At 36.5% G+C, this 122,907-nt stretch overlaps 5 protein-coding genes across 10 annotated transcripts; 3 read left to right on the top strand and 2 right to left on the bottom strand.

Annotated features, from left to right (window-relative positions):
- Window positions 1-11,964: 11,964 nt before the first annotated feature.
- Window positions 11,965-26,578, bottom strand: LOC121426215 (extensin-like). The gene is made up of 5 exons (XM_041622430.1): window positions 26,374-26,578; window positions 25,316-25,347; window positions 21,813-21,914; window positions 20,356-20,575; window positions 11,965-12,501 (listed from the first exon to the last, which is right to left on the bottom strand). Exons 1-5 carry the CDS (start codon window positions 26,440-26,442, stop codon window positions 12,154-12,156), a joined length of 771 nt encoding a protein of 256 aa, XP_041478364.1. The 5' UTR covers window positions 26,443-26,578; the 3' UTR covers window positions 11,965-12,153.
- A 10,546-nt stretch (window positions 26,579-37,124) lies between these two features.
- LOC121426321 (zinc finger CCCH domain-containing protein 10-like) lies at window positions 37,125-45,229 on the top strand. 6 transcript variants are annotated; one of them, XM_041622580.1, is made up of 4 exons: window positions 37,126-37,231; window positions 39,472-39,559; window positions 40,875-41,905; window positions 43,317-45,229. In XM_041622580.1, exons 3-4 carry the CDS (start codon window positions 41,128-41,130, stop codon window positions 43,334-43,336), a joined length of 798 nt encoding a protein of 265 aa, XP_041478514.1. In that variant the 5' UTR covers window positions 37,126-37,231; window positions 39,472-39,559; window positions 40,875-41,127; the 3' UTR covers window positions 43,337-45,229. The 6 variants fall into 6 exon arrangements, 4 of the variants coding, with proteins under 4 accessions (XP_041478514.1, XP_041478512.1, XP_041478510.1 ...); XM_041622578.1 differs by lacking the exon at window positions 43,317-45,229 and adding an exon at window positions 42,462-42,710; XR_005971593.1 differs by lacking the exon at window positions 40,875-41,905 and having other exon boundaries at window positions 37,125-37,231.
- Window positions 45,230-51,672: 6,443 nt separating this feature from the next.
- Window positions 51,673-56,136, top strand: LOC121426320 (dephospho-CoA kinase domain-containing protein-like). Its single transcript, XM_041622575.1, has 4 exons — window positions 51,673-52,419; window positions 53,960-54,163; window positions 54,587-54,674; window positions 55,618-56,136. The coding sequence occupies exons 1-4, from the start codon at window positions 52,308-52,310 to the stop codon at window positions 55,898-55,900; spliced, it is 687 nt and encodes a 228-aa protein (XP_041478509.1). The 5' UTR covers window positions 51,673-52,307; the 3' UTR covers window positions 55,901-56,136.
- Window positions 56,137-63,908: 7,772 nt separating this feature from the next.
- LOC121425921 (solute carrier family 40 member 1-like) lies at window positions 63,909-89,686 on the bottom strand. Its single transcript, XM_041622028.1, has 11 exons — window positions 89,537-89,686; window positions 88,395-88,706; window positions 78,280-78,368; window positions 73,635-73,794; window positions 72,813-73,055; window positions 71,293-71,502; window positions 69,075-69,424; window positions 68,434-68,611; window positions 66,176-66,340; window positions 65,023-65,223; window positions 63,909-64,372 (listed from the first exon to the last, which is right to left on the bottom strand). The coding sequence occupies exons 2-11, from the start codon at window positions 88,657-88,659 to the stop codon at window positions 64,080-64,082; spliced, it is 2,154 nt and encodes a 717-aa protein (XP_041477962.1). The 5' UTR covers window positions 88,660-88,706; window positions 89,537-89,686; the 3' UTR covers window positions 63,909-64,079.
- Window positions 89,687-94,697: 5,011 nt separating this feature from the next.
- LOC121425920 (mediator of RNA polymerase II transcription subunit 24-like) lies at window positions 94,698-121,778 on the top strand. Its single transcript, XM_041622027.1, has 24 exons — window positions 94,698-94,816; window positions 96,330-96,488; window positions 97,194-97,276; window positions 99,319-99,437; window positions 100,408-100,679; window positions 101,682-101,846; window positions 102,396-102,494; window positions 103,371-103,479; window positions 103,924-104,095; window positions 105,048-105,161; window positions 106,405-106,619; window positions 107,523-107,622; window positions 108,885-109,015; window positions 109,659-109,779; window positions 111,300-111,463; window positions 112,005-112,104; window positions 113,568-113,749; window positions 114,106-114,410; window positions 114,830-115,021; window positions 115,781-115,854; window positions 116,699-116,792; window positions 118,979-119,068; window positions 120,300-120,445; window positions 121,550-121,778. The coding sequence occupies exons 2-24, from the start codon at window positions 96,350-96,352 to the stop codon at window positions 121,673-121,675; spliced, it is 3,312 nt and encodes a 1,103-aa protein (XP_041477961.1). The 5' UTR covers window positions 94,698-94,816; window positions 96,330-96,349; the 3' UTR covers window positions 121,676-121,778.
- Window positions 121,779-122,907: the final 1,129 nt, after the last annotated feature.

Genomic DNA, 122,907 nt, shown 5'->3' with positions numbered 1-122,907 from the left:
TAGGCCTGTGTCAAAACAGAAAAATAAAAGAATAAGAACAAAAAGTTTGAGAAAAATCGGACAAGTAATGAGAAAGTTATGAGCATTTGAATATTGCAATCACTAATGCCATGGAGATCCTCCCATTGGCAATGCAGCGAGGATGTGTGATGTCACATGTGAACAAGTTTCCCTTTGATGGACTATATAAAATACCCCAAAAATATCTCTTTCTTGCTTTTTCTAATGGTGATACAAACTCTTTATCCATGATGTATTCTTTAAAAATCTGTAGTACACTCCTATAGAAAGAACACATGATCTATACCGATAGATGTGATAAAAGAGGTAGTTAAAATGAAATATATACTAAAGTAATGGGGAGAGTTGTTCACAAGTGACATCATACATCTTTGTTGCATTGCCAATATCAAGATCTCCATAGCATTAGTGATCGCAATATTCAGATGCTCATAACTTTCTTATCATTTGTCCGATTTTTCTCAAACTTTTGTTGATCTGTTTCTTTTATTTTTCTGTTTTCACACAAGCTATCTTCTTCCAAAGGTTTCATTCTCCTTTATGGTGGGGAGGGCTGAATTTACTGTATGTGGATGTACAAATTTGGAGTGGTCAATCCAAGTTATTTAAAAGTATCATTAATAAGATCATAAGAAAACCTATATCTGTGGTTGGTTATGTTATTTGATAAAATTTGAATTTTATGGAATGAATAACCTCTTCCAGAGGCCCCATTTCACAAAATTTGTTTTGTAATAATAACAAATTTGCAAGAACAGTTTAAAGGGAAAGTTCACCCTGAAGAAAACTTGTTGTAAAAATAGCAGAACAAATAGTAAAAAATATTGGTGAAGATTTGAGGAAAATCCATTAAAGAGTAAGAAAGTTATTAGAGTTCAAAATTTTGGATTTGTGACGTCATAAACGAGCAGCTGCCCCATGTGTTATGAAATATAAAATGTATGAATTTCAAATTTTGTATGGTTCCTGATGACTTAATTTTGTTTTCTTTTCATGATCGGGTGTGAAATGATTTGTCTATTGATATACAAAAGTTAGAGTGACCATTTTCAATTTTCTGAGAAAATGACATTTCATTGGTTGTTTACCATTCGCTATGTAGGAATGCTGCTCGCATATGACGTCACAAATCAAATAATTGAAATTCTAATAACTTTTTAATTTGATGAATTTTTCTCAAACCTTCGGCAATATTTTTTTTTTTTTCTGCTATTTTTACAATAAACTTTTTGTCAGGGTGAACATCCCCTTTAAAGCTACTGAATAAGTTCAACTTGATTGTTAGTTCACTTGTCATAGAAATTGTGCATTTGTTATTATAGCAAGTATCTATGAAACAGACCAAGATAATTCTTTGATTCATGAACTATGTTGAATAGTAATTCAGTCAATCACTTAATGTGTTGACAGTAATTCATCACTTACAGTTCCATTCATGAATTTTTTTGTTTGTAAAAAAGCATGTTTGTAATAAATGGTTGAAAAAGAAACCAGTTCATTTGTAATATCATTTGTAATAAAGTCAATTTTTTGTGTGTTTAATTGTTGAATTGATTGATTGAATTTATTTTTCTTCATTTCAAACAAATTGACAAAGTAAGTAGGGTTAATTCAAAATGTGTGTAAATCATTATTACCGATTGGGAAAGGGTGGTGATGATGATGATGTTGATGATGATGGTGGTTATGATGATGATGGTGATAATGGTGGTTATGATAATGATGATGGTGATGATAATGGTGGTTATGATGATGGTGATGATGGTGGTTATGATGATGGTGATGACGGTGGTTATGATGATGATGAAGATGATGATAGTGATGATGGTGGTTATGATGATGGTGATGATGGTGGTCATGATGATGATGAAGATGATGATGGTGGTGATAATGGTGGTTATGATGAGGAGGATGATGATGATGGTGATGATATTGGTGGTTATGATGATGGTGATGATGAGGATGATGAGGATGACGATGTTGATGATGGTGATGATCATGGTCATGATGATGACTGACAATGATGAACGCAACATTAATGTACTGGCTTAAAACAGTAATTTTGGACATGTAGGAGGGGGTGTGGGGTATCCTTACTTTAATCAAATTAACATTACGGGACAACACTATAAGCACAGGGAAGTCTTAACTCCCACTTTCCTGGTAAGAGCAATAAATCATTTGAATTAGACCAATGATAAGTAATATGATACGAATGAGCACTGATTAAGATACTGGTAGATATCTTGCACCATTACCATTTGTAATAAAGTGGAATTTTTGTTTGTGTTTAAATTGTTCAATGAAAAAGTATGTGTGTAAAATAAATAACTGAGGGGAAAGGGTGGTGATGATAATGGTGATGATAATGGTGACGATGATGATGGTGATGATAATGGTGGTTATGATGATGATGATAATGATGATGACGATGGCGATTATGAGGATGATGACAATCATTATTATGATGATGATGAAAAGTTCTTTGTAGTTATGGTCACTGATCAGTGCGCATTTGTAAACGTAGCAAAATTTGACCACTGGCCGACTTTATTGCCTGCAAAATACTGCATAGAAATTTGCAAACATTTTAAAAGGTTGATGGTAATTGCTGATAATCTCATTGCAGGTTAACTTTTTCTTTCTTTGCAAATATTGTGAGTACAGTTGCTTGGGTTTGCAACGGTCATCAGAAATTTGGCCAAAAATGTTTTGGTTGTATGTAAACTATTGCCTATATGTCAATTACATTCTTTATTTACCTCTTTCACACTTAAATTCTTTAGTTATCTTAATTCCTCATTTTCATCAAGAAATCTTGTCCAATAATTTTCATCCATACAAAACACTTGTACAAACTACATAAAGAAAAACATCTTTGATTTTGTACAAAAAATCACTCCACCTTTTATTTGGCTTGACAACATAACAGTACTATAAGTGATAATAAAAATGCATATACATGATTACCGTGTAACATGAATACAACGTAATCTTAAATCTTCTCGTTTATCATTTTCATGTTTATAATTTGCATCATTTTAATTAGTTATCCAAAATGAAATGTAAAAAGCAACAGGAGTATCATGGGTGTAAAGTGTAAATACAAATTATGTTAATCCATATTTAAAACAGGCTAACACTACAAGAAAAGACATAATTTGCATGGCATTGGTTTTTCTTTGTAATATTATTCAACTAAATGATTTGTTTTTTTAAGTGGTATATATGTATACTGTTACTTTTAAAAGTTTGAACAAAATCACATGATGTATTGTTATGGCTATACTGGAAAAAGAGGAAACATAGACTTTCAGTTGGGTTTCCGGTGAGGAAACAATTTCTGGAAATTTACACCATTAAAAAAATCAAAACTTTTGATGCTTACTACAGAAAGCCATCCAAAGACAAGCAAGAAGAATTGATATCTATGTGTCAATAGGAAGTTGAGTAAGATGAGTAGCCAAGAAAACAACTGTGTATTTCTTCAATAATAATAACGAAACAGTTCTTGTGTGTAGTAGATCTCACATAATCATAACATGACATTATGCACTTCCAAAACACTGATATTATTCATCCAGCTTTAGCCCTGCAGCCTTTTACAGGGAAGTATTTCAACCAACAAATTCCCGCCAGGTTCCCATTGACCTCACCTGGGTCGAGTGCGGCGCGGTGTGTGGATAAATCCTTGCTCAAGATAATCTAATGTTGCGCCTGGGATTTGAACCCCAGGACCTCTGATTGAAGTGCAAGAGTCTGAACAACAAGACCACAATGCTTCCATACATCAATTGTTCTTGATAATTAAGTTTGTTCCTTTGAACAAAACCAATTAAGAAAGTATGTTCTCTTAAAAAACACAGGATGGAAGTCTACGCAATGTGACATAAGATCAAAACTAATTTCACTTTCATTAGAGATTAGAATTCAGCAAGCCTCGAATATGTATTCTGCATTTGCCATTACATCGCACATGCACACTTGTACATGAATTGCACATCTCCTTATCTGGTAGTAATATTCCAAAATCTGTAATTTTCTAGGGGATATTATTTCACAAATGAGCACAAGAAACAATTTTGTAACAAATTACATATTTATAATAGGCACTGCTGAAGAATATCATTTAATGAAGTTCACAGTATGTGTATAAACTAGTTTGACAAAATCAATAATACAAAAGCTTGAAAATCAAACTATGTATTACATCTAGCATAAATTGTAATTTCATACGTCTTTTCCAATCAAATACAAATTATGTCTTAAAAATGCTATATATGATATGTTTCACTAACTAAACATGGCAACAAAACAGAACAAAACAAATGCTGTTCCATCCATGACACCAAACACAAACAAAATATGAACATATAATTACAATCATCACCCAAAATATACACATTAAAATTCATCCTGTGAAATAATATCTTATCCATGAACTGATATAAACAAACAAACAAACAATAATTGATGAATACAAGTGCATATGGAATTCTAGAGAATAACTATACATAATATAATCGTCAAAGTCAAAGGTACTTTACAGAACCAAATATATTCTATATAAAATCTAGTGACATTATCACACATTCTTGTTTAGAAATATTTACTCAAATGCGTCCATATGATAATCTGTTATTAAAGATATATTCAATATGTATGTGAACTGATATAAAATAAGGTATATGAACTACAGTGATTAATTACAGCGATGTCGTCTCACAAAATCGAGAAGTTTTTACATAAGTTTTTCACTGCACCCTTAATCAATTCATTGTGCGCTCATTAAATACAAAGTTTCATTTTGATTCCCCAGATGATACTCTGTCATTTTAAAAATATCTACAAATCCATTGCTCCTATTGTATTGGAATTAAAAGCTCAAGAATCATCCCTTTCATTAGTATTATTGCATTAAAATGAAACACATTTCCTACTCTGTATATGACATAAAGAATTTAATTCAAAATACCAATTTCCCTTTTATTTTCAGTGATTTATCCCCACCTTTCAAAGAATATTGCCACAATACCCGTATTAATTTAAATCTTTTCCAGCGTAGAAAAATCATGAAAATTTGTCTAGTATGCAAGAAAATTTCCTGTGCTATCTTGCATGATTTTAGCACAATATATACATTACATGGAGGGTGTTCCATAAAGCTTTTTGTAACATACACGCGACTTTACGAAAGAATGGTGATCCTTTCTTCAGAACTAAATCAACACCAATGGAAAACGAGTGTGTATCTTTTATCACGAGAAAGGTTCAACAGTCGTTCATAAAGTTGCTAATAACTTACAAATAGCTTTCTGAACACCACACAAGGGCCCAGTCTCACAAAGAGTTGCGATTGATTCGATCCCTTGTAACTATGGAAGTCCACCCAATGTCGTAACTCTATATGCATGAAACAGACACATTGGCCCGAATTCACAAAGGTGGTTTTGAAAACCCACGGTTGGATCCGTGTATATGTCACATGCTGATGCGCGCTTTTGTCACAGTGCGCCAAATTGACGCCCGTAACCATGGTTAGATACGCTATTTCATTCATGAGTCCACTGTTTGAAGAGTGGACTTGTGAATAAAATTTGGCGCACTGTGACAAACGCACGCATCAGCATTGGAATTTTTTAATAGACGCGGTAAACTAAGCACAATGTTGACGTTGCTGGCTTTCCATAGTTGTGTCTGAACGGGATCAATCGCGACTCTTTTTTGAAGAGGGACCCGGGTGTTTCGTCTGCAGGCACAGACCCTCATGAAAATTTGATCAAAAAGTGAGTCTCCACACAAGACTAGCACATGAGTGGTCCTTCAACACGCAGTCATTGTAGGCCGCGTATTCAGACCACTTAACTTGAGTGAAGGGTTCAAACAGCAGACTGCCAGGTGCTTTAGATCAAAATAATTTGAGAATATCCAAGGAATCATTCAGAGTGCAGTTTTCAACACAATAGCACAAATATAAACTCAACAACTGATATATGAATTAGATTTGCTACTGGACACATGTAATATACCTTGTTTGTCAGTTTCATGAATGTGATTTTTTTTCCTTTTTTCGAAATTAGAGTGAATGTTGTTGAAGTACATCAAAACATGCAGTGGTAAGGAATTTTGTTCTGGGAATTTAAAAATACATACAAGTCATGATGATGATGGTGATGATGATGCCGATGATAATGATGGTGGTGATGACGATAATGGCATCTATGATGAATATGCTCATATACCCTGGTGAAAATGGCTGCAAAGTGAAACTGCTAATCTAACTAACCAAGCATCAATTAATAAGAGTAAATGAATAAAATAAGATAAGAGGGAGGTGAACGCCAAGTACAACCACATCTCCTAAAGCAATTTTGTGTTATCACAGTCATTCATCAAAGTAAACCAATTAGTTACATTCTTTGCATATCGGCATGTTTGCACAAGAATCACACTCTAATGCATCAAAAATATTAAAAACAAATTTGAAACAAGCTGCATTCAAAATACATTACAAACGCAGGGGATAATTTTTTTCTGGTATCGCATAGCAATTTGCTCCACATTTTGTAAAGACTGCGATACAAACGGTCTTTTGTCAAGCAGATTTTCACATAGCATTGTTCATAATTTAGTTGCAAATCAAATTTGTTAGGCAAAATTAGTCCCTTTCATATCCAAAAATGTAACTCATAGAAACCATTAGAGTGAATGTTGTTGAAGTACATCAAAACTTGCAGTGGTAAGGAGTTTTGTTCTGGGAATTTAAAAATACATACAAGTCATGATGATGATGATAGAAACCCAGGATTCTTAACCAGAATCTATGCATATGCTTCTGATCATGTTATGAAATTTTCTACAACGCACAAATAACTTTGAAAATGCAAGTCAAATCGCAATGGACAACCGAGAGGCTTTGACGAAAGTTGATGTACCAGGACAGCAGATTATCCGAATCAATCGTCCTAAGAATTGGACAGGACAAAAAAATATATCATTTGTCCAGGGCTCCGTAACACAAGGATCAGCGATCAATCGCATTAAAATCTACTGACCAATCAAGATCAATGTTTCATGCACATTCGGTTCAACGTTCTGACCAGGAACCAATCAGTAGTGTTCTTTCATATTTGAAATTCATCGCTAAGCTTTGTGTTGCGTGCCCCTGGTGGACAACGCCGTTTTTATTCACCGATTTTCGACGAAGGCTGTTTTGTCATCAAAGAGCTTTTAAAAAAAAATTTCTCTGCATTGTAGAAAGCATGTGCAAAGTGATTATGAAAACTTCCTATTGCTTCTGAGTATATATACACACATCATCAGAGGTCAGCGTGCACATGTAGTAACAGTCAATGGGTGATTTCAAGTCCAGTGTTGGTGTTGGTGGCACTATTTAGATTGGGTTTCCTAGGTCTTACACCTATGAGTTTACACAAATAATCCAGATCCTGTATAAGAGTGCTTTTTGACAGACATCGACTTATTGTTCAAACATGTATTATATGTAATTTTTTGTCAACACTCAACACTGAACTTGAAATCATCCAATGTGTATGAAAAAAAATAGGAGAAGTAGGGTACCATATATGCACTATGATGGGGACCTATACATGCATCCACAAAGATGCGGGTCTACCGGTAGACGATATACAATACTTTAATCAAAAACTCATAAAAAATGCATGAATTTCATGAATGTGAAAGGCTTGCTTATTACCGGGACAGAAACTACATTATCATGTTGGTGTTCTGGTGTCAAATACAACACATCGGCGGTAAAAACTAAAAACACCCCAAAAAACCCAGTAATAATGAAGTTATATGCAAACTTATAACCACTACAGCAGGCTTACATCAACTATCTTGAAGATCTTCTGAAGAAATGTTTAGTTATTTTTGGTATACACTGTAGTTATCGAACATTCGTATGTATAACTACTTGTTTGATCTATATAAAAGCTAATTCACGATCATTTCATCACTTGGGCAAAATATATTTCAAGTGCTGTATATCCTCTCAATTTTCATTCATATTTCCTATAAAACTAGAATTTTCTGGGATTTTCCCTTTTTCTTGATGGTAGAAAAGGTGTGTAATAATCTATATGGGTCAATCCACGTCAAATCAACCAATTTTCAGACAATTTGTCACCCGACCCCCTTCGATTTTCTTTAAACTCGCACCAAATGTTCCCCCAAATGTCTGACGGAAAAATCTGAAATATTTTGCCCCAAGGTCAAACGGTTGCTAAGATACGGCCTCCCTTAGCAACCAATGCGTGGCCAAACAACCAAGTTTTTAAAAAATTTGCTATTTTTGATCGACTGCTGCAACCAAGTTTGATGAGGTAGAGTGCTTATTTTCTGGAAATTGGAAGAACTTTTTAGTCTTAACATGCACAGTATATTACGGCACGGATCTGACCAGCCGTTATTGCGCACGAGGTCGCCGAAAATGGTGTTAAGCATCCAAGTCAGTGATTTCGGGTGCATGTTTGGAAGCTCATAACTTCCAAATTCAATTAGCTTCTAGCCCAATATCATGCATATTTGAAGACTATCACTTGCTCAACAGACCTACAAAAAATTGGCCCAAACGTGCGCGTCGATTTCTTGTAGGGCGCCCTCAAAGTTGGATTTTTTCTAAAAGTTGCCAAGTTCAAGGTCACGGATCACCCCTCGTCCCATCGAGGAACAACACCAATTTCTGTATACTGATAGACAATTACCTATATTTTCATGGGATACTTAAAATTTTTTGTGACCGAAATGTTTAATAGCTCGTTTACGCATTCGAAAATGGTCGTAAACACCCCAAAACCTATGCAAAACGATACATACAGGTTTATCAGCACACTTCACATTGCAATAAATCAGAAATGAAAAGCCAACAAACACTGGTATTGTCTGTAATGGTAGTCTGTAATTAGTACTAAAAGGATATGCATCACAAATAGTTTGACTTATTGGCAATGAACTTGAAAAATACAGCTGAAAATCATAAACAATAAATCAGGTCAATTTTCCGTGATTATAGGGCACTAAACTGTATTTACACGTACTTTCACTTGTGTGTCATTTCAAAACAAATGATGATTTTAAGCTGATAATTGCTAATCCTGTTCCTTTCAGGTTGTATTTTAATATCCAAATAATACATAAAGTCACATCTTTATCTTTTGACCTTGACATTGATCTAAAAATAGCTGAAAATGCCTTAAAATTAGCATTCACAACACCCGTGAGTTTTACAACACATTTCAGAATTGATTTTCTCACAGACTAAAAGCCTGATCATGTTGATATTTGCAGTACTGATAGTCCATAATGAGTACTTGGATGATCTTTTATTAATTCATTCTTTTTCACACCACAATGACCTTGAAAAAATGGCTGAAATTCACCCAAAATCTTTAATCCGCCAATATCCCACCATTAAAGGTTGTTTACACCGACTTTCAGTTATGTGTCATTTCAACACAAATGATGATTTTAGGCTGATAATTGCAAATCTTGTTCCTTTGAGGTTGTATTTTAATATCCAAATGATACATAAAGTCACATCTTTATCTTTTGACCTTGACATTGATCTAAAAATAGCTGAAAATGCCTTAAAATTAGCATATTCACAAACCCGTGAGTTTTACAACACATTTCAGAATTGATTTTCTCACAGACTAAAAGCCTCTGACTGATATGACTTTATGTATTATTTGGATATTAAAATACAACCTCAAAGGAGCAAGATTTGCAATTATCAGCTTAAAATCATCATTTGTGTTGAAATGACACATATTGAAAGTCGGTGTTTACACCTTTAACGATGGGATATTGGTGGATTAAAGATTTTGGGTGAATTTCAGCCATCTTTTCAAGGTCATTGTGTTGTAAAAAAAAATTAATTAATATTAGATCATCCAAGTACTCATTATGGACTACCAATACTGCAAATATCAGCATGATCAGGCTTTTAGTCTGTGAGAAAATCAATTCTGAAATGTGTTGTAAAACTCACGGGTGTTGTGAATATGCTAATTTTAAGGCATTTTCAGCTATTTTTAGATCAATGTCAAGGTCAAAAGATAAAGATGTGACTTTATGTATTATTTGAATATTAAAATACAACCTGAAAGGAACAGGATTAGCAATTATCAGTCTAAAATCATCATTTGTGTTGAAATGACACATAACTGAAAGTCGGTGTAAACAACCTTTAATGGTGGGATATTGGCGGATTAAAGATTTTGGGTGAATTTCAGCCATTTTTTCAAGGTCATTGTGGTGTGAAAAAGAATGAATTAATAAAAGATCATCCAAGTACTCATTATGGACTATCAGTACTGCAAATATCAACATGATCAGGCTTTTAGTCTGTGAGAAAATCAATTCTGAAATGTGTTGTAAAACTCACGGGTGTTGTGAATATATATGCTAATTTTAAGGCATTTTCAGCTATTTTTAGATCAATGTCAAGGTCAAAAGATAAAGATGTGACTTTATGTATTATTTGAATATTAAAATACAACCTGAAAGGAACAAGATTAGCAATTATCAGTCTAAAATCATCATTTGTGTTGAAATGACACATAACTGAAAGTCGGTGTAAACAACCTTTAATGGTGGGATATTGGCGGATTAAAGATTTTGGGTGAATTTCAGCCATTTTTTCAAGGTCATTGTGGTGTGAAAAAGAATGAATTAATAAAAGATCATCCAACTACTCATTATGGACTATCAGTACTGCAAATATCAACATGATCAGGCTTTTAGTTTGTGAGAAAATCAATTCTGAAATGTTGTAAAACTCACGGGTGTTGTGAATATGCTAATTTTAAGGCATTTTCAGCTATTTTTAGATCAATGTCAAGGTCAAAAGATAAAGATGTGACTTTATGTATTATTTGAATATTAAAATACAACCTGAAAGGAACAGGATTAGCAATTATCAGCTTAAAATCATCATTTGTTTTGAAATGACACACAAGTGAAAGTACACGTAAATACAGTTTAGTGCCCTATAATCACGGAAAATTGACCCGATTTATTGTTTATAATGATTTTCAGCTGTATTTTTCAAGTTCATTGCCAATAAGTCAAACTATTTGTGATGCATATCCTTTTAGTACTAATTACAGACTACCATTACAGACAATACCAGTGTTTGTTGGCTTTTCATTTCTGATTTATTGCAATGTGAAGTGTGCTGATAAACCTGTATATATCGTTTTGCATAGGTTTTGGGGTGTTTACGACCATTTTCGAATGCGTAAACGAGCTATTAAACATTTCGGTCACAAAAAATTTTAAGTATCCCATGAAAATATAGGTAATTGTCTATCAGTATACAAAAATTGGTGTTGTTCCTCGATGGGACGAGGGGTGATCCGTGACCTTGAACTTGGCAACTTTTAGAAAAAATCCAACTTTGAGGGCACCCTACAAGAAATCGACGCGCACGTTTGGGCCAATTTTTTGTAGGTCTGTTGAGCAAGTGATAGTCTTCAAATATGCATGATATTGGGCTAGAAGCTAATTGAATTTGGAAGTTATGAGCTTCCAAACATGCACCCGAAATCACTGACTTGGATGCTTAACACCATTTTCGGCGACCTCGTGCGCAATAACGGCTGGTCAGATCCGTGCCGTAATATACTGTGCATGTTAAGACTAAAAAGTTCTTCCAATTTCCAGAAAATAAGCACTCTACCTCATCAAACTTGGTTGCAGCAGTCGATCAAAAATAGCAAATTTTTTTAAAACTTGGTTGTTTGGACACGCATTGGTTGATAAGGGAGGCCGTATCTTAGCAACCGTTTGACCTTGGGGCAAAATATTTCAGATTTTTCCGTCAGACACTTGGGGGAACATTTGGTGCGAGTTTAAAGAAAATCGAAGGGGGTCGGGTGACAAGCATTTGTTGATTTGACATGGATTGACCCATATATCTAGGATACAGATTTGGAATATAGGTAAAGATTAGAAAGATTGATTAAAATAGTGAAAAAATAGATTCAGGATGCCGTTTTTCTCACTATTTCTCTGTTATTTGAGACTTGGGTGGATATATGAAAGGTAATACCAGTAGTTTTACTGCAATCCAAGGTTTTATGTATCAAAGAGTTCCTGCTTGTTTCACACTACAGGATTTGACTGCTCTGAGGGTTCAACAACATGTGGGCTGGTTACGGATGGGGTATAAGGGGGCGGGGCTGTAGTAGGCACTGACTCGGGCGTGGCTGGTGGTACACCCGCGGTGGTAGGTGGGTATGCCATAGCGGCCGACGGGGGATGCTGCACTGGAATGGTACCATCGGCGGTAGTGGTGCCGACGGGTATGGTGCCCTCTGGTGTTGGCGCCGGTGCTGCTGCTACTGCTGCTGGTGGCATGTTGGGATTGTGTGGGGTGTAGGGTGGAGCCGTGAATCCGTAGTTGGGGTAGCCAAACTCCGCCTTGGGGAACTGATCTGGTTTTTCCGTTACCTGAAAGATTTGAGAAAAATACAAGAAAAGTTTAAAAATTGCAGTATTGTATATTAATACATGTATTTCTATTAAGTCTTCAAAACTTGACACACTGGCAGATATGCTGATTTCAACCTTCAGGGAAACCTTAAAAGAAAATAATGGAGATTTTATTTTATTTGTCTTCTTTACCCAGGGTAGACTGTTCAGTGGTTTAGACACTATTGTCAACCAGGGCCCTGCACAATACATATATACATAAAACATTCAAAAGGACACATTATATGCAACACATATGAAGTTGACATTGTTACACTGCAATACAATTAGAGAGGATTGATTTGAGCTCTTGAAAGAGGTGGCAGTATTGGAAATTGACAGGAAAACAAGGAAAAAATTTATTACAGGTTACATTTTTATAATTATGAACTTATCAATTTAGTAAAATTGCAAGGGTGAATTTTGATATTGATCTATTATACAAAAAAACCCTCATTGAAAGAACTATGAGTTTATACCAGATACAAAAATTAATAAATAAAAAAAGGATGCACATTACACTTATACTACAAAATGGTTATTACTTATCAATATTCGTTCAACTAAATCATATATTATTCTAGTTAAATAACAATTATTTACATTTACTTCACACAGCAGTTCTCCTTACTCTAATGAAAGTGATTAATGCATGAATGGGGAAGATATTTACAATTATAACTCACTATACTAAACTTAGACATGACTTTACAATATCAACTGGTGACCCTCTCTTGTGCTAAATTAAAAACATACACACACACAGCGCACACAAACAATTGTAATTGGTATTGATTTACCTTCCAAGAAAGGATCACCAGCCATTCCTAAAGTACTTCTTATAAACAGCCCTATGAAACATGCACCTGTTTTATAATCTTTTAAACATTGACTTATCATTTATTTGTGCTTTTTAGGGGGCAGGGTTAACAACATGCTCTCAATATAAATGCATATATCCAAGATGGGATAATCCTCTATAATCCTTCCATTGTTATTGGTTTATTGTAAGTTTAACATGAAGACCCTTTGAATCAAGGATATTCATTTCCATTGTATCTCATGAAGTCTTTATTCCTTTGTGATGAAGGACACAAATGCATTTTACACTTGTCACTGAAAAGGCAGATTAGTATAAGTTTCTTTTATCCCCATAGTACCAAACTCTGAATAGAGTTGTATAAATAGGTGATTCAATTACAACGCATTAGGCAGCAGTATATTCTAAGTTCCTGGATTTGCGGAAGATAAAAGCTGATATCAGTTTATCCTGAATTTATGCATGACATTACCTACATAGAATTGCAATTATGGCTACAAATTTGTCAATCATCCTTTAAAGGTCAAGTCCAACTCAGAAAAATGTTGATTTGAATCAACAGAGAAAATTCAGACAAGCACAATGCTGAAGATTTCATCAAAATCGGATGTAAAATAAGAAAGTTATGACATTTCAAAGTTTCGCTTATTTTTAACAAAATAGTTATATGAACGCGCCAGTTACATCCAAATGAGAGAGTTGATGATGTCACTCACTATTTCTTTTGTTTTTTATTGTTTGAATTATACAATATTTCAATTTTTACGAATTTGATGATTAGGACCTCCTTGCCTGAAGCACAAAATGTTAAAATAATGGAATTCCATGTGTTCAGGGAGGAATGAAACTTCATTTCACATGACAATGACTAGAAAATCAAAATACATCATATTTCAAACAATAAAAAAACAAAAGAAATAGTGAGTGAATGACATCATCGACTTTTTCATTTGGAGGTAGCTGGCTCGTCCATATAACTGTTTTTGTGAAATGAAGCAAAATTTTGAAATGTCATAACTTTCTTATTTTACATCCGATTTCGATGAAATTTTCAGTGTTATGCTTGTTGAATTTTTCTCTTTTTATTCAAATCAAGTTTTTGTTGGGGTGGACTTGTCCTTTAAAGAAACTTTAATAAAGCTCTTGGCAATATAATACCAGAAATAATGTTACATGCACGTTTTCAAGCTATTATGCACTCAGTCGATTTCCAAACCTACTTTTCATCTAAATGTGTCAGAATTCACTGAATATACTGATATATTACTGAATTTTAAGTCATGAAGTATAAATTTCTTCCCGGTAGGAAGAAATTCCTCGAATGCTCGAGCGCCCCATCAAGGTAGCCGTGCTAAAGCCGGGGTAATAATAACAGGGCCCGCTGGGAGAACAGTTTTCGGAACTGAAGTGGCTACCCTGGGTAAATATGCCGCTATTATTATTATTATTATACAGTTATAATGCAGAAGTACATCAATGACATTAAACTCAGAAATTATAGTAGTGTAAAAAACACATTCGTCAAACATATCTTTGGAAGCAAATACACGGAAAGGATTTTTAAAAATCCTGAAAATATCACATTGAAATAGTGAACGGTTGTAAAGTATGCATTCCTCGTTTGGTGACACGACATTTGTTCCTGCGACAATTGCTCGGTTTTGATATCTCAGAAGGCATAGTTAGAGTTAGGAATGTAATAGAGTTTTTGGTTAAGAATAATGTAAATATAGGCGGTGCTGCACCATCCCGAGTTTGCTCAATCTCGAGATTTTAGCCCGATCAGCCCTCTTCGCGATTATCTCGAGATTCAAGAAACCCCGTCTCCACCATCGCACGAAGAGCGATTATTGCTCGAGCGAGGCAACAAGCCGATATTCCAAGCATGCGCACTTTCGATCTTGGAGTTTCAACGGCCCGCGCTTTTGAATAACTTCCCGCGATATGCAATCAAGTACATGTACTCTTTCGCCGAATTCGACCGTTGTTATGCAACAATCCTCTCAGCTCAGCCGCGCTATAATTATAAGCGAGTGAAGTATGATGGCGGACTCCGAGGCAACGACAGAGGGGGAGAGAGAGAGGGGGAGGAAAGAAATGCTATTTGCTCACATTTTGCGAAGGAATAAGACGACAATGCTGTCAGTATTGTTATTGACTATGACCATCGTCGATAATGAGCGCCTCCCCCATCGGTCTGGTCTCTCCCAAAATCCATTCACGGGGGGCTTGACACCATCGTTGCTGTTTGACTTTCGCATGCGTTCGGTATAATCGCTGTTTATGTTTTTACCAAGGCGGAAATGGAACGCGAATTGCATTATGGACTGAAGGTCATGAATAAATTAACCCGAGTCCAAACCCGAGTGCGTCTGCACCTACGAATTAGCGCGATAATTCGTAAATAGCGCGCTATTTTGCAAATAAACCCGAGTTGACTTGGGATTGCAATCTCGAGATTAATCCTACGAACTAGCGCGATAATTGCGTCTGCATTACAAACAATCTCGAGATTTTTCAGATCGGGATAATTTGCCGGATCAGAAATAGCGCGCTAATTTCAAAACTCGGGATGGTGCAGACGGCCCTTATGAGGATTAGGTTTTGGAGGTTGGGTTTTATGTTTGGCTCAATGTAATTTTCATCCGAGCAAATCATCACGGAACCCCTCAATCTCACCCCTGTCACCATCAAAGTGTGGTAATATGACAAAGTTTTTCGTCGAGTTTTGAATGATTTGGTTGCAAATTGTTTACGGAATTGTAAAGAATAATTTGACATTATGGGGTGCCAATCATCGAGTTGTCTATTCAAAGGCACGCCATATCACTAATTCCAGAGTTTGGGAATAAGAATAGCTAAGAGTTTGTGATAAGGTCTACATAACACCTGTAATCCAAGAAACATGGGGAAGTTACATATATTGATGCAGAGGTTCGAGTACTGGTCAAGATGTCTTTCAGACAGTGACGTTTAATGTCAGTACCGGACATAAATAATATTTCTGATTGATAAAGGTCTGTTAAATTGTTTAAGGAATTGTAAAGAATAATTTGACATTATGAGGTGCCAATCATCTAGTTGCCTATATGATGGCATGCCATATCACCAATTCCAGAGTTTGGGAATAAGAATAGCTAGGTGTTTGTGATAAGGCATACACCTGTAATCCAAGCTACATGGGAAAGTTACATATATTGATGCAGAGGTTCGAGTTCTGGTCAAGATGTCTTTCGGACAGTGACGTTAAATGTCAACCCAGGACGTAAATAATCATATATCCGATTGATAAAGGTCTGTTAAAACTCACACAAACACATTTTATTCTCAGCGAGCAGGAACAAACAAAGAATCAGATTCGAAAGAATATGTATCACATACTTTCTTAAAATGAATTATAATCATTATACCTCAGTCACATTTTCTCTAGCGGCCGTATGGCGAGTTGAAAACAGCCGTTATAACTTTTTTTTTACCAGCTACATATAGGCGGTGAGAATAAAAATGAATAAAAAATTAAAATGGCTATTTTCTACTCGCAGTAGGGCTGCCATACATGTAGAGAAAATGTGGCTGAGGTATTATTAACCTGCGTGTGGGGCCTGGTCACAATATCATTCAATGCAATATATTCTGTTTCTTTATTGCTTATTGTTCATTTTTGCTGAATTCATATATATTTTTTGCTTGGGGGAGGGGTCAGAGAAGGAAAAGAAGACTGTACTATCTATTTTTCAAACCATGTACCGTATGTTGTAAAGAAGATGGTTGCAAATACGTCCACACGCATATATGTAATTTATCTTTCCTCCTCTAAGTAAATATTAATATCTTTTTTTCAGTACGTGTACTTTGGTCAAGGGTGAATTACTGTAAATAAAGATCAAATAAATACAGTTTATAATTAACTAATATCAGCTTTATTTGTAAGTATATATCCAGAGATAACAATCAAGAGCACACACACAACTACATGCATATATTCATCCTATAAATTACATGCTCTCTAAATGTCACACGGGGCTAACATGTGTAAATGGTTGTATGTAACTGTGACTTCTGTCAAAGTCAAGTATTTTGTTTTCAAATTTTCAGAAATGGAGATTTAACATATGAACACTGATATTGCTATTTAGCTCATGAAATTTATACATGTATCATGTGTACATTTCCATCTTCATTTAAATGTACTTTATCATGTTTATGGGAGTATTAATGTCTTCTTTTTTTAATGATTGACTTTTCTTTGGGTTTTGCTTTGTAATTGGTGTGTAATGCTTATTTGGTATCTTATGCTGCAGTATTTATGTTTTGGTGTTTTATTATTATTCTTATCATTATTGTTATTTATTTTTGCTGCTTTTTTTTGTTACATGTATATTGATTCGATGATTGTAAACCTTTGAAAATCAATAAAACATATTAAAAAAAAGTATTTTGTTTTTGTTGCTTTCAAACTGACAGCCGAAATGAATCTGATCATTTGGTCTATGGTACTTGAAGCATATGTGCAGACAAAATAGTAAGAGTGTAACATATTTTCAAGGCTCATGTGTGAGATTCAAATAACAAAGAAAAAGAAAATATCCTAGAAGCACATGATGCTCCTATGATAGAATGACAGCTGTCATTTCAATTGATAAAAATAAACACATTACTGAACTGTATGACCCACTTCTAAAATCAATCACTTGACAAAAACAATGCCTACAATCAATTAATACAATTTTTATACACACTGTATCGTCTGCATGTAATTTTATTGTATCAGAGTATTTGTTCGCCAGGTTCTTGCTTCAACATTATTCAGGGGGGAAAATATTTAACAGACAATTTAAAATAAAAGTTTTTTCTTTAACTGACTGACTGCATAAATCATCTGAAAATGGAACATACTTTCCACAAACCCTCATCTATAATTGAGTAATAATTTTCAAAATCGACTTCAATTGCAGATTGCAATGATTTAAAAGCTAAACCTAGGCTATTTTAGTTTGCAATCAACCACATAAAACAACACTATTTTAAGAAATGAAATGTTCTGCCTTGTTAATTGCCACATAAAGTATGTAACATGTTATTAAATTCCTTCTTTGTTTTTCATATTCCTTCTCTTCTCTACTATTCCTGGTTAATTTGAATTCATTTATCTCACTGTTAAAAGTCAAGTCCACCTCAGAAAAAGTTGATTTGAATCAATAGAGAAATATCAGACAAGCATAATGCTGAAAATTTAATCAAAATTGGATGTGTAAGATAAGAAATTTATGACATTTCAAAGTTTCCCTTATTTTTAACAAAATAGTTATATGAATGAGCCAGTTACATCCAAATGAGAGCCGATGATGTCACTCACTATTTCTTTTGTTTTTTATTGTTTGAATTATACAATATTTCAATTTTTACGAATTTGACGATTAGGACCTCCATGCCTGAAGCACAAAATGTTAAAATAATGGAATTCCTCTTGTTCAGGGAGGAATGAAACTTCATTTCACATGACAATGATGAGACAATAAAAATATTTCATATCATAAAATACAAAAGAAAAGAAATAGTGAGTGATGTCATCAGTACCTCATTTGCATACCGACCGAGATATGTATATAACTGTTTTGTGAAATGAAGCGAAACTTTGAAATGCCATATCTTTCTTATTTTACATCCAATTTTGATGAAATTTTCAGTGTTATGCTTGTTGAATTTTTCTCTTTTTATTAAAATCAAGTCTTTCTTAGGGTGGACTTGTCCTTTAAATGTTGCTATACATTGTATACTCCATTGTTGATGCTTCTTGCCCTGCTACTCATCAGTGGGGTCTGATCTTACTGTTTTGTGTAACACTGGTGACTGTCACGGCATGGCGTATTAGTGCCGGGGCCAGTTTCATAAAACTGTTTGTAAGTTATGAATGACTTCACGCGCGACTGGTGACCATTTCTTGTGCTCTGTGATATCCCTATAAAACTTATTTAGTGCCTAAGAACATGTTCCAGTTGTTCGTAAAGTTGTGCGTAACTTTACAAACACCACCTCGGTGCTATATGAGTTTCATTATCATTTATGTGGAATTTTATCTTGTGAAAATACTTTTGTAATCCAATGCACAATTTACATGGAGTTGTCAAATGAAGAAGCATGGAGATATGTAAAAATTATACTGATAAGTTTTCGACTTGAGTATTCAGTCATAATCTATCAATGTGGTCTGTGTGACTGCTGTTTGGTCCACACAACACTTGGTCTTGTCCACAATAGAATTCTCATGAAGTCCAATGCCTAGTTGGTCTAATTTCCACTTCCTCTACACATTATTGTTTACTTTGTCAAATAAAAATTTATTTCATAACCAGTTCAACTAACTAAGTACACTAATGCCATGGTCACATTTGTTCTACGGCGGCCGTACAGCGAGTCGAAAACAGCCGTTTTAACATTTTTTGTCCAACTACATATAGGTGGTTTGAATCAAAATTGATAAAATGGCTGGTTTCGACTCGCCGTACGGCCGCCGTAGTACAAATGTGACCATGGTATTAGCAGTGTAAGAGTAAGCCCAAGTGGACATTAAATGAAATTGCAAATGGGCTAAAAGGCAAGCATACCAAATGGTTAGTTGACAAATAGTTGCAGAAAAAGTAGAATTAGGCCATGAGACCAAATAGAGAATAGAAGCGCTGTGGTGTAGTGGTTCTGACTCTCGCCTTGTAATCAGAGGGTCATGTGTTCAACAACCAACATGGCCTACCGTCCTCTGGCAAGGCGTCAATCCACACTTCGCCACTCTCACCCAGGTGCTAATTGGGTACTGGTAGGAAACAACCGTCATTGTGGTTGGTTTAGCAAGACAGCGCCTAACAAGCTGCGAAAAAGTGCTATGAATCCAGTGACCGGGTAATAATACTTGTGAAGCGCTTTGAGAAGTCGTAGATTGATAAAGGGATATACAAAAGCCAATTGTTATTATTAGACATAGCATACATGTATACACCAATCAGTGATTTAAAACTCACCTCATTATATGCTGGGGGTCCGGGGAAGATGCCGACAGGTGGTGGCGCTGCTAGGTTGCTTGGATGAACACCGTAGGTGGTAGGGGGATGCTGGACTACATTAGCTCCCGCAAGCTGAGAAGTCTGGCCCAGACTCTGCTGTTGCCTCAAGTAATACTGCCTCTTTTTGACGTAGCTACAAGCCCCGCAGCAGGTCATCATGATCATGATAATAACAAACCTGAATAATGATGAAAAATAATATATAGCATTTATGAGGTGCCGGACCAGCCGCAGATTATCTTGTTGCCTTTTCAATGGTGTATTATATACACCTGATCGGTGGCATGTACGGTAAAATGGAACACTGTCAATCTATTCCAACTAACACACTGCAAAAACTCCGGTGTTGATTAAACTCCAGCCCGGAATCGACATATGCCCACACCAGAGAAGTATTGAAACACCAGCTTGGAATCAAACCGATGCTGTTTTAAAACTATCTGGTGTTAGACCAATACCAAACCGGTGTTGTTTAACACTTCTCTGACTTCTCTGGTGTGGATATAGATTTTGGGCTGGTGTTAAATCAACACCAGAATTTTTGCAGTGCAGGAATTTCAATAAAATGTAAAGAAAAGGGGAACCAAAGATGCTGATTAGTGAAAATTTGAACAAATCCAAACAATCGATAAAAAAAGAAAGAGAAAGTTATGAATTTTCAGTAGTTGTGATCATTATCATTCTATGTATGGCAATACAGTATAAAATTGGCTGCACAGAAATGTCATTGTGTTGTAAGGTAGATAAATAGGCTTACTTATTTTGCATCAATACAAAAAATGAAATGAAAAAAATTTAATTATTTTTACTAGTCAACAAGTCAGAGTTGGTATATTCTTCTAATTAGGACATACATGATTACATGTACATATGTAACAGTACATGTACATGCCATTAATGTTTGATTATACTCCTTCTATGGCAAAAAGCGCAAAAGACAATTCAACAACAAATTCTTGAAAAATCAGAAATTGGCAAATGAAGAATTGCTTCTACAAATCCTACCACTGGAAACAATTTACTCAACAAATAATAAATTTCAGAGTAATATAGTCTTAGTAATCTCATTTTATAATATAAAAAAATCCTCTTTTGTCTGATATTTACCTTTGATTAAAACCAGTATTTTTTTTTTGTTACTAATGGTAACAAAACAGTTACGAAGGTTGTAATATATACTTTAAAAATGTATATACTTTAAAAATATATACTTTACAAAAATTAACCTACATGTATTACCAATAGCATATCAAGTAAAGAGAAAGAAAGAAATCATGTTCGAGCTCTCTCTCTCACTCTCAGTGTCATTGTAGACAGGTCAAATTCTGATATTTTCTCTTTCATTTTAAATTTTTAACCAAGTTAACCACAATCAAATGTAATCCTGTTTACTAGTGATTAATGAGTGGTCTTACCAGAAATACCATAGGTTGTAGAATCCATAGCCGTAGGTATAATTGTAATTTCCTTCACTAGAACAGCAACCATCCTCACAACAATACTCATGATAGTCACATCTAAAATGATTAGAAAGAAAGAAAATTGAAGTGTAAATCGATTAATGACACTTTAAACATATTGGAGGCTGTTCTCACTACATTCCTAAAACTAGTTTACTGGAAACTAGTTTAACGCGTAGTGAGAACGGTCAAAGCGGTCTTGGAAGCGATCTTCCAAACCAGTTTGGAAAACCACCTCGCGATGTAGTTTTCAAGATCGCTTTGTCTCGTTAAACTGGTTTTAGCTTAAGTGAGGACACAACCGTTCTTCGGGAAGCGATCTTCGCACATTTTGAGCGCGCTACTCCACAGAACAGGTGTAGAATGCCTATGCTGCGGTTTTGAATTTCGCGCGAAACGTCTCACCCCACTGAGAGCGTTTCTATAGCAACAAGAGCGCTTTACGTGAAGTGATTTTGAAAACCACTTTTGTGTGATCAAGTGAGAACGCTAGCAAAGCGATCTTCCAAAGTGGTTTCCTGAATCGGTTTCCAGTAAACTAGTTTTAGAAAGCGTAATGAGAACGGTCTCTTAGATTACATGGCATATTCCTAACCTACACTGTACATATATTCTTGCTGAATTTCTTACAACTTGTAATTTATAGTTTTTCCTGAATATGTACAAATAAACTGTTGCTGGGCTAGCACCATGAGCTTAGGGGACAGTCATTTTTTTGTTGTTAAAAAAATGGTATTTAGATTTTCCATTTTTGTAAACCTATAATTCCATTGTGAACATGATCTGAAATGGGGATTCTGTTTAATTATGTATGTACTCAGCAAAAATATGAATTCTGATATGAAAACGTAAAGTCAATGAATTTTCATATCAAAAGTAACAAACTGAAAAAGATTTTCTGTTTTTATTTACTAGTAGTAAATAAAAAAAATCACTGTACCTTGTACTTGATATTTTTTCTCATTCCGTGCATGAGAGGTGGTTTAATACAGAAATTCAAATGGGCAATTCCACAGGTTGGTGGACATGAGCTTAAAAATTCAAATTCAATATTTTCTTGAATTTTTTAATACTTTAAGTCCTTCATACATGATAGTTTCAGGAACAAGAAATAAAAATATGATTTTCATATGTATACTTTGGAAAAAAATGGTCAAAAGTTGTGTCTTCCATTGTGTACCAAAATACAAGAAAAATAGTGAAAAATGAAATATGCCTTATTACCATTTTGTTGTTGCAACAACATACCACTTTACATATTTCTGAAGTTTAGAAGAGTCAAATTACTTAAAATACACAACCGCTTTTCAAGTAAATTTGTAGTACTCATTCAAAAAATAAATATTGCAACCTGCTCAGGTGATGTAACGTGAGTAACCGAAAAAAATGACTTTGTTTTCTGAGAGAAAAATTCTTCACAGTTAATTGGTGGGATTTTAAATTCTCTTCCTTCAAACAATCTTTGACACAGTGATGACGATCAAAATCATTAAAAAGTACAATTTTTTTATAAAATTGATGAAGAAAAACTGTAACGTGAGTAACTTTGTAACGTGAGTAACCATCATGTAATGTGAGTAACCAGTAAAAATTATTCAGTTCGGTAACATTTTCTGTGGGATGTCAAGTTTTAAGTCTCATGGTGAGTTGTGAAGTTATTTTTGATTAATTAAAAGCAAAATGAGGGTACATCTCTTTGATGCGACTCTTTGTTCATCAAAATATCAGTGGTCATACAATCACACAAAAAATTGAATATTAGTAGAAGTATTCACAATGCGAGAGTGCATTAGTAAGACTTGGTTTTGATTAACCAAACTTTAAAGAGTGTTTGAACAACACATTGAATGCCCTTACCTGTAACCCTATCTAGGCCGGGGTATTTTGGGAGTTGATATGGCCCAGGGGGTGGGGGAGAGGGGGGGGCTCCCAGGCCCCCCTTGAGATCTCGGCCATTGGCCGCACGATCACGCCGAAAATTTGCGTGCAGGTTGTCTTGGACATAATCTACAATACTATACAGTAATTTATTTCATGCAAATTGGTATTAAGCGATTATGCTAATTAATGCATAATTAGTAAGCGAAATCATACTTTTCCCTCCTACTCCCTAATAAAGCTCCAATTGTTCCAATTTTTGGTATAAAATCTCTTTTAGATGTTCCTAGCAATGAATTTTACACACATTATTGAATTTTTAATGACATGTGTGTTGTTAACCATACATAGACAAAATGTAACGTGAGTAACCGTAACGTGAGTAACCATATTATCTGCACCCCAAGTAAAAACCATGTGTTCTTTATTTTTTTAATTATATACAAAGTTTGTCTCCCTAATACACTTCTTTGAAATGGATATAATCAACTTTCATAAAAGCCTTGTATGAGGAGACTTTTCACTTATGTTGACTTTTAATTTTATGCATGTCCAAATCATGTAACGTGAGTAACCGACACATTCCAAAGATTTGCCAGGAGCATAATAGAATTTCCCAAGTTTGTTTTTATACGAAGGATAGTCAGACTGTGTACTTTGTTGTGATAAGGAGATGTTTAGTTCCTATCAATAATAATGAAGTTACAGCTCCAAGTATGAGTCAAGGTGTCTCCAAATGTAACGTGAGTAACTGTGGAATAGCCCAAATAAGCTAAATATATGGGAACCCACATTTTTACTGTTTAGACATTTATATCGTAAATATGTAGAAATTTGGATCATATCCTCAACAAAATTAAATGCTTGGTATTATAATTTCTCACTTTTTTAAACTTTGGAAATGAATTATCTTCAAAATGACCCCCTAAAAATTACATGGTTTGAATTAAGAACAGTTATTTGATAACTGATCCCACTGCTGCCACCATAATTATTTGGTTTGTTGTAAAGCAATGGTGGGGGGTCCTGGTAGCTGGTCTAGCAGTTATGACTCTTGTCTTTCAATTAGAGGGACATGGGTTCAAACCCCAGATATGGTATGCTTTCCTCCAACAAGAAATTGAACCACATTGTGTTGCACTCAACCCAGGAGAGGTGAATAAGTTTACCCAGCAGGATTAATTCCTTGATTAGTTGATTGCACTGAGTGCTAGAAGGTAGCTCAATGATAACTACGCAACCGGAATAGATCATATGTATTTCTGAATAGATTGTGCTATATATATTAATAGCATAATTATTATCATTATTAATACTGGGTAAGGGATATCACTACCAACTTTTCATAGTTTTAAAAGGGGAACATATATACTTTTCTGTGCAGGTCTATTGAACAAACACACATTATCCCTAAATTACTACATTGTACAAGCCATGAAAGCTCAATCTTAAAAAAAAATTCATAAATGACTGATTATGGACCTGTATTTGGTTTTATTCACATTGCTATAGGCATATTGATTGGACCATTACTGTTTTGAGAATAGGTTGTATAATAGGCAGATACTCATAATACTCACTCTATGCCAGATGAACAAAGTTCACCATTTACCTGTAACATGAAATAAATAAAAAAAAAATATTGAAAGTTGCAGTACATGAACGTTATAATGCACCATTAATATGCATCATTGGAACGACATCATGCATCATTATTCAATGATCAAATTGATTTTATAGCACAAGCTGAAATGTCAGTCAGGATTCACAACATGTAAAAATTCTTCCATGCTTATTTGCTTGCAGATTTTGCTTTAAAATCATGTAATACTATACAAGACAGGCCAGCGTGCAAACAGGAATCTACCAATAAAAGTCCATGTAAAAAACTGCTATTTTAGGGATACACTGTACTGGTAGGGGCGTTTCATGCAGGACTTGTTGGAAGTTTTATCCGAGTTACTATAGTGACAGTGCTTCTCAACCAATCAGAATCCAGGAAATTGATCTGACATCTTTCCATAATTTTCATTGGCTGAGAGGCACTGTTCCTATGGTAACTTAACTTAACTGTCGGATAAAATGGGACTTGTCGGATAAAACGTCCGACAAGTCCTTTCATGAAACGCCCCCCAGGTGTACCTCCTTCAAGGTTAATAAAGGTTCACGAAGATTGCATAATTTTTCTTTTTCCTCTTCTATCTTGAGCCAAAATGGTCAATGAGCAAGTTTTATTATTTATCTATAACTTAATGAATTAGATCTGGATATATGATAATTAAGGACCCTCTTATAAATATCCTCGATCTTCCCTCCCATCTTTCGTATATATCCACAACTGCAACTCAATGAAGTTAGTATTAGGCCTATAAATATATTACAAATATTAGCATAACACTTCTTTATTTTCTTTTGGTGTATATATTAAATGTGAAAGGCAAACATGTTAAAGGCATAATATATATTCATGGATATAAAAGTTTATGGACAATAAATCAAGCCAATAAATTTGCCAATATACGGTACTGTGTCTGTAGACAGTTGAGCGTGACAAGCTGACAAACCGAATGAAGAATAAGAGCTAGAGCGGACAGACTGCACAGAATAGGCGCGAATGCTCCAAAAAATGTCAACTTACCGAGCATATAAAATCTAATGCAATAATAAATACCCACAGCATGGTGGATATAATGTGTACCGTTGACATCACGATTTAGCAGCTTTTACTGACAATGGTCCTTCAAGAAATTGAGTAATAAGATAGTGAGTAGGCCGATATCCGACTTGTTGACTAGCAAAATGTATGGTTATATCAGGGCGTGTTGTCACTGTTTGACTGGTACCGTTTCGTGCATCACACAATAGTCGTCTCCAAGAACGCGCGCTGATAATTTTAGGAATTCCTAGATGTCTTTCACAAAAGACAATTGTAAAACTGTTATGAATAAGAAATGTAAAAAAATAATTCAATTATTTTGAGGTGTGTATGGATTTAGAATGTGGAATAAAGATACAAAGTATATTTCGATACACATCAAAATAATAAATATTTTGAAGTGAGACTAACAATGACGTAATGATACTAAATTCCCATATTTCCACTAAATCCGATGTCCTTTCCCATTGAATTCCAACAATCGGCTATAGAATAAGGATGATAAAAGGATCTACTTTATAAATGATTAACATCAGTCCGGGAACAAAACGGGGAACAAAAGAAAGTGACTAAGGCATTTGAAAGAAAATGATTAAGCAGATTGTGCCCATATTTTTATTTTAACTGGCTTAACTGCATTCATAATATCAAGAAACAGAGGGCGGGATCTCTCATTAAAAAAAACTTCTTTGTAATAAGAAAAAATATATATATATTTCATGCCCGGATTTCATGTGATTATGAAGAGGATGATGGTGGTGGCGGTGGTAGTGGTGCATGGTGGTGGGGGTCGGGTCCGTGGTACGGTGCATGGTGGTGCCGGGTGGTGGTGGTGGTGCATAATGTTGGCGGCGGTGGTAATGGCCGGGGTAATGGTAGTGGTGATGATGGTGATGTTGCATGGTGGTGATGGCGATGGTGCATGGTGGTGGTGGTGAATGGTGACAGTGGTGGTGCATGGTTGTGGCGGCCGGTGCATGCATGGTTGTGGTGGTGCAACGTTGGCGGCGGTTGTGGTGGCATATATGCATGATGATTATGGTCACGATTACTAATGATAGTAATAATTAAAATTAATAATTTGGATAACTGAATGTGACAGTGATGCGAGGGAGCGAATCGACCAAGTTTTTTAATGGGGCATTTCTGCATTTTCTAGAGAAAAATTAAAGGAATTCATGCAGATGTTTGGAGAATTTTCAGATGCGAATTAAGTATGTAAGAAATTAATGTCAATTGCATATATAGCTAGGGAATAGGCCTACCCTAGCTGGCGTAATCCCTTGCATGCCCACTTTTCCAATTCTATATATTAGTCAATTTTGCGAGTCAAATATTGGAGAGGCCAACTTTTAGAAGCTCCTAGTGAGGAAAAAAGAAATATTTCATAAGAAAAAAACACACCTAATTTTGTGAGAGAATTTTACAATTATTATGGAAATTGTATCATATTTTTCCTTTTACTCTATCCGATTTTCTTCCTTTTTTCCTCTTAGTTTGGAAACAAAGTGGAGAGGACCATGACCTCAAGCCCGTGTGGGCACTGGCGTAAATCCCGGGGGGATGGGGGGATATATCCCCCCCACACTTTTCGAGGAAGGGGGAATGGCCGGTACAAACACCCCCCCCCCCCCAGTTTTTACAGAAGAAATGAAAAAAAAATCACAGATAATTTTATTGGTGAAAATTCTTAAAATACCGCTTAACAACAATATTATTGAATCATAAAATGCAAATAAAGAGCCAGTTCACCATTTCCAAACACTATGTCCTTATTATCATAACATTGAAGAGAAACCCCGTTTCTTCCAATTCATCAATGTTGGGGTTTTGGGGGAAGGGATTAAGATGGAATGTCAAAAAAAAATTTGAATGTAATCTCTAATAAAACCATTAAACCATCATGGGGTAAAAAAATATAATAATATCGGAGGGGTATTTGCCATATGGACATACAGTGGCGTAACTACAAGGGGCATGGGGGCACATGTCCCCCCCCATCTGCTGACCCCCCCCCCCAAAAAAAAAAAAAAAAAAAAAAAAAAAAAACGGGGAAAAGGGGAAAGGGAAAAGAAAAAATAAGGGAGAAAGGAAGAGAAACATAGAGGGAAAGAAGAAAATATTATTCATTATAATGTTACATGTATATTATAATTATGTTACATTACATAAGAATCATTTTTATCATAATTTTATGAAACATAATTTGCCCAGGGCCTACGTCTTCATTGTTCCTGGTGCTCGCATTGTCTGTTTAACGAGATATATAATCCTGTTGTAATAAAACATCCCGTTTTCAAGTCAATATAAACCAATTATATTTCCTAGCACTTGAGTTATCATTTTTTTTATGTGCTTCTTTTACATGACTCAAAAAGTGATTGCCCCATGTTAAGGCCTTCGTATATAAACATTTCCTGTCCGTGATTACGTTCGCATTAGTGGATTGGTGAGATATGTCTGCTCTTCATGAATTCCTAAAATCAGTCCTTAAGATCTGAATATCAAAAATTTTCAGCTCGCGCTTCGCGCTCGCATCATTTGGTTAAAGAAAACCGTATATGGTCCTAGTTTATTCCTACAAAGAAACCTTAGAATGCCCAACTTCAGGTCTGAATTATCTAAATTTTCAGCAATATTTGATTAGTGAGATGTGTATGATAATCATGATTGCAATGACTACAAAAAGTGGTTCATGTGTTCAGATGTAATTCTAATAAAATCAACAAGTGCTTGGCACCGTGACTATGGTAAGATATGCATACTCTAAATGGGTTCCTAAAATATATTCCTTAAAATCTCGCTGTTTGGGGTCAAAATATGCAAAAATTTCAGCTCGCGCTTCGCATTGTTTAGCAAGACAGGTACCTATCATTTAGGTGTGAATATAAAAAAAATTCAGCTCGCGCTTCGCGCGCTCACTCAGTGATTCAAAAATTTTGCTGGTGCCCCAACAATGCCGTGACCCACGGTACGCCACTGTGGACATATTAATGACAATGCATATCTAAAAACATGATTGCAAAAAAAGTGCCAAAATATTTCAGTCATCCCCCCACCCATCAACACGGATTTACGCCAGTGCGTGTGGGTGACATGCATCGCCATAATGAGGCATCACAGACATTCAATTGCCGATGAGATCTCGATTGGTGTTCTTGAGAGTAAAATGATTATGCTTATATAACTGTTACTGTTTGTTCAATATATTGCTTTAATCGATCTATTCATTTATTTTTCTGCTCTCATTCAGGCTACTGGTTCCATTCTCCTCTTTTAAGTATTTTAACCGTTAACAGATGGGTGGATCCAGGATTGTCCAGAGGGGGGGGGGGGGGAACATTTTCCCGATGAAAATTTGACAAAAAAGGTCCTTGGCTTCAAGGGGGGTCACTCTTGGATAAAAGTGGCATATGATTTTTTTATGACTCTCAAAGGGGGAGGGGGCACGAGCTGGATGTGACCCGCCACCCTGGATCCGCCAGTGCGTTTTTGCTCTCAATCTAGCTAACTGGTTCCATTCTCCTCTTTTAAGTTTTTTATTCGTTAACAGATGGGTGGATCCAGGATTGTCCAGAGGGGGGGGGGGGCACATTTTCCCGATGAAAATTTGACAAGCAATAAAAAAGAAGAAAAAGGGTCCTTGGCTCAAGGGGGTCACACTTGGATAAAAGTGGCATATGATTTTTTTATTATGACTCTCAAAGGGGGAGGGGGCACGAGCTGGTTGTGCCCCCCCCCCCCCACCCTGGATCCGCCAGTGCGTTTCTGCTCTCAATCTAGCTAACTGGTTCCATTCTCCTCTTTTAAATATTTTAACCGTTAACTCGGGGGCAGATCCAGGATTTTCCAAAGGCGGGGGGGGGGTGGGGGGCACATTTTCCCCTCATTTTCCCGATGAAAATTTGACAAGCAAACTAAAAAAAAGAAGAAAAAAAGAAAAAAAAGGTCCAAGGTTTCCAGGGGGTAGGGTGGTCACATTTGGGTGAAAGAGGCATATATTTACATTTATTTTTTTTATTATGACTCTCAAAGGGGGGGGGGGGTCGGCACGAGCCGGATGTGGCCCCCCCCCCCCACCTTGATCCAGTCACAATTACGTTAGGTCTATCAAACTTTATTTCAAAAATTGTTTTAACTGTATTAAGGTGATCTGAGAATTAATTTTAAAAAGATTTTCCTTTATATGAAAAACAAGCTGAAAAAAGTGATTTTGATTAGACAACGATGTTAAAATCTAAATTAACCAATAGAAAAATACATTTAAATTTCAAACGTGCATTTTAACATAGTTTTCTTCCCTTTTGATAAACTTTACATAAAAAGAAAATTATAAAATGAATCGGTTTGTACTGTTTGTGAAATAAAGATATAGATTTAGATTTATTTATTTCCGTTCAACAAAATAATACATTATAATCGGAGCGGATTACCTGTATGCAAATACATGTTCAAAATAAAGATTCATAAAAAAAATATTGAAATTGAATTAACTGAATGGAGGGACTTGCCAAGAAAAGCTGACCTTGTAAAACAGGCAAGTCCTTAAACTTAGTTTTAATACTTATTCAAAATATAAAAAAATAAACTCTTTGGTTCATGTTATAGGCCTAGTTTCTTATTAAAAGTGTATGTTTGTGTTCCTGGAAAGCAGATCGAGGTAGCACCCCCAAAACTTCCTTGGGGTGCTGCGTGCTCTTTTGAGTCAGAAGTTAACACTTAATGTATATATAAGTAGAATTTATAATTTGTAATCATTTTTCGATTTCTTTTTCACTAGTTTTAATTTGTCTTTTAATTTACTGATTTATTTGTGTTCAATATATACATTTACGAAAATTCACGTACTGCTAGCTAGCTTGCTTCGTTTGAGTAAACTCAATTATGCAAAGTGTGTGTGTGTGTATTTGAGTTTTGTCAGACGTGTATCAATCAGATATGATTATTTACGTCTGGACCGACCTTTAACGTCACCATCCGGGGCTCGAACCTCGAACTTCTGCATCAATTTGTAACTTCCCCACATAGCTTGGATTATAGACGCACGCCACAACGCCCAGCAAAGATGAATATATAAAACCATGTCGAATGTACATAATCCGTCCCCGTTAACGTCTTATTTAAATACTACATGGATATTCATTAAGGGCAAGTACTACACCAGAAAGAAACTCGGAAACGACCTGGCGCAGATAATCTACCAGATTGAAGATTGAACCGTGCTATTTCTTATAAAACCATGTCGAATGTACATAATCCGTCCCCGTTAACGTCTTATTTAAATACTACATGGATATTCATTAAGGGCAAGTACTACACCAGAAAGAAACTCGGAAACGACCTGGCGCAGATAATCTACCAGATTGAAGAGCGCCAACTCAACTCCAACACCAACCAACCTGTAAAAATTGTGGTGTTAAAACTGACACCAATTGGTGTTAGTATAGAGGACCACACCCTGAGGTGTTAAAATTACACCCTATAGAGATTGAACATATCACCAAAGAGTGTAAATGTAACAACCAAAGGTGTTGAAATAACACCTATAGGTGTAAAACTAACACCACCAATTTAAGACCGGTCTAAAATAACTGGTGTGGTCCTCTATGTACACCGCTTAACACCACAGTTTTTGCTGTGTAGGCCCTAAATGTTATTTTTTTTTAATAACTGTCATATCTATTGTGTTTGAAATTGTTTTGGATAACGTACGTGTGTATACTATTTTATTCTTTTGTTTAATCAAAGAAAGAGCAACATTATAAATAGTCACTTATCACAGAATTTAAGATTTCTCTTTAGGTTTCCAGAACATGTTTATGATATTCTCACTGTTTTATTTGTAAGAATGAAACAATCGCGTATATAAATATCAATAAAGTCTATAAATTTGAAGAAAAAAATGTCTAAAATGAAATTTTAGAATACCCACGGGTATATTCTGGAAGATGTGTAAATGAGAAATGTAACCAAACTATGGCCTTCATTTTGCAGTGACCCCCTATTGCTTTACATTTCTCTGGACCAATTTGATCATCATTTTGCGGTGTCAAAAATCGTTCCCAGAGCCCTATACACTAGCGTACCCATAAGGGGGGCAGACTGCCCCCCTGACGAGTCACAACTCTTGCAGGGGACGTATCCCTGCCCCATGACGAGTCACAGCTGATCCACGGGACATGCCCCCCCCCCTTTGAGAAGCCAATTGAAATGTGAAAATGCAATGAAAACAGACGTGTGCCCCCCTCTTTTGAACCTGAAGACCCTTTTTTTGCTTGTAAATTTGTCCATTTTTTTCTGGTAAGAAATCATTTATTTGTGGTTGAAGACCTCTTTTTTTCTTTTTGTCTTGTCAATTTTTTTCGCGGACGATATCCTCCGAAAAATTTGCCCCCCTTGTGGAAAATCCTAGCTACTCCATGGCCCTGAAAGTGTCCACGTGGAATCATTTTGGGAAGTAGAAACGTATTAATTGTTAATAACTATCTTATTCTTTGAAAATATGACAATCGGTAAATTCGGCAGAGTATAGCAGATATAATGGAACTCTCTTAACACCCGAACATACACACAAAATGAACATGGTAAAATTTGATATGGCCTTTCAAAAATATTAATGACTCTATTAATTGCTTTTTAACACTAATTAACGCATACCTTGCAGGGGCCGCGGAGGGGGGGGGGGGCTTCAGGCCCCCAATTTTTTTTCCGAAACCGTGTACAAAAACTAAAAAATGACCATAATGATTGTGATTTTTTGCACACTGTAAAACTGTGGTGTAGTGACACCAATAATGTTACCACAACCTGAGGTAACACCCTATACATAACACCAAAGAGCCTGTAACAACCTATTGGTGTAAAACACAGTTTTTGCATGGTCAGCCCCCGCCCCCCCCCCCCCACTTTGAAAACCGTTCCGTGGCCCCTGCCGTGTACTAGAACTCTTTATCTAAAGAGTTTCTTCAAGTTCTCCTGTCTTTCTTGACGAGATGTTGGAATCTTCATGTATTCCAGGGCAGCTTTTAAAGGTCAGGCTCAGAAAAATGTTGATTTGAATCAATAGAGAAAAATTATACAAGCACAATGCTGAAAAATTCATCAAAATCGGTTGTAAAATAAGAAAGTTATTTCATTTTAAAATTTCGCTTATTTTCACTGAACAGTTTTATCTATACAACTCATTGACATGTCGCAAATGATATAGACCTGTAAGGCTAGTAATCGATAGCTCTTCGAACTGCTCAACTGCTTGCCACTTCATTTATTTTATTTATTTATTTTAGTCCAAGCTACATGTCGGGCTACATGTAACTATCTATCCATTACAGGGGCGGATCCAGCCTTCGCCAATAGGGGGGGCCCGGAATTTTTTTTCAGCCACATTTTCCCCGATCGGCCACTCGATTATGATATCTGCCGGGATTTTTGGTTTCTTTAAAGGGGTAGTCCTATTAGTCACTTCTTAGCTTTATTCTTATGAATAAACATAAATATACAATACCATAATCATTATGTATATAATGCGAGCGCGAAGCGCGAGCTATTTTTTGGGGGGGAATCTTATGTACTTTTTTCTGAAAGTTTTGAACATTCTGGGCAATCCTGAAAAAAGATGTGTATGCAAGTGAATCATTATTACAAACGTGAAGCGCGAGCAGAAATGAACTGATGGAAAAGGTACTGTTAAGGACTTGCTTGCAGTTAGCCATGAAGATGTTACATATTTTTAAAAATCAAATAATGCGAGCGCGAAGCGCGAGCTGAAATTTTTGACATGTTTACCTAAGGAATGGAAATTCTAAGCACTTTTGTAACTTAACAGAATAGGTATATAACTAAACGATTGGTGCGAGCGCGAAGCGTGAGCAAAAAATTTCGTGATTTAGACCAACTGAACGAGACACTCTATTCAAGTTTTGTAAATCATGAAAAGGATGAGGAAGTGGGGATCTTCCTTACATTAATAATGCGAGCGCAGAGCGCGAGCGGAAAATTTTTATATACGTTTTGAGCTGATCGAAAACGTATTTGTTATGGACTGCTTGAACTTAGCCATGAAGACGTTACATATTTCAACATTCAAATATTGCGAGCGCGAAGCGCGAGCTGAAAATTTTTGACATTTCTACCTGAATAATGGAAATTTTAAGCACTTTTTGTAATCGTGGAAAGGATAAGACAAAAACTGAACATTATTGATGCGAGCGCGAAGCTCGAGCAGAAAAATTCTGGACACTCTATTCATGTTTTTTGTAAATCATGAAAAGGTTAAGCTATTGGAAATTTTCACACATTAATAATGCGAGCACAAAGCGCGAGCAGACAATTTTTTATATTGTTATCTGAAACTGGATAATTATTGAAATGGAGAACAAGCTGCGTATCTAAATAAACGGGTGTTTGAGATATCGACCTAGAATTTGGGTACTCTAAATACCTTTTTTTTTACCATGAAAATCAATAAAGCGAGCACAAAGCGCGAGCTAAAAATATATGATATTGAGATCTGAAAAGGGGTCACTTTAAGCTTTGTATTGCAAGCACTTTGTGGAAAAATTGTGAGGTGAAAAAGGATAACAGTTAAAACAGAGCTGATATTTTCAATTATTGTTACTCTGAGTTTTGACATAGGGCCGGGATATTCTATAAGGACATTATGTCATCATAAGAAAATGATGACTATCTTCCTATTTCTCTTCCTAAGCATGAGAGCGCAAAATCTATTAATATTATGGCCTGAAAACTGGACATTTAAAGCACTTTTGTAATTATGCATAAGATGCATGAGTTTAAAATCTATCAATGCGAGCGCAAATCGCGAGCAGAAATTTATGATTAATTGTCATCAAATGGTGATTTTAAGTAGTTTGTTTTAGAATTAATATTGAGATATACATAACTCACTAATCAAAATGCAAGCGTGCAGCGCTAGCTGATACGTTTTGACAATCTGACCTAAATAGGGATATTTTGAGAACTTCATGGAATACAGGAAATTAATAGGTAACTGACAAATCAAACAGAAATTGGTAATATTCAGACCATAAAACAAAAATTTTTACACTTTTAAAAAATCAATTTGTAAATAAAACAAAATAATGAAAGTTCAATTTCCCAGCTGAAATATGTTTTGTATATTGACTTCAGAATTTGATATTTTAAGGTCCATATTGAGCAAGATATCACCTAAAAGGCAATGCGAGCGCAAAGCGTGAGCGAAAATTTTATATCCCGACATGAAAGATTAAAAAAAATAATTTCCAAGTCTTCCCCTTATCTTAATCACTCATCTTCCTCCTCTTATGCTTGCCTTCCTTCTTTTCTCCTCTCTTTTCCCTTTTTCTTTTTTCTTTTCTTTTCCCCTTTTTTTCTTTTTTTTGCTCCGCCAATAGGGGGGGCCCGGGCCCCTCGGGCCCCCCCCTGGATCCGCCTATGCTTTATATTGGAAGTTCCATCATTTAATTACGTCACTCAAGTAAAACGTGTAAAGTCCTGTGTGTGTTTGTTGTTGTTCACCTCCCCCCGCCCCCCCCCCCCCTTAACCTTCGCGGCGAGCTCAGTGGTTGGAATTTAGAGACGTCACTCTAAACAGATCCGTGTGCAAAAATACGGCGCGAACGCCCTGTAGAGGGTAGTGTGCAAAATCGACGCGTGTTTACGCCATATTGCAAGGTTGATCGCAACTGAAGCTATCGACCATTTTTGTTTTGTTTTTTTTTAGGCCCTCAACGTTTTACTCCAGGTGGGTGTTTCATAAAGCTGTTCGCAAGTTATGAAAGACTTTAAGAACGACTGGTGATCCTTTCATTTGGTAAACGATATACACCATTGGCAATGGTTTGGCGTGTAAGAAAGGTTCACCAGTCGTTCTTAAAGTCGCTCTTAACTTACGAACAGCTCCCCAATATCCCCAACGACTAAATCAAATCGACTGATAATGACTGATTGAATTGAGTTATTGTGATGTCCAAAAAGGAAATTCTTTACCGGGCCCACTGGTTTACACATATGTCCCATGTAATGGCATGCATATTCACAGAACAAAACAAAAATTGATGAAAACATGTCGACATATGAGGAAAACTAGGGTCAGTAATGTTGAATTGGATCATAGAAAAAAAATGGAAATTTGATCGAAATGGGATGTAAATTAGGGATGTTAAATTAGAAAGTTATAACATTTTTTAAAGTTTCGCTTATTTTTCACAAAACAGTGATTATTGACAGGCTCATTGACATACAAATGAGACAGACGATGACGGTCCCTCACTCACTATTTCTCATTTTTGTGTTTTATTGTTTGAATACTTGACAAATGATAATTTTGACTGGCCATCAAACGGGAATTAATCGTCCTTTCAATTGACAATGATGACATTATAGCATTTCATGATTCAAAATACAGAACTAAGAGTGGATAACGTCGGTAGTGATTTGCATAAAATTATACCGACTATAGGCTGCCCAACTTTGGCAAACTAGGGAGCAAGTGACCAGTCAAATTTGAGTTATTGTTGTTTCTGAAACAGCTGGCCTCATGCACGTAACAGGCACTCTAATATGGTCATATTTAGGTTTTTGTACACAATTTTGGAAAAAAGTGGGGGGCTGAAGCATAAATTATGCTGTTGATCTCCAATAGTAGGATCCCAAGGAGCTCGGGGATAAAATAATTCTTTGACTATCTTTGCATGCCCAGAATTAATTTCTCTCTGTGCCTGTCTCCTGTATTTTTGCACACGGTCCATTCTTTACTCCCGCCATAGTTACCACCGACTCGAGTCAGACCGATATTTCAGTCAGAGTGGATGAGGAAGCAGCAGTGTATACAAAGAAGGTGAGGCTCCGTAAAATTGTAACATTTTTCTTAGTTTTGCTGAAAATTGACAATATATTTTCAATGTGTTGTATGGTAATTTAACATAGACGATATGCATGTAGTTATTTAACATGTAGGTTTTCAGGAAGTCCCGTATGGTATGATTTTTGATTGCGGGCGTGAATGCTGTCTTGCACTGTGCACTGAATAGTGAATTGATCATTTGATGACGAACTGAAAATTGGTGTGGTGTGCAACAAATCGTGCCACGCCACGCCACTGACTGTGGTTGCTCACATGGTATGGCTATGGATGTGCCCGTGCTCAAGCCCATGTAGGAAGAGACTGACTTGTGTAGCCTGCCTTCCTGACCAATTTGAATTTCATGCAAGCCTCTGTTTGGATGGGAACTGGATCGTGTTAATCGTATCATACTTTTGTTAACTGTCTTGGTTTTGTGGTATTGATAATGATGAATCCAGTCATGCCAATGGAAATACTCCTATTTCACCTAGATCTACCGTACATGTATGGGATCAACAGATCAAGTGTCAGAATTGATTAAAAATGCCCTTCCCCCTCAACATGCTCAAGTTCAGAAAGCTTAATGCAAATCTGAACACAAAATATGTGCACTCTAAGTGACTAAGGTTATGTGGGTTTGTGTGTTTCAGCTGTGTGTTGTGACAAATTATTACATGTTCACGTATCATGAAATTTGTACATGTTTATTTTGCACTATTTCATCTAATCTGAAAAAAATCAGACAGTTTAATGGATGGTTGATGTGATGAGATACATGTAGAAAAATCTTGGGTCTCCCTATTAATTTTTTTTCCTTTTTTCCACCTGGAAATAAAAATTAGATGATCTTGTCACATCCGACTATGGCTATGCCTCTAGGCACGAGAAAGAGGCATAGTCTAGACTGGAGTCAGGTTTATTTTGAAATCCATGAAATGGCCACCTATCTTGTTGGAAACTATCAAGAAAATAAAGAATAATCACCTAATTGACTTTGAAAGATAATATTACAAAAAATATTCTCCATCAAAAGTTTCATATTTTGCATCCTTAAAATCCATGAAATAGTCATTTTATGTATATGACAATGTAATATGTTCAATTTCAGCAACTTTATGGAAGGTTTTCCCCCTAGGGCTAGGCTGAAGATGTGGGGTTTTAACAGTCGTTAACAATCATTTGAATGACATTTAAACATATAGTAGTCCCAGCCCTAATATAGAGAAAAGTCCTGAGTGAATATTTGGAAACAAACGTCTAAGGCTTAATGTTACATTGTTATTCATAAACAGGGTTTTAGAGTAAACCAGGATTTAATAATTAATCCTTCACCCAAAGTTCCTAAAATTTCACTTTTTGCATCTCTACATCCATTAATTGACCATCTACATGTACATGTATTTTCCTCATTTCCTTGAAATAACTTGATTTAGTTGGAAATTATCAAGAAAATGAACATATACCTTTTTTTTTTACTTTCAAAGATCATTGTATGATGTTACACTTGGTTATAGGATGAGTCCATCGCAATAAAAGTTGATTTGAATAAAAAAAAGAAAAGTCCACCAAGGGTAACATTGAAATTTTCATAAAAATAAAATGTAAAATAGTAATGGTATTTTTCGCTTAATATCACAAAACAGTTGTGCACATTCTGGTCGTTGTGCAAATGAGGGGACTGATGACATCACACACCAATTTTTTAAAAGGATTTTATTATATGAAATACAACATTTTAATTTTTTCCTTATGTCCTGTGAAAGATAGCTTTATGGTTTTATCCCTCCCTGAACATGTGGTATTAAAGTATCACCATTGTTATAACTTTTTATGGCTCAGTTAAGTTGGACCTTAATATTAAAGTGGTGAAAAGTGAAATATTGTATAATTTAAACAATAAGAAAGAAATAGTGATGGACATCATCAACTCTCCCATTTGCATGTCACTGAGTTGTGCATGAATCTGTTTTGTGAAAAATAAGCGAAAATTTGGAATATCAGAACTTATTCTACATCCGATTTAAATGAAGTTTTAAGCGTTATGCTTGTTTGATTTTTCTCTATTGATTCAAATCAACATTTTTTCTGGGGTAGACTTGACCTTTAACAACATGAATGTCTACATGTGGATCACAAGTTTGGTATTGATGTGGTCCCATATGTAGACTTTCAGTGTTGAAAAAAAAAAATCACATTGATAATTTGTATCCCTATATGTTTTCCATCTCTCCTAGGTACCAGTGTATGTTTGTTTGTAAAACCCTCAAGTAATTTGCCTGCCATCAGGGCATCTGGGTTTGCTCTCAGGCAGCAGAACTGTAGGTAAGTATTTAATAGGCACAATAACTTTTATAAAAAACAACACAATAGTAATGATACAGAATTGCAAGTAAATGGATAAGACTAATGCCCAAGTTACAGCGACTCCTTACCAATCAGAGCTATTACGTTACGACATAAGATCCGTCAGTTTAGAGTAGGAAGGAGTGAAAACTTTCAGACGCCATTCAGAGGACCATTAAGAGCATATATGTTAACCTATTTTTCAAACAATTTCAAGAAAAAAAAAAATTCCCCAAAAGTTGCTGAAATTTCACATTGTACACCATGAAATGGCCATCTATTTTCCACTTCTCCCTGAATATTTTTGTATTGGTTGGAAACTAAAAAAAAAATGATTATTCACTTTTATGATATTACAATTGGTAAATTTGAAGTCCATGCCCACATGAAGACTTTTATGGTGTTGACCATGTGAAAGAATCAAAGCAATGAACAATGATTGGAATGATCACACAATAAAACGATTGCATGATCAACAATCGTTTTCAGTTTATGTTTCAACACCATGGAAGTCTACATGTACATGTGGCTCTACAACATTGACCAAGTGGAACATCATTAAATGATCTTTCAGAGTCAAGAAGGAGGGGAATATTCTTCACTTTCTTGACAGTTCCCAACTAAATCAAAACAATTTCTAGGAAATATGAAATTTTAGCAACTTTAGGTGAATGTCCCCCCCCTCCCCAGCCCAACAGTTCACTGTTAATGCCCGTTTATTATTAGCGTTATGAATGTTTTTCAAAGTAACGTAGTGGCTCGTGCCTCGTTTGGAGTCTGTTAAACTCAGTTAAAATTGGAAATGAATCTGCCTCAATTGCCAGCGAGGATAGGAATACCTTGCTACATCTTTGACCTGAACTTTAGAAGCACTTTGCAAATTTCAATATGTTTGCTATTGTATGTTAGGCTTGTGCTCGTGCCTTTCATTAATAGTATTTAGAACAAATTATGCAGTATTTAAGAGTACATATTTTATAATCAGAGTCCTAGTATTTTATATAATTTGATAAATTCCTGGCCATTCGTAAATTTGAATATCATTGGGATGTCATGCATAACTTCCATATAGTTTGGGTAAGATCCACCAATAAAATATGTAAAACTAAATCGCTAAATGCTAGATATTTTAATGAGGTGTAATGGAGCATTTTTGGAGGGATCTAAAAATATAAGATAAGCTGGATCATTGAATTTGGGTAATGCAGTTAATTTAATTATTTGGCTTTAAAAGGAAAATTGACAAGCTGTTTTAAGCATGCATGCCCTATTTTTGTGCGCCCTCTTTTGTCAGGTTATACCGCCACCGGGAGCGCAGTTGTGATTCCGATCATTCCGTGCAACCTGCAGACATATCAGTGTGCAAAAGTGTTGCATTAGGAGGCGCTGTGTCTACTCGAAAGTGTGAAGTCATCGCTCTCCAGCAAGCAGCAGCTTGCTCAAACCCTGCTTAAAGCGCTCTGCAAGTTATATCAAAGCTTTAACTGTTAGTGACGCTGTGGTGAGATTTTGTTTTTTGTTAAAGACCTTTTAATATAAAGAGCATCATGGTTAAGAATGGCGATGATGGAGTTTGCAGGGATTTCCTGCGCAATGTTTGCAAACGTGGCAATAGGTGCAAGTTTAGGCACCCCGATCAAGGGGAAGTGAAGAAAGAGCTGCAGTTTTGCCATGATTATCAGAACAAAATGTGCATGCGTAGCAATTGCAAGTTCATCCATTGTACCAAAGAGGATGAAGAATACTACCACCAGACCGGAGACCTCCCCCCTGGCGTGGAGGAGTCTGCTGCAAGGAATGCTGTTCAGGATGGAGCCAATGGTGAAATTCCAGTGTGTCGCGATTATCTGAAGGGAGAATGCTCGAGGGCAAGTGCCTGCAAATACCGTCACATGAGCCGTGGTGATGTGGAGCATGAGCAACGCAATCGCAGGAGGTCACGGCCTCCAGGTCCTCCACCACCCGATCGATACGCTGATGAATATGAACACGAGCGTTACAGGCGATGGCTTGAGCACTCCAGATACGAGGACTTTGATCGTATGGATAGAGATAGGTATTTCCGTGAAAGAGATCCCAGGGAGATGCCCTTCAGATCCAGAGGAGGAACAGATGCCAGAGAGCTAGAGGAAGAGAATGTTATGCTCCGCCGCAAAAACGAGGAGCTGCGCAAAACTGTTGCAGATCTGACCTCCACCAACGACGTCCTCCTTGAGCAGAATGCCCGCTTGCGTGCTCTGCGTGCAGAAGCCACCTCGGCTGTCCTGCAGGCTGAGACCCATCTGGTAAACTCGACAGCGACTGCTGGCCCCCAGCTTTCCCAAGGTAGGTCCCTCGGTTCCTCAACTCACCATACTGTTGCGGCAACAGCCCCCCTAATGTACCCAGCGCGAGTGGCCCAGGTCCCTTTAGTTGCTGAAAATACCATTCCTGCCCCTGGTGCAGCACAAGGCACCCAGTTGCTTGCCGCCCCCATGCAGCCTGCTGTATTAGCAGCATCAATGGCCCAAGCCCACGTTGTCCCAATGAGTGTAGGCGTAACTGCCTCAATGGTTACCTACCCAATTGTGTCCCAGGCTTTGAGGAATTCAGCACTGTCTTAAAAATGTCAAAATTTCCAATTCATTGCTAAAATATAAACAAATACAAATGCTTGGATAATAGTGCACATTGCAATACTACTAAATGTTGCCGATATATTTTCCTAGGGCGTTAGCCTTCTGTGTAAAACTAAAACATCAGAAATTACGTATGCTGTATGCATTTTCAAGAAGATATTTCATAGTTTGCTGTTGAATATAACACTTCACTTTAATTTTGGACGCAATATGCTTTCCACGGTGTTCAACTTTATATGTTGTGTGCCTATTTTGTGTTTCAGGAAGCAAAAGTGATTACACCCGGCGGAGCAGTGCAATTACAGGCAGAACTACCATTGCAGAGTACACTTCATTTTAAACGTACCATATACATTACAATAGTTTTTTTAGCATTTTTAAAAGAAAACAATTGTGAAATATGTGTCAAATTATGCAAAGCCTTCTAAAAAAAACTCTCACTGTATACATTATTGGGAAGAATAACAGCAATATGGAACTCTGTATTTTAACATCTTTGTGTCAGGTTTGTTAGTTGAAAAAAATCAGTCATTTTAGGGAAAACTTCTTTGTTACAAAATAGAGAAAAATAGTCATTACTCCTGTTAAAACTACTTGAAAGCGTGATGCTTGATAAGTTCATAGGTTAGATATATTTACAAAAAACACCAATTTTCCTAACATTATGGTCTGTGTAGCGCATATGAGTTTCAGTGTGAGGCAAAGCCATCTCTGCCATTGCAAACTAGCCATCATGTAAACCAATGTGTTTTTTATTAGAAGGTTTGAAAAACCAAAATACCAATTGCACTGCTCCGTCCGCTGTGCACATTGTTTAAGAAATCCACCAAATTTGTGCACTCACTGCGCCAGCGTTTGCGGAAGATCGTTAGTTGCTAATAAAATGCAAATTTGCCAAGATATCCATGTCTGCCTTGATGAATGAGCATATTTTCACATTGCATGGTTTCAATGCTTCATAGCTCACATGTCATTTCTCGACGTTTGATAGAACATTCCATGAGCGTTGCAATAAAAACAACCGCAAGTGATTACTGCGCATGTATTCTCTGCGTTCGCAATACGTACACACGACTGCATCCTTACTACAGCTTATCCTTTCTTGTTATTTTGTGCAGGGATGAACTTGGCAATGTAAAGGTGAGGCCGTGAGTTTAACATCAGGTCAAGCCTCAGTCAATCTTGGCAGATATAAAAACAGATTTGTAAGTAAATAAACAAAGAAATGAAATAAAAAGGAAAACAAAATAAGGTCATTAACACAATCGCTGAACAGGTATTTGGAAGAGGGTTTTTTTTTCATTGCCTGATTTATTTCTCTCCTTTGTACATAAAGAAATTTTCCAGTTTAATGACACATGCGTTATACATTGTAGCCTTTATATCATGAGAAGAAATAATGTTGAGTTTGAAGAACACTGTAGACAGATACTGGCATGAATATTCACATGAATGTGTTGCTTAATCCAGAATGGAGAATGAAAAAAACGACAGCAACTATGGTAGTCTACTAGAATTTTGTATTGTATTGATATTTCACTGATTCATGGTGTGTATAATATTAGCCTTCAGAGTTTAAAAAAAAAACAGTTCCAGTTTTTGGTGAAAACAACATTGTTACAATCATTTTTTAAATTACCTACATCAGGTTTATTGTTATTCAGTCTTTGTTGTAAAATTTTAGTATAAAATTAAAGAAAATAAAATATCTCTTGTAATTGATTTAGAAACACAAAGTTATTGTTATCTGCATTGATCCAGATTTGATAAGACTGTTTTTTTTTTCAACCACACACATTTGGAAAAACGTTGAAACAAAACTATACTTCATCACATGTAGTTCTTTATTAGTCAAATGTGAAGCACACTGTATATTTTGACATAATATTTACACATATAAAACATTTAACTTTGTACATTTTATGAGAATTTATTTACTTTGTGTTAAAATTTTGTTTTTCTTTTCCTTTTTTTAAATCGTAGGCTTAAGAAATGCTTTGAATTTTAACCAAAAAAAAGGGGACATCTTGTCTCAGTGGTAAAATCAACAAACTTTCATTTATTTGAGACTAAACATGAAACATTTTTCATTTGTACATACTGGAAACTTCTATCCATGAGTGGTTTGCTGTTTCATTTTACATGAGCTGTTATGTTGCAGTCATATTTTCCCTACGGCGGCCGTACGGCGACTCGAAAACGGCCACTTTATAACATTTTTTTGACCAGCTACATATTGGTGGTTTGAATAAAAATAAAACTGCTGTTTGACATGTCATATGGCTCTTGTGGGGGAATGTGACTGCAGCAATAATCACAATAAACATGAAATGATTAGTGTACATTGCTCCGCTATACATTCAAACAACGTAATATTGACAGACATGATGGAGCATATACAGTATTACTTTTATGCAAAGCAGAAAACGTGTCTTTGGTTATCTGCACAATTTGTATTTTACACCTACATCTACCTACATGTATTATATCAGCTTGTGTAACATGAAAATCAAAATGTATATATGCGAAGAGATTATTTCTTTAGTACTTTATGCCCTACCAGTAGATCACATTTTGGCATGATAAAAATGATCAGAATTAAAAAAAGTGAAGGCAGAAACAAAACATTTTCTTTGTAACAACTCTTTAATGTGTCCCATTTGAAAGTCATTTGAATTTTAAAGATCTTTTTTTTTTTTTTACAAACCTCGGTACATTTACTGCTTATTGTGAAATATTGTTTGGAAAATTCAAAACTATATCAGAATCTTTTTACAGAAATTAAACCATCCTGGTTGACGCTTGTACATAATCTGTTTAAGGTTGGTTGAGGGGACATGTTTGTGTCAGTTTTCACAGATTAGATCATGATGTATATGGATAATAATATGTTTTTCTGTCTTTTTGTACTATGTAATTAAACATGTCAGGTTTGTAAATCACCCAGTCAGATCTGCTTGTATTTGTTACTCGGAAAAAAAATTTGAATTGTGCCAATGTGATTAAATGTTGCTTTTGATTCTAAACTTTATCAACTTTGTCGTCACTTGTCGATGTTCTGGAAGTCTTTACAGTATGTGTGTGCGAGTCTGAGAGAGAGATATGGGGAATGGGCCCACTCAGCTTTGGGGCCGGTAACATAAAATTTAACAGTTGATCGTACACAGTTGATATGCATGCTTGATTGCACTTAATCATCAATGTAATCAAGTATTAGAATCTGTGCTGCGATCAATTGCTAAGCTTTGTGTCCAAGGGGCTCAGAATGGATGATTTATTTAATGACAGTGCAGGTGAATGTTCCTGTCTTGCAGGTGAAGATATGAATTTAAGAACAATTTTTATTTGGCAAGCCAACTCTTCATTCTCAATATGTTAATGATTAATTGATCCATGAAAATTTGTTAACTTTTTTTTTAGTAACCTAATTTCATTTATGTATTTTGATTGATGGCAATCGGTCACACTTTGATTAGAGAAAAGGTAATTTTTACTCATTTGGCACCTCAGAAAATTTGTTTGCAAAAGTCATGACCATTTACTCTGCAGTCATGCATGGAACACTCTCCTGTGTCAGTTTCCCTTTTTGCCGACAGCTGTGAATCGTAAAAGAGAAAGATATCCATACCTAAATAAAACCACTTTTAAAGCCTGTCTAATTATTTTTTGCCATTTCACATGGTAAAAAAAACACAACGTAATTGGAATGATGATTCCAGTGAAAAATGAGGCTAATGCCAAATATGTAGCTTGTGTGAAACCAAACTAAAACATGATTAGAATCACAATGCTAATCACAGTCTTGGTTACAATTACTCAAGATTCACATGTGAAAAGGCCCCTTTGTGGTAATGTATTGGAAATGGAATCCTTTTGGAGAAAAAAATAAAAGCTTTAAGGGTTCCTATTAATATCCTTCAATGTAAACTTCATATTTTCACTAGGATCAACAAATGAAGGATATATAATTAACATTCTTGAACTTTAGACCTTCACCATTTGGCGTTAGACAGGCTTTTAATGTTTTTTAATGTGTTGAGAGGAAATCATGAATGAAGTGAGTTTGAGATAATTAAAATACCAATTTCAAATATGTTAACAATCAGACACATGTATTGGCTACCTTGGTTCCATTGCAATTGCTCCAATGGAAAATTTATACTTTTAGCCAAACATAAAATCCAACCTCCACAACTGAATAAATCCTAATCTTTACATTGTAGTAATCTGAACCAGACTATTAAAGCCCAAACTCTAACCCTATGCCCGGGGGGGGGGGGGGTGGGGCCACTTCCATTCACGAGTGGATACCATGCGCGACCATGGGGTCTCGAAAAGCACCCTAAACACGTAATTTCCATATTCTGAAAATGCACCCCTTAACAAGTATTGGCGTGTGAAACCCTACCCTTAACAAGTATTGGAAACAAAACGATACTCTTGGCAAATATTCCCTGAAATGAACTCCTAAACAAGTACAGGAATGTTTTATTGTTACGGGTCCTTCGGTCGTCGGCTTTACCTTATTTGGTTTAGTACGACCCCACCTACACCTCGCGCAAATCGGACTCTAAACACGAAGTGTTGGGGCAAAAAGGACATCCTTTATAAAAAATTTTAATTTTGTTTTCTCATCCCCGCAAATTTGACCCTAAACACGTAATTTTCCTAGCGAAATAGATACCCTTTTTTCATTATTTTTGTGTTTTTGACACCCTTATCACGTTACGTACGTAACGTGCCCTATCGTGAAAAAGACATCCTTTTTACATGTTTTTTTGGTGAAAAAGACATCCTTTTTACATGTTTTTTTGGTCGCGCATGGTATCCACTCGTCAATGTAAGTGCCCCCCCCCCCCCCCCCCCCGGGCCCTATGCCCTCTTAAAATGGTCACAGGAGCAAATGTGTCACCTGTGACGTTATAATTTTATTTTATTTTTGAGGAACAATGGGGGTATGGATGGGATGCCATTCAAATGGCTCATATAATGCAGTGCATAGCTGTACCTTGTTCGGTCATGGAAACTACTATCTATTAATACACAACACCTGTTCATTTTACATGCACATGTAGGAAGGTCATTGCAATACTGCCATCAAAATATGGCAATGCTGTACATAAAGTATTAGTCTAGATCGAGACCAATACAATGAATGAAAAGTTTGCGTCTCAGGGTCGCTGTACAAAAGCAATTGTTTTTTAGGCCATTCCATGAAGCTTCCGTATTGTGAGTGATTTGAACTATTTCAACACCTGAGAAGTTTCCCTTTCATTTTAACCATGTAGGGAAGTGATTCTGATGAACTTTGGACTTTACTGCACTCCGCATTGAAGGGCCAAAAAAAATATTCAACACCCGCATATATATACTCTTGCCCCCAGCCCCTGTGTATTTTTTTTCTGTTTGAAAGGCAAGTGCACCATCTCGTGTCTTTAACCCGCCTCCGAAAAACAAAACGTTCAATCATATTGCAAAGATAATAACTCCACCATACACAAAGTGCATTCATAACATAGTTATAGTTGTATAATCAAATAGAGTGGACAAGATATGTCGCAGCATGAGAAAATGAATATTTTTGCCAGTGGATGTCTGATTGATAACAAGTTTGAAATATGTAGCCTCCATGCCCATATCAATCATAAAAAAATTGTCACAATAACATTTTTGCAAGGAGTGACAGTTTAAACTTGAGAAATTATTCAGTTTGATTGGATGATATCAAATTGTTATAGAAATTGTTAATTTGTTAATGTGACAATTTTTTTTAAACAGGATTCAGGTTGGAAGTGGTATCTGAATGTTTCAGGTTTCAAAAGGAAAGTGGATTGTAGGGCTTGGTCGAGTAAAAGGTAGTTGAGAAGTAGTGTGTGCAAAATCTGCTGGGGGGGGGGAGTCAAATGTATTGCTGTTCACACGCATTGCCAAATTATTTCCAAACACCCCCTAAACAAGTTTTTCTCTGTGTGCAAAATAACCCCCTAAACACATTTTTTGCGGGCTTTATTTACACATATGGCCCCAAAACAAGTTGATGCCAGAATATGACTTGGGGAAAAACATACCCTCAACACGTTTGGCTATAGTCTTGAAAAAAAAATCTTTTGAAAAAACATACCCTAAATACGTTCGACCCTGCTATTGGCCAGTTTTTCAAAACTACCCCTTTTTTTAAAATATGTGTTTTTGGTACCCTTAAACGAGTGCATGTCGGCCCTCGTCCAAAACTGAATAAACACCCCTATAAACACATTTTTTTGGTCACGCGTGTGTATAGCAATATATTAGACTCCACCCCCCTTCCCCTGGGATGTGAAGAAAGAAGAGCGAGGTGTGTACAGTAGGGAAGAGAAAATGACAGTTGAAACCGTGTTTAGAAACGTCTATGTCCCGTTAGGGAAGATATCTCATTTCAACTATTAAATTGAAGAGGAAGAAAATTAACAATTCGATAAAAGGTAGAAATTGAGTACCAATTTCACCTTGTAACACAAAAGTGTACCATAGTTTACAATTGGTCTAACATTACAAACAAATTCTGTATAATTCTTAGTGAGGATGTTAGATAATACAGTATACACATACAACATTGTTCTTGATTTGGACATTGTCATATTGCAATTGATTGCAAATTTTTGTGCAAAAGGGCGCAGTGTCTTCCTACAGAGTTTCCACTGTAATTGTAAATCAAATTGTGAAATAAATGTTGATTTGTAAAAATAGAGAAAAATCAAACTAGCATTTGGCTGAAAATTTTATCAAAATTGGATGTAAAATAAAAAGTTATGACATATGAAAGTTTTGCTTAATTTTCACAATACAGTGATATGCTCATTTCAGTGACATGCAAATGAGACAGTCGATGTCCTCAACTCACTATTTCCTTTGTTTTCTATTGTTTGTATTTATTTTTTTACAGATTTGAAAATAAAGATTAACTTGACTGAACCATATAGTATTAAATAATGCAAATGCCACATGTTCATGGAGAAATTACCTGTTGTTTCACTTGACAATGAGGAGAAAATTTGAATACTTCATAAAGAAATAGTGGATAAAGTCATCAGTCTCCTCATTTGCATACCGACCAGGATGTTAATATAACTATTTTGTGAAATCAAGCAAAACTTAAAATGTTGTAACATTCTTATTTTACATAGGATTTTGATGAAATTTTCAGTGTTATGCTTGTTGGATTTTTCTCTTTTTATTCAAAACAACTTTGTGCAGGGGTGGACTTGTCCTTTAACCCTATCTAGGCCGGGGTATTTTGAGAGTTCCTATGGCCGGGGTGGGGGGGGGCCTCCCAGGCCCCCCCTAAGATCTCGGCCGTCGACCGCGCGATCGCGCCGAAAATTGGCACGTGGGTTGTCTGGGACATAATCTACAAGATTGTATAGTAATTTATTTCATGCGAATCGCTATTAAGTGATTATGCTAATTTATGCGTAATTAGTATGCGAAATCATACTTTTTCTTCTAACTCCCTAAATGAAGCTCCAAATGTACTAATTTTTGGTATAGAAACTCTTTGTGGTGTCCTTAGCAAGAATACATGAAAAAAATTGTGATATCAAATCAATTTCTTATGTATTACATTGTTTTTTATGCAATTTCTTATGTATTTCTTTGTTTTTTTTACTTTTGTTTTTCATTGTTTTTTCAATGAAATTTGTTGGGGACTCTTCTGTGATCATAAAAATCATAACATGAATAAATTTAGACTAGCAAAACTAAAAATAATCATACATTTATGAAGTTTGGTTGAAAACACAATTTGCATTGACTTTATACACGAAATCACGTTTTTGAGCAATTTTTGGTCTGACATGCACTTACATAATGTTGCGTAATTTCGGAACCACGTACCCGGGTGACGCAAAATTGGTCTCAAAAGTTGCGCAAGACTTGAAAGTAAAAACTCAGCGAGCGGCGCGGCCAAAAAATTTCGCACGGCGAAAATATCGCGCAATTCGTTGAGGGGGGCCTCCGAGGCCCCCCCCCGGCCTAGATAGGGTTAAACACTACATGGTATTTGATGGATTTACGTTCTAAGTTCTGGACGCCGATATTACTCGAAAATCACCCAACAGACAGTTATGTGAAAAGAAATGAAGTTCAGAGGCCTGTTTCATAAAATTTGTGACAATAACAAATTTGCAATAACAGTTGAATACTACTGAAATCCTTCAATCTGACAGGATAGTAGTCAATTTGTCACAGAAACTGTTCATTTGTTATGTGTATAACAAGTTTTCGTGGAACGGGACCCTATGTTAAAGGGACTGTCAGACCTGGGGCCCTGTCTTACAAAGAGTTACAATTGATCCATCAATCATAACTATGGAAATCCATCAGTATCATAGATTTTTCTTCAGGAAATTTGCACAATGTCCTTTGTAAACAAAGAGAAGCACAGTGAATTTTTAAGAAAACAATGCATGAATATACATCATAGCTAGACCATATTTGGAACGAACATGCATAAGAAATGTTGCCATCCATAGTTGTGATTGATTGGATCGATGGCAACTTAACTCCTAGTAAAATGGGGCCCTTGGTCTTGTTACATGAATACTTGATATAATAACGGGTTCATTTCATAGATGTAATCTGAGAAGTTTATTCTAATGGTAACAAAACCGTTGACATGGGAATTGCCTGACCCATATGGAAATGCCATAAAAGGACCTCCATCATAACACCCTATTCATGTATGGTAAATTAGACTTTGAACTATATAACCCTCATTGATTGTAAAAATGGGCAAACAATCTGTGGGTGTCTGTTGCGGAAATGTGCATTCATTCATTGAAATATAAGCAAAACAAGAGTAGGCTATTGTTCACTCGTAGTACATCCCATATGCTATCTAGTGGGAAGTATATGGTATATGTATTCATGTTTTGAAAAGGAAATTGAGGTCACTAATGAGACGGCTGTCACATTTTGAGTGTCAATGTCTTGCTGATCATACTGCTAATGCTTGCAATGAATTGCCATTGTTATTAAATATCCGAGGATACCAGGAGTTATTTGTTTGACCTCATTCTGTTTATCTTTCTGAAGATTTTTGGTGTAATGTGGAGGTGGGCTGTTTCTCACATAAGTGTTGGACTTTGAGTTTGTTTGGATTAAAAAAATTCAGATTTTATGGGATCTCAATTCACAGGTGCGAATGACGGGTGGGTGGATCAATAAACATGGAAAAGATAACTCCACTTGTGAATGAAGACAACACATATCTGCCTTTGTGGTTGAAGAAGCTATGCAATAATTGCTACCATACAATCCAAAAACTCCATTCCTTTCAATATCCATACTGTAATACCTCGGTCACATTTGTTCGACGGCGGCTGTACGGCGAGTTGAAAACGGTCGTTTTAACATTTATTGTATCAGCTAATATAGGCAGTTTTAATAAAAATGAATAAGATGTCTGTTTTCGACTCGCCGTGCGGCCGCCGTAGAGCAAATGTGACCGAGGTATTACAGTGCATACTAAAAACAAAAGGTCACCACTGAGGTATATTGGGTTGTAGTAGGGCATACTATTATAAGATTTATGTCTATATGATAGCTGCCCACAAAAAGATCACTAGACTCCCTCGCCTTGCCTGAGGTAATTCTGCCTAGGCAAAATTAATCTCTAGGGATTATAGCATATTGTTTGAATTTGTTGAAATTCAACACAATGGTATTCTAGTAAAGAAAAAAAAGTTGTGCTTTGAGTTAGGCCAATATTTCACTTTTTGAAGTTCTTTTTACACACAGTCCACTGTGTGTCTTTGTAATAGTTGCCTCCCCCCAAAACCCCCACTAGACCTATGTAGTCTGTAGGCACAGACCCTGATTGAGACTTAATTCAACAAGTGGGTCTTCACCCAAGACTAGCATGTATAAAACTTGCTGTTTGGACCTTCTGTACCCAAGTCATTGTAGACTATGCATTCAGTCCTCTTCATTCAAGTGAAGGGTTTGCACAGCAGACAGTACTTCATGATGCCCTAGCTGCCCGTAGTCTATACATAGTGTCAAATGCTGTCCTGTTTTCAGCTTGAACCGTCGGCTTTTTGACGAGAGGTGAGGTGTCGGAGGTGATAGCCATGTTTCTTGTGGGTTTGACCGGAGGCATAGCATCGGGGAAGAGCACCGTCTCCAACATGCTTAGGGATCTGGGTTGTGTCATCATCGATGCTGATAAAATCGCCAGAGAAGGTAAGTTGATCACTTGATTTATTGCGGGATTATAGGACATCACTTGATATAAATATGCTGGTATGTGTTGCTAGGGATTTTTTAGTCTTTAATTTCAATTTTGATGAAGTTTGAATATGTCTACACATGTCATAAAATAATTTATTCTGTATTGGCAAAGAATACATGTACTGTATATGAAAAACAAAAAATGTGTGATACATACACTAAAGATATTTGAAAAATTGGGTTTAGGGCTTGCCTTACCTTAGAAACCAATGTTATGAATCGATTACACATGTGTCTGTACAATGTCTTGGTATGTGATGCTTCTAATACTACAGTTGGTATCCATGTTCTCATAATCGATTGTGACACTGGATTCTAAAGCTATTCTGAAAATTCTTTGCATCACTGACATGAAAGGGTGCAATTACCCACCCAGTATATGGATACAAAGAGCAGAGGGAAAGTTGCATTTGAAATGCCCCATTGGCCTAAAATGATACAAAGAAGAAAGTCTTGCTTGGCCATCATTGGTTACAAAATGGAAGTTAAAAATATACAAGTATTTTATTCTCACCACACTCGGTCTTGGAAGGGAGGGGGGGTAATGATTCTAAATGCTAGGAGGGATCTTTTCTATCCAAGCGAGAGAACAATCTATGTACAGACTTTACAGAGCGAGACCTTTAAATTCAATATTTTCAGGGCAAGGTCCCTGTTCAGTGGGGTGCCTTTATATTGTAGCAGAGATGGGAAGATTAAATGGTACAGATATAAAGGCATGAGGCCTATCAATAGGGCATCAGAAAGATTAGTTTAAGCCTTGGAATTGAAATGGGACCAAACTTTTGCAAGGCCAGATGAGTGTTTCATAAAAGCTGTTTGTAAGTTAGAAATGACTTTAAGAACGACTGGTGAACCTTTCTTATGCGTGTTACCATCGTCAACGAATATACCATTTACCACGATAAATCACCAGTCATCTTAAAGTCGCTCTGACCAACAGCTTTATGAAATGGCCCCCAGGTCATGCAATGTTGATTTGGCAAGGCGTTGGTATAATTTGCCACTCGCCACCCAGGTGTAGTAATGCAGGTTACCTGGTAGGAAAAACTTCTGAAGAAATTCCTTGAATGCTTGATCACCTGATCAAGGTAGCTGTGCTAAAACGGGGTAAATTCAACTAAAGCCGGGGTAATATCAACTTGAGCAAGGCATACTGGCCGGGAGAACAGTTTGGGAACTGACATGACTGCCTTGGGTAAAATTGGCTTTTACCATCACATCAGGTAATTGCGTCCGGTCAGGCAATCGCGTCTACCTGACCATTCGAGAAAAGGGCTACCTATAGCCTCGGGTCCAGTTAACCGGACCATTCAAGAATCTTGCTATATTATTCACAAAATATTGGGTGAAATGTATCGGCCCTTTTCAGGAATTTGAGGAGCCCTTTTCTCGTATGGTCGGGTAAACTTAATTTCCCGACGCAACGACCCGACGTGATGACACAAGCCGTAAAAAATGACAGCATCATTATTATTACCTTCTTTGATAGTTGTGGAACCAGGTAGACCTGCTTTGGAGCTGATTGTCCGTCACTTTGGCAAGTCCGTTCTTCAAGGAGATGGAACTCTGGACAGGGCTAAGCTTGGATCGATCATATTCGCTGATTCAGAGAAGCGGAAGGTACTGAACCGCTGCACCCATCCATACATACAACGGACTATGCTCTGGAGAGTACTCAAAAGCTTTTTGTCTGGTAAGATGGTATTGGATGGTTATACAATACATTGTTTTCTTTCTGGCGTAATAAAGATTACAAAAAATGGAGATTGAGGTTTCAAAGGGGGGAGGGGGGCTGGAGGGGATTCATGAGCCCCACCCCCACTAAAAAACATGAACGAAATGTGAAAATGGTAATCAAATTTTTATTTTATGTATTATGTTCAGCTCTCCCCCTTAGAAATCATTTGGCGGTCACTTTATGGTCTTGGTGTGTATTGAATCACTGACTGATGCATAAATGGATTTTAGGATTAATTATGTCATCCATAGTGGATATAACACCATGATCTTTAAGTTTGAAGCCCAAGTCTGCACCATGGAGCTACTAAATGGTAGTGGCTCCATGTCTAAACTGTGTTCTAATGCATGTATTTTTATTTATTTTGATCACTTGTAGGATACCATTATGTCATATTGGATATCCCTCTTCTCCTGGATGGAAGTGCTCTCAGAAGGTTCATCAAATATGTCCTGGTAGTTTATTGGTAAGTAATCATAATCATCAAGTGAAAACCAACATCTTAAGCATTCTCTTTACTGTCACCATCATCATAATTATTCATCATCAGCATCATCAATCATATCGTACACCAAGTAAAAGTAAACCACCACTATTTCATTATCATGTTCAGCATTGTCATTATCATAAATTATTCATGATCTTTATCATCACCATCTTCATCATTTTCATCATTATCATCACCATCATCATCATCTGCATCATCATCTGCATCATCTGCATCTTTATCCTCATCATCCTCCTCATCATCAATTCATCATAATCATCATCAACACCATCATCATCATGATCATCACCATCATCATCATCATCATCATCACTCATCATCATCATAATTATCACCAAGTTAATTAAAACCACCATCATTAATTCATTAGAATCTTTAGTATCATCATTATATTAAATTATTCATAATCATCATCCTCCTATTTGTGGGGAATATCCTGTATGGCATCTAGTGGATGATTTCTTCTAAAATCTTACTGTTAGCTAACCAAATAACACAATTTTGTAGCTTATTAGGTTATCATTTGATATCTCATGCAATTTACCGTTACAAATGCTTCTACCCCAAATGAGTAACTTGCATAAAAGGCATTTACTTTTATAATAATAATAATAATGATGATGATAATGTGCTGACAAATTGTTGCACAATTGAGAGAACAAGAATCAAAACTAGCTTCCCGCTTTTTGAAAACAACTGGGAATGTGTAAGATTGAAGTGTCTTCATTAGCTGGAACAAATTCTAGAACTTGGACCAGGATGGTTCGGTGATTTTGGTAAGATGTAGAGGTATTCGGGTGCCATCTGTGTTTATATTGTAATTCTCTTAAAATTGTAAAACTAAAATATATAATTTGTCGTAGGATTCACTTTGCATCATTAAATTCCTATTCATCTACAGTGATGAAAAAACTCAGCTCGATCGTCTTATGGCTCGCAATGATCTCACACAAGAGGGCGCCCTTCAAAGAATCAGCTCACAGGTACCACTAGAAATGAAGAAGAAACAAGCTGACTTTGTGATCGATAACGACAAGAGTTTGAATGACACAAAACAGCAAGTTCTCAGACTCTATGAGAAATTAGAGGGATCTTATGCTCATTGGAAACTGAGAATATTACTTATGGGGAGTATAGCGTTGCTTCTTGGGGGCTGTTCGTACTTGGTCCATTCCTTGTTATGATCATTGGGGGATTTAATGCATAAGTTTGGACAATATACAATTAAATATTTCAATTGAAATTTAGTTTCTGGAACTTGGGAATGCGAATGGTCTATTTTTATAAGCTTTGATAATGATAAGTTTATGTTCTCGATAGATTTAAGAGGAATGGAAGAGAATTGAAGACTGTTTAAAAGTTCATGTAACCATGCTTCAGTATTTTCGGCTTTTCAGTGGTCCTTTTAGTATGAAATATAAATCATGGATCCAGTGTGTGTTTTAACAAATCTGTTCTTACTATCATTATCTCTATGATCAATTAGTGATTGTAAAACAGTGATGATGTTGACGATGATGGTTGTGATGATGATGATTATTATTATTATTGATGATTATGGGGATAATGATAGCAATGACAGTGATTTCAAATAATAAGAACAGTGACACTTGTGATTTGTCAATTTCAGGTTTTATCATATTGAATTATTTGTATGATTTTGTAGTACTCTGCAATCATACTTTGATAGCATAGCTTCTATGAAGTGCTGACTATCCTAGCTGTGAATTCCCAATACCTGAATATACCCCTAAATAATTAAGGACATCATTTATATTCCAGTTCCTCTCTTCTTAATAATCCCCGTCCAAGGCCCCTTTATAACAAAAAGCTATTGTTGATTTGCATGCTTGCTCTTGTTGATCAGTATGTGCGATCAAGCATACAATTCAACTACGCAATCAATCACTAGGCATTTTGTGTAATACAGACCCAATGATCTCTTTCTGTCATTTCCCCAATGTTTTGACTGAAGCCCTGGCCTTGTGTATTATGGAAAATATCATTTAAATCTATATAATGAAATTATTATATTCTAGTACTATCTTTTGTTTAATTATGTAATGTACTATTATTGAATACTTTGATCTGAGGGGTCCACAATTTACAAGGACAGCTTTCCATGTCTTTCCATGTTCAACATTGATATGCTATTTTAAGCTACAATTATCGTGATCTATCTTCATTAATTTTAAATTATAATTGTGATATATATTGCATTACGATCTTAGTCAAAGGGGAATCCAGCCTTGGCCATAAAATGTTGTGTTGGGAAGGAGAAAAATAAATCAGAATGAATGGTGAAAGTTTGAAAGAAATCGGACAAGCAATAAGAAACTTATAGCTGCTTTAAAATTGAGATCACTAATACTATGTAGATTTCAAATTGGCAACTGGGTGAGTAAATTATGACAAAGGGCAAGGACAACTTTCCCATAGGCCATGTACTTTATTATCAGAGATTTGTGGTTTTCTCCCAAGTATCCATTCCCCTGGGGCAGTAATCTAAATATAACCCAGGTAGTATATTGTTTTACGTCCTCATGGAAGAAAAATAGAATTTGAAATAAAACTTTTGGGGAAAATGACATTTTAGCCATAATATGTATTGGAGTACATGGAAGAGTAGTCCTTGCCTTACATCACTATGACATCCCATGTGCGGCCAATTTGAAGTCTCCATGGGTATAGTGATTACCAATATTTACAACTTTTAAAAATTCATAACTTTCTTGTTGTTTGTCCAATATTGTTCAAACTTTCACCTATCAACTTGTCTGATTTTTCTTTTCCTTATAAAAACAAGTTTTTATTTGGGTTGGATTCCCCTTTAAGTTCTTCAGTCTTTTATGATAATATCATTTCTATGGATTTTGTACTGCTTTGTTGGAAATGAGAAAGAAAAATAAGCAAACAAACTGAACATATATTGTGATATTAAGCTCTGTGTGATACATAGGACATACCCCTGTATTTATCACTGTACACTCTCAATGTGTAGGTAATATTATAATTTAAGCAAGAACTAATATCTTTTCGGTTACTTAGAACTAGAAACCAACTGGCTAATAACTTACAATACCCTATGCATATACAGGTAGACCTTCCATAAGTTGGATAATCGCCTAAACTCAAGCATTATTTTCAGACTAGAATATGCAAAACGCGTGTTAATATGAATGGGTGTTTTCAAGTTCAGTGTTGACCTTTTGGTGTTGGTGTTAGGTCAATTTTTGTTACAACACCAAACATAAAATGAAGATGGCCCCTCACTCAATATTTGTCGAGATGTCAATAATATGATCTGGATCAGTTTTACAAACTCTGAATGAGTTTTGGAGCTAGGGGAAGCAATCCAAAGTTCAACACCAACACCGGACTTGAAATCACCCAATGTCCATGGAGCTCGTTAGTAGTAGCTCCATCGAATGTCTGAATTATGCCTCAGTCAGAAAGATTTCTGTTGTGCCAAGAGAGTAGATTTGGCAGTCACCAGGGCCCCTGTCTTACAAAGATTTACGATTGATCCAATCAATCGTAACTCTGGAAATTCATTGGTTTCATGATTTTTTTCTACAGGAAATTTGCCATATCCTTTGTAAACAAAGAGACGCGCAGTAAATTTTCAAGAAAACAATGGATGCATGAATATACATCATAATTAGTAAATATTTTGAACAAACATGCATAATAGATGTTGACGTTGCTGGCCGTCCATAGTTGTGGTTGATCGGATCAATCGCAACTCTTTGTAAGACAGCCCTGGAGTTATATTTCTTACAGGTAAGAAGGTGCCTTGTATGTGATTTATATTTTGTATACATGAAATAGGCATTTTCATTGAATTATATACAATAAATAAATACTATATTTTATACACATGAAGCATTGTTTCATTTGTTTATTATTACAATCACTATTACATAAAGACATTTAATGATGTAACTGATGATATGATGCCATATTTATGTGATATGGTTTTACGCTTTGATAATCAAGAGGTAATATTTATTGTGATGCAAAACTTGATTTCCATCAAAGTAAGGCATGGGCCGGGTGCGATGGATGAATTGTGCAAGTTGCAGTACATGTTATTGCAAACCCCTTTTCAATAAATTAACATGAGAATTGATGGGAAAAATGTTTATTAATCAATTCCGATAATAATTATTGAAAAGGTGTTCTGCAGTGGATTTTAATGCAACCCTTGTTTGATTGATACCTACTGGTTATCCAAGTATACATGTATAGCTACACTACATAAATATGGAATCAAATTATTTGGGAGAAAAAAAACTTTCAGGCCGTACATAATAATTTTGTTTTCATGACTTATTGGGGATATATTTGGCAAAAATGGCATAATAAGGTGTGCAGAACGTCTACCCTGTCTTGAACATGCACATGATGGTACTGTAGTTTGGTCAGATGAACATGTCTTTAGCAGTTGCCTTAAAATTTAAGCTATCCAATATCAACACGGCTTCTTACTATTTCCTCCCCTCCTTCATTAATCAGACTCATCTCTCTCGCTTGTTTTTTCTTTCTTTCTTTACCTCACCACTCTCCTCTTTTTCTTTATGAACACAGCATGTCAGGGGGGGGGGGGGTGAGCCCAAAACGTGTTAAAAAGGGTGTTGTTTTTTTTGTTATGGACATGGGCCGCACATGCACTCAAGGATATCAAAAACACAGATTTAAAGAAAAAGGGCGATTTTGGAAGACTGGTCAATCGTGGGGTCAAACTTTTATCGGGTGTTTTTTCCAAAGCTTTTTTTTCTTTATGACTAGCCAAAGTGTTAAGGGTGTATTTTTTCCTGGGGCTTTTTCCTCCTTGTTTCTGAAAAGTGTTCGGGCCCGGGAATAAACTTGTTTACGTGTCATATTTGACTGCCACCCCCTACATCAATCACTCTCCTACTCTCTCACATATAAACTAGAAAAGTAATCTACTCTCTGGGTAATTCCATGAAATATATACATTCAACCAGTTACATGAACAGTTTCCAAACAATTTGTTGCAATCCCTCTCACAACTTCATAAGAAAACCTGAATATCATAATCAGTAACACATATCCAAATTATGGATAAAGACGAACATAAAGTGGACCAAAAATAAAGTGAATACATCAATTTTATGGAATTGCCCTCCTGAGAAAATTCAAACACTCTGAAAAATATTATTTTCTAAGAAGGACAAATAAAAAAAAGCAAGTATGCATCATCATAATAGTTTAATTGCACCCATATCAGATACCTGCTTTGTCATAATACAAAAATTAATCAATGAATAAATAAAAAACCCACTCTGCGCAAAATATATACATCATGTACAAATACAAGACATTGGATGGAAGGTTGCCATTCCTGAAATTTTCCACCATTCAACCAAAAAAAAGTTGATTTTTTTAAAACAAGTGGAATGCCTCTGGCCGTCTCACCTGCATCACGCGGTTCAATATAGCAGCAGTGCTCGCACAAGATGTTCAGTGATACATGGTTACTATTATGTCCACTTTTTATGAACTAGACCAATAAAATTACAGAGATATGATGGTTATTCAACAAAAAACCCCAACATGGCCAAAGTTCATTGACCTTACATGACCTTTGACCTTGATCATGTGACCTGAAACTCGAACAGGATGTTCAGTGATACTTGATGTACAAGTTTCATGAATCAGATCCATAAACTTTCAAAGTTATGATGGTAATTCAACAGATACACCCAATTCGGCCAAAGTTCATTGACCTTTGACCTTGGTCATGTGACCTGAAACGTGCACAGGATGTGCAGTGATACTTGATTACTCTAATGTCCAAGTTTAATGAACTAGACCAATAAACTTTCAAAGTTATGATGGTAATTCAACAGATACCCCCGATTCGACCAAAGTTCATTGACCCTAAATGACCTTTGACCTTGATCATGAGACCTGAAACTTGCACAAAATTTTCAGTGATGCTTGATTACTATTATGTCTAAGTTTCATGAATCAGATCCATAAACTTTCAAAGTTAAGATGGGAATTCAACAGATATCCCCAATTCGGCCAAAGTTCATTGACCCTAAATGACCTTTGACCTTGGTCATGTGACGTGAAACTCATGCAGGATGTTCAGTGATACTTGATTTACCTTATGTCCAAGTTTCATGAACTAGGTCCATATATTTTCTAAGTTATGATGACATTTCAAAAACTTAACCTCGGGTTAAGATTTCGATGTTGAATCCTCCAACATGGTCTAAGTTCATTGACCCTAAATGACCTTTGACCTTGGTCATGTGACATGAAACTCTAATAGGATGTTCAGTAATACTTGATTAACCTTATGGCCAAGTTTTATTAACTAGGTCCATATACTTTCTAAGTTATGACATTTCAAAAACTTAACCTCAGGTTAAGATTTGATGTTGACGCCGCCGCCGTCGGAAAAGCGGCGCCTATAGTCTCACTTTGCTTCGCAAGGTGAGACAACAAAACTGCACATCACACATTTATCATAAGAAAATAACGAGATACGACCATTATTCACTCCATACCAGGCCTATGGAAGAATAGTTGACTTGTCATGATATAACTGCTTAGTCCAGGGTCTCGTTATACAAAAGTTAGCGATTAATCATATGTTTGATTTTCATGATTGATTGTACATTGTAATCAGTGCAATCAATTGTAGAAAAAAGACTATTGCTAAGCTTTGTGAAACAAGCCCCCGGTCAGGCCTGATGAAACAAGAACATAATAATAATTATAACAGGTATATTTACCCAGGGTAGCCACTTCAGTTCTGAAAACTGTTCTCCCAGCGGGCCCTGCTATTACCAATACGACGGCTTTAGCTGAGCTGCCTAAGCGCTCAAGCATTCAAGGCAATTCTTCCTACCGGGTACCCATTCACCTAACCTGGGTGAAGTGCAGCACAATGTGGATAAATTTCTTGCTGAAGGAAATTACACCATGTCTTGGATTGACATTCAACTTGACATTCAAGATTATATTGCACATTTAATTTTGAATTACTTTTATATCGATATATGAACACAATACACACACAAACAAAATATAAAATAAGTATAAATCAAATGGAACAGTAAACTCAGAGAAAAGGCTTCGATGTAATGTTTTTTGTTTTAAGTAAATAGGATGGATGACTGGGAAGGATTCAAATGCAACAGCGGATGGATTCAAAATCAATAGCCCCATCTCAAGGTAGCTGTAACAAGATAACTAAAGGCATGTTCAGACATATTGCAAATTACTGTGACACTTTCAAGTACAACTTCAAAGGACATGCAGAGAAACATCAAAGTGGGAGAAGGCATATTTTTGCTTTCATCAGGGCCCGGTAACACAAAACTTAGCATCGATTGTTACACAAATTTTTTATATTGATTGTTTAATACTATATGGTTCAGTCAAGTCAGTACCTATGGTCATATCTGTAAAAAATGAAACATTGTATAATTCAAACAATAAAAAATAAAAGAAATAGTGATGGACATCATTGACTGACTCATTTGCATGTCACTGAATTGTGCATATCACTGTTTTGCAAAAAATAAGCGAAACTTTAAAATGCCATAACTTTCTTATTATACATCCGATTTTGATAAAATTTTCAGTATTATGCTAGTTTGATTTTTCTCTACTTGTTCAAATCAACATTTTGCTGGGGTGGACTTGACCTTTAAGAACTAAAATTGAAGTACATATGCATGTATCTATATCAACACATATCAGCTGCTGTCATTTAAGTATGAAGATTAGTTCTCAGTGAAGTTTTCTATTCATAAAATTGGAATCATGAGAAATTGAGATATATCGATTGCTTACAAAAACATAATAAAAATGAAGTACACAAACACATTACAGCTAGCATGGTTAAGTCTGAAAAGGAGCTTTCTATAGATTGAGTTAATTTTTAGATTCATAAAATAATGTAGATTTATTATTAAGATATTAATAATTTTTTATGGGAAATGACATACATGTACGAGGTTCATCTGAACAGATTACCAAAGATAAACTTAGATGAATATTATAGATGGCATCAAATGAAGTTAGAGTCCCATGACACGTGAATAATAAGAAGATAAGAATAAACGTGGTTGAAATCACCCAGCACAGTATTATTTTTCAAGAAATTGTATAATTTACCCTCTTAAAAAAATTACAATGCCAATAGTACACACTTAATCTTTGGTGTACATAAAGAAAACATTTGATCAAAACACACACATTTATACAAGAATACAAAAAATATAAATTTACAATTCTCATTGGAAAGACATTTTTCATTCTATACATTATCAGGCACTTAGCATGCTTACAATACTTGAGCAAAGGTCAAAATACACAAACAGTATTCAGTATATGAAAGATCACCCCTTTTCCTATTGGGGTTATATAAATATGTATCATCCAGGCTGCTGTACATAATAGGTGGGTATGAAGTTCACTGTAAAACAATACATGGTGTACCATTTCTGCCATACCATACAGCTGTACTATAGAGCTGTAACTGTTTAATGAGTCATACATACTAATTTTCCAATAATTCTGAAGATTTGTTATTCCAAAATAATGCAAATTACAGATACCAAGATTGTTCATTAAGCATAATATTTTTGGCATTATTCTAATGGTGCAGTCATACAGCAATACATTAGGGTTTGTTACTGAGTTCCGAAATGATGACGTCACAATTTTTTTTGGGTAATATCAGCGTTTTCGATGACGTCACAATTTTTTTTGGGGAATATCAGCGTTTTCGATGCCATAAAGATTAGCCTGGTTCCTATCATTCAGAACCAGGAAAATAATACATTGATTCCAATGGGGCTAATTATGTATTCATGAGGTATATCTTGGGGCCCCATTGACCAAATTCCACCAAATTTGGGTTTTGGGAGGTTTTCACCATGCTCAACCCAAATATGGTATCAAAAACGGTAAAATAAAAAAAAATAAAATTGAATAACGTTACACTTCGGTACTCTATTCCGAAGGTTCATAGTATGAATTTTTTTTTTTTTTTTCTGGAAATTCAATAGTTCAAAAATTGAACAAGTTTATTAATACCAAAACTAATGAATGAGCAAAACTAATGAATGAGCAACACAAATCTTTTGTCATTTTCAGACTATCAAACCTTTGGAATAACAAACCTTTTGTTTTTAGATTAACCATTCTTCAGAATAGCAAACCTTATTCAATTATTTGAAATTAAAAACCCTTGGATTAATGAATCGTTGTAATATCATAGTTTTGTAGAGTTCAAACTTAGGAATAAAAATCTTCAGAATGAGCTCTTTCACTTTCTATGATAGAATTCATGCTTTACCACATGTTGCATGATCATACATGACCGTTCTTCAAACATGGCGCAATCTTTTCCATATGGACCAGGTGCCCTCTCCGCTTGTACGAGTAAACCATGTAACTGCATGCGCCGATGGAGACGAACAGAATGGACGTTATGACCAGGTATCCAAAAGTCTCGGGACACGGAAGAACTATGACGAGGATGAAGTGGATCATGTCGAAACAGCATTCGAGCGCCCTCTGTACGCCGTTGAAAACGCCTCTCTCCGTCTCGACAACGTTCTCCTGTATCAGCTGGGTGGTGACGAGGTCGTATGACCACAGGCCTAGACATAAGAATCAAAAGAAATCGAACAGACTTATGGTGGAAAGTGTGAACAAATAATGCATGCAAGTTCATGATACAGTCTATCTAGACTTGAGGCTATGATCAAACTAGAGGCTAAGTGCAATGTATTGAAAAACCCCTCAACAAAAAATATTTGTTCATGTCTTTGAGGACATTCAATCATCATGTACTCATGAATTATAAGTTGACTATGCTCTCGTGTAGGATGACCAAAAAGGAAGTGGAAATCTTTATTACATTACAAGAGTAAAAATTTTACAGAAATGAGAGTAAGAAGAAATATTCACCAATAATAATAATGCGTTACATTGTAACAATGTATCTAAGGGCTTTAAAGATGTATAATTAACCCGGTCATTGGTTCCTGGCATGCCTACAAACAATGTATGCACATTCTCCACTCCCTGGGAAGTTCCATGACTCTATAAAATAATATTGTTAGGCATACTGTATAGGATTTTGCATCCTACCGGGTACCAATTTAACACTGACCAAGGTGGAGGGTGGCAGAGTGTGTACTAATGCCTTGACAAAGGATGCTAAGCAGTGTGGGATTTGAACATACAACCCTCTTACTATATGAGAGTCAGAACCACTCCACCATGATGCTTCCATGCCAGAACTCACCAATCCTTGACATGACAATCCCTGTGAAGAGTATGATGGCCGAGGCGAGAGACGTCTGCTGCTCTTCGGAACCCGTGTATTTGCACTGTACCCTGGACAGGTCCGGAGCCTCAGTTGTACTCGGACCAACAGTAGGTGGCGCCATCACTCCGACCTGTCGGGTCATCATGGACAGCGTTGGAGGACTGCTCTGGCTTGCATCTGCAAATAGAGTCCAAGATGGCCATGGTGTTAAGGGCTTCATTCTGGATTTTTAAGATTACCTTAAACCATGGTGTTTGTGCATGTGTGATAAAAATATTGGAAGCTAAAGTGTCTGTATACATTGTATGCTTCCTGTATTTAAAGGGGAAGAAAAGTTTGTAAAAATAGCAGCAAAAATAATAAAAATTATTGGTGATGGTTTGAGGAAAATCTGTTGAAGATTAGGAAAGTTATTAGAATTTTACATTTTGGATTTGTGAAGTCATAAACGAGCAGCAGCCCCATATGTTATGCAATATCGAATGCATGAATATCACTTTTTAGAATGGTTCCTGATTACTTATTTTTGTTTTCTTTTATAGTGTTGAACCCAGGGTTGAAGTTGGTCTTTCGATTAATGTGTGGAATTTCAAACGGAGCGATTGTTGCCAGAGTAAATGTCATGGAACTCATCCTACCAACCCCAGTCACTCGCACCGACCATTACAACACCCCCTATGCACTAGGTAGTTAAAGATAAATGCCAGTTGTGGTAACGATCTCAAAATGACTTTTTAAAGAATCCAATATCATAACCACCCAAGTGTCTGTTTGTATGAATAAAAATATGAGCCAAAGGATTCTGGAAGAAATTGTGTAATTGCTGAGAAATAAGCAAAATAAGCGCGGATCCGGGCACTTCCGTTGGGTCTTTATTCCAGCAATAATAATATACACTCTCCACGTGTGCCTATCTATGTTGCCGATCTTCAGAGTGATCGTTTTTCAGGTTAGATGTTTGTGTAAATGTACCAGATCTAGATCCATGAATACCTAACTTTGGTTTTACAGACTTTCTCATGAAATCAGTGTTCTACTGCAACTACTTTCATTTAGCTCTAACATCAAGTAAATAGAACTCATCCGAGTAGACAAGTATAGTTTGTAGACTACAGACATTTTCACCTACCAACAGTGCTGTTGCCATAGTCGTAGATGAAAGGCGATCCCGGAGCCCACAGTGACCCGACACATAGCATGAGAAAAGATATCTGAATCCCTAGTGAGTAGAGTCCAGCCCTCTCCAGCCCAATTCTACTCCTCATGACCGGGTAGAGCATCGTTCCAAAGATACCTATCACATAATGCAGAGAAGATGATAATAATACATAACATTTATAAGGCGCTTACTACTGGTGTTTCTAAGCGCACTGTGTTCTGTTTATGGTTTGTACTTGGGATAAAAGAAAGAAAAAAAAACGACACAGCTAATGCAACTATACTAATAATCAAAAATCAAAACTGGTGTGCACCTCCAATGGACTGACCCACAACTGTGAATCATTGACAGGTAGGTTTTGAGTAGTGTTTTGAAATGATTCACGGACTTGGCATTATGAATGTAAGATGGTAGCTTCTTCCAAAGGGAAGGGGCATTTGAAGAAATATCGCGGTCATCATACTTTGTAGAGGTTCGAGGTCCAGGAGTTAACTGTATCGAAGCCAATGAACAAAGAGGTCTTGAGGAGGTACTAGAGCGTAAAGAAATGAGATCTGTAAGATATTTTTGAGATTGGCCATTGAGAATTTTGTAGGTGAGAAGAACTTTGAAAGAGATACGGTGATGTATGGGGAGCCAATGAAGAGAACGCAGAATTGGAGTTATGTGCTTGGATTTCGTACAGAGAGAGACTAATCTGAAGTGGAACAAGGTATGTATGAGGGAGGTTGGGAAAAATTGAGTTACAGTAATCTAGGTGACAGGAAACAAATGCATGTGTAAGTTTGGCAGTTATGGGTTGTTCAAGTAATGAAGAAGAAGACATAAGATAAAAAGAGATTAAGCAAAAGAATTGGATGACTTACTATGAGTAGGGGAAAAACTGTATTCAGTTCACCTTTATGTGCCTTGATCACCCTACAAACTGGATCTGACACTTTCTAAGTTATCATTATCATCTAAACACCCTACTGAATATTGTTAGAATTCCAGGAGGGTTAATATAGAATGATTGTCACTGTTCATCTGATTGGTGTGTAGACATGAGAAAACCTTTATTCCAAAATCACAAAAATGTACCTGTTTTTTTGTGAACTGGAAGCTACCCACATACAATCAGAGCAGAACCCCCTATGAACAGAGACTTAGGAAAATACGCACTATCCTCGACGTACGATCCCATACTCTGTCGGGCTGCATCAGCAACAGCGCCAGCTACTACCAGCTATGGCGGTCTGATGAAGTTTGCAGCCTAGCAAGCGAAAGCTTACCAAAACACAAGTAAATTTTTGTGAATGTGGAATAAAGAACGTTTTCTCAGGTCAAAAATGGTTGCCATATCAACATCTATGGCGATAGCTTCCATTCATAGGGTACAGAATAATATGTTGACAGGGGAAAAATGATGATAAGAAGGGTAGATATTTTTCATACCTGTCATTGATCCAAGAGCTTGTAGGATTCCCATGGCATACTTGGGCATTCCTTGAGAGTAGCCATACCCTATGTTGATAGAATCAAAGCCCAGGACGGTCAAGTAGAGGAAAGCTAGATGAACTTTACATACCTGTCATTGATCCAAGATCTTGTAGGATTCCCATGGCATACTCTGGCATTCCTTGAGAGTAGCCATACCCTATGTTGATAGAATCAAAGCCCAGGACAGTCAAGTAGAGGAAAGCTAGGTGGGCTTTACATACCTGTAATTGATCCAAGAGCTTGTAGGATTCCCATGGCATACTCAGGCATTCCTTAGGAGTAACCATACCCTATGGTGATAGAATCAAAACCCAGTACGGTCATGTAAAGGAAACTAGATGGGCTTTACATACCTGTAATTGATCCAAGAGCTTGCAGGATTCCCATGGCATACTCTGGCATTCCTTGAGAGTAGCCATACCCTATGTTGATAGAATCAAAGCCCAGTGCTAGCATGTAAAGGAAACTAGGTGAGCTTTACATACCTGTAATTGATCCAAGAGCTTGTAGGATTCTCATGGCATACTCTGGCATTCCTTGAGAGTAGCCATACCCTATGTTGATAGAATCAAAGCCCAGTGCTAGCATGTAAAGGGAACTAGGTGAGCTTTACATACCTGTAATTGATCCAAGAGCTTGTAGGATTCTCATGGCATACTCTGGCATTCCTTGAGAGTAGCCATACCCTATGGTGATAGAATCAAAGCCCAGTACAGTCATGTAAAGGAAACTAGGTGGGCTTTACATACCTGTAATTGATCCAAGAGCTTGCAGGATTCCCATGGCATACTCTGGCATTCCTTGAGAGTAGCCATACCCTATGGTGATAGAATCAAAGCCCAGTACGGTCATGTAGAGGAAAGCTAGACCAAGACCTGCCCAGAACTCCACGTAGGATTTGTACACCTTCCAGCCTTCGAACATATACTAGGACCAAAAAAAAGACAAAGAATATCTGAAAGAGCAACACTAATTGGTTCCTCATCAGAATTTTGAACAAAATGCACATAGACAATGATAGGCCATTACTATTTCACAAGTTTAGGGACGTTGTGGTCTAGTGGTTCTGAATCTTGTCTTTCAATCAGCAGGTTATGGGTTCAAATCACTGCCATGGTGTGTTCTCCTCTAGAAAGAAATTTACCAACACTGTGCTGCACTGAACCCAGCTGAGGTGAATTGATAGGACTGATTCCTTGAATGCACTGAGCACTGGAAGGCAGCTCGAGCTAACGCTGGGGTAACAATAATAATAGTGCCCCTTGAAAAAGATTATTTCTAGATAGATGGTGCTATAACAATGCATATTATTATCATCACAAATCTATGTATTACAAAACCCTAGAATTGGGAAAGGTTCAAGGACATATAACTTTTCGTAAAGACTTACCTTCAACTGTCTAGTCACTCTACCACAGCATCCACCATCCTTCGTTGCCATGGTAACTGATGATGATGATGCAGGAGGTGCTGATGTAGGAGTGACCGGTATCTCGGTAAACTCTCTTTCCCCATCACCGGCAATCCTCGAGGTCGGGGTAGTTGGCTGGGAAGCTTGCGTCGAGGGTGTTACTGGTCCAGGAACCTCCGTAGATTCAACCTCCCTGCTCTCTGATTCATAGTTATCCCTTGATACCTGGATATCACCCACAGGGTCACTGTTCTGGTTTTGCTCCTCGATGGCTGGCTCACCCATTTCAGAGTACTGGCTCATGACCTCCTGCTCAGGAAGAGCTTCATCTGGAAGTTTAAGGTAAAACTAGCTTTAAATAGGAGAGCAATACCATTGTATGTAAAAATCAAATCCCTACATGTGGGATAGGCCTTGGATGTTTACCTTTTTTGTTGATTGTTCGCCACGGTAAACAATGTAATAGTTGGAACAGCCAAGGTTCCTAGGTTATCAGAAGTCAGATAAAATTTTAGTGGTCGCACATAATGATTGAGCTGACCCAGTTGAGTGTCCAGTGCAGCGCCTAAGCATTGCACATAAACACAGCTGAACGATGCAAGGTCGCCGGCGCGGCCATCATTGTCATATCTTGAAGGAGTTACAATGTTTGGAATTCAATTCTTGCAATTTGTTCTAAATTACAGCCATATAATTTTGATAATCGAATGTATCAAATCAGTAATCAACATCTGGCGAACATTTGATTTGTGTAAAAGAAGTATTTGGTTGCTGATTGTTGGTAAACTCATCAAAGGCATTGATTTTTTGAGTTTTACAATTTGGGACTTTCTGGAAATGATTTCTTCCCATTTACTAGTGCATATGATGAATTGTAATGCTTTGGAATAATAATGGCTTAGGCAGTTCATAAAATTGAAGAAAAGAATTGAAAAATGTGGGTTGGACATTTGAAATGATTGACTATATATCATGGTACTGCTTAAGTTTTCATATAATAGCTGTTATCCTACTGTATGGGAGGTGATTCATCAGTAGAAATGTTACTGCTTCATTTTATTCAATTCAAATATTTACAATGACACAAAACTTGCAATTACAAGATATACGCATGAACACAAATACAAATTTACATGATGGAGACTTGATGGAAGTTTGTAAAGCTGGTGAAGAAGCTTGTTTTCATGAAATCAAAAGAAAGATTCTCTCAACTAATGTTAATCTTTTAAAAGTAGATCTATTTGGGCCTAAATATTTGTTTTGGTAAATTTTACCTGCGCATGGTGTATGAAGTGCAGTGATGAGGGTATGCGCATGCTGTAAAGCGAGTAGGCGCAAGTCATGTTACGCGTACACACGGTAATTGCGTTTGGGACCTATTGCGTGGAGGTCATGTGCTGGCGTGCTACAGCTGATTCCTCTGAATGTCATGTGATACTCATTCATCCAATCAGCTGTCAAGGATCTATGTATGTGTCGTATATAAAAAAAAAAATAATTGACAGTATTCTCCGTTATCAACCCTTTATATAAGCTTTGAATCCATCAGCCTCATAATACTAAAAAAGAGAAATGCAGTATGTAAGGAAATTGAATTTGAAACAAATCAAAGGATTCTTAGAATCACTTTCCAGAGTTTACAGTGCATGCTTGAAAAAGGGCCATAAGTGTGAATATCATTTTGGCAAGGCACATTTCAATATTAAAGCAGAAATAAGGGGAAAAAGGGGGAAATAAAGGGCACAATAAATGTCCAAGACCACTCAGATGGACATTAAGGATAAGAAATAGGCCATCAACGGTCAAAGCCTTCAATGGACTTGAATTATTTTAATCAAGCCCTGAAGTACTAAATTATTTATATGATAATAATCTGCTTCTATTCAGTGTGTAATGCATTTGAACAACGTCTCGAAGCGTTACAGATATATTATTACCCCGGTCATCGAGTCCTGGCATGCCCGCATACTCCCTGGGGAGCATTCCAACAAGAGTTCCAAGACTCAATTGCTAGGCATACTACATAGGCTTTCACATCCTACTGGGTACCAATTTAACACCTGGGTGGAGAGTGGCAAAATGTGGATTGCTGCCTTTCCAAAGGACGCAAGGCCATGGTGGGATTCGAACACACAACCGTCTGATTACAAGGTGATAGTCAGAACTGCTACACCAAGAAAATATTTGAAATATTTACCTGTGCAGTCCACACCTCCTTTGAAAGCCAACTCGGGTACGTTCCTGTACACTCTCCAAAGATTCCAATACTCAATCACCATGGAAACGGCGTTCCACGATGCCACAAAGATACCGCCTACCAGCATCGATGAGGTCATGATGGCACCAACGGCAATGGGAGCGAGGATGTTACTGATCAGGTCGATACGACGCATGTTTGCATTCATTACTGAAACAAAAACATATCAATAAACACCATGATGATGTGTGAAAGTTGGTATGGTGGTGTGGATAATTTATTTATTTATTTACTTATTTCGGTTTAAAAACATTGCACATAGCAGCCTTACGGCTGAATTGCGTAAAATCTACAAAAATGATTGATACATACACATACAATAGTTGATACAAATATAAGATATTGAAATAAGACATAAGTAACTAAACTCTGGGGAGCGTTTCATCAATATTTTCATCCGATAAGTTGTCAGATCCGACATTTTTCCATGATTTTGATTGGCTGAGAGGCACTGTTCCTATGGTAACTGTCAGATAAAATGGGACTTGTCGGATAAAACGTCCGACAAGTCCTTTCATGAAATGCCCCCCAGGTCTAGATTCAATAAATATTGGTAATAGGATTTAACACACAAATTTACAAATGAATTTTTTATAATATATTTCAAAATGGTTGCTTTGGGATGTATAATTTGATGTCAAATAAATACACCATCTTTCATATATTTATAATTGCAGAAATGGTTTATGGTAAACCTTATGGTGAGTCCGAGAAGGAATAAGACAAGTGGATATAGATATGAAAGTGGAAGGTTGGAAGGTAGAGTATTCTTTTAAATATCCTTCATTGTAGCCCCTTAATAAATCAATGCTGCCAACCTGAACAATAACATGTAACTATTCTTAAAGTGGAATAATAGTATTTAGGTGAGGAAATCAATATTTTCAAAGAAATACCATTGGACAACATATAAACTGAAACTTTCGAAATCAGTATTTTGCATGAAATCATTGGTATTCTTCTCATTTTTCAGAGCTAAATACTGAAAATCAGTACTAAATGTACTTGGAAGCTCTGAAATATGTTGGAACGATATCTATAAAGATTTTAACATATAAAACAAAGCTATCAAGTCTTCAAGTATGTGAATGAAAGTACCTGTACAGTTGAATACATTTGAATGTTGAGAATTCAATACCTCGGTTTAAATTGTTTATAAAATAAGTCGAAGAGGTTTATGATTCACCAGGTGGACAGTACGGACAAAGAAGTTTCGGCATCCATTCAGTGAAAAAATAAAGGAATTCGACTGCGGATCCTAATGAAAATTTGCACACACTTGTATCCTTCAAATGCATGGAGGGCCAGGAGGAATGTTTCAGTTGGCACTGACTGAATTGTAAGCTATGATAATTTCAGAGAAATACTAGGTTATAATTGGCTGAGAAGCTCTGGTCTCTGACCATTATTAGGTCAGAGAATGACAACTCATTAGCACTGCCCAAGAGGGCTCCACTCACCGGCAAGTACCTCCTTGTCGCCTCCGGCCACAACGACCACCCAATCCTTCTGGATACAGATGGATTCCGCCAGACTGGCCAGTGATGCCAAGGTCCCCAAGATGATGATGATCAGTTGGCAGATGATGTAAAGGCCACCGTTCCAGATCTTCAGAATGTCCGACTGTAAGAGGAGTACTGTGCACAGAAGACAGGCGTTGACCAGGACAGAACTGTTTTGGATGATCAGCGATGTCCGGGCAGCTGCAGAGGTGAATGAGAATAGAAATATTGATTTTCCAAACTGATAAGACAACAGTTCAAGATCTTCAGGATGAATGAATGCAAGGTAAGAACTGTACATAGAAGAATAGAAGACAGTGTTGACAAGGGCACAACTGTAATGGATGATCAGGGATTTGCAAGCAGCTGGGAATGTGGTAAATAAGAATACAAAAATTGGAATTCAAACTTAAGAAGTTCAAGAGTACAGTTTGCATTGACCAAAGATGACCAAGGCAGCATCGGTAAGTTATTAAAAAGGTCAACTCATGACAAGTGTTAATGTTTAAGACGGAGGCGGAAGAAAAATGAGAAAATGCAGACGGCCCAAATACGACTTGATCAATTCGTTGAAAAAAATTTGCTCTCTAGAAGGCCAATGACTGGAAATGCCTGAAATCAGGAAAGTTGTTTGATAATAAAGAGGCATTCGCATGCAAAAGAAAGCAAGACAGATACATTGACAATACTCGCCTTTCATAAGCTAAGGAATCGATGCAATACAAAATTCAATCCTGAAACTAACCTTTCTGAAAAAGTAAAAAACAAGTTCAAACTTACCTCTTAATCTTGGTGTCCTATCGACCCATTTCCCAACGGCAGCGCCAAAGATGAGAGACGAAGCAGAAATGCATAGTCCATAGATGGCCGTCAAGCGGAGGGATTGCTCCTGAATCTCTACAAGGTACAGGGCAACAGTGAAGCTCCACATACGATCACCCTGTAGGGAAAAATCATACGGTATTTTCATAGTTGCATTGGGTATTTACAATTCAGTAATTTTTAGCACCAAATTGCTCTGGAATTCATCTCAACAATTACTCCTAGGGCTTATTTTTGACTGATTGAATTATAAATAGGGATGAATTTACGATTGACTGTATCATCACGTGCAATCAACCATCTATTAAAATTTACTGTATCAGGGAATAATTTTCCTGGTATCGCGTCGCAATTTGCTTCACATTTTTGAAAGCCTGCTATGCATATATAAAAGTCTTTTGTACAGCATTTTTTTACATAGGACTGTACATTACTTAGTTGAGAGCTTTTCTCTCATGACTAAAAATGCTATTCAAATTTGTAAAGCATTATTAGAATCAATCACAATTGTGATGCAGGCTAGGAACCCTATTATGGTATTGTTGACATATGTGACCAACCATGTCCATCCAACTACCAACAATAACTCCCCAGGGATGATTCTCTGTTAAAACACAAAACAGTAAACTTATCTTCAAAAAACAAAAATCAAAAACTCTGCTTATCTGAGAGAGTAATTCATCTTCACCATACTGTAAAAAGTTTGGAAGTCAAATTGAAAACAAGGTACAAGAGTTTCTTTGTCAAAAGTTTTTATGGACTGCTCCGAAGTTTCATTGGGATTTCACACGGTGCACATCTCAATCTCCTGCTTGACTGAACCCAAACTTCCATATTTTTTTCCCCTCCTTATTCTCTCAAGCTCTCACTGAATTTTTTTCTGGATTCAATTCAATCAAGTACTTATGTGGATTATTTTAGGGGCAATTCCATAAAATATGTACGTCCGACCCCCTACATGTATATGTGTAATCTTCATGATATTTTCTGTCTCTGATTTCTTGTTCTTTTGACAGCCAGTAATGTCCTCAAATGACCATGATCTGGTCAGTTTTTGAAGTGAAGCAAAAATGGGGTTGGATGAACAAAAAGGTTGATTATTATATGGAATTGCCCTTTGATCAATTTTGGCAAGTTATATATCAACTCAATATAAATCTCAGAATTCATTTCGGGTGACTTACTGTTTGTTTTCGGGTGGCTGGTCACATGTGGTAACCATTCCCCACAGCCTATCAAAATCGGAGGTCAAATGAGAGTTCCAATTTGGGAATAAACTTATCTTTAGCATATAGGAACCTGGTCTAATGGGGCATTGCAAGACACTTGCGATCGATTGCAAGTCTATTTTCAGTCCCTAAATCAAGCATATGTCTTGCAATTAATTACAAATTTGCAACTGATTGCTGATCTGCTCCTTGAAACAACAAATGTGGTCTGATTTGCTGCAGCTAAAATTAATCAATCAATTGTAAAATTCCAACAGAATATTTGCAATCGATTGCAAATATTTTCTTGCAACACCCCCTAAGTGCATTTACAATCAATGCAAAGTTTTTGCAAACTTGGTTATTTTCCAGTCCTTTTGTCATTCTACTCATCATCCATCACTCAGCCGAGCAACCCAAGGAACTTAGTCATCATCAGTGCTCAGGGGATCATCTTTCCTGTGCAAAACAGGGGCACTTTTCATGAAACATCAACAAGTTCAGGTTCACAGACAAGCTAGGAATATATGTGGTAACTTTTCTATTTAAGATTTCTATTATTTGTCAGAGATGTTGGATTACCAATGGTTTTGAGCAACAGGTGTCGTACACTTTCAGCGATTACATGTTTCTCCAACAAATGTAATGAACGCTGCATGATATCAACATAGGGACATATGATACAGGGCGCGACAAACCCGCTTGCCCGCTTGCCCAGGGCAAGTGAAAATGACGTGCGGGCAAGCACCTCTCAAAGTCAATTGCCCGATCGGGCAAGTGGTTGTTGCGTCTTTTTTTTCTGTACCGTTCCTCGTTTTTCCATAAATCATCCAAAATCCACACTCAAAATCATGAATAAGCCTTAAAAAATAGCAAGTAGCGCAGTTTCAAATTCCGAAATTGCGTTATTTTTTCTGTAGCACGTATTTCCATACATGGTACCAGGTATGAAAAAAATCAACGCAATGGCCGGGAAACAGTTGAATGTAGTATAGGGGTCCATTATGACTACCACCATGTGCAATTTCTAATGCACATTTTCCCCCTTCCGATATCACAATTCTGTGATAAAATAATTGGAATTACACAGGAAATAAATCACAGAGTCTAGTAACCTCGCATTGGTGAGTTGTCATGTCATTCGGCTTTGCTTTTCAAAACGGCCTATTAACATCCAAAATAACTTGCCGTATTTGTTAATTATAACTTAAAATTCATTTGTTTCCCTTTTTGAGGGGATGAGGTAAATATCAGACAATAAATCATCAAACAAAGCTCCATCTATTTTACAAGGCCGGCGGGAGGCTCACACACGTGCGCATACTAGCTAGCCAGTCTGAGCTCTGTCTCTCTGCCAGAGCTCTGGGGGACAATTCGCTCAGTAAAGGCCTCAATGATGGTGATTTTCTGTTTCAGACAGAGTTTACATTTCGGGTATATTATTCAAAACTTCCAATAAAGTTTGATGATTTCTTCATTGTCATGTATATTTAAGTTATTAATGAATACATTCTCACCAAATTTAGACTCCCCCAAAGAGAAATGCAATTTTCGTAGAAGTCTGCGTTTTCAAAGAACTTCAGGAAAAGTTAGGGTATGTGGGCTTTATTACATGGCCGGCCGAGTACAGGTTATTGTACTGGAATAAGCGAAGTAGAAATTAGATATTGAATTCATTTATATCAAAGTTCAACTCACAGTCACACCCACACACACACACACACACACACACCCAAGAATAATTCATTAATAAGTGAACAGGTATTCCTCAAAATAGAAAAAAAAGTAGCATGTGAAAACATGTAAATATAATTATTGACCGAGTGGAACATCATAAAATGATAAAGAAAAGACTTGATGGTTTCCAACTAATTTTTTTTTTTAAATCAAGGAAATATGGAAAATAAATGACCATTTCATGGATTTAAAGATGCAAAATGTGAAATTTAGCCACTCCACTTTTGATGATAAAATAAATTTTTCCGAGTCAATAAAGAGCTGAACATTTTTCACTGGCTTTCTTTATAGTTTCCAACTACGGTAAATGAAAGCAATTCTAAGGAAATATGTTACGCAGGTAGCCATTTCATGGATTTAAAGATGCAAAATATGAAATTTTAGCAACTTTTGTTGAAGGGTTTTTAAAACCTTAAATACCCATAAAATTTCGATTTTTTTTCTCTAAAATAAACGTAAAGACTCAGGCCTACGTTGCTGAAAATATCCTTTTCAATGTGTGTTCTTTTATACTGGACATGATTCTCAATTGTTATTTTGTATACCTTAATAAAAATAAGAGTAATGCCGTTATAATGAAAAAATTATTTAAAAAATTGGGCAAGCAGTTTTTTCTATCGGGCAAGCAAATTTTTTCATCACTTGCCCAACAGGGCAAGTGACGAAAAAAATTTTTGTAGAGGCCTGTCATATGCAAAGAGGAATACTGCATACGTGTAGTTTAGGCAGGTGATATTCAACATACATCAACATGGCATTGAAGTACAATTAATTTGGAATAAAGACATTCTTAAATTCACACCTATCTAAAATTTTCACAGCCTGTATATGTGATCAGATTTCTGTTTTTATTGGCCAAAATATTTGGATGCACGTATTGTGGTGTGTAATAACGGACATAACATTGTGTTATGTCTGTTATACACACAACATAATATGGGTCACGATTGAGCGATGCACGGCCAAGGGGGGAGGGGCTAAGCCTTCTCTCCCCCCCCCCCCGGACTTTAAGCTCACAAAGAACATCGTAGCCCAGGAATGTTAGGGTTAATCTAGGCAGATGCCGCAGCTTCTGCCTTTGCCGCTTGGAAAGAGAGAGATACACACACGAGTATATATGATATTTGTATCACATTACAGTAAACAAATGTATCAGGCCTTGAGAAAGTATAGTGAAATTATTTATCCGAGGTTGGTCTGGTAATTTTTTTTTTTGCCAGTCCAAGCGAGGATTAATAATTCCCACTATGCTTTCGAATGAAACGCCTGATATATTTGTTTTATATCTTACTTTTAATAATTTATAACCAAAATCTATGTGCTGAGCTTGCAAAGTCCGGTTACCTGCGTTGAATTACCTACTTTTCTCCGAGCCACCGTGCTCAGCGGAACGCAGATTAGTGCCTGCTTTGACGCTTTGCGGGACTTTCTTGGGAGAGAGAGCTCGCTGGCCGGTGCGCCCGAGAGTTAAGCTAAATATCCAGTTTTGTGAAATAATGACATCAGAATATTGGTATAGCGAAAAATATATCGAGGTCAGACGTCACGCAACATCATAGTTGAAATATATTCGGTCACATGATGCTATTTGAACCAATCACTGTACAGGATTAAATCTATGTAGGATATGACATTGACTCATTTCCTAGAACGCTTACCCATGCAGATAAGAACTGGCTGATGTAAAGCATCACAGCATTGCTTGTCACCCATCGGTAGAAGGCTGCATATGTCCATCTGGAAGATCCTAGAACGCAAAAATCAGACATTAAATTAAAGGAAACTGAAGCCCATGGAGAGAATCTTTCTTATTAGAATATGAGTAAACTAAGATGAGCAATTTAATTAAAAACATCAAAAGCAGTCATGAATAAGACAATTCGGTTATGCAAGTTTGAAAAAGTCTTGTTAATCAATACAATATATGGTGATCCTCAAATTGGCAAACATGCTTCAAAAGAGCTCACTTTGAGGGCATTTCCCATTTGTTTATAATACAAATTTTTCCTGTTTTTTTTAAAATATCTCGTTTTGATGTCACTGTATATCACCAGGAGCTGGACATAGAGGAGCAGAAGATCCCGAGTCCAGGGGAGCGTTTCATCAATATTTTCGTCCGACAAGTTGTCAGATCTGACAACTTTCCATGATTTTGATTGGTTAAGAGGCACTGTTCCTATGGTAACTGTCGGATAAAGTGGGACTTGTCGGATAAAACGTCCAACAAGTCCTTTCATGAAACGCTCCCCTGGACTACACTACAGGGAAAAAGAAACTTGGCATGATTTTGCGGGATGCGCATTTTCCCGTTAGGCACTTTTTGATCAAAACACGATGCAATCTCGAAGCAATCACGATGCAATCCCGTTATTTTTAGGCCACTTCAAAATGGATAACGGGATTTTCAACCCGCAAGATCGATATTTCAACACGCTATCAACCCGATAGAAAATCCTTAATTCCCGATAGACAGCGGGCCACTGCTAGCGCGCGCATCAAACGCGTCCCCCGATAGAAATCCATGTGCGCAGCTCTTGACCGAGTGACCCAGTTATAGTTATAGTTACGTCTTTGGCTTAAAGGACGAGTAGATTCTCTTTCCAATGTTTATTTACGGTGCTAGCTCCATGATTTATTTTTCCAGTGTTTGTTACCAATGACTTCTTCCGTTTAAAGGACGATTAGATAATCCTTTTTTATCTTTCATTTTTATCTTTTCTGTAATTTTATAAAACTTTAATCAGGTACGTATTTCATTCAAACAACGAGTATTTTCATCATTTTCTGTTCATTACGTGTTTTTTTTCAATTTCATCATGTCTTTTATAAAAGATTCGCTTTCCATCATTTACTGTTCATTGTTGTTGTTTTTAATCAGTAATAATTCGTTCATTTAAAGGACGAGTAGATTTGCTAACCATCATTTTGTGTTCATCAATTCTGTTTTTTTTTTCATCATCACGCTTTCCGCCATTTCCTGTTCATAAATTCTGTATTTCTTATTTTATCAGTTAGTCGTTCATTTAAAGAACGAGTAGATTTGCTTACCATCGTTTTTCTGTTCATTCTTTTTTTCCCATTTAATCGGTCACGACTTTCATTCAAGGACGAGTATAATTCAGTTTTGAGTTTTATTATGGAGTTATGAAATAGAGATTGTAACAGAATTAATCGTAGTTATAGAAATTTGAATAAAAACACAACCTTGAGATACGAAATCCATATTAAGAATGGAACGGAGATGACTATATTTGCTAACCATCATTTTTTTTGTTCATCAATTCTTTGTTGTTATTTTCATCACTTATGACTTTTAATAAAAGAAGATTTACTTTCCATAATTCCATTATTTTCTGTTCATTATTTTTTTTTAATTATTTTATCAGTTACGTCTGCATATACGTCGTTCATCTAAAGGACAAGTGAGATTCGTCTCCCATAATTTTCTGTTCGTCAGTTATGTGTTTTTTTTTTTAATTTCATCACTTACGTCATTTATTCGAGGAAGATTTGCTTTCCATCATTTTCTGTTCAATGTTTTTTTTAATCCGTAATACGTCGTTCATTTAAAGGACGAGAAGATTTGCTAACCATCATTTTCTGTTCATCAATTCTGTTTTTTTTTTTATTTCATCACTTACGTCTTTTGTTAAAAGATTCGCTTTCCGCCATTTTCTGTTCATAAATTCTGTATTTCTTATTTTATCAGTTACGTCGTTCATTTAAAGAGCGAGTAGATTTGCTTGCCGTCATTTTTCTGTTCATTCTCTTTTTTTTCATTTAATCGGTTACAACGTTCATTTAAAGGACGAGTATTATTCAGTTTTGAGTTTTATTTATGGAGTTATGAAAAAGAGATTTAGAATCAAGTTATTGTAACGGAATTAAACATATAGTTATACTTAAATAAAAAACAACCTTTGAGATACGAAATCCATATTAAGAATGGAACAGAGATGACTATCTTTGCTAACCATCATGTTTTTGTTAATCAATTCTGTGTTATTTTCATCACTTACGACTTTTAATCAAAGAAGATTCACTTTCCATAATTCCATTATTTTCTGTTCATTAATTCTGTATTTTTTTATTTTATCAGTTACGTCTGTAATACGTCGTTCATCTAAAGGACAAGTGAGATTCGTCTCCCATAATTTTCTGTTCGTCAATTATGTTTTTTTTTTTTATTTTTCATCACTTTTACGTCTTTTATTCGAGGAAGATTTGCTTTCCATCATTGTTCGTTGTTTTTTTATCCGTAATACGTCGTTCATTTACAGGACGAGAATATTTGCTCACAATCATTTTCTGTTCATCAATTCTGTTTTTTTTTATTTCATCACTTACGTCTTTTGTTAAAAGATCCGCTTTCCGCCATTTTCTGTTCATAAATTCTGTATTTCTTATTTTATCAGTTACGTCGTTCATTTAAAGAGCGAGTAGATTTGCTTGCCATCATTTTTCTGTTCATGCTTTTTTTTTTCATTTAATCGGTTACGACGTTCATTCAAAGGACGAGTATTATTCAGTTTTGAGTTTTTATCTATGGAGTTATGAATTAGAGATTTAGAATCAAGTTATTGTAACGGAATTAATCATATAGTTATAGAATAACTTAAATAAAAAACACAACCTTTGAGATACGAAATCTATTAAGAATTGAACAGAGATGACTATATTGGCTAACCATCATTTTTTGTTTATCAATTCTGCATGTGTTTATTTTCATCACTAACGACTTTTAATCAAAGAAGATTCACTCTCAATCATTTTTCTGTTCAAACATGTATTTTTATTTTATCAGTTACATCGTTCATTGCAAGAACAAATTTATTCCCTTTCCATCATTTTTTTAGTCCCCAAAATTATGTTTTTTAATTGTTTCATCAATTACGTCTTTTATTCATAGAAACGCTTTCCATCATTTTTCTGTTCAACAATTCTGTATTTTTATTTTATCAGTTACATCGTTCATTCCAAGAACCAATAGATCCCCTTTCCATCATTTTTCTCTTCATCAATTGTTTTTTCATCAGTTACGTCAAAGAACGAATAGATTCGCTTTCCATCATTTTTCTGTTCATCAGCAACTCTTTTTTTATATTTAATCAGTTACTTTGTTTATCCGAAGGAGGGATGGATTCGCATTTTCTGTTCATCAATTCTATGTTTGTTTTTTTCAGCTACGCCTTTCATTCAAAGAACACGTAGATTTGCCTGACATCATTTCTGTTCATCAATTCTGTTTTTTTTAATCACTTGTATCCATGGTTCATTCAAAGAACGAGTAGTTTTATTTTCCATCATTTTTCTATTCATCAAGACAGACATTGTACCTTAATTCTTAAGAGGATTTGAATGGTAAATGGAAATGTTCAAAACAAATTGTCAAAGCCTTCATTTTCTGAAAATAATAAATTGTTTAAAATAACGTGATAAGTAATTTTCCTATATTTCCAAATTTTCACAACATAATGAAGCACACTATCAGTAGATTTTATTTTCAAGAGACCAAACATTTTTATGGAAAGAGGGGTGCGATATTCCAAAGCTGGTGTCATATATCCCCTGTCATATAGTAAAAAAATTGTAATAGGCCTATCTGTATTTTGGTGTATTTTTTCGGGGGTGGAAGTCTGATTGATTTTAAAAATATTTATGTATTTGATATGATGAGTGTTAAGTCATATCCATTGGCATTGCGGCATAGACCCCAACCGCCCTTCAAAGCATTATCATATTTTGTGCGAATAAATCTTTCATCCACCCAACTAATGTATAGTGAGTGGAATATAATGTGTACAACTTGTTATAAAGTTTTGTATATTTTTCTAACAACTGCGGATCGAATGCTGAGAGAGAAGAATATTGGGGATAATGGGAAATAAAATGCAGAATCGTGTGCAGGACACGGAGAAGATGACAAAAAGGACAACTCCATATTCCGTATCCGTCCGACCGGACATTCATGAAATTTTCTGTCCCTGATTTCTTTTACTTTTGACAGTCTGTGCACTGCAAAAACTGCGGTGTTAATTCAACACCAGTCTGGAATCTGTATGACCACACTAGAGAGATGTTAAAAAAACATCGGTTTGGTTTTGGACTAATTCCAAATATGTGTTTATACAACACCAATTATTATAAATAAATCATCGATTTAAATTAAAGCCGGTTTGTTTCAACACTTCTTTCGTGTGGTCATATATTCCAGACTGTTGTTCAATAAACACCACAGTTTTTGCAGTGTGGTCAGTTTATGAAAATGAAGTAAAACTTGAGAAAAAAAGGGAATCGGACGTACAAAAAGGTTGATAATTTTTTGGAATTGTCCAAAAGGAAGGGAAATAAGAAAGGACCAGGTTCAGGACATGGCTAAGAAGTCGAAGAAAATAATTATAAGGAAAATAAAAAAAGGAATAAACTACAAAAGAGGAGGAAGAGAAGAGGAAGAAAATATTTCGCTCTGTGCAATCAAAATGAACGTCTCTTTTATTGCCGTAAACATGGTAAATGCGTTTGTTTCCGAACAATTTTGTTTTGGTGCCTTCTTCAAGATCTCAAGTCGTAACGAAACTCATTTGAAAAAAAAATATTTTAGAAAAGGCAAGTACAACTCGTATCTTTCAAATGTTAGGGATGATTTCACGTCGTATAACATATTTTTGTGATATTTTTACCTCACAACTCATTACGAATACGAACCTTCAACAATTCTTAGATTTTTATTTCTTATACCTCTTTACCATGCCGTGTGCTCCAAGATCCAATCGAATCTCGTATTATTTCGAAAGTGAAGTATCCGATTTTACGTTATAAATCATATCGATATGATATGATTTATACTTCAATACATTTTACGAATCCATATGTTGAAAACCAACAATATTTCTATAGATTATTCATACTTTTTATCAAGCCAGGGCGCTCCAATATCCAAGCGAAACTCGTATCTTTCAAAAGCTAATAATGATTTTTTAACTCGAAATTCTTTACGAATATGTTAAGAACCTTCAACAATTTTACATTATCATTTTCATATAATTTGATCTGGCTAAGGTGCTCCAATATCCAAGCGAAACTCGTAGCTTTCGAAAGCTAAGAAAAATTATTTTACGTCATAGATTACATGGATATGATTACTTTCTTCCTTAAAACTTTTTACGAATAATTATGTCAAGAACCTTCCACAAAATTAATAGATTATCAATCATTTTCATACGCTTTAATCAGACCAAGGAGTTCCAGTATCCAACCGCAACTCGTATCTTTCAAATGCTGAGTATGATAATTTCATGTCATAAATCATAGCTGACATGATTACGTCATAACTCTTACGAATAAAGAACCATCAACAATTTCTAGATTATATTTTGTACCTTTTTATCAGGGTCTGTGCTCCAAGATCGAAGCGAAACTCATATATTTCGGAAGTAAATTTGAGTGATTTTACGTCATGAATCATATCGATATGATTATATTTTAACCTCAAAACTCTTTACGAATTTGTTAAGAACTTACAATTATTTTTAGATCATCATTAATTTCAAGTCGTAAATGGGTGATTTCAAGTTCGGTGTTGACCTTTTGGTGTTGGTGTATGGTCAATTTTTACACGATTATAACACCAAACATAAAATGAAGATGGTCCCGAAAAGTCAATCACTAGTTGTTGAGATGACAATAATGTGATCTGAATCAGTTATGGTCATTTTCAAACGTGAGTGACACGACAATCGGAGAGGTTTAAGGGCTCCTATCTTCAAACTTAAAGGTTATGAATCAATCATGACTACTATATTATATACAATGTAGGACTGGCATGGGCCACTACGAGTTTGATTTGAATTCAACAATTCGTTTAGTAGATATGATTAAAAAACGGTGCGTGAGTGACACGACAAATTTTGGACATGGGTTTCTGACCACTAACACATATGGTTGGATTCGTGCCCAAGTAGTTGTCATGGAGTACTGTGAGTACCAGTAAATGAACATAAATAGTGTACCTATCTAACACATATAGTCAAAATCAATCAAACCTTCTCTATGGAAAATGGTACCCTCCTATATACCGTGAGTGACACGACATCCAAAACGTGAGTGACACGACAAGTGCAAAATATAACATTTATCTCAACATTGACAGTATTTTTTGCATGATGTAGAAGAGTAAAATACCATTAACCAAAAAACAAGCTTAATTACATAATAACTGCTTTCTTTAAAGTTCATAATATGTCATCCTGCTGTTTTATTCTTGGTTTATGGTCATATTTGCCCATCAACTCACATTCCCTATACCATACCACATTGTCACACTAGGGCTTCTACCACTTTCCTCTTTAGAGGAGGAGGGGACACTTGAATGTGTTATGAGGTCTTGGCATTGACATCAACTCAAACATTCTTTTTGTGGCCTGATATCATTCAAAACTTTAACTCTTTCTCCCTCTCTGTATATGAAAGTTAACAGGTTTATACAATTCAGCATCCACGATGGATGGAATAATTTTTCCTTGAAAAAGGTATTCTCAATAGTCACATCATCTGGCATGGTCTGGTAGCCAATGATGTCATGTTAGACTTTTTCTTGAAATATTGGATTACAATATTATCCTCCTTTAATATTTCAGGCATTGTGCAAATAGGACAGTTTCAATGTCTTTTTTGGTACCAAACCACAATCACGTTGCTGCACACTTCAGATGGACTATCAGCAAATACTCGAGAAACTTGGGAATTCAACTCAACAAGCATAGGTTTTCTCCTGAACACTGCTTGTATGTGGACCCTCCCAAGGCAGTACATGTAGGCACTGTACCAAAATTCAGAGCTATGCTTTTAGCTGGAATCTTGTGAAAGACGCAGTCAGTACCTGATTCTTGCAGTCTGCTACTATTACATAACTACAAGTCATTAGCTTTTCCTTTTCTAAGCCCTTGGATGTCACACTAAAATCCAATTCAGCATCCCAACCAGGCTCCCTGTATACCTCAATAGCTTTTTCCCCTCGAGGTCCAGCACTGTTCTTATTGGAGTACCCCCCCCAAAAAAAAAAATTGATCTACTGGTACATGGCAACCCATCCAAAGTTGCTCAAATCAAAATGCGGTCTCGGTTGGGACCTACATGAACATGCATCATTTTGTTGTAATGAATAGGTGTAAATGCAAATCTGCTCTGAACACACATCAGCCCGCTTACGATAGTTTGCTGTTCAGACCCTACATGTAGTTAATCACTAGCGGTATGAATGGTGGTCGAACAAATAATGATTTTTAACTTGGCATGTAGCTGCTTCAAGCAATATCCAAAATGTTCTATCAAATCTCAGTACATTCTCACCTGAAATGTTTATGTTTTCTTGCAAATTTGTTTATTTCATGTCCTGGAATACAAGCTTTATGGCAAATGAAAAGGTTGATTTAATCAATCAGAAGGAAAAGAAAAATATTTTCTTTTCCGAATTTGAAAAATATTTGGTGTTCATGGTGATCTCTTATATCTCATGTACACTACTTTACCACTAAAATTTCTGCAAATTTCAAAAAAGGATCCCTGACTTTTCTAGCTATGAGTATAACAAAGAAATAACATTGCTCAAAAGAAAGGTGAACTTTCTGCTCATTTCTGTAAATGGAGACAGAGAATGTTCGAGTAATACCTAGGTATGACTTGAACCATCACCATCACCAACCCTTTATGCATTGTAAATATGTACATTGCTAAAGTATAGTGGTTTTTCTCTTGATACATTCATAATTTTGTGTTGATTATGTTGTTATATTCTTAATCACAGTACATTCACCAAAATATTAATTAGGATCCGAGTCTTCACACCAATGGAAAATTGTCAGGATTTTTTAAACCAAGGCAACCACGGAGAGGAGAGAAAATAGATGAACTCAATGTCAAATTCAATATTTCCATAAAAAGGAGTAAAATTAGGAAGATGGAGGAAATTATTAGCCTAAAATAGGCCTAAATGATGTCAAGAACAACATTTTGACTGTATCCCTGGTAAAACGCTTCAAAAATTACTGGATGTCCTTTTTTATACACAATATAATACCGTGAGTGACACGACATTTCGTGAGTGACACGACATTGTGAGTGACACGACACAACTTTAACAGTTAATTCTAGCTTTACCTTAACACATTGGACCAAGTTACTTTATATACAATAAGGTACAGATAAACTGTATTTGCTCCAGTACTGGGATAAATTAATTTTCAGAATACACAGCTCTAGAAAACTTTTTGCATTTAAAACGTGAGTGACACGACAACCAGTTTTGAAAACTTCGAAACCCAATTTTTTTCAGAAAAACACTTTACAGAATTTTTTTTTGCTTTTTAGGAGTTAGATACAATACACAGCTTGTATCTTGCCAACAAATGCGCTTCTAATACAAATTTTATATTGTAATAGGCAATGTTTGAATTTTAATGCAAAAATCGACATTTTGTAACATTTAATTTCCCTTGCATAAAATTCACTGTATCTCAAGACATAATTAATAATTTTATGTAAATGAAATGGAAAAATATACTTTAAGATGTCTAGTTTAAAAAAACATTGAAGCCTAATGATTTCTAGCAAGTTTTAATTTTCACCCCCATGTCCACTTTTGTTTGAAAATGACCATATGCAAACTTGAATAAGTTTTAGAGTTAGGGGAAGCAATCAAAATTTCAACACCATCAGGGCCGACACCGGACTTGAAATATCTCAGTCAGATGATTCCCATTTCATAACTCTTTACAAATATGTTAAGGAACTTCAACCATTTTATAGATTATCATTTTATACCCGTTTGTGTCACGCCGGGATGTCTCTATTATTCCGAAAATGCGTCTTTAATATTTCTTATCGGAGAACATAAATTCTGTTTAAAATGTAAATGGACATTATCTGAAATTGTGAAAGCCTCAAGACAATCTTAAAACATGTCCCGCCTTATAATCATGAATAAGAAGGGTTTCCTCTTTACAAAAAAAAAACACATTCGGATATTCAATGAATGATCTGTGAACGAAACACGCAATATTCATGTCAGAGTAAAAATGAATTAGCAATGAAAGTCGTCAGTACAGTTACATTTCCACTTCAATCCTTTTTGTTCAGTTTCGCGCAAGGGTGATCATTCCCTTTAAAATCATTTCCTGTTGTTGTCTCGCCTTTTAAAAGGTGCGCGCGCATGTCCTGAAACTAGCTTGCGCATACATCTATCGCGCAAAAACGCGCGTCAAACCAACGGGATCTCGGTGGAAGCATGGAAATCACGTTAGAAGCGGGGATGAAAATCACGACCGCGCACGATAAAATCACGACCGAGCACGCTAGAATTTACGTCTCACATTTGAGTTTCCCGCTACAAATCCGTTCAAATCCCGTTAGACCATCCCGCACATTTGCTAGCGTGTTTCACGATCCCGAATGCCAAGTTTCTTTTTCCCTGTAGTGTAAACCTTATGTATCATATTTTCCCATGGCACTTTTTCTTTGCTCAGAACATTATGTATCACAGCCTATCCCTATTTAAGCCAAGCTATTGAAAATCTCATGCATACATTAGCTGGGGACCACTGCATAAACTTGTTATAATGACAAATTTGCAAATAACAGTTAAAAGCTACTGAAATCCTTCACTCTGATTGGCTGATAGTAAGTTTGTTATAGAAATTGTGCATTCGTTACTATAACAAGTCTATGTGAAAGTGGACCCTGGTCTTGAACTAGCCATCAAGGTCTATACTCAACTCACTTGTTTCAGTTGTCAGATCACCATTGCCGCCACCCCTTCCACCGGTCCCCCCACCACTACCTCCAGTTTCTTCATTTATTCCAGTGCTGACATTAAGACTGAGATCCAAGTCTGGTAGATCATGCTGTTCAGACGCTGCCGAGGGATCGACCCGATGGACTTCTTGGAGGACCGCTGGGGATGAGGGCGACTCTGTAGGGGTGTTTCCAGACACTTCCTCCTCTTCTTCATCGTCAGTAAATCTCTCATATCCCTTACTAGCCATCTTTGTTATTGGTCCTCTAGTTTAGCGGTTGCAGTCGATAGACAAATCTGCACGATTTAAGAATAAATAGATAATAAATCATAATCATAATCTTCTTCTTCTTCGGGTTAAATCTGCCTCCTTCAGGATTGAAGATTCTTGCAGATGGTTTATTTGACATGTGTGTATGGCCGGGTTTAGGTGTGCAGTGCAAAATATATACAGGTGCAAGTAAAAAGTCCCATCAGATAATCAAACATAATCCTAATAACAAATAATTAATAAACATAGGCCTAACACTTCAATGCTATCAATGACTAAACTTTTTAAGTAGAAAAAGAATGAAGGTCCAACACTTATGACAAACAGTAACGTCTAGGACCATATAATAAAACATGAATTTCTTTCAAGATCTAAAAAGACTTTCAATTTATTTAGTTCCTTAGCTTAAATAGGTAAAGTTTGCCCAAATTTTTCGTTCTTCTTCATGGCATGCTTCTGTTCTTCTGCTACACTACACAATGTCTGTGATCTCACTCAGATTCACAGAAAATCTCACACATAGCTGGTCTTTGAACTTGGCATCTGCCATCTCTGTTAATTTTAAGTTAGAAAGTCAATTGGAAAAAAATACAAGCAAAGTTTCATCCATTTTTAGTAGAATATGTCAGAAAATATTAGAGAAAAAAATAGAAGATGAATGCAACTAGGCTATTCATAGGCTATTGTCTTGAATTCATATTTTTAGTGTAATTCAAAGTCTTAAGTAACATCTAAACATGCTTAAGTTAAAGTTTCAAACTCAAACTTCAAAGAAGGCTTCAAAAATATAAAGTCTCCGGACACCCGACCCCCATCCTAGAGGAGGGGTCAAGAAAAAGAAGAACAATTATTTTACCAGCTCATCATTTCTAGAAAGTCGAGAGGTCCATTACCGGTACGTCATCCAGTCTCTTTCTGGCTTCAAGTTCAGGCAACCTTCCTCCGCTACAGCTACTCCGCCAGTAAATAGCAGTTGCTGCTAGCCAACTAGTAGCGGGGCTCGACCGGGCGCTGGCAGTCGTACCGGGATCATAAAGCTGCTCTGTTGACGTTGTCTTATTTCAGGATCCAAGGGGGGGCTGGTCAATGTTAGGGATATGGTTATGATACGAATACATTACGTTCTTTTAGCGTCATTTTCATTTTGATAAAACTCCTCAAACTTCAAAGGGCATGTCAGCCCCAGCTAAAGGTGGCATAACTACGGGGGGGGGGGGGGGGGGCACGTGCCCCCCTCAAAAAAAGGGGGAGGAGAAAAAGAGGGAGAAAAAGAAGCATTGTAGGGGAGAAGAAATTATGGTATACATGTATTATATTAAGTTATATAATAATCAACAAAATAATTTGCGTAGTGCCTGTGTGTTCATCATCCGTTTGCGGTGCTCGCATTTATCTGTTAAGTGAGATATATAATCTTGTTGTAGAACTAAAAAATCCCCTTTCAAGTCAATATACACCAAACTTATTTCCTCACATGTCAAGTTATTAATGTTTTTTAGTGACATGCTTCTTTTTTCATGACTACTTGAAATGATTGCCATTTTCAAGTCTGAATATAAAACATTTCCAGTCAGTGGCGTAACTACGGGGGGGGCATGGGGGGGCACGTGCCCCCCCAATCGGCTGGCCAAAAAAAAAAAAAAAAAAAAAAACGGGGAAAAGGAGAAAAAGAAGGAAAAAGGAAGAGAAACGTAGTGGGGGAAAGAAGAAATTGTTGTTTATCATAGTGTTATATTATGTTATATAACATAAGAAGCATTTTTCACAACTTTATGAAACATTATTTGCTTAATTGTGTCTTCATTGTTCCTGGTGCTCGCATAGACTTTTTAACGAGACATATAAAACTGCTGTACTAAAGCCTCCCGTTTTCAAATCAATATACAACAAAATAATTTATTTCCTCGCAATTAGAGTTATTATTGTTTGTGATTGTGATATATTCTTCTTTTTCATGACTACTGAAAGTTATTGCCCTATTTTAAGGTCTTAATATAAAACATTTCCTGTCCGTGCTAACGTTCACATTAGTGGATTGGTGAGATTTCTGCTCTTCATGAACTCCTAAAATCAGTCCTTAAAATGTCAATTTTTCTGATCTGAATATCAAAAAATTTTAGCTTGCGCTTCGCGCTCGCATCATTTGGTTAGTGAAATACGTGGGGTCTTAGTGAATTCTTACAAACAAGCCTTGGAATGCCCTCTTCATGACTGAATTTTCTAGATTTTCAGCTCGCGCTCGCAGTATTTCATTAGTGAGATGCGTATGATAATCATGATTACAATGACTTCAAAAAGTGCTCCATGTGTTTAGATGTAATTCTAACAAAATCAGCAAGCGCTTGGCACTCGCATTATAAAATATAGATGACTATGGTGAGATATGTATACTCTGACTTCATGGATTCGTAATTATAGTCCTTAAAATATCCATGTTTTGGGGTCAATATATACAAAAATTTCAGCTCGCGCTTCGCGCTCGCATCATTTGGTTAGTCAAATACGTAGGGTCTTAGAGAATTCATACAAACAACCTTTAGAATGCCCCTCTTCGGGTCTATATTTCCTAAATGTTCAGCTCGCTTTTGCGCTTGCAGAATTTGGTTAGTAAGATACGTATGATAATCATAATTACATGACTACAAAAGGTGCTTCATGACTGTGTTTAGATGTAATTCTAACAAAATCAGCAAAGGATGGCACTAGCATTAGATGACTATGGTGAGATATTTATACTCTTAATGGATTCTAAAATATAATCCTTAAAATTTCCTTGTTTAGGGTCAATTTATACAAAAATTTTAGCTCGCGCTTCGCACTCACATTGTTTCTTTAACGAGACAGTTAAGTATCATGATTACAAAACAATTTGCTTATAATGTCAATTTTTAGCCCTCAATATCAAAAATTTTCAGCTCGCGCTTCGCGCTCGCATTATTTAATCAGTGAGATACATATCGTTTGATGGCACTGCATGTCCTTAAAATATCTCTATTAGGTCAGTATACCTGACAACTGAGCGCACTTCGCGCGCTCCCTAAGTGACCCGAAATTTTTCCTGGTGCCCCCCCAATGCCGTGACCCACGGTACGCCACTGTTTCCAGTATGTATTTACATTCGCACCCACATTCGTATATTATAGTGGGTCTAGTGGAGAGATTGGTTTGCCCTTCTGGAATTTCTAAAAACAGTTCACCTTAAAATGTCACCTTTTCTGGTCTGATCGAATGCTATAAAGTTTTCAGCTCGTGCACCGTGCTCGCATAATTTGGTTATGAAATAGGTACATAGGGTCTTCATGAATTCCTACAGACAAGCCTTAGAATGGTCCTCTTCAGGTCTGAATTTCAAAAGAGGCTCGCGCTTGCGGCGCGCTCGCAATATTTGATTTGTATTAAGATATATGTATCATAGTCGACTATGGTGAGATATGTATGCTCTGGGTTGGTATTCTGAGATCCATTTTCTCAGTTAAAATAATATGTTTTATTTCTGTTAAAATCAATGAGATAAAATACCCTTAAAATAGTCATTAAAATGTCCCTGTTTGGGGACAATATGTATAAAAATTTTAGGTCGCGCTTCGCGCTCGCATTCTTTTGTGAGACCTGTACGTATCATCAATACAAAAATTTGCTAATAATGTCCTTCTTTCAGTCTAAATATAAAAAAAGTTTCAGCTCGTGCTTCGCGCTCGCATTGTTTTTAGTATGACATGTATCTACCCTGAATACAAAAATTTGCTTAATGTTCGATCCTTTCTTAAGGTCTGAATATAAACAATTTTCAGCTCACGCTTCCATTGTTTGTTTAGTGAGACAGTTACGTATCATGATTACAAAAATTTGCTTATGATATCCTTTTCAAGATCTGAATATCAAAAATTTTCAGCTCGCGCTTGCATTGTGTTTAGTGAGATATATATCTATTTAATTGCAAAACCTCCTTAAACTGTCTCTATTAGGTCAGTAAAACTGGCAATTATTGAGCGCTTCGCGCCAACTTAGTGACTCAAACCTTTTGCTGGTGCGTCCCCCCCCCCATGTCGTGACCCACGTTACGTCATTGACTCTCTTGTATAAATGCCAAAAAGGATGATGATCAAAGTAAACTATGATTTTGTTACTTATATATAGGCCTACGTACTATATAAGTAATAGTCCGGGCTGAAAGTATTTATAGCTTAATAAATAGAGTATAATTCACTGATCAAAATGCCGAAAATTTCACCAAATTCGGATAACAAATAAGACAGTTATTGAATTTTAAAGTTGAGACATATTTTGTGAAAAAAGTCGTCTTGAATATTCATTCGTTGGGCTGATGATGTCACATCCCCACTTGTTCTTTTATGAAATTAGGTTTATTCAAAATTTTTCCTCAAAGAACTATTGGATGCACTGATTTAGTGCATCATTGAGATATTCATTGCTGCAACTTATTTCATTACAAGGGAGACATAATTCACATAAGTATGAAATAATGAAAAGTAAAAATATGATTTTATGTAATATCATTATGAAAACAGAAAGTGGGGATGTGACATCATCAGTCCACCTGATGAACATTCATGATGACTGTTTTCACAAAATATTGTTAAATTTTAAACTTCAATAACTTTATTATTTGTTTTACGATTTTAATGTATTTTTTGGCATTTTGCTAAGTAAATTCTACTCTTTGTTTTAAAATATGAATATTTTCAGCCCGGACAATCCCTTTAAAGAAAATCTATGTAACCGGCATTGCATGGGTGAAAACATCGCTAGTGAATAAAGCGAGCGAGCACTGTGTGTGTTCTTTCGATCCAAATTCTTGTAATTTCATGCCCTCGGGGGGGGGGGGGGGGGATTGTGGGGAGGGGAAAATGAAGGACAAAAATATATTTTCATTTTTTTTCCCTCACCTTCTCCTGTCCCCAATAATTCTCCCCCTCTCTCTTCTTCATATTTGCAGACTTTTGGAGGGATACTTTATTCCAGCTTCTTTCATTGACTTTCATTCATTCATTCACTAACTCATTCATTCATTCATTAATTCATTCATTCATTCACTCACTCACTCATTCATTCATTTAATTCACTAACTCATTCATTCATTCATTTATTCATTCATTAATTCATTCATTCACTAACTCATTCATTCATTCACTCACTCACTCATTCATTCACTCACTCACTCACTCACTCATTAATTAATTAATTAATTCATCACTCACTCATTCATTCATTCGATCATTCATTCATTCACTCACTCATTAATTAATTAATTAATTCACTTACTCATTCATTCTTTCATTCGTTCATTCATTTATGGAGGGGGGGGGGCTTGCCATAGATCATTTGACATATTCCTTTTAGCCATGCCGGCACAAACCTTTTTTACTCGGGGAGTGGTATGTGAAAAAAGTAAGTTCCTCTCATGCCTTTCATCCTAAGATAAAAAAGAACTTTGCAAATTACTCCCACGTCTATCAATTTCGAGGAAGCTGCTAGGGGCGGGGGGGGGGGGGTGGGCCCGGGGCATCCACTTTAATTATTTGGAAATATCATCTTCAGGAGTTTACAATGTGTGGTATCAGATCAATCAGAGAGCGCATCGCATCCTCAGACAACTTGGCAACATCTGTCTGAGGAAGCGCTTACATGTCTCGATCGTCATAATTCAAAGCCATAGACTAAATGATTAAATCAATCAATTACCAGAGGAAAACATTTTCATTCGTATATTATTTCGGTTCTCTTAGAATTGGCAATTAGCTTGACAATAATAAATTAACAGTCCATATAAGTTGTCAACGGGTTGTCACCAAGCTGTATTTTTCACAATTTCCCGCAATTTCCATCTACATGGGATGCGAACTTAAAGAATGGAATAAAGAAGGAAGGAGAGAATTAAAATAGTAAAAACTGTAATAGATTTATTTCGTGAACTTGAGCAAAGTATCCCTGCCTCGATCGTCAACGAATTAATTAACACGTTAACGGATCAGTGCGAATAAATAGAAGGCTATACTCGGCTTGCATTGCATATACGGCAGCTTTGTGATCTTTTCCTTTGCCATGAAGTTCGGGACCGTCGAATTTATTGAATTGAATATCAAGAAACGCGTTCAAATCGGACTCGTTTACATCGGTAAGTACGTAAGTAATAATTGCCTAAATGTAGAAAATGTAACGCACATTTAATAAAAGAAAAGAACATTGCCAAATCGTGAGAAAAAGTAAGTTAATGTCTTCCACAATTTCCTTTGTGCATATCCCTCTACCACCATCACCAGTGCTGCTCTGGGTCTGCGCCCCGAGCTTCGGCGTGGCATGCATGGCCGCCACTGTCTCGTCTGCTACATGTACCGGTAGTTTCTCCGTGGTGGAGCTCAGCTCATGGAGGTAAAAAAGGAATGGAGAGACAACGATATGCAAATAGCTTCCAGTTTCTAAAGGAGAACAAAGGAATACTCAGGTGCACTTTAGCCCTGGCTTGGTGATGACCTGTAATCAGGCATTCAGGGTGACCAGATTTCACAAATACATGTATGAAATACGGGACAATCGACAGAAAAGATTTGTTTTTAGACTTGTGAAAAAATAACAATTGAAGGGAGGGTGAACAAAAGAATTAAGGAGAGAAAAAAAATGAAAGAAAAGAGAGGAATTGAGAAGAAAAAAAATGAAGGGGAAATTGAAGGAAAAAAGGAAAAAGTAAAAGAAAATTAGAATAAAAAGAAAGATGAAAGAAAGAATTAAAGAGAAACAGGTTTCTGTCATTCTTTGAAATGAATATAGAAAGAAAGGAAGGTAAGATGAATAAATTTGTGAAAGACAAAATAAAACAGAGAAGGGAAAAAAGAAAATAAGAAAAAGGGAGGAGGAAAGAAAGAATGAAAGAAAACGTTTCCTTCATTCTTTGAAAGAAAGTATTAAAGGAAGAAGAAAAACAGGAAGGGAAAGAAAGAATAAGGGAAAATAACTAGGATGGAAAAAAAAGAGGAAAGAGGGAGGAGAGAACAAAAAAAGAAAATAATGGAAGGAGACAAAGTACTAGAAGAAAAAAGAGGAAGGGAGAAGGAAGCATGGAAAAGTTTAAGCTCTCGAATCCTCAGACATCGCTTGGCTGGGCTTTGGCCTTGGACGCAATTTAGATTCTAGACTGAAGTTCACCAAAATCCTGCAAATTAGCGGGTGTGCTGCTGCAGGCAAATCTTTTGGGTGCTAACTTCAGTCTTGTATCAAAATCATGGCAAAGCAATGTCTGAAGTCCTGAGAATTCGAATAATAATGTTAATTGAGATCCGACTCAAAATATAGCATTCCCGATATTTGGAAAAGCAGTGGGGATATTGTTTATTGACCTCGAAATGTGATTGAGAGACTTGCCTTCACATTTGCAAACAATTTCTGGTGGGGATATTTGCTTGAAGTCGGCCAGTGTGAAACTGCATTAGCGCCACTTATTCTCAGAGACCATGTAAACCCTATCAATTACTTAAAAAAAACCTTTTACGTACTGACATAATTGTATTGCCGTAATCAGAGAGGTTGGGGCCAGTGCCTTGCATCATATTTTTTTCAAATATTTATGTTAATCTGCCTTATTTCTGCATATGATATAAACTCAATTAAAATTTGCTAAATTTTGAACAATTCAGGATTCGGTTGAGATCTGAAGATGGAGGAGAACCGAGTGAGAGCTGTTCAAGGTCTTCTGATCAAGGCTTGGAGGGAGAGATGGGCTGACTTTCAATGGAGCACCAAGCTCAAGCAATATATCGTATCTGGATCAGCGGAAGAAGCCAATCAAATTGCAGGTATAAAACGGTGTTCCGTCTTACAGAGTGTTGCGATTGATCCGATCAATCACAACTATGGCAAGCCAGAAACGTCAACATAAAAACAATGCATACGTTTGCTTCAAAATATTTTCTAGATTATGATGTATATTCATACATTGATGTCATTGTTGTGTATAAAGGACATTTTCAAAATTTCAAAATTATGACTAAGATGGATTTCCATATAGTGAGGTTGATCGATCAATCTTAACCACAACTATGGAAAGCCAGCAACATAAACGTCTAAAATGCATGTTTGTTCAAATTTTTTTGTAGATCTGATATGTGTTCATAGATTCATTTTTTATTGAAAATGTAGTGTGTTTTTCTCTTTGCCTACTTATGAAATTATGCAAACTTCCTTTAGAAAAAAAATCAAAATGGCTTCAATCTCACCAAAAAAGAACAATCCTTCAACAAAAAAATTACCAGGAAGTTTTAGTGAAATTCTTGTCTTGCCTGAATGAAGTTCGGCAGAGACCTAGAGGGAACTTTTCTTGTACGTCTGTTGGTCTGTTAAGTCTGATACAAAAATGTTTAAGGTTTTGTTTGATTTTCTCTCATTTCGTTATTTCTGCATCAATTATGTGCTCACTGAAATAAGATATTTTTTGTCTATCAAATATGTTGTGATTGTTCCTCTTTCATTGACTTGGGTAATTCATTTAATTTATTACTCAGAGATGCTTTTGACCCAGACGTTTGTAGGTCCTTCTCCAAGCAGCCTTATCCTGTCTTATCTCAAACATGCCATTATGTCAGAGGTAAGAAAAAAAGTTGTCTGTCTTTCTTTCTTTTCTCTCTTTCTTATTACGAACTTACAACTGTTTTTGGACCGAATTGCATTTTGCTCATTTTATGAAAATGTGAATAAACAGTATGTTTTTATTCAATGTTCAAATTAACTGAAAGGATACTAATATTACAATTTTGGATGGTTGCAAGTCTTTATTTTGGGGTAAAGGCCAAATTAGCTTTGAATCTTAGCCATAGGCCTGGGACTTTCGGGTTTTTTTCTCTTCGGGTACCCGTGGTAATTTTCGGGCGGGTACCCGGGTACCCGAAAATCATGTCGCTCGAAATATGACTGGTGGAAAAAACCCCATTGGTGACGTCATCAAGCCAATGCGATGCAGGCCAATTTATGAATGAAAATATAGTAAGCATGCGCATTGCAAGCCCAGCCCCACGCAGTATTCCGTCAAAACAAGTCTGCAATACTCTGTCACCTCGTACCAAAATCGACCTAGAATTCCACTTTTCTATATTTTATATGAATTATAAAATGTATTCTCAGAGGATCTGTTTTCTCACCGATACCGCACAGGTAAGCAAATATTTATTACTTCTTGCTTTTCCGTCAAAATCGTACGAAGTAGCGTCGATATTACATCGTGTTCGTGAGTTTGTAGAATCTATCGCTACGTGAACAAAGTCAATTGATTTCCGGGTTTCGGAGCGTCAAATGCGCCAGCCAATCACGATCGTGTTACCATTTTCGGTTTATGATGAACTGAAAATGGTATCAAGAACGTGATTGGCTGGCGCCTCGTATGCTCCGAAACCCGGAAATCAATTGACTTTGTTCACGTAGCGATAGATTCTACAATCTCACAAACACGATGCAACATCGACGCTACTTCGTAAGATTTTGACGGAAAAGCAAGAAGTAATAAAATTTGCTTACCTGCGTGGTATCGGTGAGAAAACAGATCCTCTGAGAATACCTTTCATAATTCATATGGAATAAAGGAAAGTGGAATTCTAGGTCGATTTTGGTACGAGGTGACAGAGTATTGCAGACTTGTTTTGACGGAATACTGCGTGGGGCTGGGCTTGCAATGCGCATGCTTACTATATTTTCATTCATAAATTGGCTTGCGTCGCAGGATGACGTCACTGCGCTGCAAAAGAAACATGGCGACGATTGAACGATCTCAGGCACATCATCATCACTTAAAAAACTAGTATATTTATGGATATTTCGAGGGTAATTGGTGAGATTCAAAATGAGACTTGTGTACTTTTGTGATGAGTTTACAATCATGTCTTACACTACGCAATACAAATCAAATGTAGGTTATACTGGTGAGCAATTTTCGGGTATCGGGTATTGATTTTTCTACCCGGGTACCCGAGGCTTCCGGGCGGGACCCGGGTACCCGGGTTTTAGTCCCAGCCCTACTTAGCCAGTAGTACGATTGCTATGACGTCATAACAAGTAGATGTTAAATTCACTCTTATTTTAATGAGGATGATAGCATAGTCGCAGATTTGAATGTTGGTATTCATACAATGATTTAGAACATTGCACAGTAAGATATTGCTTGTCACAATGTTAGCATAAAATTCTATTACGTTTTATTCCAAAATTGGGTCGCAGACCAATCGTAAGGTTTGCGGTGGCCTGAACTCTCTCATTCTTGACTTTTTGTGAATACTTCTTTTTTTTTAAATTGTAATCAATTTTTTCTGGAGGCTCAATCTAAGAAGCTCCACAGCCTTACATGCTATCAATATATGTATTTTTGAAAAAAAATGAATTCCTTAAATGCCCTTACAATGTTTAGTGTCCTTTGAAAATGTGTCTGCATAGAAAATTTTTGTAACTAACAAAAGCTGTACAAGCTGTTATTAATTTCTTTTATTTTGTTCTTTCGTAATAATTACTGTACAGCCTTCTCTCTGTTATGAAGAATTACGCTTATTGTTGTTGGGGCCAGCTGTATGTAAGATTCAAGTGGTTATACACACAACAGATATGTTCTTCATGATTAATTGATTGATTGATTTGTTTTTCCCTAAGGTTGTATCATTACCTGGGGTGCTGAGTGCTATGACAAAGTACAGTGACACTGCAGTCACCAGGCCATACTGTATGAGAAGCCTTCTTGAAATATTCATATTCTGCATGAACAAGCTGGGGTGAGTGCCACAATGCGGTTTGAGTTCAATTTTTATTTAGACACATGATCAAGATATATCGGTTAATAATGTTAATACTGATGTGTCATTGAAAGTGATGATAAGAAAGGTGAAAATGATGATAATAACACAATTTTAGTTATAATTATGATGATATTGGTTATGTTAATGATGGTGGAGGTGATGAGGATGACAATGGTGATGATGGAAATGATGATTATTTTCAAGGATAATGATAGTGGTTATGATGATTTTGATTTTGAATTTGAATTTGATCTTGATTTTGATTTTAATTTAGAGTTTTGAGTTTTATTTTGATGATGATGTTGATGGTGGTGGTGATGATAATGGTGATGGTGATTATTATGATGAAGATGATGATAATGGTGCTGATGTCAATGGTGGTGGTGATGATGATGGTGGTAGTGGTGATGATGACGAAGGTGGTAGTGATGATGATTGCGATCATGATGATGATAGTCTTGATGATGGAAGTGTTAGGGATGGTGGTGATGATGATTTATCTCTCAAAGAATCCGAAGTACAGTAGAAGAAGGTCTCCAGCTAAGTATCAAGCTCCTGGAAGTGGTCTTCTCCCTCCTTAGCTCCATCACCAAATCTCTATGTTCTGTCTTATCCCTCTCAAAATGTTTGGAGTACAGTAGAGGAAGGTCGCCACCTGAGTATGCAGCTTCTGAAAGTGGTTTGCTGGCTCCTTACTTCGATCACCCAACCTCTAGACACTGGCCATGTTCTGTCTTATCTCCCCAAGGTGTGCAGCAGAAATTTTAACTTTGTTTTGTCTTGTTCTTTCAAAGGGTCAAAAGTACAGTAGAGGAAGGTTTCCAGCTGAGAATCGAGCTCCTAGAGGTGGATCACTGGCTCCTGACCTCCACCCAAGCTCTAAACTGTCTATCTTTCTCTAGAGTGCGCAGCACAAACTTTGATTTTATTTTGTCTTCTCTCAAAGGGTTCGGAGTACAGTAGAGGAAGGTCTCCAGCTGAGTATCGAGCTCCTGGAAGTGGTTTACTGGCTCCTGACCTCCATCACCCAATCCCTGGACCACCTCCAGTCGGAATCCCGCGACATCCTGACCATCTCCCGCAACGTTGACTACATGAGCGATCTTCTGCGGAAGATGTGCAGCAGGGACAACCTCAAGCTCCTGCTCTACATAGGGAGACTGGAGGACGAGGGGGAATGTCTTGCCAAGCTGGAAGCAGCAACAACTGCAGTAGCAGGTTAGTTTCTGAGGCTAAACAGCAGTGATGGATTCGAGAGTGTAAGATCTGAGTGACAAAGTTATGAATTCTAAAGTTAATAGTTTGCTTTACTACAAGCCTTCTAGTTGGAGTTAAGTCCAAATCAGCTTTAAATCACTGTCAAAGGCAGCAACAACAGCAGTAGCAGGTCAGTCTTTCTTTTATAGTTGACAGGAGCAGTTAATTTTGGACCGAGATCTGAGTCACCAGGTGGGTGTTTCGTAAAGCTGGTAGTAACATGATGCACAGCCTTTGTGCATGACTGGAACATGTTCTTAAGTGCTAAGCTATCTACATCAGAATTTACCACAAGATGGGTCACCAGTGGTGCATTAAGTCATTCATAACTTACGATCAGCTTTATGAAGCAACGACCAAACTGCATGGTAGAAATCCTTCTGATTTGACATTAACTCAGACCGAGACAAGGATTTGATTCCAGTATAACACACATTTCCTGTAGACCCAAGTCTGTGTCAGGAATAGGACTCGATGGTTAAACTATTCTGTTGATATGATGAGTCAGTTCAGAATCGCTGTCTGAAAGCAATTTCTGAAGACGATTTGTACTTCTGATCAACAGAAAGTGGTCTTATTATTCTGACTAATCTGTTCCTATTGATTAGTCAAGCCTGCCACACATTATGCAACCTGCCTTCAACTCATACGTTATGTTCTATTGGATTTGCTTTGATTATCATGATCATGATTTTATTTTTCTCATTTACATTTATTAGTATTGTGTTTTCTGTGAAAATTCTGTTATATATTAAGTGCGGTATGAATGTGGTGAATTAATGTTTCATCATTCAATTAGGCCTATATTACAAGTCTACACAGCTTAGAATGTTTGATTATGCTGGTCATATGCGAGTAGAACAAGGACTTGATATGGCGCTACTTAGGCTGCAGGATCGTTTCTCTTGTATAAAATGCTAAATAAACCAGAGAAATAGTAATCACCTCATCTTGAATTTTCAGGTCCAGCAGGAGTGGTAGGTGGAGGGTCTTCAGCGGTAGCGGCAGCAGCAGCTGCTGCAGCAGGGTCAGGGTCAGGTGAAGCTGGTGGAACAACATCATCCTCCACACCTGCTACACCAACTAGTACAGCAGCTGAACCAGAGAAGGAAGCACCAAAACCTATCAGTAAGTAAATCTCTCAGAAAGATCTCTCTATAATGTTCACTTTGCTTTCTAATGATCTCTTTGTATGTTGTCACACCATTGTATCTTGAACATACGATATAAGTTGGGTCAGTTAGAGAACCGCGGGGGGGGGATGGGGTTGGGGGTGTTTCACAAAGAATTTAGTATGACTTAGAGTCGCACTTAAATGTCTAGTTGCAGGCGTTATAAAAAGCATGACAGCATTGGTTAGATCATGCGAAGAGGACGTGTACTACTGTGTATTAATCAATAAGATTGCGTGTTGCATATCATGTACGCAACTGCATTTAAGAGCAACTCTTAGTCATACATATACTTAAATCTTTGCGAAACACCCCCAAGATTTTTGAAAAAAATGTTGAGGGAGGGGGCAAGAGTCAATAAAAAATATGAGAAATTTGTTAACAGCTTGAATGGGATGCGTGTGACAAATTACTCATTTAAAAAAAAAAAAATTGTGGGGGGGGGGTGGAAATTACCCCCACTGATATGGGTATGATTTGTTTTAATTTCTTTGTTGTTATTCAGCTCTATGGACTCGGATTGAGACTGCCATGACCGAGTTAACGACGCTCATAAACAGTGTCTCTGGTCAACCACCTGTTAGTATGCAACAGAGACAGCAAAGTAAGTTCTTCTTTTCTTAGTTTGGTGTTCACTAAATTCTCCTTATTGCATTTAGCTGATACTCAGCGATATATTATCAGGGTAATTTTGTTGGCTCATGCACTTCCAGAAGCAGTCGGCACAGCAGCTCAGCTCAGTCCTACAGTATACAGTTAGCCAGCATCAGTTCATTTTGAAAGTGTGAATTATATTGTTTCTCGAGATCATAGTTTGCACAATTGTGCATCGAATTTAATGGTTGATAGTTCGAAATCTGAGGGGGGGGGTTGAACGGATGAGGTGTTCCTGAGACTTGGAAATGATGATCAGCTGTTCAAACTGGGAAGTATCTCTCACAGCATATCTTGGTAGTTGGAATAAAATTTTTGCTCTCGATACTTGGGCGCGTCTTGGTCTAGTGGTTCTGACTCTCACCTTTCAAATGCAGGGTCGTGTGTTCGAATCCTAGCCATGGCACATTTTCCTTCAGCAAGAAACTTATCCACACCACACTGTGCTGCACTCGACCTAGGTGAGGTGAATGGGCAGGATTAATTCCTTGCATGCACTGAGCGCCCGGGATGGTAGCTCGAGCTAAAGCCGGGGTAATAATAGCGCTTGTATCCTCTGGCAAAAATCGCTTTATAAATCCAGCTATTATAATTATTATATTGCCAAGTATAACATTTTTGCGATAGGGAAATTGGCTCTATTAGTGAGTTTTCATAAACTGCTATATTCGTGTTTATTGGTTACCAATGTATAATTCTTCATACAAATGCTGTTCAGAAAAAAATTGCAATGAATCTTATATATCCCCCATACTCCTTACTTTTTTTCATATTTCTCTGCTGTGGTCCCAGTCATTGGTTTTTATGTCATGTTTCTATGACACAGGTACTCTTGAGCACCTGCTATCCAGGACACCTCAACATTCCACCAAGAAAGATGGCAAAGCAGATTCGCTGAAGGTGAAGCTAGAAAATAACTTGGCTGACATTGCAAGGTAGGGGCCCTCCCTCATACCCTTCAGATAATATGTGACCAGCCAGCCCTAAACAAACATTAAGTCACCAGGGGGCCGTTTCTTTAAGCTGTTCGTAAGTTAAGAGTGACTGGTGAACCTTTCTTACATGCTTAACCAAATCGCCAATTAATATACCATTTACTACAAGAAAGGATCACCAGTCGTTCTTAAAGTCACTCTTAACTTACGAACAGCTTTATGAAACACCCACCAGGGATGGTTCTCAGTTGAAAGCAAAACTGGTAATTTGGTCTTCGAAAACCAGAATTTGAAAATTCAACCTTTCTGTAAGTAATTCTTCTTCATTATAACTGTCAAAATTTTAAAGTTATGGGTAAGTAGGAATGAATTTTTTTAAGCTCTCACTGATATTCATCTAGATTCAGTCAGATACTTCAATTTATTTGAACTTTGTTTGTACAGAATACCCATGTGGACCCTTCACACCAGACCAATAAGCCGTTGTGAGAACACACTCGGTTTGAAGTCACTGTGTTGTAGTGTGAATGTGATGACCTTCATGGAAGCAGCTCTCAATCTTACCAGTGACATCCAACTCTTTGTAGATCAACTACTCCTGATGGAGAGATTACAAGTAAGTATGACACCAAAGGAGCTCAATGTCCAAGTGAATCTGGCTCACTAAAATCTTCCAAGATCATAGAAATATACAACATTCGACATTAAAGATGTTATTTACACTTCTTGCATATTCTGGTCTGAAAAATATGTTTTGATAATTATTTGAATTTTTAAAAGTCAACTTAGCAGATTCTCCTGTACATGTTTATGATCTAATTTGTTAATTCTTTTTTGAAAAAAGAGGATCTCAGTGTTTAATTGCTGATACAGTTTGGGAGGGCATTAACTGTAAATATACAAATGTTTGCACTGCATTAAGTTTGTACATTTTTTGCTCAGTGGGTCAAGTGCTTTTCTTGTTTATGATAAAATTATATTCTTTGTTGAAAAAATAGATCTTGATGATTATTGATTAGAGGTGGGAATTTATTATGTTTTTGATATTTTTGTATCAAAGATTCAAATTCCCTTTTTTTAATACTTAAATCCATCCAGAATGACACTTCATAGCTAAGCTGTCTATCTTTTTTTTGAATCACGAGAGTACCCTTGGTGGCTTACGTGAAATCAGTATCTTTGAATTAAAATTATTTTTACTTTTTTTTAATTTACCACCTATTTCATACATTTAAAATGATTGCATGTTATTTTCTATTGGAAATGGAAAATAAATGAAACAATATGTCATGAATTTGGAAGATGTTAACAGGTATGAACCTGATGGGTGTTTCACAAAGATTTAAGTGTGACTTAGGTCGCACTTAAATGTCGATGCGTACATGATTATGCAACGCGCAATCTTATTGATCAACACGCAATAGTGCGCATCCTCTTGGCATGATCTGACCAATGCTGTCATGCCTTTTATACAGCATGCAACTAGACATTTAAGTGCAACTCTAAGTCATACTTAAATCTTTGTGAAACACCCCCCATATTTCATTATCACAATATTTTTCTCATAGAATCTTCCTCGTTCTGCAATCTACCGAGAACTCCTCCATGCAAGCTTCCTAGGATTAGTCGAAGACAGCGATCCCACCGAGGAGATCAAATGGGTTGCTTTTACTTTTCTCAAGGTAGGTCAAATGTTTTTGGAACCTATGGCATTCTCTCTCAAAGATGTGCAGGAGAGGAGGAGAGTAGGAGGGTTGGGTTGAGGATGGAGGCAGACATGCCAACTGTTCCATTTTTAGAGTATTTGTTCCTCTTTTTTGCTATGAATGCACCAATACTTTTATGTATGATTTGTTACTTAAAAAAAAAATTCCAATCATGGAGTATGTATTATACACAGCTCTTGACCCTAGCGCCGGTCCGACAGTCCCAGACCTTTAAAAATCATTGTCGGACCAGTAAATTGTTGCATGAAAAGAACAAGTAAATTCTTGCCTCCAAGCACATCTTTAAAAGGGTGAATTATCAAGTTTTCAAGTACAGTCATTTCTCATGGTTTTTCACTGATCTCGCTACAACATGCTGGCGATCGTTACATTGAGAACATTTTTAGAAATACTCTTTTTTTGTTAAAAAAATAACTTTTTTCCTTCTAAGAATACTTTTTTTTTGTTGTAGAAGGTTGGCGGGTCTGTGGAGGGTGCAATGAATAAGGCAAAGTGGTGGTAGGGGGTATTAGGGCGATTGCTGCAAGGGTGAGGTGAATCAAGCCACCACTGTTCAAGAGGACAAAACCAGACTTAAACCTTGGGATTGATGATGATGATGAAATGTGCATATTGAGGAATTTCAAAGGAACTCTTGAATGCTGGAAATCCACATGAGACAAGATGATAAAGATGGGCAGTTCAAATCTCCATTGAATGTCTATTCACTGACATTGATTTATCTGTTGATGTGATGATTGTGTTCAGAATCGCTGTCTGAAAGTGATTAATTGATAAGTGATTGTGCTGCACTCGACCCAGGTGAGGTAAATGGGTACCGGCAGGAAGTAATTCCTCAAAAAAAGCTGTGTGCACCGAGAAGGTAGCCCAGCTTAGCCGGGTAATAATAGCAGGGCCCGCTGGAGAACAGTTTTCGGAACTGAAGTGGCTACCCTGGGTAAATATACCTTTATTATTATTATTATTATTATTATTATTATTATTAATGAGGACACTTCAACATTTCTGATCAACGGATATGTTACCATTACTTTACCAATAAAACTAATTGTGAAAGCCTTTTAAGTTGGTGATTGTGATACTTCAATATTTGTACTGTTTCCTCATGTGGAGCAGATTTGTTCTCACTTGACACATTGTCAATTTTCTGTCTTAACAAGGTTTTTGATGGTGTTTAGTTCCCTTTGTTGTCCCTCAGCTTCCTCAGATCATCCAGCGTCTCCAGCAGAGCATGGCCGATGACACCTGCTCGGAAGCCTTGGTCGAAGGTCTTCACTACCTCTTGAAGTTCTATGTCCTTCTGGATCTTGTGGACACCAAGCAACGTTGTGATGCCATCAAGCAGCTCCTGGGCCAACTCTCCGCCTGCGGGGTCCTCAACGAAACCCAGATCAAGGAGATCACAACTGCTAGGTAAGGCATGTTGCCACAAGCCAGAGCCATGTCTTTTTTCCTGCAGTCAAAATAACGTGGAATGCAAGAAGTTGCAATTATCAGACCTTTAGTGCATTTAAAGCATTCGTGGATACATGTTAAGACATTGCACAGACTTTAAACAGGTTGCCTACGTCAGCAATGTAGTTATATAACAAAGGATTTGTTTGGATTGATTTTAATGTGATTTTTCTTTTGTTCCCTTGTTAGTCATCACCTTTTAATAGCAAACAGCTAATTTTCTATCATTTACAAAGGAACACGTTCCCTCTCTTTGAATTTATTAGGATGGTGTGCTTTGTAATTTAGCGTGTCTTCGATAAAATTTTTTGCAATGTAACTTCCAATTGGTCAATTTATATTGAAAGTCATTGTTGGAATTTATCTGTTGATGTGATGATCCTGTTCAGAATCGCTGTCTGAAAGCAATTCATGAGGACAGTCTTAGCACTTCTGATCAACAGATATCAATTACAGTCAAACCTGTGCTAGTGGTCACCTGTCTATAGTCTCTGTCTGTAGTGACCACTAAAACCGACTCCCATGGAGGCAGATTGTGTGTATAAGAACCAGTCCATAGCAGCCACCTATTTATAAAGACTACATTTTGTGTTTCCCTTGGGTGGTCACTATAGACAGGTTTCACTGTATGTGCCTAGGAGATGGAGTCCTTTGAATGTTATGAGCAGTAAAAGTGTTTTCTATAATAGGTAGTGGAGAGTGCAAAAGTGATGATGACGTTACCAAAAAAACCCCTCTTTTTAATTTCAGCGTTTGGGATACCATATCTCATTTGAGCATGGTGCAAATATCATACACATTCCAAAATATATTTTTTGCTTCATCATCGTTGTGATTGATTTTGTTCTTCCTTCTCCGTAGATCTACTACGATCAAACACGCGAGACCAACTGATACACAGCAGCCTGTTTCTCTTGTTGTCATGGTAACCAGAGCGGAACCACTCATCAATTTTATCAAGGTAAAATTGTCAGATAGATTTTAGAGTTATCTGCGTTAAAAAAATAGCCTAATTAAAAAAAAAATATCTGCATGTCTTTTTCTGTTAAATATGAAGCCACAACTCAAGCACGGAATAGACTAGAAACCTGAAGCTTTCTGATATTTGATCACTTAATTTGTAAGATAGATGCTCTTAGGGTCATTAAAAAAAAACCCAAAACCTTTTTTGCAGGAGATTCTGCTTTTATTGTATAGTGAAAATTAATTTATGAAATATGAATGTAACCATGATATGACATAGTAAAGTCCATTATCGTATAACAATTTTATAATAGAGGAGAGATAACAGAATTAGGATATGATACAATATCTTAAGCACAAAATTTAGTAATAAAGAAAGGCAGAGGCCATCTATTACAAGCAAAATATGTTTTAGTTAACATTACCATGAGATGGTTCTTGATCTGCAAAGTGAAAACAAATCAGTTATTTACAAAGAATCTGCCGTAAAAAAAAATCAATAGCCATTACACCTTTCAAAGATAAATTCCAGTTTTGGTAACGATCTCAAAATGACTTTTTACAGAATCTAATATAATGACCACCCAAGTGTCTGTTTGTATGAATAAAAAATATGTGCCAAAGGATTCTGGGAGAAATTGTGTAATTGCTGAGATATAAGCAAAATAAGCGCGGTTTCGGTCACTTCCGTCGGGTCTTTATTCCAGCAATAATAATACACTGTCCCACGTGTGCCAATCTGTGTTGGTGATCTTCAGTGTGAACGTTTTTCAGCGTAGATTTCAAGATTTCACAAAGTTCAGTTTATGTAACTGTACCAGATTTAGATCCTCGATGATATTCTGATAATTAAGCCTGGTTTTACAGACTTTCTCATGAAATCAGTGTTTACTGCAACTACTGGCATTTCTCTTTAAGATTAGATTGATGATGATGACAATCCACAGCCTTTATATTGCACCATGTTTCTGTTAAAATCATTCATTGGGACAGGCTCATCCAATTAATAATAAGGTGATACTTCAGGGGCCAGTTTCATATAGGACTTGCAACTGTTGTAACTTTGCCATAATGGCAACTGCCTTGGTAACTGGGCCCAGCAGCCAATCAGAATCAAGGTTACTATGGAAGTTGCCACAATGGCAAAGCTACAACAGTTGCAAGTCCTTTATGAAACAGGCACCAGCCAGCACAATTCACATTTGTATTGACCATTTACCAAAGTTTTACACAGTTTTGCTGTATTTGTATTTCTGACAGGCTGATGTGAAGAATCAAGACGAGATGTTGGTTTTGCTTGGTCACATGAAAGCAGGGAAGAGTTTTGATTACATGGTCGCTGCCGCTGCAGCCAGGAGTAAACTACGCAAGTTCTCTGCCAAACTGATCAAGTAAGAAACATATAGTCCTTCATGATTGTTTTTTCATTGAAATTGATAGAAAAAATAGGATTATTTGATTTTTTCCAGTATGATTATGTACACAAAATCTGCGTAGTCCATGGTTTTTAATTCTCTCCTAGTTTAAATATCTTCTTATGAACTTGGGCTATAATGTTTTGCTCATTGCTTTGACATCAACTAGCTGCAAGAAAAATCAGTTACAAGAAATATTTGACAGGGTAAATGTGAAAATATACATTTAAAGGGTAAGTTCACCCTGAAGAAAAGTTTGTTTTACAAATAGCAGAAAAAAATGAGTAAAATATATTGGTAAAGGTTTGAGGAAAACCATTGAAGATTAAGAGTTGTTAGCATTTTAAGCTTTTGGTTTGTGACGTCATGTATGAGCAGCTGCCCCATATGTTATGTAAAATAAAATGCATAAATTACCATTTTTTGATTCTTGATGGTGACTTATTTTTTGTTTCTTTTTAGGAACAAGTGTGAAATGATGTATGATCTATTGGTATCTTAAAACCACTTTCAATTTTCTGAGAAAATGACATTTCATTGACTCTTTTTCCATGTAGGAAAGCTGCTTGGTTATGACGTCACAAATCAAATTGTAAGAACTTTTTTATTCCTTTCTTAGAATTAACGAGATAGCAAAGCAGTCAAGCGCTGAGAATGCAAAGGCATCTCAAGTCCGAGCGGTCATCTTTGATCTGACGTTCCTCATGTTATGTCGTATTGCCCAGCTATATGGCACTGAGGTAAGTCATCATCAAACCTATCTGAAAGGACAAGTCCACCCCATCAAATAATTGATTTGAATAAAAAGAGAAAAATCAAACAAACTTAACACAGAAATTTTCATCAAAATTGGTCGTAAAATAAGAAAGTTATGATGTTTTAAATTTTAGAATTTCACAAAACAGTTATACGCACATCCTGGTCTGTATGCCAATGATGGAACTGATGACGTCATCCACTCACTATTTCTTTCATATTTTATTGTAGGAAATAAATGAAATATACTAATTTCTCCTCATTGTCCTTTAAAACAATGTTTATTCCTCCCTGAAGATGTGGAATTACCAATGTTTTAACATTTTATGGTTCAGTCAAGTTGGTCCTTAATGTCAAATGTATCGAAATTTGAATATTGTGTAATGCAAACAATAAACAACAAAAGAAATAGTGAGGGAAATCATCGACTCTCTCATTTGCATGTCACTGAGTTGTGCATAGTAACTGTTTTGCGAAAAAATAAACAATACTTTAATATGTCATAACTTTCTTATTTCGCATCCGATTTTGGATGAAATTTTTAGCAATATGTTTGTTTGATTTTTCTTTTTTTATTCAAATCAACATTTTTCTGGGATAGACTCGACCTTTAAGTTGAGCGATGAATAGAAAAGTCGTTTTGTTTTTTTGACAAACTATAACTGTTGATGTGATGATCCTGCTCAGAATCGCTGTCTGAAAGCAATTCATGAGGACAACCAATCGTTCTGATCAACAGCATTATCAGTGACTTCTGGTCAATCAGTGCTTCTTGAAGTTCTTGAAGTCCCAAAACATATACATGTAGATCGCTGAAAAGATAAGCCTCTGTCCTACATGATGTGTCAGAGCTCAGCCAAATTTTCTGTTTAGTGTTTAATATGGTGCGATAAATCACATTACCGTATCTGATAAATAGACCTTATTTATATATGTAATGTCCAAAAAAAATACTCAAATGAAACTGTATTATGAGGGGCATACAGAGACTTCTGATGAAGAAAGAGATATGAGCAAGTAATAATTCTCAATTTTCCGAAGTCTCTCAGCGCTATGCCAGGGCTCGACATTAGCAGTGGCGCAGAGGTCCAGGGCAACCTAAATTGAGAGTCGGGCCACCAAAATTCTGTAAAAGCCCACACTAGGTGGCCCGGTTGGGCTACCAAAGTTTTGATAATTGTGCTGTTTTCTATTGTTTTAGGGCCACCAAAAATATGATATTGATGATTTTGGTGGACCGATCGGGCCACCAAGAAAGAAAGTTAGTGTGGAGCCTTGACTATGCTGGAATGCATAATGATAACCATAGCTTTGGTAGATGTAGTGCAGCTGTTACATGCTTCTGCATTTTCAGGAGTGAATTCCTGCCAGGTACCCATTTACCTCACCCGGGTTAAGTGGTGCTTAATGGGGGATAAAATTAGTGCGAGGCATGATATAAATAAGTATTTATGTTATTTATATGTCAGTTTTGTTGCAAATTTTGTCTTTTTGTTGTTTTCAGATGGTAGTATCAAGTAGCGGTGATTCTTTCTTTGAGACCTGGGTGCATCATTGTATGCCTGATGATACTGGTACCAAACCTCTCAGTGGAATGACTGCTGCCGATCCTAACAAGATTGATATGCTACTCAACCAGTACCATACCGGGATGGAGTTCAAAACAGCGTGAGTAACAATTTTAGTTGGTTGTTCACCCTCATAATAAAACTGTAAAACCAGACATGACATGTATTATGGTGGTGGTGATGGTGTTGGTGGTGGTGATGATGATGATGATGATGGTGGTGGTGATGATGATGATGATGGTGTTGATGATTATGGTGGTGTTGATGGTGATGATGGTGATGATGGTGGCGATGGTGGTGATGGTGATGATGATGATGATAATGACGGTGGTGGTGGTGATGATGATGGTGATGATGTTGATGGTGATGGTGATTATTATCGTAGTGATGTTGGTTGTGGAACTTCTGATGAGTTTTGACTTGGGCCTGATGATGATGATGGTGGTGTTGATGATGGTGATGATGATGGTGGTGGTGGTGTTGATGATGGTGATGGTGATGATGGTGATGAAGATGAAGAAGGAAGTTGTATTCTCAACAGCCTTGTATGCATTCAACAAATTGAAAGTGATAGAGAATTACCAGTTGAAACATGCAAAATGCTGTGTTTTATTAAGAAAACTGTTTGTTTATTTTTGCAGTCAAGTCCGTTGGAGTGAGGTGTGTTTAGCTATCCCTTATGCCATCCAGCATCTTCTACATGCATGGGAATATGGAGCAGTCAGCGAAGAACATGTATCAGTAAGTCTTATGACACTTTAGCTAAAAGTTGTAGTATTGAAGTAGTAGTAATATCAGTAACAGTGGTGCTGATGAAAGTGATGTAGTGGTAGTGGTGGCGGAGGAAGTAGTCATAGTAGAATTAGTTGCAGTAGTCGTTGTATTAAGGGTGTGTTCAATGTTGATTTTCAAATTAAAACAGCTACATGAATCATGATTGAAAACTCAATTATAAAACACTGAACCCGAACAGCGGTGCACTGTTCAGTGTCGAAAATATGAAGCCGACTATATGTTGATCGTCTTTGAATTTCCCACTTTTGTTAGAGCAGCTTTAGTGCTCAGTTTGACCCATCACAGGAAAGGTCAGTTCTGGCACCTGTTTGTGTAGGCTTCCACTGCGAGGGCGAATTTAAAAACGTTTCAAAACCCAATTGTGTTCAAAGTCGCATTCCCTATGCTCTAGGTCATAAAATTTGAGCTGATCGCGTTTACATCTTATTTGACGTTTAAATTTTCCTCCGAATCATGATTTGGAAGACGTTTACTTTTATGACAGAGAATAGAGGACATTGAACACACCCTTTGTTTCTCTTTATATCCGTGATTTGTAATCACGTTTTGAATCATGATTTATGTTGCCATGTAAATTTGGAAACCGACATTGAACACACCCTTAGACTTTTTCATCATTGTTTACAATCAAATCAGTGAAATATTGTGAAGCACCCTTACACATGGACACCGTGTCCCCATATTAACAAAAGATAACATAAAGGCCACTGCACATCTTAGGACTGTTCGCGATCCGATTTTAGAACAAATCGCATTTTGCTCATTTTTTGAAAGAGTTAATTGAACATATGATTTTATTTGAGATTAAAATTAATTGAGAGAATACTAATATAACCATTTTGAAAGATTGCAAACCTTTATTTAGGAGTAAAAGCCAAATTAGTTTCAAATCGTAGCCAATCGTACGACTGCTATGACGTCATTACGACTAGATATTAAATTCGCTTTTATTCTAAGAAGGATTGATAGCATAGTCACAGATTGAACATAGGTATTCGTACGATGATTTAGAACATTACACAGTAAGATATTCCAAATCTCAATATTAGCATCAAATTCTACTACATTTTATTCTGAAATCGGGTCGCAGACCAATAGTAAGGTTTGCGGTGGCCTGAACTCTCTCATTCTTGACTCTTTGTGAATACTTCTTTTTTTTCATTGTAGTCAATAACTTTTCTGGAGGCTCAATCTAATAAACTCCACAGACTTACATGCTATCAATGTACATACATATATTTCTGAAAAAAAAAGGTATTTCTGAAATACAAAAGGTACAGTGAAAAACATTTTCAATTTTCTGACCAATCGTAAGGTGTGTGGTCGCCTTAATATGTCAAAACAGGATTCACAGATCTGAGAAATGTATATCCTACCATAATCTTATTCATCTCCAATCATCATCACAGAAACTGGTGGATAATCTAAAGGGGCGTGTCTGTTGTCTGCCGATCTGCTGTGTTGCGTGGCTGTGCAGTCACATGACTTCCTTGTCATCCAATGAACGTAGCAAGGCCCACAGGCTACTGCAGATGATGATGACATCATCAACGAACAGCGCCACCTCCCTGCAGATGTACGATACTGAAAGGTACAATTTTGTTTTATGGTGATGTGTTCTTGGTTATAAGTTTTCTGTATATTTATATCTGGGCACTTTGTGACATTCATATTATGAATGCTAATTTTAAAATTTGTAGTTGAAGAGTGATATTATTATGGCAACATCGGGCACAAAGAACAATTACAAATAAGAAAGGAAAATCTGTAAAAAGCATAATTTTATGAAATCTAACTGGTGATATTTAAAAGTTTGTAATGTTATGATTGTGTTACTTGGCATCAAACTCTTCCTAGGAAACTGCCATATTCTAAAGGACTTATACTTCCCAAAGAAGAAATAAGTATGTATTGACTTAGAAACTCCAAATCTCTGCCCTATTACAGGAACAGCCTCATGACCACGATCGTGAAGAAGATGTCGACGTCGGTCCTCGGCAGCGACTCCAAGATCCAGCGGGAACCTGCCTCTGTCGTTTCATCCGGCCCCGCCCTTCCCCCCGAGCCAAACACGCCCTCCCTGGAGACCCTCTCGGCCACCTTCAAGGCCATCGTCCAGAGGGGCGTGGTCGATAAGAAGAGCCTGACCACCATGGATGCTCTGCTGACAAGTGGGGGCGCCCTTTGGTTCTGCAGAAGCATCGTCCTGGAGCTGACTTCGCTTCACAGGAAGGATGACCTCACGACTGCAGGTACTATCAGGAGCTTAATGAGATGTAGAATTCATCGTTAAAAGTAGCTATCAATCTTGATTCATAAAAGCACTACCATTATTTTTCTGTTTCTTAAACCATATTGGTATCTTCTCACAATTTTTTTTTTCTGAAACTCCTGATGACATTAACCACTAGTATATTTGTTTGTGCCTGAGCAGCTGTATAAAACATTCTATGAAACATTTTTTTATCATTCCATTCATAAGTGGAATGGAAAATTATGACCTTGCATGCTCGAGTTGTGTCTTGTTGAATTCTATATAGGCTTCATATAATCAGCATTTTTTTTCCTGCTTAACTTGAAAGACAGAATGTGTCATTTACAGATATCAACATGTTGTAAATATCTTTGAATGGTAATACTTACAATTATGCTGCTATTCCATTTTACACAGTTGAGATTGCTGTGGCTCTCTTCCAAGTGGACATCGAACAGATGACCTTGACCCTTCTTCGTAGGGTCATTCCTCGTCTCCTAGCCGACCTGTCGAACATTGACCGTTTGTCTAATCCTCGCGGCAAGGCCCTGGCTAAGCTGGTGGTCTGGTGTATAGCAGCCACGTTGACCAGTCAGAACAGTTTTAGAGGTAATGATCACTTTGGATTACTGGATTGAATATTCAGGAAACCAAATGAAAATGTAATCATGATATAAACACTGGAAGAAGGTCTCAATGGTAGTATCTGCTGGGTTGTTTAGAACACATAACGGAGCAGCATACAGAGTGGCCAACCAGTACTTTTTTGGCATATTTAATACGTTTTTGCAACCAAAATACAACAGTACATTTTTCTTTAAAAAATATGATTTTGTATTTTAAAAAAGGGATTTTTTTTAATCGTAATTTTTTTTCATCTGCAAAAACAGTGCTCATTTTAGCTTGCATGCAGCTTGAGCGCCACGATGAGTGCGCGTGCCGTGATTGGGACTCCTTTTTTTTCAAATGTTGGCAGGCCTGTTCTCTGCATAGCAGTGCGCATTTTATTATGAAATACAGATTTTTTGGGGAAATACATTTTTTTAATCACAAAATACAATTTTTCATTCCCAGAGGTTGGCAGGTCTGAGCATGTGTAGAACATTGTAAGAAATATTCAAAATAAGAAATTTAACTTAGAAGTAATGAATGATGTGGAGCATTTGACTACAAATTGAGGAAGTAAAGATTCTATGGAGATTAGAGACTACTTTAAAATTTATTTCTAAAAGGATCATTGTGATATTTTCAAGAGTCTGGGAGTGTATTTCTCAGAGATGATGAATTTTTGATTTCATATGTGGTCTACACAATTTGAATTTATCTTCAATGTCTATTATGTTATTTTGACGTTTCTAAACAACCCAGATTCCAAGTCTAAGGAGAGTCCGTCAAGAGTCATAAGAGGGCGCAAGAGAGGACGAGGAGACACTGAACGAGAGGTAATCATTAATACTGTAAAGAGGTCTTTTCAGAAGAGAGATTCTTGTTGAATTAGCTACCGTGTCAAAAGAAAACTAAATGAAATTTAAGCTTCAACCAGCCTTAATGATTATTTCGGGCAAGCTTCCGTCCACTCCTGTGGACTTTCTCAAGCCAATTAATCAGTCACAAAGTTTGCTGCTTGTTTTGGTCTGTAATTCCGTATTTAGCAAATTGTTGAAATTAATGCTACTGGAAGATTATAATTAATTTGGTATGGTAAAATACTGCCTGAAAACAAATAATTCTATGTAAAGATTTTGTGAATAATTAAGATATTTTTTTCTTGTAATAGTGTAAATATGTTCACTGAAAATGATCAGAATTTTCTGCAACAGTAATAAGTAGAATTATTACTGAATTTGATGTAAAATATTGATATTTAGTTAAATTTATTGTTTAAAATACGATAATGACATTATTTGGGGCTAACCTCGATTAGCATCTTGCTATTATGTTAGCTCCAATTACTAAATGTTTTGTTTATATGTGATGTACTATTCCTTGTAATTGTACCTGACAGTGATATTTGGTAAACAATTCAATTCCATTTCTTGATCACTGGACCGAAGATTGGAGACAATGTATATCCAAAAAGAAAACTGAATAAATATCTAGATACCATAAACTGGAAAATGGTTTTACCAAGGAAATGCTAACCGTATGTCGATTTCAACAAACGTAATCAACTGAAACACAAAATAGAATTAAATAAAGAGGTAAAAAGAGAGAAATTACAATAAATGATCTTATCCCCCCCCCCCCCGAATAAAGAAAGCTTAAAAAATCTTTTTATCTTTTCAGGAGTCTATGAGCTTTAAAGAAGAGAACCGTCCCTCTAAGCTGAGGAAGCTTCTAAGTACTCCTGAAGAGGATGGAACATCTACTCCTATCCCAGGTAATGATGACATCATCCCTTCTAACTACGGCCCTGTTAACATAATAACATACAATCAAATAATATATCTCATATTCAGATTTTCAAGGGGAAGTTGACACTAAATACGATTTTTCCCCTAGAAATAGGATTTTTGAAAATTTTAAGATTGATAGTGTTTGGAATGACATCATCCCTTGAAAATGGGGGGGGGGGGGGGAAGAATAGGATTTGCAGGGGCAGCGGAATGGTTTTCAAAGTGGGGGGGGGGGGGGCTGGCCATGCAAAAAATCACAATCATGTAGTCATTTTTATGTTTTTGTACATAGTTTTAGATAAAAAGAGGGGTGACTGAAAATTTCATCAAAATCGGATGTAAAATAAGAAAGTTATGACATTTCAAAGTTGCACTTGTTCTTCACAAAACAGTTATATGAATGAGTCAGTTACATCCAAATGAGAGAGTCGATGATGTCACTCACTCACTATTTCTTTTCTTTTTATTGTTTGAATTATGCAATATTTAAATTTTTACGAATTTCGCAATTAGGACCTCCTTGCCTGAAGCACAAAATGTTAAAATAATGGAATTCCACGTGTTCAGGGAGGAATGAATCTTTATTTCACATGACAATAAGACAAGAAAATCAAAATATTTCATATCATAAAATACAAAAGAAATAGTGAGTTAGTGATGTCATCAGTTTCCCGAGATGTGCATATAACTGTTTTGTGAAGTGAAACTTTAAAATGTCATAACTTTCTTATTTTACATAATGAAATTTTGATGAAATTTTCAGCGTTATGCTTGTTGAATTTCTCTCTTTTTATTCAAATCAAGTTTTTGTTGGGGTGGACTTGTCCTTTAAATCTACAGAGAACCTTGGGGACCAAAAAGTTGAAATCAAATGACGTAATAATTGTAATTTTCTAATTTGAATAGCACTGTTTGTCATTGGATAGAAGATATGAATAAAGCTCTGAGTAGGCTATGGGAATATCCTTCCTTTGAACGGCCATACAATAAAGCTTGGATTTGAATAAGACATCACTTTGAAATTATCAAGACATCAGTAAAAATGTTCCAATCAAACTAAGAGGTCAATAAGACAGTTCGTAGTTCCTTTCTGCGCATGATCAAAAGATTCTACGCATGATCAGAGGAAGGTAATTTGTACTAAAGTGACATGGTGGATTAAAATCTAATGAGATAAGCACCAACTTTGATGTCTTGATTATTCATATATTCTTTTGAATTGTGGTTTTCATTTACATCCACAAAAAAGAACAATGCTGTGCAACATGCTATTATATGCATTCAAAGTAGGAATGCAATAAATACCTTCATTAAGTGTTCATTGGTGTGCTATTATAGTCACCTGGTCTATTCAATTTCTTCATCCTGCTATGTAAGGCAAGCTTACGTAATATCTTGCTTTGAAATCTGCCTATCATAATGAAAGAAATGAAAGGTCATTTGACCAGAATTGTCCATGAAGTAACTACGAACGGGTCTATTCTTAAATCACCCCACACATGCTTTGTGTTTTGCATGATGACAAGATTTCAGTTGTTGTTGAAATGATGATTATTATTTCAGAATCGCTGTCAGAGAATTTTTCTCTGCTGATAACTGACTGGTCCTGATCAACACAACCCACATGCAACAAATGTTTTGTGAAAATAAGCAGAAAGTAAAGAGCAATTCCATAAAATGATAGACATTTTTGTACGACCGACCCCCTTTTTTCTCAAATCTTACTTCACTTCATAAACTGACCAAATCATGGTCAATTTGAGAACATTACAGACTGTCGGAAAGAACAAGAAATCAGAGACAAATATTTCATGAAGGTCCCACATATAGGGAGTCGGATGTACATGTTTTATGGAATTGCCCTAAAATATTCCAATATTTTAATGAAACTTTAATGATGTTTGTCTGATTTCTTTCTATTTCTTCAAAGAAGGATGTTTGGGTGGGCTTTGACTAACTTTTTGAGAAACAAAGATTTCTCACCCAAGGAATGTTTTATGTAACTCTCTACATTTTCCTTCTGTCAAAGCTCATTGGAAAACTTAAGGGTGAGGAGGAGGGGGTATATGGAGGGCTAGATCTCGGACTTGCTTTGTGAGAGACGATGGGATGTAAAGAAGCTAAAGTGGAGATTGATTTTTGAATGTTCTCTTTATCATTTTGCTCCCAGCCGGAAGTGTCAATGTGAGTACGGCAAACAGCAACTTCCTAGTGATGCAGTCCCAACAGCAGTATGTAGAACCACTCCATGTTGCTCTTGGTAAGTAGAAAGCTGGAGTTTGAAAGGGAAATGAGATGATGGAGGTGGTGATGAGGGGAGTGGTAGTGGTGATGATGATGTTGATGATGATGGTAATGGTGATGATGATGATGCTGATGGTGATGATGATGGTGGTGATGATGATGATGATGGTGGTAATGATGATGGTGATGGTGGTGATGATGATGATGGTGGTGGTGATGATGATGGTGACAATGATGGTGATGGTGGTGGTGATGATGATGGTGATGGTGACAATGATGGTGATGGTGGTGGTGATGATGATGATGATAACGATGATGGTGATGGTGACAATGATGGTGATGGTGATGGTGGTGATGGTGATGATGAAGATGATGGTAATGATGTTGGTGGTGATGATAATGATTTATTATATGCTGGGTTGAAAGAGGATGGAGACAAACAGTGACAGTAATATTGTTGATTGATGATGGTGATGATGAATTGCTGATAATGATGATGAAGATGACGGTGATGATGTTGATGATGAGTATAGTGATAAATATGGTGATGATGATGATGATAACATCAATAATAGTGATGAGGTTGGTGCTGATGAGTTCAATAACGGTGATTGATGATGGATGATCTTGATGATGATGGACAATGAAGATGATGTTGAAAATGGTTGCGATGTAGATGATAAATTTTTATATTTTTAATGATTGCTCTGGTGACTATGATGATAGTAATGATATGTTGATACGTACCACACTGTTGCTGCTGCTTTGCCGTTGCTAATTACAATAGTGATTGGTGACATTCAACGCCTCGTTGAATGGATCATATCATCTTTCACCTAATGTAGTATTCTATCCATTGCACGGATGAAAAAACGTTCATTATTTGGTTTATATGACACCTAAAAAATGATGTTCTTTTTCATAAGAAATTCATGAATTTTGATGCAAAACATGCTCATGCGGTGAGAGTTCAGTCCGTTGATTGTTACGTCATTACAACATGCGCACTGCTGGTGCCTGCAGCTGGAGTCTCGGTGAGCGCGTGCAACGGACAAAATCGTATAGATCAAAAATTGCACCGTTGATGACGTCATTGCAAAATGGGATTGAATGAACGATATCAAACAACCAATCGAATCACAAGGATCTATCTAGGTGTCATATAAAACAAAATGAAGTTCTGAAATTGTACACTTCCTTATGACCTGCACCTTACATTCTCACATTTCTCCTCTTCTTCCCTCTAGTCTCTGCATTCAGACTCTTTGCATCTATCCTAGCATCTGGTATCATCAACCCAAGGACAGAGTTCATCCTATCCTTTGTCCAGGAGGTCCTGTACTGCGGGGAAACCATCAGCACCAACGTCCTTCAATTCATGCCTGTTACCATGGTATGTCGTGCTTATCAGTCTTGACAGCACGCTCTGTAGACCTTACGCATTGACATCATCGTGCCACCCATTATGGGGCTGAAGCAGTTGCCTTGCATGTGTTGGTGATCTGCAGCTGGTGCATCTCTGACAACACCAGTTACATGTTTTCCTACATGGTTAGAGGGAGGGCACTATATGCATAAGGTCTATTGAGCAACTATAAGGCAACTAGAATCGGTGCTTTACAACATCCCTTGTTGGATATGTTTTGATTATATTGTAAAAAAGTACTTGTTTCAGAAATGTGTAATTTTAGGGAAATTCCATATTATATGTACATCCAGGGCCCGTTTCATAAAACTTGTTATAATGACAAATTTGCGATAACATTTAAAAGCTACTGAAGTCCTTCAATCTGATTGGCTGATAGTAAATTTGTTATAGAAATCATGCACAGATCCCTGACCCCTTATATATGGGAACATCCTGAAGTGATTGTCTGTAGTTATTTGAAAATTGTATGGGGTTCCATGACATTCGCTCCAGCTACAATTGCACCGATGGTAAATCTTCGCATTTAGCCAATCATAAAACCTTACCGTAACTAGAAATAGTTACGATTGATCCAATCAAATGTAACTATGGAAATCAATAGTGTCATAATTTATTCTTCAACAAATGTGCAAAATGTCCTTTGTAAACGAAGGAGAACACACAAAATTGTCAAGAAATCAATGAATTTATGGATACACATTCATATCGAGAATTTTTAAAAAAGAAAAGAAACATGTATTTCATATGTTGATTTTGCTGGCTTTCCATAGTTGTGATTGATTTGATCAATCATAACTCTTTGTAAGACGGGGCCTGATCTGTACACAGTTTTATGAAACAAAAACTCTGTCACAATCCTAACTCAATCCCTATGCCCTCTGAGATGTTAGCAAATGTCACCGGAGTATGTGTGTTGTCATGATGTCACGGAGCATGTGTGTTGTCATGAAGTGAAGTTAGAATGAAAATTGGGGGTTGGACTCACAAAACGGTTGGGTATTAAGTGGGATTTATCTTTTCACATCAACTGCAACTGAAATGTACCTTTCCCTTCTGTCTCCAATCCAGGCTACACACCTTCTCAACACCCTCTCTGGAGTCTTCATGCAGGATTTGGCCTTGGCCATTGGCCAGCTAGAAGGACCCACACCAAGGAAGATGGCTGCTAAAGCTCTTTGTCAAACTAGGAGATGATAGACGATCCTGCCCGGACCGACTTTACCGTGAAGGCCATTGTGCTAGGTGCCCCAGGACCAACGTCTGAGGAGATGGATACTAAAACTCTATGTCACACAAGGAGATGATAGAGGATCTGGATTCATAGAGGATCACAGATCGACTTGCTTTAAAAGCCTTTTGTTGGTGCCCAGGACCAACTTCTGAGGAGATGGTTGCTGAAAGCCTTGTGTGAAACAAGGAGTTGATAGATATTAGAAAGTCTGGGACATGTCTGATTCTAAAGACTATTTAGTAGATGCGCCAGAATGGCTGCCTTTCCAAGAGGTAGCTATTAAATCTCTTTGTCAAAGGAGATGATCAAGCATCCAGAACCCACTCAACTCTCAAAGGCAGTATAGTAGGTGTGTTAGAAGAAGTAACTGTTAGATGAAAGATAAAGAAGAGAGAGAGAGAGGAATTATAGGGGTGAGTGAGCTGCAAACTGGACATGATTTGCTTCTAGAAAGAATCATGTCTAGTGTGATCATTAGAATCATGGACATGGTTTCTCCACCAGCATGCATGCAGATTTTCTGTAAACAGATTATATTAATTTGATCCTCACACATCTGCAGATCTATATTCTGCTCAATTTTTTTTAAAATTTTATGTATTTATAACTGGGTGTCTGTCTCCATTGCCAGACTATTATTCTTTTTTTATGTGATAATGTTACAATGTTCAGTAGCGGACCGTGACCCGGAGGAGACAAAGCATTGGGGGGGCACTGCATTGTGTGTGAACAATGCCGTGCCCCCCCCAATGCTTTGTCTCCTCGGGTCACGGTCCACCACTGACAATGTTAATACAGTAAACAATGTATTAAATGAACATGCCATGTTCACCAAATGTATATTTCAGTCTTTTTCTTTCTTTAGTAGTTGTTGTAACTAAACATGTGCAATGTAAGTAGATGTTTAACAGATATGATTAAGGTTCATGCATTCATATTACACCTTCAGAGCTTGTGTCTTTTCGTTTTAGTGAAATTCTAGTTCTAGTGTCTATTATTCTTTGAAAAAGATTAATTGTGGTTGAGGTGAGAGGCAAAATAGTTGTGACTGAAAATAAGTGTGAATGAGTAAACAGAAAGCATCAAATATATTGTGTATCTCTTAAAAAAATACATTTACTGTTAGTGCTGGTTTAAATGGCTCTTTTAAAGGACAAGTCCACCCCAACAAAAAATTGATTTGAATAAAAAGAGA

The sequence above is a fragment of the Lytechinus variegatus genome, chromosome 13, assembly GCF_018143015.1.
Source record: "Lytechinus variegatus isolate NC3 chromosome 13, Lvar_3.0, whole genome shotgun sequence".
Lineage (NCBI taxonomy): Eukaryota > Metazoa > Echinodermata > Echinoidea > Temnopleuroida > Toxopneustidae > Lytechinus > Lytechinus variegatus.
The sequence above is the reverse complement of the archived record's forward strand: the minus strand, read 5'-3'. Positions and strand labels throughout refer to the sequence as shown.

Excerpts from the sequence above, each read along its gene's own strand:
- LOC121426215 (XM_041622430.1), bottom strand. The coding sequence starts at position 26,442 with ATGTCAACGGTACACATTATATCCACCATGCTGTGGGTATTTATTATT. Across the intron at positions 20,576-21,812 it reads TACAACCTATGGTATTTCTG|GTTTGTTATTATCATGATCA; the intron begins GTAAGACCACTC and ends ATCATTATTCAG. Across the intron at positions 12,502-20,355 it reads GACCCCCAGCATATAATGAG|GTAACGGAAAAACCAGATCA; the intron begins GTGAGTTTTAAA and ends CAAATCTTTCAG.
- LOC121426321 (XM_041622576.1), top strand. The coding sequence starts at position 41,128 with ATGGTTAAGAATGGCGATGATGGAGTTTGCAGGGATTTCCTGCGCAAT.
- LOC121426320 (XM_041622575.1), top strand. The coding sequence starts at position 52,308 with ATGTTTCTTGTGGGTTTGACCGGAGGCATAGCATCGGGGAAGAGCACC. Across the intron at positions 52,420-53,959 it reads TGATAAAATCGCCAGAGAAG|TTGTGGAACCAGGTAGACCT; the intron begins GTAAGTTGATCA and ends CTTCTTTGATAG. Across the intron at positions 54,675-55,617 it reads TATGTCCTGGTAGTTTATTG|TGATGAAAAAACTCAGCTCG; the intron begins GTAAGTAATCAT and ends ATTCATCTACAG.
- LOC121425921 (XM_041622028.1), bottom strand. The coding sequence starts at position 88,659 with ATGGCTAGTAAGGGATATGAGAGATTTACTGACGATGAAGAAGAGGAG. Across the intron at positions 71,503-72,812 it reads CGACAAGGAGGTACTTGCCG|TAATGAATGCAAACATGCGT; the intron begins GTGAGTGGAGCC and ends TTTTTGTTTCAG. Across the intron at positions 66,341-68,433 it reads AGCTCTTGGATCAATTACAG|GTATCTTTGGAACGATGCTC; the intron begins GTATGTAAAGCC and ends ATTATGTGATAG.
- LOC121425920 (XM_041622027.1), top strand. The coding sequence starts at position 96,350 with ATGGAGGAGAACCGAGTGAGAGCTGTTCAAGGTCTTCTGATCAAGGCT. Across the intron at positions 107,623-108,884 it reads CACTCATCAATTTTATCAAG|GCTGATGTGAAGAATCAAGA; the intron begins GTAAAATTGTCA and ends TATTTCTGACAG. Across the intron at positions 119,069-120,299 it reads ACCACTCCATGTTGCTCTTG|TCTCTGCATTCAGACTCTTT; the intron begins GTAAGTAGAAAG and ends TCTTCCCTCTAG.